The sequence below is a fragment of the Halichoerus grypus genome, chromosome 11, assembly GCF_964656455.1.
Source record: "Halichoerus grypus chromosome 11, mHalGry1.hap1.1, whole genome shotgun sequence".
NCBI lineage: Eukaryota > Metazoa > Chordata > Mammalia > Carnivora > Phocidae > Halichoerus > Halichoerus grypus.
Window position 1 is genome coordinate 70,346,668 of NC_135722.1, and position 139,146 is coordinate 70,485,813.

Consider the following 139,146-nt stretch of genomic DNA (forward strand, 5'->3'; position numbering starts at 1 on the left):
ATCGGAGGGGAAGACGAACCATGAGAGACGATGGACTCTGAAATTCTACAGATTTTTAAGAATACAAAGTGTTCTAAAATCTGCCTGCAATCTATCTTCTGACTCTGTGTTTTGGGGGACAGCCTTTTTCATGGGAAAAAAAACAAACAAACAGAGCTTGTGGAGTTAGAGACCTCATTCCGAATCACAGTTAATAAATCTGGGTGAAAAAGTCTGGGTGGTATGTAGTATGGTAGAGTAACGTGAGTTCAAAACAATGGTTGAGCAAACTTCAATATCCTCATCTATAAAGTGGGACAACTATAGGCTACCTCAGAAAATGTGAAGATAATTAAGATAATGTAAGTCTTTATTCTAGCCCCTGGCACTTAGTAAGCCTTAAAAAAATAATAATAGCTATCATTGCCATGTCATTCTACTAATTCTACTTCTCTCTGCTCCAGACAGATGGACTGCTAATGACCCAGAGGTTCTTGCTCATTCTCATCTTGACAAGTATAAATGGGCTCTCTCCCCACCGTCGATCAAAATCAACTGCTCTTTGTAAGTGGAGCTCAAATGCCCTTCCTTGGAGGCCTTCCCAGACCATCCCATGGCCAAAAGTGATCACTGTTCCCTGTTCTTTATACACAGCTCTTTATTTCCTACTTGTCAATTATCATATATTTGTATGCACTGAAATTGCTGTTATAAAAACATGGCATGCCTTCTTTTCCTTCAAACTATTTACATAACATGCAATTGTTTTCTCTTTATGTATAGTCTTTTTTTTTTTTTTTTAAGATTCATTTATTTATTTGAGAGAGAGAGAGAGCATGCATGTGAGCAGGGGGAGAGAGAGAATCCTCAGACTTTCCACTGAGTGTGGAGCCTGATGCAGGGCTCAATGTAGGGCTCGATCCCAGGACCCCGAGATCATGACTTGAGCCAAAATCAAGAGTCAGATGCTCACCTTCAACTGACTGAGCCAGCCAGGCACTGCCTTTGTGTATATTCTTAATGCTCCACGCCAACACCGTCTTCCAGACTATTTGCCCCATGAAAGTAAAGATCTTCATTTCTAGTGTTCACCACTGTATGACCCTTGAGCTGACTGAGTGCTAGTTACATAATTATGTCAAGCACTTAATAAATATTTGATAAATAAATTTTGGATCTTAAGGCAGGAATCGTGTCTTACATTTTGTATCTCTTACAAAACTACCACAGAGTAAAGCATGTGACAGGCAAGGTTGCTTCCCCTGATGAATGCATATCCAGTGTGGAAAAAAATACCAAAGGAAAAAAATCTGCAGTTAATAAGATAATTGTTGTATAGAGGCACTGCTTTCATTCCCCAGGGCTGCGACCACCAGATACCACAACTGAGTCACTTAAACAAGAGGAATTTATTATCTCACAGTTCTGAAGGCTAGAAGTCCAAGATCAAGGTGTTGGTAGGGTTGGTTCCTTCCAAGGGCAGTGGGAAAAAGATCTGTTTCCTGCCCCTACTCTAACTTACACTATTTGTTGGCAATCATTGATGTTGCTTGGCACATAGAAGCATCACGTGAATCCCTGCCTTGTTTCCACAAGGCCTTCTCCCTCTGTGAATGTTTATGTACAAATTTTCCTTTTGCATAAGGACACTGGTCATGTTGCATATTGCATTAGGGCCTACTCTAATGGCCTCATTTTAACTTGATTTCCTCTGTAAAGGTCCAGTCTCCAAATAAGATCATATTCTGAAGTATTGGGGGTTAGGACTTCAACATGTCAATTTTGGGGGAAATATTTAACATATAACAGGCACATATAAATTTGGCTGGAGCAGAGAAATAACTCATTTCTAGACTTAGTTCACAGAAAGATCTTAGATGGCTTACAAAAGATTTACAAAGTACAACAGAATAAAAAATAAAGAAGGATATAGGAAAGATGTGTTAAATTACCACACTTCCCTAACATGTTATGGCACATAAAATGGTTAACCAATAATAATTCTAAACTTTTTCAATCAAAGGAAGATAATAAATGTTGTTATGTATGAAGTGCTCAGCCATCCACATTTCTGTCCAATAAGAGGAAGTTTTTCCTTTGGGATCTCCATGAATAGACTCTTCCTGTGAAGAGAACTACATTTTTAATGGTGCAGGCAGATCAATACACACTGGGAGAAACAGAGACAGAGAGGAAAAATAAAGGTACACTGCATGGTGAATGCTGAAAATTATGGCTGTACATATGTATATGGTTAATTTCAGTACCAAGAAATATCCGAATTCAGAAGGATATGGTACTAGAACAGAACGTGAAGACATTTGGAAAGGAATTGGCAAAATTTAGGTCAAGCAACAAAGAATTCAACCAAACTAGAATAAAGATGATTCTCATAGTTAAGGGATTACTAAACTGGAATTAAATATTTATACCTGACCAGTGCCCCAGGGTAAACACTCCACATTGAGCACCATGTGTGCCCCAAAGGGAGCTATGCAGCGCCTGGCTCTGATAGAACCCCATCTCATTTATCATTGGTAATATATAGCCCATAAGGAAAGTTAAATTAATGGTATAAAAAAGTACATGGCTTTCATTCTTTTATTTAGAAGAAACGAATTCTTAATTAGTCTTTTCAAAAATCTTTGTGTTGTGAAGTCCTGAGTTATAGAATTCCTCCATATTTTGGGCTGTGATAACTTCACCTTACTCTTGCTGACAAAATCCACTACCCAGAATGTACAAACCCATAGTAAGCTATAGTAATAATGATAATAATAATAATAATAAAGATATTCTACCTATTGAAATAGCATAATACCTATTGAGGTAGCACAAACATCTATGCCACTTGCTTACTAATCCAAATTATTTTCTGTGTGCAGTTTTTTTTTTAAGATTTATTTATTTATTTGAGAGAGAGAGAGCATGAGCATGAGTAGAGAGAGGGGCAGAGGGAGAGAATCTACAAGCAGACTCCCGGCTGGGTACCGATGCTGAGCACCGAGGCTGAAGCAAGACTCAATGCAGGGCTCAATCTCATGACCCTGAGATCACGACCTGAGCTGAAACCAAGAGCTGAATGCTCAACTGACTGAACCACCCAGGTGACCCTCCTGTGTGCAGAGTTTTAACTGAATAATAGAATTTATCTGGGATGACAAAGTCCCAAAAGGGGCATTTCAAATAATAAAATTTATCTGGGATGACAAAGTCCAAAAAGGGGCATTTCCATCTTTATAAAAATCAGTAGTGAAAATGGGAAGGGGAAAGGAATGTTTATTAATTCCCCAAAGGGAAATAAAAAAGAAACTTAAAAATGAGAAAGTTACTTTGTCCTTTTAAGAATCTTGGATTCACCCCTGGTGGGGGGAAAAAGAATCTTGGATTCACATCCTAATGAAGTTATGTTTCCCCTCCTCCCTGCTTCCCATTTTACCCTATTATATAGCATATGTTGCCCTGAAGCTTCGGAATGAAGGGTATAACTCAGGTCTATTTCATATCTATAATAGTAAATATTCGGGTCTTGCAATGCCCAGGCTGTGAGTACAGCTATTTTTATTTATTTATTTATTTATTTATTTATTTATTTATTTATTTATTTATTTTGGTGGGCTCCATGCCCAGTGGGGAGCCCAATATGGGGCTTGAACTGACTACCCTGAGATCAAGAACTGAGCTGAGATCAAGAGCCAGATGCTTAATTGACTGACCGGCCCAGGCGCCCCTCTGGATATGTCTTTTTAGTGCGGACATCCAGCTTCTTAGCCTTGACAAAAAATAATAATAAAATAATAAAGGCAGACTTATCTTCTATTGAGCTACTTGGCTTGGCTATAAAAATTGCAACATCTGTTTAAAATACTCTCTACTTATGCCTAAGCACAAAGCACACTTATGATTGCATGTACACCATGGATATTTTATTTATATTTTATTCTGTAACTAAACTAAATTGTGTCATGTTATTTCCATCTATCCATGTAAACATTTATCACAGTCTCAGACATATAGCAAATAAGAAATAACAGTTATTACATTGTTAAATCTTTTAAATGTATAAAATCACGGTTCTTGATTTCTGACTTAGAGTTCTTTCCATTAAACAACAAAATCCACTGGAATAATATATGAATAATATATGCTCATGAGAAGAAAATAAATCCCAAATATCCAGCTAGAAACACAGATGGAATTAAGCAGCTTTCCCAAGAAACAGGAAGGAGAGTAGGTACGAGAGATGAGAATGAGCATTCTAAACAGAAGCTAAACTACAAAAGGATATCTTGGCAATCCAGGGCAAGAATGCCTTTTCTTCTGGAATCTGAAACCACATTACAACTCTCTCTTTGTCCTTGTTTGAGGGTAAAAGTTTATTTTGCAGGGCAACTCCCAGGTTCCACTTCATATCAACTTTCTTCTTATTGAACTGTCCAAAGAAGATCCTCCCCCACTAGGTTGCCTTCTTAGGAATAAGCTGTCCCTCTATGTATTTAGGTCTGAGATCTGGAAACATTCTTTGTCCTGTCTGTTCAGCTAGGATAGAGCTGGAGTTCTTCTATCTAATTTGTATAAAGGAGAAAATTTTTAAAAACTAGAACAAAAAGACATATAGAAAGAAATTCTAGTCCAAATGTTGTTTTGACTGGTTGACATAATTCTTCAGTCTTTCTGGAAAATATCACCTTGAAACCCTCCCTCTCAGGTCTCGGTCACCCTTCTTCAATAATTCTCTGCTCTCCTTTGACTTAACTGCTATGGAGGGAGGAGCTGGAACAGAAGAACAGATCAAACTCCTCACCAGAAAGGGCAAGAAACAATGAAAAGAATTGTCAAGCGTACATCAGTGTACATCATCGTATGATCATGTCAGAATCACAGGTGGAGAAGCAGATCTTGAGGAACAGCATATTTTCCTGCCACTTCTGAAGGGTAAAGAGGTCTTTCCCACAAGGCTGGCCTAGCTGGCCTACCACACAAAGAACTTATTTGCATATTATTGGCCAGTAGCTCAAAAAAAAACATTTAAGTTCAGCTCTTGGCAGAAGAAAAGGTGGGCACTCAATGGAAGTTTCTTAACCAAGTTAGAGTACTTATTAGAAAAGTACACAATCATAAAATAGACATTTCTGAAGACAATAACACAATATTCTAGTGTAAGAGGGCATCGAGGATCCCTATATAAAAAGTGTGAAATAGCTCACAACCTTCTCTAAGCCCTCAAATGGTTGGTTAAGAAACTCCTACTCCAACAACAAAAAGTCTTTATAAACTTAAATAAATGACTTGCACTAGAGCATATCTTTGGCAAGAGCCCCTTTCTTTATACCCACTGGACATGGAGGAATCCAAAATCCCAAACTGATAAATGAGCAGTGTTAAGTTAATCAAACCAGGAGGCCATTAGACTGATTTGGTTCTAATGTCATGGCAGTCTCTGTAAGCAAACCCAAATCCAAGCCTCAAGGTTAAGAAATCAATATCCAAAGACAGGGGCACCTGGGTGGCTCAGTCTGTTAAGCATCTGCCTTCTGCTCAGATCATGATCTTAGGGTCCTGGCATCGAGCCTTGGGATCAAGTCCCGTGTGTCCTGAGTGCCCCATGGAGGGCTCCCTGCTCAGCTGGGAGTCTGCTTCTCCCTCTGTCCCTCCCCCCGACTCATGCACATGCACACTCTCTCTCTCTCAAATGAATAAATAAAATCTTTTAAAAAAATGCTAAGGACAACCAATCACAATCAGGCAACAGGTCTTCAAGCTATAGTCAATCAGTAATTTCCTCACTTTCCTTCTGCATTTTCTTTGTAAAAAGCCTCTCACCATACTCCTGTCAGTGGAACATTCCTAAGCACTTCCAGTTTGATGCTGCCTGATTTGAATTGATTTTTCTTAAGCAAACTCACAAAATTTTAATCTGCCCCACTTTATCTTTTAATAGTTATGGTGTCATAAGAGGGAACCAAAGGAGACCTTTCCTCGCCCCCCCAGTGGCCCCCAGGAGCAAATGAGCAACCAGACAAAGGTCCCTGCTGAGCCTCTTTTTTTTTTATTATTATGTTATGTTAATCACCATACATTACATCATTAGTTTTTGATGTAGTGTTCCATGATTCATTGTTTGTATATAACACCCAGTGCTCCATGCAGAACGAGCCCTCTTTAATACCCATCACCAGGCTATCCCATCCTCCCACCCCCCTCCCCTGAAGAGTCCATAGTCTCTCATGGTTCATCTCCCCTTCCGATTTCCCCCCTTCATTCTTCCCCTCCTGCTTTCTTCTTCTTCTTCTTCTTCTCCTCCTCCTCCTCCTTCTCCTTTTCTCCTTCTCCTTCTTCTTCCTCCTCTTCTTCTTCTTCTTCTTCCTCCTCCTCCTCTTCTTCTTCCTCCTCCTCCTCTTCTTCTTCTTCATCCTCCTCTTCTTCCCCTTCTTCTTCTTCTTCTTCTTCTTCTTCTTCTTCTTCTTCCTTCTTCTTCTTCTCCTCCTCTTTCTTCTTTCTTCTTCTTCTTCTTTTTTAAACATATAATGTATTCTTTGCTTCAGAGGTACAGGTCTGTGATTCAAGTCCTGCACACTTCACAGCGCTCACCATAGCACATACCCTCCCCATTGTCTATCACCCAGTTGCCCCATCCCTCCCACCCCCCACCACTCCAGCAACCCTCAGTTTGTTTCCTGAGATTAAGAATTCCTCATATCACTGAGGAATGTCTTTCTCTGATTGACTTATTTGGCTCAGCATAACACTCTCCAGTTCCATCCACGTCATTGCAAATGGCAAGATTTCATTCTTTTTGATGGCTGCATAATATTCCTGTGTGTGTGTGTGTGTGTGTGTGTGTGTGTGTGTGTGTGTGTGTGTATGTATACCAATTCTTCTTTATCCATTGGAGAAAGGGTTGCCCTTTCTCCCCATCCCCACCAACATCTGTCATTTCCTGACTTGTTAATTTTAGCCATTCTGACTGGTGTGAGGTGAAATCTCATTGAGGTTTTGATTTGGATTTCCCTGATGCCGAGCGATGTTGAGCACTTTTTCATATGTCTGTTGGCCGTTTGAATGTCTTCTTTGGAAAAATGTCTGTTCACATCTTCTGCCCATTTCTTGATTGGATCATTTGTTCTTTGGGTGTTGAGTTTCAGAAGTTCTTTATAGATTTTGGATACTAGCCCTTTATCTGATATGTCATTTGCAAATATCTTCTCCCATTCTGTCGCTTGTCTTTTGGTTTTGTTGACTGTTTCTTTTGCTGTGCAAAAGCTTTTAACTTGATGAAGTCCCAATAGTTCATTTTTGCCCTTGCTTCCCTTGCCTTTGGCAATGTTTCTAGGAAGAAGTTGCTGCAGCTGAGGTCAAAGAGGTTGCTGCCTGTGTTCTCCTTTAGGATTTTGATGGATTTCTGTCTCACACTGAGGTCTTTCAACCATTTTGAGTCTATTTTTGTGTGTGGTGTAAGGAAATGGTCCAGTTTCATTCTTCTGCATGTGGCTGTCCAATTTTCCCAACACCATTTGTTGAAGAGATTGTCTTTTTGCCATTGGACATTCTTTCCTGCTTTGTCGAAGATGAGTTGACCATAGAGTTGAGGGTCCAATTCTGGACTCTCTATTCTGTTCTATTGATCTATGTGTCTGTTTTTGTGCCAGTACCATACTGCCTTGATGATGACAGCTTTGTAATAGAGCTTGAAGTCCGGAATTGTGATGCCACCAGCTTTGCTCTTCTTTTTCAACATTCCTCTGGCTCTTCGGGGTCTTTTCTGGTTCCATACAAATTTTAGGATTATTTCTTCCATTTCTTTGAAAAAACTGGATGGTATTTTGATGGGGATTGCATTGAATGTGGAGATTGCTCTAGGTAGCATTGACATCTTCACAGTATTTTTTCTTCCAATCCATGAGCATGGAACGTTTTTTCCATTTCTTTGTGTCTTCCTCAATTACTTTCATGAGTATTTTATAGTTTTCTGAGTACAGATTCTTTGCCTCTTTGGTTAGATTTTTTTCCTAGGTATCTTATGGTTTTGGGTGCAATTGTAAATGGGATCGACTCCTTAATTTCTCTTTCTTCTGTCTTGTTGTTTGTATATAGGAATGCCACTGATTTCTGTGCATTCATTTTATATCCTGCCACTTTACTGAATTCCTGTATGAGTTCTAGCAGTTTTGGGGTGGAGTCTTTTGGGTTTTCCACATAAAGTATCATATCATCTGCAAAGAGTGAGAGTTTGACTTCTTCTTTGCTGATTTGGATGCCTTTTATTTCTTTTTGTTGTCAAATTGCTGTGGCTAGGACTTCTAATACTATGTTGAATAGCAGTGGTGATAGTGGACATCCCTGCCATGTTCCTGACATTAGGGGGAAAGCTCTCAGTTTTTCCCCATTGAGAATGATATTCACTGTGGATTTTTCATAGATGGCTTTTATGATATTGAGGTATGTACCCTCTATGCCTATACTCTGAAGAGTTTTGATCAAGAAAGGATGCTGTACTTTGTCAAATGCTGTTTCTGCATCTATTGAGAGGATCATATGGTTCTTGTTCTTTCTTTTATTAATGTATTGTATCACATTGATTTGAGGATGTTGAACCAACCTTGCAGCCCAGGGATAAATCCCACTTGGTCGTGGTGAATAATCCTTTTAATGTACTGTTGGATGCTATTGGCTAGTATTTTGGTGAGAATTTTTGCATCCATGTTCATCAGGGATATTGGTCTGTAATTCTCCTTTTTGATGGGGTCTTTGTCTGGTTTGGGGATCAAGGTAATGGTGGCCTCATAAAACGAGTTTGGAAATTTTCCTTCCATTTCTATTTTTTGGAACAGTTTCAGAAGAATAGGTATGAATTCTTCTTTAAATGTTTGGTAGAATTCCCCTGGGAAGACATCTGGCCCTGGGCTTTTGTTTGTTGGGAGATAATTGATGACTGCTTCAATTTCCTTAGTGGTTATAGGTCTGTTCAGGTTTTCCATTTCTTCCTGGTTCAGTTTTGGTAGTTGATACATCTCTAGGAATGCATCCATTTCTTCCAGGTTATCTAATTTGCTGGCACAGAGTTGCTCATAATATGTTCTTATAATTGTTTGTATTTCTTTGGTGTTGGTTGTGATCTCTCCTCTTTCATTCATGATTTTGTTGATTTGGGTCATTTCTCTTTTCTGTTTGATAAGTCTGGCCAGGGGTTTATCAATCTTGTTAATTCTTTCAAAGAACCAGCTCCTAGTTTCGTTGATCTGTTCTACTGTTCTTTTGGTTTCTATTTCATTGATTTCTGCTCTCATCTTTATTACTTCTCTTCTCCTGTTGGGTTTAGGCTTCATTTGCTGTTCTTTCTCCAGCTCCTTTAGGTGTAGGGTTAGGTTGTGTATCTGAGACCTTTCTTGTTTCTTGAGAAAGGCTTGTATTGCTATATATTTTCCTCTTAGGACTGCCTTTGCTGTATCCTAAAGATTTTGAACAGTTGTGCTTTCATTTTCATTTGTTTCCATGAATTTTTTAAATTCTTCTTTAATTTCCTGGTTGACCCATTCATTCTTTAGTAGGATGCTCTTTAGCCTCCATGTATTTGAGTTCTTTCCGACTTTCCTCTTGTGATTGAGTTCTAGTTTCAAAGCATTGTGGTCTGAAAATAGGCAGGGAATGATCCCAATCTTTTGGTACTGGTTGAGACCTGATTTGTGACGTAGGATGTGATCTATTCTGGAGAATGTTCCATGGGCACCAGAGAAAAATGTGTATTCCATTGCTTTGTGATGGAATGTTCTGAATATATCTGTGAAGTCCATTTGGTCCAGTGTGTCATTTAAAGTCCTTATATCATTGTTGATCTTTTGCTTAGATGATCTTTCCATTTCAGTGAGGGGGGTGTTAAAGTCCCCCACTATTATTGTATTGTTGTCGATGTGTTTCTTTGCTTTTGTTATTAAGTGGCTTCTATAATTGGCTGTTCCCATGTTAGGGGCATAGATATTTACAATTGTTAGATTTTCTTGTTGGATAGACCCTTTAAGTAGGATATAGTGTCCTTCCTCATCTCTTATTACAGTATTTGTTTTAAAATCTAATTTGTTTGATATAAGGATTGCCACCCCAGCTTTCTTTTGGTGTCCATTAGCATTGTAAATGGTTTTCCACCCCTTCACTTTCAATCTGGGGGTGTCTTTGGCTCTAAAATGAGTCTCTTGCAGACAGCATATCGATGGGTCTTTTTTTTTTTTTTATCCAATCTAATAGCCTGTGTCTTTTGATTGTGGCATTTAGCCCATTTGCATTCAGGGTAACTAATCAAAGATATGAATTTAGTGCCATTGTATTGCCTGTAAGGTGACTGTTACTGTATATTGTCTGTGTTCCTTTCTGGTCTATGTTGCTTTTAGGCTCTCTCTTTGCTTAGAGGACCCCTTTCAATATTTCTTGTAGGGCTGGTTTCGTGTTTGCAAATGCCTTTAGTTTTTGTTTGTCCTGGAAGCTTTTGATCTCTCCTTCTCTTTTCAATGACAGCCTAGCTGGATATAGTATTCTTGGCTGCATATTTTTCTCATTTAGTGCTCTGAATCTATCATGCCAGTCCTTTCTGGCCTGCCAGGTCTCTGTGGATAGGTCTGTTGCCAATCTAATGTTTCTAGCTTTGTAGTGTACAGATCTCTTCTCCCGAGCTGCTTTCAGGATTTTCCTTTGTCTCTGAGCCTCATAAGTTTTACTATTAGATGTCATGGTGTTGACCTATTTTTATTGATTTTGAGAGGGGTTCTGTGTGCCTCCTGGATTTTGATGCCTTTTTCCTTTCAAATTAGGGAAGTTCTCTGCTATAATTTGCTCCGATATACCTTCTGCCCCTCTCCCTCTTTCTTCTTCTTCTGGGATCCCAATTATTCTAATGTTGTTTCGTCGTACGGTATCTCTTATCTCTCAAATTCTGCCCTCGTGATCCAGTAGTTGTTTATCTCTCTTTTTCTCAGCTTCTTTATTTTCCATCATTTGGTCTTCAATATCATTAATTCTCTCTTCTGCCTCATTTATCCTAGCAGTTAGAGCCTCCATTTTTTATTGCATCTCATTAATAGCCTTTTTTATTTCAACTTGGTTAGATTTTAATTCTTTTATTTCTCCAGAAAGCGTTTTTCTAATAACTTCCATGCTTTTTTCAAGCCCAGCTAGTATCTTTAAAATCATCATTCTGAACTCTACTTCCAACATCATACTAATGTCCATATTGCTTAGGTCCCTGGCAGTCAGTACTGCCCCTTGTTCTTTTTGTTGAGGTGATTTTTTCTGTCTTGTCATTTTGTCCAGAGGATAATAGATGAATGAAAGAACAAAATGCTAACAGGGTAACAACGTCCCCAGAAAATAAACACTAAACAAATCAGAAAAGACTTGAAACTGGGGGAAAAGAAAGGGAAAGAAAGAAAAAAGAAAAAGAAAAAGAAAAAGGAAAAGATAAAAACAAACAAAAATGGAACAAAACAAAAAAAACAGAATATGATTAAATATGAATAGGCTGGTGCATAGATCAGTGCCACACACTAGATTTGGGGCATATTTTCTTCTGTTAGAAGAAAGTGCTTCCCAAAATATTAAAGAAAGAAAAACTTATATAGGTACAATAAAAGGGTTAATACAATGAAGGGATGGAATATGACCATAAAGATGAAAATTATAAAAGATTTCATAAAAGGAATTGATCAGATAAGAACTTGGTTGAAAAAAGAAAGAAGAGGATTTAAAAAAAAGGGGGGTAGAGAATGTGATCAGGCAGGAGACTAGAACAAAGCCATACACTAGAGATTTAGGGTATATTTTGATTTGTTAGAAGAAACTATATCTCAAAATTTTAAAGAGAGATCAACTTATATATATATAAGTTATATATATATATATATATATATATATATATACCAAAAATAAGGGTAACTACTATGAAGGGATAGAATATGACTCTAAAAATGAAAAATAAAAAATATTTTTTAAAAAAGGGATTGATACGATGTTGGTTGAAAAAGGGAAAAAGAAAAATTCAAAAGAAAAAAAGAAAAAAGAAAAGACAGTTAAAAAAATTAACTTTGAAAAAGTAAAGAATCATGGGGAAAAAGCCATGAATTCTATGTGCAGTATTCCCCTAGCGCTGGAGTTCTGTCGTTCTCATTGATTGGTAAACTTGGTCTTGGCTGGCTGTTCTTGCTGATCTTCTGGGGGAGGGGCCTGTTGCCATGGTTCCCAAATGTCTTTGCTGGAGGCGGAGTTGCCCCGCCCTTGCCCGGTCCGGGCTAAGTAATCTGCTCGGGTTTGCTCTCGGGAGCTTTTCTTCCCTGCAAGCTTTCCATACAGCTTTGGAGGACAAGAGTGAAAATGGCAGCCTCCCAATCTACGCCCCGGAGGAGCGGAGAATCGGGGCCCCACTCCTCAGTGAGCCCACAGAGAAAAGCAGTCAATCACTCCCATCTCCCCGGTCTCTGGCCGCACTCCATGCTCACCCGGCCTGTGACCGAGCATTTCTATCTCTGGCACCCGACCCCGTGTGGAGTCTCCAAACCCAGCAGATCCCTGCAGTGCACTCCCGCGCCTCTCCTCCCGGGGGAGGAAGGTGAGTCTCCCCGGATCTGCTGCTTGTTGGGTCCCTGCTGGAAGAACAGTGGCCCGACTGTGCCGCGGATCACAGTTTATGGCAACCCCGAGCTGAGTGCCCATTCCTCGTCTCTGTCTCTGCAGCCGGCTTTCCCACTCCGATACCTGGGAGCTCTGCTGCACTCAGGCACCCCTGGTCTTTCTGTGACCCCGAGGGTCCTGAGACCACACTGTCCCACGAGGGTTCCACCCCCTGCTTAGCCACTGGAGCTATGTCCCTCAGAGGAGCTGACTTCTAAAAGTTCCGATTTTGTGCTCCGGGGCTCTATCACTTGCCAGAAGTGGCCGACAGAGGCCCCCTCCCCCACCGTCTATCCTCCCGAATATCGCCTCGGGTTCACTTCTCCGCACGTCCTACCTTACAGAAAGTGGTCGCTTTTCTGTTCAGAGAGTTGCTGCTATTCTTTTCTTCGATCTCCTGTTGAGTTCATAGGTGTTCAGAATGGTTTGATCCCTATCCAGCTGAATTCCTGGGACCAGATAAAATCCAGGTCTCCTATACCTCTGCCATCTTGCTCTGCCCCTGACTCCATTTCTGATACTATCTCTGCTCCTCTCTGGACACTTGCTTCCTTCCACTTTGTATTTAATCCCGCTTTCTCTGTATTGTATCCGTGTGGTAGGCAGAAGCTTATTGGCCACCTATGTAACACTTCCAGCCACTTCAAACTGCAATTCAACACCTCAGCAAAAAAAGACTTTCCTCAAAGCTGAATCAAGTGTGTATTCTTCATTTAATTAAATGTGCCCAGCGGCACGAGGTTTTCAAAGTCGATGTCCACTACAAGAATGGATTTGAGTAAGGATTTGGAAAAATGTTCAGATCTCGATGAAGAATTTAAACTTTATTTTGTAAGGGAAAAAATAAAGGCGAAGATTTTTAAACAGAAGATTGAGATGATGGTATTTATTTTTTAGGAGACACTGGGGGTCGGTAGTTGGGTAGGAGTAGAAGAGATAACAGGAACCATGTCTACTTTTTTATGACTGTGTCTGCTGCACCTGGCAGAGTTCCTAGCGCATAGGAAACACTAAACAAATATTTCATAAGTGAATAGATAAAGAATGACTTAAGATTTCATCCTGAACAGCAATGGAGAATGGCGTCTTTTACTCAGGGCAGACATGGAAGTCTAGCAGGAGGTGGGAGTGGTGTTGGGACGTGCTATTATCATTAATTTTATGTCAACATGACTGTGCTAAGGGACACTCAGATAGCTGGTAAACATTATTTCTGAGTGTGTCTGTGAGGGTGTCTCTGGAAGAGATTAGCATTTATTCAGTAGACTGAGTAAAAACGATCTTCCCTCACCAATGTGATTGGGGTCCTAAGAGAACAAAAAGATTTGAAAAAGGTAAATTCCTTTTCTTTCTTCTTGAACAGGGAGTACATCATTTCCTGCCCTCTGACTTCAGAGCAACTGATTCTTGGGCCTTCAGACTTAGGGACTTAACCCAGAGCTATCCCTCCCCACTCAACACCCCTTCTCAGGCCTTTGGACTTGGACTGAATCATACCACTGGCTTTCCTGGGTCTCTAGCTTGCAGACAGCAGATTAAGGGACTTTCTCAGCCTCCATAAGTTTCTGAGCCAATTCCTATAATAAATCTGCTCTTATATATAGTCATGTGTATCCTATTGGTTCTGCTTTTCTTTTGAGCCTCGACTAATACAGCTGGGTAGTAGACCAACTTCCATTTGATCATGTGAACTTTGAGTGGCCTAATAGACTTCTAGGTAGAGATCTCAATTCAGCAATTAGATATTTAATTCTGGATTTCAGGGGTGTGAAGCCTAGGCTGGCAATAAACATGAAAAAAAAAAGGAGGATTCCATCAAGATCAGTAATATTTAGTGATACCAGCTATTATAACAATGAAATCCATTGGATTAAAAAAATAGAAGTTTATTTTTCACTTCTTTGAAGTCCAATTAGACATTCTTGATTACTGGTCACTCCTCCAAGAAATGATTTAGGAATGGATGTTCTTTCCATCTTGAGGCTATGCCATCCCCTAGGGCCTTGATTCCTCTCTTAAGATTGTGTGCATTCAGCCAAATGGTTGATGTGGAAGATTGTATAGGAGGTTTTTAAGGGACAGGCTTGGCAGTGCCAGACATTACTTTCTCCTGTATTTTAGTAGCCCTTACACAGGAAAGTGGCCTACCCAGTTTTAAAGGATATGGAGACTTGTAGTCTAGCCGTGTGCCTAGGAAACAGGGCAATGTTTGGTGAACCTCTAGTCAGTTTCTGCCAGAGTATAGAGGGTACTTGGAATTTGAAATCACCTCAAGGGATACTATAGAAAGAAGAGAACACAGGGCCAAAGGCAGACCTTTGAGACACTGCCACATTTAAAGGACTGGCAAAGGAGGACCTGGCAAAGGAAACTAAGCATTGACAGTATGTTTGAGAGTGCCATCTAGTCTAGAAGAGAAAATATTAATTGGGGAACTAGTAATTAATTTTGCTAGACACCGTGACACTTTTTTTTTTTTTTTAATGTTCTTGAGGGCAAGTTTTATATAGAAAAAAATATTCAGAGTTTCCCTTTGATTTTTATAACCAGTATTTGGTTGATTGAAGTTAGAAATTTTTAAAAACATTGTTCTTCCTTAGCAGCTTTTAATTTAAATGTATCTCATTCTGTTTATAAATCTAATAAATTTTAACAATGAGACATTTTTTCATTTTAGTCTTATTTTACACACTTGATTAAATACTGTTAAACATTTTAAATAGCATTTAGTCATTTAATGGATTCTATTAATTTTTAGGTACTTCAATCATTTAACAAAAATTTTCAAGTTCTTAAAAGTAATTCTTATAAGTTTAATAAATTTAATTCATAATTATGGGGAATCTTAATTTCTTTTACATATTCCTGTAAAACTGCGTATAAATATACTAAGTAATTTCAATTTAAAACCCAAAAGATGAACTTAATTACTTGATTATACAGCTTAAATTTAGAATTAAGTCTAATTGAATAGTCCAAATTCTCTCAAATATCACATATTACATTTTTGAAATAGTAAATATGCCTAAATTTTTTATAATTACCCATACATTTCTGTGTTTAAATATAAATATTCTGGAGGTAAAAATAAGCTTTTTCTCCAAGGAAACGGTGTCATCACAGTCTTCAAGGATACTCCCTTAGATATTTGGGATTTGCATAGTTATCTGAGATACTGAACAGAGATACTCACATCTGTGCCTGTGATGCCCTATTGTAGTCCCTACATCAGCCTACTAAATGGTCATGTAGATTTCAAAATCCATGTAGATTACATGCTTGGATCTGGATTTAACCTAACTCTTCTTCTCATAAGACTCTGCAACCCCATTCAGGTGGTTATATCACTAGAACTAATTTTCTTTGGTTCTTATGTTATTTAAAATGTCTTCTTATGTAAGTCTAGATATCTGTGATCTTGATGGAAACCTACACTTTTGTCATGTTTTTCCTATTTGGTTGGAACAGATGCCTGTATGGGTCTAGATAACTCTCATAGCTCTACAGTGCCCCAAGGTTCAGTCATTCGGCTGCCAGAGAGAGGGCAGAGTGGGAGGAGGGAGAGACAAAAGATGAGATAAGCTGGGGTTGGGGTAGACAGAGAAAAATAATTGACTACCGCCTTGGTAATTCTGAGAAGACCGAACAATTTACCTCTAATTGTCTATGTGAGTAATTGAGATAGATTTAAAATCAAATATGTATGATTTTATTTTATTTTTTTTTAATTTTATTTATTTGACAGAGACAGTGAGAGAGAGAACAGAAGCAGGGGGAGTGGGAGAGGGAGAAGCAGGCTTCCTGCTGAGCAGGGAGCCCGATGCGGGGCTCGATCCTAGGACCCTGGGATCGTGACCTGAGCCGAAGGCAGACTCTTAACGACTGAGCCACCCAGGCAGCCCAAGTATGTATGATTTTAAAGCCGTGACTTTGAGGAGATGTACTTGGCATATTTGTACGTGGGAATGTTTGTGTCTTTTCAATAATATTTATTGTTGTTGTTTATTTTTTTTATTAGGTGAATACCCTAAGTAAATCTAAGATTCAGCATCTTGGAAGCCAAATCTTTATTACTTTGTTGTTTGGGTTATAATTTGGGCCTTTTAGTATCCTTTAGTTTTTAGCGTTGTCATCTAGTTTGTTTCTTAAATTGTGGTGAGAACATTTAATATGAGATCTACCCCTTTAACAGATTACTTATTTATTTATTTTGCTTTTTGTTTTTGTTTTTGTTTTATTTTTTAATTCCAGTATAATTAACATACAGTGTTATATTAACTTCTAGTCTACAATATCTGATGCCACAACTCCATACATCACCCAATACTCTTAATCTCCTTCACCTACTTCACCCATGCTCCCTACCCCTCTCCCCTCTGGTAACCACCAGTTTGTTCTCTATAGTTAGGAGTCTGGGTTTTTTTAATGTTTGTTTCTTTTTTTCTTTGTTCTTTTGTTTTTTTTCTTAAATTCCCCATGTGAGTGTGAGCATTCTCGGACTTATTTCACTTAGCATTATACCCTGTAGATCCATCCATGTTGTTGCAAATGGCAGATTTCATTCTTTTTATGGCTGAGTAGTATTCCATTATATATCTATACCACTACTTCTTTATCCAGTCATCTCTCGATGGACATTTATATTGTCTCCATATCTGGCTCTCTTTAAACAGATTTCTAAGTGTGTAAAACAGTATTGGTATCTATACTGCACAACGTTATCTATAGGTACAATGTTGTGCACCATGTATGTAGATCTTTTTCATCTTGCACAACTGAAATTTTATAGCCCTTGATTAGCAACTCCCTGGCAACCACTATACTGTTCTTTGCTTCTTCGAGTTTGAGTCTTTTAGATATATAAGTGGAAGCATGCAGTATTTTCCCTTTTGTGACTGGCTATTTCACTTAACAGAATGGCCTCAAGGTTCATTGATGTTGTTGCATATTGCAGGATTTCCTTCTTTTTCAAGGCTGAATAATATCCCACTCTATGTATATACCACATTTTTTTTAAACCCATTCATTGATTGGTGGACATTTAGGTTGTTTCCACATCCTGGCTATTGTGAATAGGGCTGTGATAAACAGGGTAGTGCTAATATCTCTTCGTGATCCTGCTTTCAATTCTTCTGGATGAGTACCCAGAACTGGGATTGCTGGTAGCTCTTTTTAAAATTTTTGAGGTATCTCCATACTGTTTTTCGTAGTGGCTGCACCATTCTGCATTCCCACCAACAGTGTTCAAGAGTTCCAATTATTTAAAACAAAACAAAAAAGAACAAAAACAGAGATTCTAGCTTTTAGTTTCTAGTTTGATATAAACAATGTAGTATCCCTTCATTCCGTGTTCCTCCCATTTCCCAATAAAATTGCCTTTTAATTGAATTTCAGTTTCCTCTCACCCATATTCTTCTTTTTTTTTTTTTAAGATTTTATTTATTTATTGAGGGAGAGAGAGAGAACGAGCGGGAGGGAGGGGTAGAGGGAGAGGGAGAAGCAGACTCCTCGCTGAGCAGGGAGCCTGATGCCGGGTTGGATCCCAGGACCCCGACATCAGGACCTGAACCGAAGGCAGATGCTTAACGGACTGAGCCACCCAGGCACCCCATTTTTTCCTCCATATTCTGTCAAGAGTTTTGAAGGAGATCTTCTTCAGCCACATGCTAACTCAATTCCCTTTGGTTTTGGTCTTAATACATTTTTCTCAGAATTCCCATTATAGATCTTCAAAACTGTGACCTTTAGGGGTGCCTGGGTGGCTCAGTTGGTTTTGTCTGACTCTTGATTTTGGCTCAGATCATGATCTCCTGGGTCATGAGATCTAGCCCCTCGTCAGGCTCTGCCCTCAGCTGGAGTAAGCTTGAGGATTCTCTCTCTCCTCTCCCTCTGTCCCCCCCCCCAACTCCCCACCCCCGCAGCCCTGCTCACACATACTTTCTCTCTAGAATAAATAAATAAATCTTAAAACAGAAACAAAAACAACTGCGACCTTTGCCAATATTTATTCCCAATCAGCTTCTGGCTGCATTCTTACTTTTATATTCCAAACAAATCTCAATAAGTTTTCACTTTGCTCTGTACAAATCACACTCATCTTGCTTCTTATCACACTGAAATCACTAACGTTCTCTGATTATTCTGCTGTGTGTGGAATATGTCTACTTCATCTGTCTGGAGAATGCCTTCTCATATTTCAAGTTCTTTAAGGGCCACTCTTTGTTTTTAAATATTTATTCATGACAAAATTTGTGGTGTAACTTTTCAGAACAGCTTTTAGCTTTAATTCAATATATTAAATTCTTATATGAATCAGCTACACATAGAAATTTTTGTTATGCTTAGAATAAAAATTGCATTCATATCTATTCTTGAAAATATTATAAAGTTACTAAAAACAATATAGGAAATGATTTACATATTGATATGAAAATCTTCATTATTGAGTACAAGATAAATTTAAAATTATAGGCATATATATAAGTTCTTACAAAACAAAAAGAAAAAAGCAGAATACTCAATAGAAAATAACTTCTTACTTTTGAAGAAAAACCACATTTGTCATATTTAAGTAAAATGCAGTATTTTTCTGTTATTTTTTATTACTAAGTAAAACTTGCTTATTATTTTAAGAAATATATACAGAAGTATAGAAAGTAAGAAGCTCAAGTAAATCTTTTATACCCCTCTCTCCCTGCCCTCACCATACCACCCTCCAGAGGTAAATACTGTAAACATTTCGGCTACCCAGACATTTTTCTATGCACACACACAAAATACTTTCAAGAAATACGAAATGAGATCATGCTATGCCTTTATTTTTTTAAGACACGTTTTAATTGCTGTACATCGACATACAGAAAAGTACACAAGTCACAATTGTACAGCTTCAGGATGCTGAACTACCAGCGTTTGCACTTTGTAAGAACTCCGGAAGCTGATTGGTTCAGAGTTAGCTAGAACTACTTTAGGGCGGAGAAACTAGAGTCCGGGGCGGGGGCGCTTTCTAGCCCGCAGTAGCTGAAAAGCGCGGCGCTGGTGGGGGGAAGCGTCGGTTCCGTTGCCACGCTGCTGCGGGGCCACAGCAGACGCGCAGGTCCCAGGAGGCCCCGCCGGCCGCGCTGAGATGTGGAATCCCCTGCACGAAGCCGACTCGACCTTTGTCGCTTGGCGCCGCCCGCGCTGGCTGTGCGTTGGGGCGCTGGTGCTGATCGCAGGCCTCTTGATCGTCGGCTTCCTCTTCGGTAGGGGCGCGCTGGACTCGCGCACGCTGGAGGCTACCCCGCGGCCCTGTGGTTCCCGGGACTCGCGGGTCGCTGCCGAGTGCGATCCTGTTGCGTGTTTCCCCGGGGACGGTGGTTTGGGTTGCGGGAAGGTGGGGAAAGGGCCCCCGCGGGTTAGCTGGGGGTCGCTGGGGACGGGGCACAGTGGGGCTCTGGATAGACTATGGTAGGACAGTCACCCAGGGTAAGGAGTGGAACGCAGAGACCCTGAAACTGGACTTCCGCAGGTGCCACACGCTCGAGCCCTTTGAGAAACTGGTACGTTTTTAAGAAGAGCTGGGCAGTTGAACCAGGTTGTCCAGGGAGCTTTGCAGGAAAGGACTCTCACCTGTTTGGGGTCTTTAGTTGTCTTGTGCCTGGGCTGCCTCATGTATGCAGTAGGTAGACGTCAAGGCATTGTTGCACAGGGCCTCTTTTCTCTCATTCTTTCGTCCTTGGGAGTTAAATAATTAGAGGAACATTTGGAAACTGGCTATTGTCAGCGCTCTGAACAGATCTTTACCAGTTGCTCTTTGTACTGATTCGCACACTTAACCCAACTTCCTAAAGAACCAGGGGCAGCACAGACAAGCTCAGACTCTAAATTTTAATTTTGACTCTGCTACTTCTTTGTGGCTTTGAACAATTTACTGAGACTCTCCTGGCCTCAGTTTTTCAGTCTTTATGATGAGGAGAATATCTGTAATTTATTAGGAATGGTAAATGAAATAGCACCTAAAGCTCCTAGCACAGTGTTTGGGTGTTGGCACTTTTCTTTAATTCCTTTTTGATGAGGAGATGCTTCTAACTGGATGTTGGTGCACAGGACTAGTTTAAGGTAGTTCACCCCTGCTCTGAATTCACCACCCAGTGGATGACACGGAATAAGTTCTTTATTAATTGTTAATTTTTTCCTAGGATTCTCTGCTCTCCTCTCCCGCACAGGCCTCCCACCTCTTCATTTTGTTCATTTTTCAGCTCTCAGTTCAGTGTGTCCTTCCCTGATCCCAGTTGAATCCAAGTCCTTTTGTTTTATGTACCAATGGAATTGTATTTCCATTTGCTGCCACCCATTTATTTCAATATGCATGTATATATGTGTGTGTGTATGCATGTATATGATTAATAACTGGAAAGTTCCATGAAAGCTGGATGGGCAATTTTGGTAACTATTTTATGCCCAGATTGTATCATTTCTCTAAATAAAGCCTGTAAAGATGCTTCATTTCCCCCAGATTAAAAGCCAGCTACAAGAGCTAACTGCTCCACATGATCTGGCTACCCATTCCCTCTGGTCTCTGTGTGCACTGGGCATCTTGCAGAGCCACTGGGTAAATTGTAGTTTCTTGTAGCTTTCTAAAGTTCAAAGTCTCAAGCCTGCTTCAACTGGAAACACAGAATCTCAGCACATTTTGTTTTAGTTTCTGAAACAGAACAAATTACAAGTCTGAGTTTCCTTCAACTCTGAAATAATTTATGTACTTGAAATAGATTCATCATTAATTCATTATAAACATTTACTAAATGCTTATTCTGAGTCAGCAGAGGAGAAGTCGCTGTGGATAGAAGCTTTCAGGAGAAAATAGGTATATCTCCTTTTTGCCTTAACCTTTAAGAGATCTTGTTTATCCGCATTAGTTGAAGCATTTTTAATTTTAGTGGTCCTTTTCTTATAAAACATTTTGTTTTTTTAGAATAACAGCAACACCTGTCATTGAAATTGAATTAAAAAATATGTTGTGACTAATCTGTATTTAAAAAGTGTTTCTATGATTTTTTTTTTTTTTCCAGTGGAAGTGGGCAAGAGAAATTAAATGGAAGAGAATCTCAGTTAATACTGGAGGTCATTGATACTTTGTGTTTCATGCATGAATAGATACAAAAATAAGGAAAAATAGGTCCTGTTTGTGAGCTCATGTCTCATTCCTATCTTTGTATATATTTTACAGGATGGTTTATAAAATCCTCCAATGAACCTACTAACATTGTTCCACAGCATAATGTGAAGAAGGCATTCTTGGATGAATTGAAAGCTGAGAACATCAAGAGGTTCTTATAGTAAGCATATACTGATGGCTTATATGGGTAATTTGTTATTCTGTTCAGAAAGTTTTGATTCAATATTTCGTATACAGGAACTGACTTTTTTAAAAAGTCTTATTTGTTGAAAACTTTGTATCATATTTCATCTAGACAGGATTATACTTTAAGCTAAACTGTATCACTAGAGACAATTTTGGGCAGGAGTCAGCAAACTGTATAGGACCAGCCCCTGTAGGCCAGCTGATCTCTGTCACAACTACTCAGCTCTGCTATTGTAGCACAGAAGAGGCCGGAGAAAATACATAAGCACATGAGAGTGGCAGTTTCAGTAAAACTTTATTTATGGGTACTGAAATTTGAATGTCATATATGTCACAAAATATTCTTTTTTTTAAAGCTATTTAAAATGTAATAACCATTTTCAGCTTGTGGACTGTACAAAAAGAAGGAAGTGGGTGGACTCCTGTTTTAGAAGACAACATTGTATTTTAGTCAAAAGAATAAACTTGGACTTTGGACTCAGATATACTTGAATTTAAATTCCATCTTTGCCCATTGACAGTAAAATCACTTGGAGTGAATACTTAACCTTCCTGAGCTCTCATTTCCACATCTATAAAATGGTGACCATGATATCATTGTGACAAGGATGAATTAGCGTATATGTGACATGGTGTGAAAACTAGCTCCCTGTTTCCTGAAATAGCTATCTGTAGTGTAGAGCAAAAGATATAAATGAGTAAATTTAAAGAGTATTTGCAAAGCAGCTAAAAGTAAAACACTTGTGTAGAATGATTGTATGTAACTGATTAGAATACTAGCTTTTTCATTTTTTTTTAAAGATTTTATTTATTTATTTGACAGAGAGACAAGCGAGAGAGGGAACACAAGCAGGGGGAGTGGAAGAGGGAGAAGCAGGCTTCCTGCGGAGCAGGGAGCCCGATGCAGGGCTCGATCCCAGGAGCTGGGATCATGACCTGAGCCGAAGGGAGACGCTTAATGATTGAGCCACCCAGGCGCCCCTAGAATACTAGCTTTTTCCAAGCAAAATACTTGGAGTTCCTGATAGTGATTGAAGGATTTCTTTGTGAATACAAATTATAATTTTATATAAAAGATAGTTTTATATATATATATATACACACACACACACATATGCATAGATGTACACACACATGATCATACAAACACATGTCTAATTTATTTAATTATTTATTTATTTTAAAGATTTTATTTATTTATTTGTCAGAGAGAGAGAGCACAAGCAGGGGAAGCGGCAGGCAGGAGAGGGAGAAGCAGGCTCCCCGGTAAGCAGGGAGCCCAATGTGGGGCTCGATCCCAGGATCATGACCTAAGCCAATGGCAGACGCTTAACCGACTGAGCCACCCAAGTGCTTCCTATTTAAATTACAATAGAATTAAAACTATGAACAAAAATTTGCTAGGCACCTTCCAGGTCTTTGGAAGGGCCATTTCCCAAGTGAGAGACCCGGAAGCTTAAATTTCGTGGAAACCCCTCCTCTGCCTCTTGGACTTGTTCGCTTTAATTATGTATAATAGATAAAATAATAGTGGAGTTCTGGCAAGATATAATGTTCACTCCTAGACAGAGCTGCTGTCCCTGCTTCCTTTCCTAACCTGTGACATGGACTGACTGACTGGCAAAGAAGAAAAATGAATGCCTTCATTTCTCTTTTTAGACCCTGAATGAAATGGAAGCAGTCAGTTTCTTGCTTATTCTCCATGACCCCGACCAAGCTCCTCTAACTGTTTAGAACTCAAGGATTTTCACCATTAGCACAAAAGAAAGAAATTATGAGAACCCAACTCATCCCTCTAAGGACCACAGAATCACCAGAAACCTCCTGGACTCTCCAGATTTCCCATTTGCCATTCGGCCATCAAAGAGCTTTCAATCTAATTCTGCCCATAGGCCAGGGGTCGGTTAAGCCTCAGATCTTCCATCTTACCCTCCTTCGCTCTGCTACAAAAAATCCTCTCTACTTCCAAGTTGTCTGCCTCTCCATAGTGGCTGGCTGGAAGGATCAAAGTAGGGTCTGTTTTTTCTGCCTCCCTTGGGATACAGGGTTGTCCTTTTTCCCTTCTGTTTTGTCAACACCTGGTTGAATTCTCAGCTCTGTTCACTACTTTGCATCTCTTTAGGGAAACTTTCCTTCTCTTCCTGGTTCGGAAAGACAAGATTATTTTAGAAAACTCTTAGACCTCTGGGCTCAGAATTTCCCTGATATGCCTTTGAGTACCACTTCTGCTTCGACTAGCTGTCTTCCAGGCATCTAGCTCCTGGAAGCACTGTTCCATCATTTGTAAATCAGATGCAATGTATTAAAACAGGAGTACTAACAGCTCTCTTTATTAATTGAGATGATGTAATGATATGTGGAACTTTTCTAGCCAGACAGAAATATGTGAGCCCATTTTTGAATACAAGTTGTTGGCTATTGGGGATGATCTGTAAATTATTACTTTTTAAGAAAACTTGATATTTTAGTAGGATTGACAAATTACTTGCAACACACTTCGTAATTGATTAAAACAAGAAAAATTAAAGAGCTGCAGTTTGAGTTACCGAATTGAGCTACAGATCTTTGGAAAATAGTGAGGTAGCAATATTCTCTGTGAGTGCAGATGAGAAACTGAAGATTTAGCCAGGGTTATACAGGTTAGTGGCAAAACTTCTACTATATCACTTATAGGATTTTATCCAGTTAATTTATTTATCATTGGAAATGGGTTTTTTTCCTACTCTTCATTAGGATCAGCTTTGCTCCAAATGAGTGGGTTCCAGCCCTGATTGTAGCACAGTGTTATATCCTCATTGGTAATGACAACACTGTTACAAGGAATTTCACTTATAATAGCCAGGTCTGATAATAATCAGTCCCTTCCTTCCTTCCTTCCTTCCTTCCTTCCTTCCTTCCTTCCTTCCTTCCTTCCTTCCTTCCTTCCTTCCTTCTTTCCTTCCTTCCTTCCTTCCTTCCTTCCTTTTGCGGTGGGGAGAGCAGGTTCAGGACTCCCTATTGGCAATTGTTCTTTTTTTAATTTTTTTCTTTAATTTTTCAAAAATTTTTAAACTTTTTAATTTTAAATCTTTAATTTAATTTTTTTTCTTTAAGATACTCTACCCCGTAACATGGGGCTCCAACTCATGACCCCAAGATCAAAAGGCACATGCTCCACCAACTGAGCCAGCCAGGTGCCCTATTTCTACATGTAGGGACAGAGTTATCACTGTGACTTAAGGAAACATGTATAATCTGCATCCACTTCGGTTATGTTACAGTTTGTGATCTGTGTAATATAGAAAAAAAATAGCACCATGTTGTCTCTTTTTCTGGTATCTCTGCAGGTAATATAAACACCTCAGCTGCCTCTTAAAATTGTGTTATTTTGTTACTATGTTTTGCAAATACACATTAGAAATTTTGTGTAAGTTGCTGTAAGGGAGCAAGAATGTCCTATCCCCTTCAAGGTACTTCTAGCACCCTGACATAAGACAGATTCATAGGAGAAAATCAAACTTAGTAGTGTATGTGTGGGGAATCCATATAGACATGGAAATTCCAAAGACAGGCAAAATGAGGTATATGAAAGGAACACACTTCACAAGGTGGTAAGAAAAGCAGCTGTTTGATAATTAGATATTTGCCCTGCTGTACAGGTGGATCAGTCAGATAAAATTTATCTCTGCTAATAACCCTTATTTTGAGAACAACCATCAATTTAGATTCTATGTTGTTAAGGGAGCAGCAAAAGTTTCTGTTGAGCCTGTAGAGTTTTGATTGCCTTCAGGTCAGAATAACGTTCATGCCAATGCGGCCCATCTTGGCGCAGCCCACATTCAGCCCCTATAGTGTTTAGCTGTTAAACATTTTTTGAATAAGGATTTTGATACTATCTTTGTAAATACAATTTAAATTATTTTAATAGAATTATAAAAAATTATCACAAGAACTCCATTTTTAAAAAATTGAGAGTTATTCTTCTTGGCAGTTGATTTGCCAAGTCAAAAATTAAGATAAATTTACAGTAAAAGTAAACATTTGAAAATGGAATCATCATAGCCATGTTGCCTATTTGTTTTTTTAAAAAACCCTATAAGGATGAACATGTGTTGGTTTTAGAAAAACCTACATATTCAGAAGCAGAAGTTTGTGAAGATCTAGAAATAAATGTCTTTTTATGATACATAATGCTTTGGCATGTGGATTTTTTTCTTTAAGTGGGTTAAGATGAAAATACCAATGAGCTGAATCTTCAGGGAAACAAAACATTTCCAGGAGAGAAAGAGAAATTTAAACAAACAAAAGCACCAGTATCCAGACATATTAATGAGAAAGTAGTAAACTCGTGAAAGTATTTTTGGTAGCTGAAATTCTGCCCACATAGCTTATTCATTAGAGATATTACTGGTCAGGCTAATTATCATCATTGATTTTTTAGTGTATTACTATGCATGATGAATGGAGTACAAGAGATTTAGTCTGAGCTTCTCAAAATATGTTTAGATTATTCCTTAATCAAGATACTTTATAAAGGCTGCTAATCAAAAAGTTTCTTGGTTGGCCATAACTTGAAGTATTTAAAAATAAATGTAATTAACAGTTATTCTTGGCACATCACAGCTTGGTATTTTGTATGAAAATCTTTTTACCTTCTAAATCTATTTCACACAGTGAAATAAATAATTCCACGAGAGTTCTAAGACGCATGAGTCTTAAGGAAAGAAGAGGACACTTCCTCATCTACTATATAGGGAAACACCCAGTGGATTGCATGTAACAATTTTCTACAAAGATCAGTTTCTCCAATTTTTCTCTTGAATGAGTACAAATTAGAGCAGGAAAACTTCAAAATATGCTTTGAAAATCTATTTGATGCGATAATAGCACCACTTTCCTTTTTTAACGTATCACATTTCAAAGCACGTTTTAAATGTCAATCTGCCTTCCTTGGTTGTTCATTTGGGATAAAGGCTGACTAAACATTAATTTCTAACCACTTTCAATTTTTGTTCACCAGTAATTTTACACGGCTGCCACATTTAGCAGGAACAGAACAAAACTTTCAGCTTGCAAAGCAAATTCAATCCCAGTGGAAAGAATTTGGCCTGGATTCTGTTGAGTTAGCCCATTATGATGTCCTGTTGTCCTATCCAAATAAGACTCATCCCAACTACATCTCAATAATTGATGAAGACGGAAATGAGGTAAAACAAAGAGATAAGAAACTACCCTCATCTCTATTCTTTTCAAACACCTTTTATGAAAGAATGCCCTATACCATCTCTAATTATTGATGGAAATCAATATTATTGAAACTTGTCAATGATGTCTTTAATATCTCATTACCGGTGTCAACTCCTTTCCTATGATGTTTGAATTTAATGTGATGTTGGAAAAAGTCTGAGAAATTAATGCTTGATGACAGTTGTATTTTCTGTTTTTTAGTATTGTGTGCTAATATCAAATATGATATATTAGTAATTCCAGGCAAGTAAAGTAGACATATTTTTGATAGATTCAGACTATAAAAGATACTGTATAAGTTTGGGGGTGTGAGGAAACCCAAGACACCTGGTATGTAGTTTGAGTCCGCAGCTTTTTATTGGTGCTTAATGATATGACTCATATGATCATGTATTCAGCTCTGTGCCCAGAACTTAGATGTGGACATTTGAAGGGGGAAGAGAATTGGGAGAGAATGTCTATAGAATGATTATCTAAAGAATTTATAATCTTGTTTGCAAGTTAGGGTACATACTTGAGTAAGAAAAGATAATACAAGTGATTGAGGTATTTCTTGTCATGATATGTATTCAATATGAAAGCTTGTAAAGTAAAACTCATTTGCTTAACCCTATTTAGCATACCTTAGTTTTAGAGCTACTGTATCTTAACTGAAATAGCCCCTTTCAATCCAGATAGTCTCCCTCAGTCCTTTTGTCAGTGGGGCCTTTTCTATTGTATATAGCTTCAAATATGTCCAGCTTGATCAGTGAACTGAAAATGTCATGTGATTTAAATATATATAAATTTAAAAATTTTTTCCTAATATGTCAATCACCTTCTATCAACTAATGAATCAGTCTTTTAATGGCAAATATGTTGTTATGTTTTGCTGTCAATGATGTAATTCCATGCTAAATTTCCTAATATGATTTGAAACTTTCCATATTAACTACTATTTTAAATTATTGTAGTTAGTTGTTTATCTTTTTAAAATATTAACCTATCTCAAAATTTAAAAAGTATTTTTTAAAAAAAGTTATGTGGAATATCCATATAGTGCATATGGTCCCATAACATTTGTTAAATATGTGGGGGCATATCTATATAATTAAGTACTAAGCAGTCTATAAAAGTATGCTTAGGAAAGTTATTTAATGATGAAATAAGATATAGATTATGTTAAATATATATATATATATATATTTATATATATATATAAAACCTCTGTCTTGATCTGTCTGATTTGGGGATGATCTATATACAATGAGGAAAATAGAAAACTTGCACTTCTTTTTTCCTTCTTCTTTCACCTCCTAATTTTGACTGTGACTTTGCTTTTATTATTCCATTTCATTGTTTGTTTTGCCATTATAAGCATTTATTAAATTCTTCAAGCCTGTCACATAATATAAAAGTATCATGTAGAAACATCATTCTGGAGATTTTCTGGAATGGTGTTAGCTGTCTCTTTTGGCTTCCTAGACCAATTTCTGTTGGGATGGGGAGTGTTTTCCCCACACATCCAACAAGCAATTCTCAGACACCAGTTGGGTGTCCTATAATTCGACTCAATTCTGACACTATTTACCTGGAGATAGCATCAGATTCCATAGGTAAGAGTTCAGTCTCATAAGACTGCCCCCTCCCCCACCCACTCAAATGCCAGTTGCAAGCCCAGGTTGTTAACCTGTTTCTGACCTACGAGCTGTAGACTGCAGGTTCCAATAACCCCCCTTCAACTCAGGACGCCAGTTGAAAGCCCAGGTTGTTAACTGTATTTCTGACAGACGGGCAGAAATCAGAGGTTCCTATGATTCCCTCCTCAGGTTTGACTAATGTGCTAGAGCAAATTAACATTTGCAAAAAAACATTTTACATTCCAGATTACTGATTTATTAAAAGGATGATAAATGATATGGATCAGTAGCCAGATGAAGGATGCATAGGGAAAAGTATGTGGGAAAGAGCGGAGAGTTTCCACGCCCTCTCTAGGAGCCCCAATCCCCTCCCATTTCCATGTGTTCGCCAACCCAGAAGCTCTCTGAACCCTGTCCTTTGGGTTTTTATGGAGGCTTCATTACATAGGTGTGATGATTAAATCTTGGCTATTGATGATTGATTCAACTTCCAGCTCCTCTCTCCTGGTTGAGAGGTTGGCAGTGGGACTGAAAGTTCCAACCCTCTAATCACTAAGTTGGTTCTCCTGCAACCTGCGCCCATCCTTAAGTGGGGTCCAAAAGTTACCTCGTTAACATAACAATAGACACATTTGTTGCTCTCATCAGGAAATTCCTTTTAGGAGGTTTTAGGAGCTCAGTGCCAGAAACGGGATGAATATCAAATATATATTTATTATAAATCACAATATCACACTGCCTAAATCTTCCTAATTTTTTAAAAGCTATATCATTAATTCATTTTCCTTTTTTATTTTCATCCAAAGTACATCTGAACATAGTCACATACTTCTCCGAAGTGCCTTGCTTCCTCCCTATTTCTCCCTTTCCTGAAGCAAGCAATATTCAACTGTTGACACAGAATGAACAAACCTTTTAAGTTTTATTTTTTTTAAAGATTTTATTTATTTGATAGAGAGTGAGCACAAATAGGGGGAGCAGGCAGAGGGAGAGGGAGAAGCAGGCTCCTCGCTGAGCAGATCCCAGGACCCTGGGATCATGACCTGAGCCGAAGGCAGACACTTAACGACTGACACCCAGGCACCTCAAACCTTATAAATTTTATTTTATTTTATTTTTTTAAAGATTTTATTTATTTATTTGACAGAGAGAGACAGCGAGAGCAGGAACACAAGCAGGGGGAGTGGGAGAGGGAGAAGCGGGCTTCCTGCTGAGCAGGGAGCCCGATGTGGGACTCGATCCCAGGACCCTGGGATCATGACCTGAGCCGAAGGCAGACGCTTAACGACTGAGCCACCCAGGCGCCCAAACCTTATAAATTTTAAAGGAAAAGGAAAAGAGTTTTATTTGAATCCAAGTTAAGGCAGCTGCCCAGGATACACGATTTTCACAAAAGAAAAATGGAGCATTCGGGAGGAAAAGGAAGAGTAAAAATCACGTAATAGGAAAACAAAAGTGACTTAAATGCTGTGTATCAGTAATTAGAAAAAATTTAAAGGAAAAAACTGTCTGATTAAAAACAGCATATCAGACTAAGTAAAATCAGCTGTGTACTATTTTATAAGGAGTGACTTGAACACAACATCACAAGTCTGAAAGTAACAAAACTGAAAAAGAAATACCAAGTAAATATTGACTTACAAAATGGTTTTATCTTATAAAGTAAATTTTAAAGCAAAGTCAAAAACCTTATTAAGAGATAAAGAGGGTCACTACCTAAGTGTTTCTATTCACCAACAATTCTAAAATTGTTTTTATCTGTTAAAGGAAAAGTTACAACAGGCCCAAAATTGAATTATTTGTACTGAGACCCACTCAGAAAACCAAGATTTAATACCTAACCTAATGCAGTTTCAGCCTCTCCCAGGAATGTGACCTTTAACTAGTCAATCTGGAATTACCTGGTCAGCACTGATGAGGTAATCCACCCAAATGACCCCCTCTGTCCCCTAAAGGACAAAAATTAATAAGGAAAAAATACAAGGAAAGCATAAATAAATAAGGAGTTAAGAAAAAAAAAAAGGCATATCTACAGATGCTGCACAGATAAGAAAGATAGGAAAAGATAAAATACTAGGAAGAAGTATGCCAATAATTCACAGCTGAGATGAAATGGAAAAAACTTGAAATTTGACACAAGAATGCAAAATCCAAATAGTTCTATAATATTGAAGAAATTAAATCAGTACTTCAAAAACTCCCACAACACAGAGCATCAAGACCAACTGGTTTTCCTTTAAGTTTGAAAGATTAAAGTAAAAGATCATTTAAATATAACACAAGCTATTTCAAAGAATATTAAAAACTCAACTCATTTTTTAAGGCAAGTATAATCTAGAAACGATAACCCAACAAGCAAATTGCAAAAAGACAGGCCAAATGTGTAATGTATGTATATGGATAATATAATTATCATTATGAAAAAGAAAAATTGCATACTCATCTCAAAAAATATCCCCCCCCAAAAAATTGAACAAATGAAACATAAATTCACGATAAAAACTCTTAGTAAACTTGGAAAGGAAGTTAATTAACATCACCTGATAAAGGTCACAGCAACTATCAAAATTAATGGTGAGACATTAAAAACATTCCCCTGGAATTTGGATATCTATCACTACTTTGTGACATTGTACATGGCCCTGGTCCTGGGCAGGGGTACAAACAGTGATGGGAGACCGGGAGTGAACCTAACGTTATGTTATCCCAACTAGAGCACCAAATATCTACCTTTTCTTTTTTTTTTTTTTTTTTTAAGATTTTATTTATTTGACAGAGAGAGAGACAGCGAGAGAGGGAACACAAGCAGGGGGAGTGGGAGAGGGAGAAGCAGGCCTCCCACCAAGCAGGGAGCCTGATGTGAGGCTCTATCCCAGGACCCTGGGACCACGACCCGAGCTGAAGGCAGCGTCTAACCGCCTGAGCCACCCAGGTGCCCCCAAATATCTACCTTTTCTGAGGCATACAGAACCTACCGTGAAACTGTATCAATTACTACCCTTTAAAAATCCCCACATCCTCCATTTAGCCCATAATTTTTCTGTGACACACATAGGGTAGGAAACTCATCTGAATCATTGGGAAAGATTATAAAAGAAATTGTAGTAAAGTGCAGTACAAAACCATCTAGAAACAAAGTCCTTGCGTCAGCACATCTTTCAGCCAAGGGAGTATTCAAGCTGATCTCACTCAATTTGCCTATATGGTAATCTTCACTTTTACAGCCTCTCTGAACAAGTGGATTTTAGAGCAAGTTTATGAATTATTCCTACATGTGGGAGAAATTTGTAAGGTCAGGGAAACAACTATTTTGGGTGACTTTATCAAAGGTAGACTATATACCAGAGAGCATTGCTCACTTTCCAGAATTCACTAACATAGACTCAAATCATGTATTATCAGTATAACCAAGACAGTTTAGTTTACAAATTTCTATTCACCTTTTGTGACATAAAAAAAGGCAGTATATAGTTCAATCTATATCATATGTTATCTCTATGTGAACAAAGATAAGATAATGTGTCTATATATATTTAAAATATTTCTGGTAGAATCTATAGAACACTAGTCATATTGGTTGCCTGTGGAAGGAGGAACTTGTGTGTGTTGTGCAGGAGAGTAAAAGTTTACAGTTTACCACAGAACGCAGGTCTGAAGAGTCACAATAATTAAATTTCACTTGGAGATGGTGATGGTACAAAACCATTAATAGGTGTGACAGAGGGACAAAAACAGTTGAACTGTCACAATGTTCATAGATAACGCCTAAATCTGAAACGCTGCATGTTATTTAAAGAAAGAGAGGTAAATATCCCCCAAATCAACTCCTGGTTGTGATAAAAGAAAGGGAATTTTAGGGGCACCTGGGTGGCTCAGTCATTAAGTGCCTGCCTTTGGCTCAGGTCATGATCCCAGGGTCCTGGGATCGAGCCCCACATCGGGCTCTCTGCTCAGCGGGAGGCTGCTTCTCCCTCTCCCCCTGCTTATGTTCCCTCTCTTACTGACTCTCTCTCTCTCTGTCAAATAAATAAATAAATCTAAAAAAAAAAAGAAAGGGAATTTTCAACTTTCATGTTTGTGGGCCCTGCTTCTGGGGTCCCAGAGAAGCTATACTTGAACCTTTACCAAGGTCAAAATGACTCGGCAAAACCTTAAAGTATATATGGACTCAATCAATATCTCTACAAGGCAAACATCTTAGAATACTTTCACTTTGGTCATACTCTACCACTTTATGCCCGTAATTCTAATTCAGTCTTGTTCTTGTCAACTTGAATAATACTTGCTTTTCTTATTACATACAGTACATATTTATTCATTTTTTCCACGTATTCAGGATACCTTGCTTACCTTCTTGAATCATCTTAGAGCTTCTTTTAGAGGCTTTATTTGTTTTGTTGAATGATATCCTTTAGAGATTTTCTTTAAGTGAATATCTGTTGGCTCCAAACTATTAATTTTTGGTAGAAAATGTGGCTTTCATTTAATTTCCTTTTTAAAATTTTTTTGGAGTAGGAGGCGGGGGTGCATAAGGGTCCACACCCAGCTCGCAGCCCAACTCGGAGCTCAGTCGCACCACCCTGAGATCATGATCCGAGCTGAAATCAAGAGCCGGATGCTTAATCGACTGAGCCACCCAGGCACCCCCATTTCATTTTCAAAAGGAAGGATGTTTTTGTGGGACCTAGATTTGTAGTTTGGCAGTTACTGTCCCTTCACACATGGAGAGAATATTTGACAGCATTATGGCTTCCGTTATTGTTGTTGAGAAGTCAGCTGCCAATCTGTTATTCTGTTTGGGTTTCTTGTATAATCTCTCTTTTGTAACTTTTAACATTAAGTAGTATATTGAATATCATAATTTTACTGTGATGGGTCTGAAGGTAGATTATTTTTTTGTTAGTTTGGTCAGGATTCATTGGACGATCTGAATCTTAAAGAGTTCATAATTTTTATCAGTTTGGAAAATTCTTAGTCATTATATTTTCAAATTTAGCTCCTCCACAGTCTTTTTATTCTCGTCTCTCTCTTTTTTTTAAAGATAGATTTATTTATTTATTTATTTATTTATTTATTTATTTAGAGAGCGAGAGTGCAGATGTAGGGCAGAGGGAGGGCAGAGGAAGAGAGAATCCCACGTAGACTCCATGCTGAGCACGGAGCCCAACTTGGGGCCTGATCCCACAAACCTGAGACCAAGACCTGAGCTGAAACTAATAGTCAGATGCCCAACTGCGCCACCCAGGTGCCCCTCTTTTCTCTTTTACAAATCCTCATATATATATCCAATGGGTTTGTCTCTAGTGCATCCTTAACCCTGAAGGATGTTGTTCTTTGGCAACCCAGCGTTATGCATGACCATCTCAGAATTTCTTTAAACTCCTGTGCCTCTTGTTTGGGCTCTGATGGATCCAACTAAGGCAAAGGCAGACTTTAGTGCAATCTCTCAGGATTCCTGCTTTCACGCCACTTTTTTGGCTTCTGAGTATTCCTTACTTTTTTTTTTTTTTCCAATTTGATGATACACTTAAAAAGATAATATTTTATATTTAGTTCAGCATCTTTAGTTCTTTTCAGTGTGAATGTTGTTCAGTGTATCTAGATACTGTTAGATATGGATCCCCCCAATGTAATTTTTTTATTGAAGTGAATTTGGTATTTAATTTGTTGCTAAATAATTATCTTAGCAATGTTATAAGGGATTGAGATTACAATACAATGATACTTTTTATTTGGGTGTTAAAATTTTCCTCCTAAATCAAAGCCTGGTGCTTTATAGATCCTCCCTGGGTCTGTGGCTTATTCTTCTAGCACAGTGCTGGGTATTTGATATGTATTTTCAAAATACAAAATACAAAACCCTCTACTGACAAAAACGATAATGTACATTTTTCCTTGTTTGCTTGTAGTAATCAAACTTTACCTTAGTTTTGACTTATATTTTGCTTTTCCAGATTTTCAACTCATCGTTATTTGAACCACCTCCTCCAGGATATGAAAATGTTTCAGATGTTGTGCCACCTTTTAATGCCTTCTCTCCCCAGGGGATGCCAGAGGTAAATATGCAATGTAATAATATACAAATAACAAACAGAACCCCCTCATACATGCAGGCAACAATTGAACAGCTATAAGGAGATTTTTTATATAATCCAAGTTTATCCCCTTTTCACAGTTAGGACAGTAGAATTTCTTAATAAGAAAAAGCACTATTTATTGTTTTGTTGACAGTTTTTAAAGATAAAATTTACTGCAGTGAGATGCAGAAATCCAAAATGTACATTTATTGACTTTTGACAAATGTATATACCTGTGTAATCCAAACCCCTTAACACACAAAATATTACCATCATTTCAGAAAGTACCTCTTTGCCTTTTCTCAATCAGTACCACACCCCTTACCCCCTGCCAGTCAATCATTCTAATTGTTTTTGCTACCATTGATTAGTTTTGCCTATTTTAAAAATTCATATTGATGGAATTGTACAGCATGTAATCATTTGTGTCCAGTTTCTTTCACTAAGTGTAGTCTATGAGATTCATGTGTTTTAGCTTTTAATTTGTTCTTTTTTATTGCTAAGTAATTTCCATTGTATGAAAATACAGCATTAATTACTACTGTTGCATAGCACTGATTAGTTTTCAAAGAATTTGAATAAGAGTATTGTTGCCATTTTCAAATGAAGAGCATGAATGTCCATTCTAGAAAATTTTGTGTCGTCTACTCAATAAAGCAGTGTGCATAACTATCATCTGAAATTCTATAGTCAATCCCCAGATTAGTGTGAGGTACTTTGTTTTTTATAAGAAAGCTAAATTTGAAAGAGTTGAATATAATTACTAACATCTTTTTAAAAGTTGTCTCTCCTATTATAATACTTGACAGTAAGTAAATTCAATTTTGGATGTATTGGGTTGAAGTGCCTGGAATATATTCACAAGAAGTTGCTAATTGACAGTTGGGTATATTGGATTGTCACTCAATAGAAGGCTCTTATTGGAAACATTCTAGGTAAAAAATTTGCTTAATCAATTAGGATTTATTGCAAGAACATAAGGATGATTTAATATCAGGAAGTGCCATATCTTTTAATAAGTAAGAGAGAAAATACTATTTTTATTTTCAAATGTATTGGATTTGTTAACTTATAATTTAAAAACTCTTGCAAACTTAGAATGAAAGAGTATTATCCATTGGTTGTATGAAGTTCACTTCAAATGAATAGTTTACATCTTAATGGTATAATATTAGAAAAATTCTAATATTTAGCACATAAATAGAATGCCGGCAATCATAATTATTCCGTAATTGACATGAGATAGGAATGAGGCATATAACAATTGGAAGTGAAGAGATAGTATATTTTAGATCTTAGGTGTACTGCGGTCACTTAGACTTAATCCAAGGTTAAGGTACCTCTCATCTTTGTTCTCAGTCTCATTCCTCTTCCCCTGCCCAATGTATTTATGTCCTTTGCAATGCATATATTCTTTTTTTTTTGTTTTTCTTTAGAGAGGGAGAGAGCGGGGGAGGGGTAGAGGAAGAGGGAGAGAGAGAATCTTAGGCAAGCTCCATGCCCAGTGGGGCTCAGTCTCACAACCCTGAGATCATGACCTGAGCCGAAACCAAGAGTCGGACCCTTAACCGACGGAGCCACCCTGATGCCCCAGCAATGTACATATTCTTGAAAACATATGGCTTTATTTTGTGTTTGATGTATTTTAAATTTATGTAAATAGCATTAAACTTTAGGTCTTCCGTGTTCTCTTACTCTTCCCAGTCAATGGCCTTTAAAAACTCTATCCACGTTGCTTTATGTCAGGGCAGTTCGTTACTTTTTACTTGTTGCCTATCATCCCACGCTATGTGCACACCACATGTAACTTACCCATTCTCTGAGCCTCGAGTGCTGCTTTACTCCTAAATCCTCATCACCACAGTGTTGCAGCGAATGTCCTCATATGTGTCCCCGTCTGGGCTTGCAAGGGTTTCTCTGTTTACAGTAAAACAAGTGTGGGATTGCTGTTTTGTAGGAATATTTAATTTCACAATGTCCAGACTGTAGCAGTTGGTTGCTTCCGCTGACACTAGATGAGCGTTCCTTTTTCCTCATATATTTTCATCAACACTTGAAATTATATAACTTTATGATTTTTGCTTTTTGTTTATATAACTTTATTATTTTATTTTAATTCACGTTTCTCTGATTACACCTGAGGTTGCTCATCTGTAAACATATTTATTTATTTATTTATTTATTTATTTATTTATTTTAATTTTTATTGTTATGTTAATCCCCATACATTACATCATTAGTTTTAGATATAGTGTTCCTTGATTCATTGTTTGTGCATAACACCCAGTGCTCCATGCAGAACGTGCCCTCCTCAATACCCATCACCAGGCTAACCCATCCTCCCACCCCCCTCCCCTCTAGAACCCTCAGTTTGTTTTTCAGAGTCATCGTCTCTCATGTTTCTTCTCCCCCTCCGATATCCCCCCCTTCATTCTTCCCCTCCTGCTACATTCTTCTTCTTTTTTTCTTTCTTAACATATATTACATTATTTGTTTCAGAGGTACAGATCTGAGATTCAACAGTCTTGCACAATTCACAGCGCTTACCAGAACACATACCCTCCCCAGTGTCCATCACCCAGTCACCCCATCCCTCCCACCCCACCCCTCACTCCAGCAACCCTCAGTTTGTTTCCTGAGATTAAGAATTCCTCATATCAGTGAGGTCATATGATACATGTCTTTCTCTGTTTGACTTATTTCGCTCAGCATAATACCCTCCAGTTCCATCCACGTCGTTGCAAATGGCAAGATCTTATTCCTTTTGATGGCTGCATAATATTCCATTGTATATATATACCACTAGTTCTTTATCCATTCATCTGTTGATGGACATCTTGGCTCTTTCCACAGTTTGGCTATTGTGGACATTGCTGCTATAAACATCGGGGTGCATGTAGCCTTTCGGGTCCCTACTTTTGTATCTTTGGGGTAAATACCCAGGAGTGCAATTGCTGGATCATATGGTAGCTCTATTTTCAACTTTTTGAGGAACCTCCATACTGTTTTCCAGAGTGGCTGCACCAGCTTGCATTCCCACCAACAGTGTAGGAGGGTTCCCCTTTCTCTGCATCCCCGCCAACATCTGTCATTTCCTGACTTGTTAATTTTAGCCATTCTGACTGGTGTGAGGTGGTATCTCATTGAGGTTTCGATTTGGATTTCCCTGATGCCGAGCGATATTGAACACTTTTTCATGTGTCTGTTCGCCATTTGGATATCTTCTTTGGAAAAATGTCTGTTCATGTCTTCTGCCCATTTCTTGATTGGATTCTTTGTTCTTTGGGTGTTGAGTTTGATGAGTTCTTTATAGATTTTGGATACTAGCCCTTTATCTGATATGTCATTTGCAAATATCTTCTCCCATTGTGTCAGTTGTCTTTTGGTTTTGTTGACTGTTTCCTTTGCTTTGCAAAAGCTTTTTATCTTGATGAAGTCCCAATAGTTCATTTTTGCCCTTGCTTCCCTTGCCTTTGGCGATGTTTCTAGGAAGAAGTTGCTGCGGCTGAGGTCGAAGAGGTTGCTGCCTGTGTTCTCCTTTAGGATTTTGATGGACTCCTGTCTCACATTGAGGTCTTTCAACCATTTGGAGTCTATTTTTGTGTGTGGTGTAAGGAAATGGTCCAGTTTCATTCTTCTGCATGTGGCTGTCCAATTTTCCCAACACCATTTGTTGAAGAGACTGTCTTTTTTCCATTGGACATTCTTTCCTGCTTTGTCAAAGATTAGTTGACCATAGAGTTGAGGGTCCATTTCTGGGCTCTCTATTCTGTTCCATTGATCTATGTGTCTGTTTTTGTGCCAGTACCATACTGTCTTGATGATGACAGCTTTGTAGTAGAGCTGGAAGTCTGGAATTGTGATGCCGCCAGCTTTGCTTTTCTTTTTCAACATTCCTCTGGCTATGTGGGGTCTTTTCTGGTTCCATACAAATTTTAGGATTATTTGTTCCATTTCTTTGAAGAAAGTGGATGGTATTTTGATGGGGATTGCATTGAATGTGTAGATTGCTCTAGGTAGGATTGACATCTTCACAATATTTGTTCTTCCAATCCATGAGCATGGAACGTTTTTCCATTTCTTTGTGTCTTCCTCAATTTCTTTCATGAGTATTTTATAGTTTTCTGAGTACAGATCCTTTGCCTCTTTGGTTAGATTTATTCCTAGGTATCTTATGGTTTTGGGTGCAATTGTAAATGGGATCGACTCCTTAATTTCTTTTTCTTCTGACTTGTTGTTGGTGTATAGGAATGCCACTGACTTCTGTGCATTGATTTTATATCCTGCCACTTGACTGAATTCCTGTATGAGTTCTAGCAGTTTTGGGGTGGAGTCTTTGGGATTTTCCACATAAAGAATCATATCATCTGCAAAGAGTGAGAGTTTGACTTCTTCTTTGCCGATTTGGATGCCTTTGATTTCTTTTTGTTGTCTGATTGCTGTGGCTAGGACTTCCAATACTATGTTGAATAGCAGTGGTGATAGTGGACATCCCTGCCGCGTTCCTGACCTTAGGGGGAAAGCTCTCAGTTTTTCCCCATTGAGAATGATATTCGCTGTAGGTTTTTCATAGATGGCTTTTATGATATTGAGGTATATACCCTCTATCCCTATACTCTGAAGAGTTTTGATCAAGAAAGGATGCTGTACTTTGTCAAATGCTTTTTCTGCATCTATTGAGAGGATCATATGATTCTTGTTCTTTCTTTTGTTAATGTATTGTATCACGTTGATTGATTTGCGGATGTTGAACCAACCTTGCAGCCCAGGGATAAATCCCACTTGGTCGTGGTGAATAATCCTTTTAATGTACTGTTGGATCCTATTGGCTAGTATTTTGGTGAGAATTTTTGCATCCATGTTCATCAGGGATATTGGTCTGTAATTCTCCTTTTTGATGGGGTCTTTGTCTGGTTTTGGGATCAAGGTAATGCTGGCCTCATAAAACGAGTTTGGAAATTTTCCTTCCATTTCTATTTTTTGGAACAGTTTCAGAAGGATAGGTATTAATTCTTCTTGAAATGTTTGGTAGAATTCCCCTGGGAAGCCATCTGGCCCTGGGCTTTTGTGTTTTGGGAGATTTTTGATGACTGCTTCAATTTCCTTAGTGGTTATAGGTCTGTTCAGGTTTTCTATTTCTTCCTGGTTCAGTTTTGGTAGTTGATACATCTCTAGGAATGCATCCATTTCTTCCAGGTTATCTAATTTGCTGGCATAGAGTTGCTCATAATATGTTCTTATAATTGTTTGTATTTCTTTGGTGTTGGTTGTGATTTCTCCTCTTTCATTCATGATTTTGTTGATTTGGGTCATTTCTCTTTTCTTTTTATAAGTCTGGCCAGGGTTTTATCAATCTTGTTAATTCTTTCAAAGAACCAGCTCCTAGTTTCGTTGATCTGTTCTACTGTTCTTTTGGTTTCTATTTCATTGATTTCTGCTCTGATCTTTATTATTTCTCTTCTCCTGCTGGGTTTAGGCTTTATTTGCTGTTCTTTCTCCAGCTCCTTTAGGTGTAGGGTTAGGTTGTGTACTTGAGACCTTTCTTGTTTCTTGAGAAAGGCTTGTATTGCTATATACTTTCCTCTTAGGACTGCCTTTGCTGTATCCCAAAGATTTTGAATAGTTGTGTTTTCATTTTCATTGGTTTCCATGAATTTTTTAAATTCTTCTTTAATTTCCTGGTTGACCCATTCATTCTTTAGTAGGATGCTCTTTAGCCTCCAGGTATTTGAGTTCTTTCCGACTTTCCTCTTGTGATTGAGTTCTAGTTTCAAAGCATTGTGGTCTGAAAATAGGCAGAGGATGATCCCAATCTTCTGGTACCGGTTGAGACCTGATTTATGACCTAGGATGTGATCTATTCTGGAGAATGTTCCATGGGCACTAGAGAAGAATGTGTATTCCGTTGCTTTGGGATGGAATGTTCTGAATATGTCTGTGAAGTCCATTTGGTCCAGTGTGCATTTAAAGTCTTTATTTCCTTGTTGATCTTTTGCTTAGACGATCTGTCCATTTCAGTGAGGGGGGTGTTAAAGTCCCCCACTATTATTGTATTGTTGTCGATGTGTTTCTTTGCTTTTGTTATTAAGTGGCTTCTATAATTGGCTGTTCCCATGTTAGGGGCATAGATATTTACAATTGTTAGATCTTCTTGTTGGATAGACCCTTTAAGTAGGATATAGTGTCCTTCCTCATCTCTTATTACAGTCTTTGGTTTAAAATCTAATTTGTCTGATATAAGGATTGCCACCCCAGCTTTCTTTTGGTGTCCCTTAGCATGGTAAATGGTTTTCCACCCCCTCACTTTCAATCTGGGGGTGTCTTTGGGTCTAAAATGAGTCTCTTGCAGACAGCATATCGATGGGTCTTGTTTTTTAATCCAATCTGATAGCCTGTGTCTTTTGATTGGAGCATTTAGCCCATTTACATTCAGGGTAACTATTGAAAGATAGGAATTCAGTGCCATTGTATTGCCTGTAAAGTGACTGTTACTGTATATTGTTTTTGTTCCTTTCTGGTCTATGTTGCTTTTAGGCTCTCTCTTTGCTTAGAGGACCCCTTTCAATATTTGTTGTAGGGCTGGTATCGTGTTTGCAAATTCCTTTAGTTTTTGTTTGTCCTGGAAGCTTTTTATCTTTCCTTCAATTTTCAATGACAGCCTAGCTGGATATAGTATTCTTGGCTGCATATTTTTCTCATTTAGTGCTCTGAATCTATCATGCCAGTCCTTTCTGGCCTGCCAGGTCTCTGTGGATAAGTCTGTTGCCAATCTAATGTTTCTACCATTGTAGGTTACATATCTCTTCTCCCGAGCTGCTTTCAGGATTTTCTCTTTGTCTCTGAGACTCATAAGTTTTACTATTAGATGTCGGGGTGTTGACCTATTTTTATTGATTTTGAGAGGGGTTCTCTGTGCTTCCTGGATTTTGATGCCTGTTTCCTTCCCCAAATTAGGGAAGTTCTCTGCTATAATTTGCTCCATTATACCTTCTGCCCCTCTCTCTCTTTCTTCTTCTTCTGCGATCCCAATTATTCTAATGTTGTTTCGTCTTATGGTATCGTTTATCTCTCGAATTCTGCCCTCGTGATCCAGTAGTTGTTTATCTCTCTTTTTCTCAGCTTCTTTATTTTCCATCATTTGGTCTTCTATCTCACTGATTCTTTCTTCTGCCTCATTTATCCTAGCAGTTAGCGCCCCCATATTTGATTGCATCTCATTGTTAGCCTTTTTGATTTCTACTTGGTTAGATTTTAGTTCTTTTACTTCTCCAGAAAGGGTTTCTCTAATAACTTCCATGTTTTTTTCAAGCCCAGCTAGTATCTTTAAAGTGATGATTCTGAACTCTAGATCTGACATCGTACTAATGTCCGTTTTGAGTAGGTCCCTGGCAGTCGGTACTACCTCTTGTTCTTTTTGTTGAGGTGATTTTTTCCGTCTTGTCATTTTGTGCAGAGGAGAATAGATTAATGAGAGAACAAAATGCTAGCAGGGTAACAACATCCCCAGAAAATATACTCTAAACAAATCAGAAAAGACCTGAAGCAGTGGGAAAAGAAAGGGAAAGAGAGAAAAAAGAAAAGGAAAGAAAAAAAGAATAAAGAAAAAGATAAAGATTAAAACAAACAAAAGCAGAACAAAACAAAACAAAACAAAAACAGAATGTGATCAAATATGATCAGGCTGGATTATAGATCAGTGCCACACACTAGATTTTGGGTGTATTTTGATCTGTTAAAAGAAAGTCCCTCCCAAAATTTTAAAGAAAGAAAAACTTATATATGTACAAAAATAAGGGTCGATATGATGAAGGGATGGAATATGACTGTAAAGATGGAAATTATAAAAAATTTTAAAAAAGGATTTGATAAGTTGTTTGAAAAAAGAAAGAAGAGGATTAAAAAAAAGAAAGAAAGAAAGAAAAAAGGGAGAGAATGTGATCAGGCAGGGGAGTAGAAAAAAACCATACACTAGAGATTTAGAGTATATTTTGATCTGTTAGAAGAAACTATCTCAAGATTTTATAGAGAGAACAACTTATATATATATGCCAAAAATACGGGTAACTACTATGAAGGGATAGAATATGACTAAAAATGAAAAATAAAAATGTTTTTTTTTAAAAAAGGGATTGATAAGATGTTGGTTGAAAAAGGGAAAAAGAAAAATTCAAAAAAAAGAAAAAAGGAAAAAAGAAAAAAAGACAGTTAAAAAAAATAATTAACTTTGAAAGACTAAAGAATCATGGTAAAAAAGCCATGAATTCTATGTGCAGTGTTCCCCTAGCGCTGGAGTTCTGCCATTCTCACTGATCGGTAAACTTGGTCTTGGCTGGCTGTTCTCGCTGATCTTCTGGGGGAGGGGCCTGTTGCCGTGGTTCCCAAATGTCTTTGCCGGAGGCAAAATTACCCCGCCCTTGCCGGTCTGGGCTAAGTAATCTGCTCAGGTTTGCTCTCCGTAGCTTTTGTTCCCTGCAAGCTTTCCGTACAGCTTTGGAGGCGGAGAGTGAAAATGGCGGCCTCCCAGTCTCCGCCCCGGCGGAGCCGAGAACTCGGGGTCCCGCTCCTCAGCGAGCCCCCAGAGAAAAGCAGTCAGTCACTCCCGTCTCCCCGGTCTCTGGCCACACTCCGCGCTCACCCGGCCTGTGACCGCGCCTTTCTATCTGGCACCCGACCCCGGGTGGAGTCTCCAAACCCAGCAGATCCCCGCGGTGCGCTCCCGCACCTCTCCTCCCGGGGGAAGAAGGTGAGTCTCCCCGGATCTGCCGCTTGTTGGGTCCCTGCTGTAGGAGCAGTGGCCCGACTGTGTCGCGGATCACGGTTTATGGCAACCCCAAGCTGAGAGCCCGTGCCTGGGCTCCGTCTCTGCAGCCGGCTTCCCTGCTCCGATACCTGGGAGCTCTGCCGCACTCAGGCACCCCCGGTCTTTCTGTGACCCCGAGGGTCCTGAGACCACACTGTCCCGCGAGGGTTCCACCCCCCACTTCGCCACCAGAGTGACGTCCCTCAGCGGAGCTGACTTCTAAAAGTTCCGATTTTGTGCTCCGCGGCTCTATCACTTGCCAGAAGCGGCCCACGGAGGCCCCTCCCCCGCCGTCTATCCTCCCGAATAACGCCTCGGATTCACTTCTCCGCACGTCCTACCTTCCAGAAAGTGGTCGCTTTTCTGTTCAGAGAGTTGTTACTATTCTTTTCTTCGATCTCCTGTTGAGTTTGTAGGTGTTCAGAATGGTTTGATCCCTATCCAGCTGAATTCCTGAGAGGAGACGAAATCCAGGTCTCCTACTCCTCCGCCATCTTGCTCCGCCCCCCCTGTAAACATATTTATTTATTAGCTGTTCTGGTTTTTATTCTGTGCAATGACTAAGGATAGTCTTCTCCCTGTTGAATTTCCAGTCTTTTTCTTACTGATTTTAAGGGTTTCTTAAATATTTTAATTATTTATTCCATATTGGTTTAAATACAAACCTTTTTCTAATTTTTTACCCATTTGTTCATGTTATCTAAGTTCCCCTTTTCTTATTTTTTTAAGGATTTTTTTTTTTTTTTTAATTTGAGAGAGAACAAGAGAGAGCACGAACAGGGGGAAGGGCAGAGGGAGAGGGAGAGGCACACTCCTGGCTGAGCAGGGAGCTCAGACCCAGGACCCTGGGATAATGACCTGAGCCAAAGGCAGACGCTTACCTGACTGAGCCACCCAGGCGCCCCAAGTTGTCCTTTATTGAAAAGATATCTTTAATTTTAATATTGCTCAACTGTTCTCTTTATGTTTTTATACTTTGGGTCTTCTTTATTAATTCTTTTCATTATTTACAGTGATATATCTGTATAATCAGAATATACAAAAAATACTAATATATCATTATTTAAAAATAACAATATTATCAGATTGAAGATAAGTATATATGGACATAGTGTATAATAACAGGAAATATAACAAAAAATTTAGTTTAAAATAGCCATAAAATATAAAATACAAGTCTTCAATGAGCGTGAAGTAGTTGAAGACCACTGTGAAATTTATTGAGCAGTGAAAATATTACATATAAAGAAACTTTATGTTTCTAGATAAGAAGACAGAATGCTATAGGGAGAAAATTATTCCCATTAGTTTGTGGGTTTAATGTATAATCAATTGACATCCCCAAGTAATTTTTGGACTTTGACAGAATTATTCTACTCATAAGAGTCATAGAGATTATTAACTCATTTCTTTCAAGTAGACCTAAACTCTTCTTGATTAATGGGAAGATAGAGTCTGTGATCCTGCATGAGATTCTTGTTTCTGTTCAAATATTAGGTGAGTTTGCTGGCTGATGTGCTTCACTGGATCACCTGTAACTCAGACAGTGCAATGCTAATTCTTTTTAAAGTTCTGTATGTCTGTGCTTAAGATACTTCGCTGTAGGGGCGCCTGGTTGGCTCCGTCAGTGAAGCGTCTGCCTTCGGCTCAGGTCATGATCTCAGGGTCCTGGGATCAAGTCCTGCATCGGGCTCCTTGCTCAGCAGAAATCCTGCTTCTCCCTCTACCTGCTATTCCCCCTACTTGTGCTCCCTCTCTCTGATAAATAAATAAATAAAACTTTAAAAAATAAAAATAAGATAAAATAAAAATATAATCTAATCTAGCGGTTCTCAAACGGTGGTCAACATGTACCGTGATAATCCAGAAGGCTTGTAAAACACCAGTTCTAGCTCCCACCCCCTTGAGTTTGGGTAGGTCTTCATAGTTCATTTCCAACAAGACCCTAGGTGACACTGATTCTGAGGGCTTAAGAACCATGCTTTGGGAGCCACTGGCCTTGTCTCCCAGTTCTGTTTCAATTAACAAGAGCGGGAAGATGGAAGCTTGCAAGAAATGGAAAATTCTAGGCTAACAGTGCAAGATTGTATTTATTCCCAGTCATAGAACAATGGTACAGTGTAAACTTTACAAGAAAGTCATTGTCTGAAAACAAAGCTTTTTTCTAACTGATGGTGACAACTTGCATTTGTGAAGTGCCCAGAGGACATATCTATCACATTTGTTTTCATTTTCAAAGTGTAGTGTCATTTTTTTTTACTTTTATTTATTATTATGTTATGTTAATCACCATACATTACATCATTAGTTTTTGATGTAGTGTTCCATGATTCATTGTTTGCATATAACACCCAGTGCTCCATGCAGAATGTGCCCTCTTTAATAGAAGTGTACTGTCATTTTTAAACTAATGTCTCCTTCAATCCCTCATTTGTTTTGTGCGGATTGCAGATTTATCAAAAGATAGCCACAATTTATAGACATTTAAGGAAGTAGTCTCCCCAAAGTTAGTGATATTAAATAGGGATAAATTTCAAGTAGGATACCGACACTAAGACAAAATTCACTGAAATTAAATTGATTAATAACTCTATATTCACAGAATAAGAGCGAGCTCCAGGGAGGGCTAACAATTATAAATGAGACATACAGTACGGTTATTAATAGTGCATTAATATTGCATTGTCTGAGGAAGAAATATAAGAGCTAAAAGTAATCCCTTTACTGAAGCAAAGATTCAAGTATCACTTCTCAGTTGACTTTTTTCGTTTAAATTGCATGCACCTAAGTACTAGTTTACTATTTGCCTATTCTGTTTAAACTTTGAAACAATTTTCTACAGCACTTATCACTTTTTAATATACTATGTAATTTGCTTATTAGTTATTATTTTTATTATTATCTTTCTGCATTTCACATGAATGTAAGTTCCTCCAAGGACAGGGATGTGCTGTATCCCTAGTTCATAGAACACTGCCGGGTTCATAATGATACATTTTCAACAAGTTTGTCAAATGAATCCTGGAATTCATTTGGAAACAATTTTATTTTAGTATCTGTTGTACATTTGTTGTGCACATGCTAGGAGAAATGTAGCCTAAGAGGGAAACAATAAAAATAAAATTATAGGATATGAGAAGTTGTCCAGCCCAGGGACTTCAAACTAGGATGTGTGAAGACTTCCGAAGGCAGACATGAGATTGTTTTAAAGAAATCCATTTCCACCACCAATTTCTCAGGGTGCAGTTACGTTGGATTGAGAACTAGCCCGTGGTCAGGTCCTGCTGGTACTTCCTTATTTATAATCATTTTTCTCTTATTTTTACAAATGAAAGACATCTCTCACCCATCCTAAAACAATATGAAGCATATCTCTGAGTTGTAACTATCTCTGAGGTTCTGGACAAAGAGACAATAGTGAAAGATTCTCATAACTGGGTAACAAGAGATTTGGCAAATCAGATGGTTTGCAACTGAACAAAATTAGATGAGCCTAGTTGAGCGTCTAGCTGACATCATTAGAATTAACTCAGATAATAGATCAGTGTCTGTGATTTGGGCGTTGTAACTTGGAAGGAGTTTAAATAACTTAGTGAAAATTCTGCAACAAAACTTCTTTCACTCCCATCTCAAAGTTTCTCAGAAATTAGGTCTAAAAACAAGAAATGTGAATAGAACTAATGTGGAGTCCTGTCTCATTCTAGCAACAATTTATTCATCCAGTGACCTGATGTTTTAACATCTAATAGCATTAAGAAATATATTTCAAGTAAAATTTTGTGCTTGGGTATCATTTACACAAATTTGTAATATTGTTAGACTCAATCTGATACTACTAATAATTAGCTTACTCCTAAAGAATTTTCTTAGCACATACGTCCTGTCACAAGACATTTTAAAAAATTCAATAGACACACACACACACACATACACACATATATACGCACATACACACACATATATGTATAATCTTAATCAAAGGAAGTTTGGCAGTGATCAAGAAAAGACTTCCAAGCATTCCCAAATCCTAGGTGACAGACACTGAAATGGAATGTAGCATGCTAATTAATTAAGAAGTGTTCTCTTGGGATCAATAGTTGTGTCAGGGGAGGGAAGGGAAGCTGGATTGAGCAGAGGGAGCAGTGACCCTCAATGGCAGCTCAGGGACAGGCTTGGCTGACCTGAAGGGCATTTCTGGAGTCAGCAGAGCTCTTCAGAACTGTCCTGTGTTGGACTAAAATGTCCAAGGCTTTATACTCCCCACTGATCAGTCATGCACTGTGTGACATCCCAGGAAGGGGCATGACTTTGAGCAGAGTGGTTGTCTGTAGCTGAGGCAATTCCTAAAGAGGCTTGAGAACTGAAGGCTGTCTGCAGAGAACCTTCCTTGCAGCTGGAACAAGAATGTCTTCAGTGAAGGGAAATCTGGACAGCACATCCCAGTGTCCAGCACAAATATATTTTACTTTAGAGTAAAATTCTTTGGTGAAGGGGGGACAAGATAGAAGTTCGAGGAGAAAATGAGTGATAAAATTCTTTTTTTTTTTTTTAAAGATTTTATTTATTTATTTGAGAGAGAATGAGAGACAGAGAGCATGAGAGGGAGGAGGGTCAGAGGGAGAAGCAGACTCCCTGCTGAGCAGGGAGCCTGATGTGGGACTCGATCCCAGGACTCCAGGATCATAACCTGAGCCGAAGGCAGTCGCTTAACCAACTGAGCCATCCAGGCACCCTTGGGTGATTAAATTCTGACTGAAGAGTGTCTTCCTGTATTTTTTAAATGAATGATGTGGAATAGTAAATCAGTATAGTGTGTATATTCCTTTGGATGATATAAAAAGTGATGTAAAATTGCTTCTCAAAATATTAATAGTTATAATATGCTGGAAATTGCATTTTTTATAGCTACTTAAAGTTATGATAAGCAATTTTAGATGTCAAGTAAATATATGAGGGGCTGATGTTGAGGGAGTTTCAAAATTAATTTAGGGAGTAGGTGAGAAAAAAATGAAGAATCCTGGTCTCATCTAACAGGTCATTTTGCAAATGAGAATCCTGAGACTCAGAGATGTTATTAAGATTTGCACACGGTCATACTAGTAATATGAAACCAGACCCGTAAAGCAGCTATACTACTTGACCTTTCTTCCTTACCTGGTGGTAGTGGAGATCCATTAGGCTACTAGTGTGAAGGAACTTCTAAGAATGAAGCTGTCCTCAAGGGTTTCTTAACCTAGGGTGCCTGGACCCCTTCAAACTGCATGTGGCAATATATATATTCATGTACATTTTGGGGGGAACACTTCTATAGCATTATAGCCACTCTAGAGGAGACATATATAAACAAAGCTTACTGTTAAATTCATACATCTCTAACTCAGCCAATTGTCCTAATTCAAGTTCATTTCTCCCTTGAATCTCTTATAGGAGGCTTGTGCTTTTCTGACTCTCTTGCATGCTCTTGCCTCTTCCCTCATTCAAAGATGTGAAACCGTCCTAATGCAGAGAAACCTCCTTGTATTAAATCGTGCTTGTCCTAAACCATTCCTGGTCTCAACAGGGTGATCTCGTGTATGTTAACTATGCGCAGACTGAAGACTTCCTTAAACTAGAGAGGGACATGAAAATCAATTGCTCTGGGAAGATTGTGATTGCCAGATACGGGAAAATTTTCAGAGGAAATAAGGTAAAAATCATTTCTTTTTTCCTTTCCCCCAATATAAAAAAATATCTTACATGTGTAGAAACATATCCCTAAACCTTTCTGAGGACCATGACCCTTTCATATTCTGTAACACGGCCACCTTATGGGGAGGACACATTTACTAGCTTATAGACAGGGGTTTTAAATTGGGTCATTGGAGTTTGAACCAGTGTAGAAGTTCAAGGAGAACAAAGCATATTTTTTCATACCTGTAAATTATGCCTGTGGTCTACGTAGAAGCATTCATTGGATTTGTTGTTGCCATCAGTATCTTCGTTTTTTAATATTATCTTTGAAAATACTAAATTCAATTTTAATGTGAATTGTTAATATAGGTAATCAGAGAAACCAAATTCTACATGACAGTTTTAAAAATTACTATCACTTGATCTGTTCATTTTTTTCCTCTTTTGTGAGAAATTAAATTTCAAAAATATTCCCTCCCAGTCATAAAAGATCTGGCCTATGGAGTCTGCTTACTTCTTGTGCTCCTAGACCAGTGGAAGAAACAGCAAGTACTTGCTATCACTATTGTGGACATTTCCTAAAGCTACAGCTCTGAGGGATGATCCATCCCTAGAAACCCATTTTTATTTTATTATTATATTTTTTTCTTAGAAGCCCATTTTTAGAACCTGAAGTAGGAAAAAGCAAAAGCCAGTTCTCTGTGAGATGTCCTTTGTTGTAGGTCTAATGATAAAAGATTGAAAATAAAGTTTGGCTATTCATTTAAGTGTAATTTCAAAAAAAAATTGATATTATCAAATCTGGAACAACCAACCTGAAATAAGAGAGACATTGTTCTTTCCAGGTTAAAAACGCCCAGGTGGCAGGGGCCAAAGGAGTCATTCTGTACTCAGATCCTGCTGATTACTTTGCTCCTGGGGTGGAGTCCTATCCAGATGGTTGGAATCTTCCTGGACACGGTGTCCAGCGTGGAAATATCTTAAATCTTAATGGTGCAGGAGACCCTCTCACACCTGGTTACCCAGCAAATGGTGAGTGATAGGACCTTAATCATCATGGGAAACTAAAAAAAACCTTTTTAAGTGATTTTATTAAACGATTTTGAGATCAAGTATGTCTTTTCAAAATTCTCTTTGCATCTAAGAAGTAAGTTAAAGAGTTTCAAACTCTGGAAATTATTGGTTTATGTCCCTTATCTCTTATTTGGAACCCTTGGGCCTGATGGGTTTTAGAACTCTGATATTTTCAGATATTTAAAAGTAATATGGGGCATATTCTATATATTGCCTAACACTCAGGAGGCTGGGCTAGGATACAGGAAGCAGGCGTATAAATATTTTTGCAACAAAATGTATGAATAATCATACTGAGCAGAGGTAAATAATAAATGATAAATAATATGAATAACCACATGTCTGCTCAAACTAGATTTTACTGTCAAATGAGTTTGCATCAAATCAGGTTTTGATGCTAAGCAAATTCCCTCCAAATTTATGGTTTTTAAGTTTTTGGATTTCCTAGTTATGGATAAGGGATAGCAGAAAAGAAGTTCTATAAACCTCCGAAATTGCACATTTAAAATATAGAGTCCTGGGGCACCTGGGTGGCTCAGTTAAGCCTCCAACTCTTGATTTTGGCTTAGGTCATGATTTTGTGGTCATGAGATCGAGTCCCACATTCGGCTGCACGCTCAGTGTGGAGTCTACTTGAGGATTCTCTGTCTCCCTCTCCTTTAGCCCCTCTCCCTGCCCACACTCTGTCTCTCTCAATAAATAAAATCTTTTTAAAAAACACAAAAAATAAAGTATAGAGTCCAGAAAATGCTGATTGCATCTTTGCTATATAAATACCATAGTGATAACTTTCTAGGACTGTTTCCTGAATGATAGCTGTTACACGTATTAACAGACCTATTAGCCTTGTAGTATTACTGCCTCTGCTTGACAGGAGGAAAGGGAGACAAGCGGGCTGTCTGCCCAGATCACCACCCCGCTAAGTGAGGGCTTCCAGCCGCCTGGCTCCAGATGCACATGCTTGTGTAAGGCTGAAATGCTTCCCTGTAAAAGTGTAGATCATTAACAAAGGGAGCCACTTTATTTTGAATGTCCTCAGCTATTTGATAAGGTTTACAAAAATCTGTGATCATTAAGTTTGTGTGGTTTATTTTTTTTTAAAGATTTTATTTATTTATTTGAAGGAGAGAGATAGCAAGAGAGAGCATGAGCAGGGGCAGAGGGAGAAGCAAGCTCCCCACTGAGCAGAGAACCCAAAGTGGGGCTGGATCCCAGGACCCTGGGATTATGACCAGAGCTGAAAGCAGATACTTAACCCACTGAGCCACCCAGGTGCCCCTGAATTTGTGTTGTTATAAGGTGTATATCTTGGATATAATAGGTCACCAAATCAGGGAAATACAAATCAAAACCACAATGAGATACCACCTCACACCAGTCAGAATGGCTAAAATTAAAAAGTCAGGAAATGACAGATGTTGGCGAGGATGTGGAGAAAGGGGAACCCTCCTACACTGTTGGTGGGAATGCAAGCTGGTGCAGCCACTCTGGAAAACAGTATGGAGGTTCTTCAAAAAGTTGAAAATAGTGCTACCCTATGACCCAGCAATTACACTACTGGGTATTTACCCCAAAGATACAAATGTAGAGATCCAAAGGGGCACCTGCACCTCAATGTTTATCACAGCAATGTCCACAATAGCCAAACTGTGGAAAGAGCCCAGATGTCCATCAACAGATGAATGGATAAAAAAGAAATGGTACACACACACACACACACACACACACACACACACACACACACACACAGAGGAATATTATTCAGCCATCAAAAAGAATGAAATCTTGCCATTTGCAATGATGTGGATGAAACTAGAGGGTGTTATGCTAAGTGAAATAAGTCAATCAGAGAAAGACAATTATCATATGATCTCACTGATATGTGGAATTTAAGAAACATAGCAGAGGATCATAGGGGAAGAGAGGAAAAAATGAAACAAGATGAAACCAGAGAGGGAGACAAACCATAAGAGACTCTTAATCTTAGGAAACAAACTGAGGGTAGCTGGAGGGGAGGGGGGTGGGGGAATGAGGTAACTTGGTGATGGACAGTGGGGGAGGTATGTATTGTGGTGAGCGCTGGGTTAACACAATGTAAGACTAATGAATCATAGACCTACACCCCTAAATACCTATACCCCTGAAACAAATAATACATTATATGTTAATAATAGAATAAAATAAAATCTGTTATGCCACACAGTAAAAAACAAAAAAAATTTAAAAAATAGGTTGCCAAAGTATCTGTGGCATTTTCATATTTATTCTTCATCTGGTTTTTCTGTCAAATTGTAAACTCCTTTAAAGCTTATGTATTTTGGCTTTGTAAATCTTGGAACTGTCATGATTTTTTTTTAAACAACACATATTCTTATATAATAAAATCAGATAAATATAACTGAATTTCACTTACTTCTTTTTATTCCCAAGTTAAAAAATTATATATAATTTCTCTTAATCTCTGTTTTACAAAACTATGATTATGAACATAAAATGAACTTAACTGGAATATTTCTGTTGATTATCCTCAAATTTAAATGATAGTATTTGGAGGAGGAAAATGGTATCCCTGGTATCCCTATGGGACTTACATTTATTGAATTCCCTTTTGTGCCCTATTCTTTTTTTTTTTTCTTTTCTTTTCCTTTTAGTTTTACTTTTTATTATGGAATAGTTCTAACATACACAAAAATAGAGGTAATTATCAACATATTTTATCAATTTTGTTTCATCTCTTTATACTCCCTTTTTTGTTGTTACTTAGGAAATATTTTAAATAAAGCCCACATCGCATATCATTATGTCATTTTACCCATAAAAAGGATACACTTTTGCAATCACCTGAAGGTATTAGGTAATTTAAAATTTGAAGGAAAAGTGGAAAAATAACTCATATTTTTTAAATCTGAAGAAATGACAATATGTTTTTATTTTGAAGTAGAGTTTACATATAATAAAATACACAGACCTTAAGAATTCAGTTCAAGGGGCGCCTGGGTGGCTCAGTCGTTAAGCGTCTGCCTTCGGCTCAGGTCATGATCCCAGGGTCCTGGGATCGAGTCCCACATCGGGCTCCCTGCTCGGCAGGAAGCCTGCTTCTCCCTCTCCCACTCCCCCTGCTTGTGTTCCTGCTCTCGCTGTCTCTCTCTCTGTCAAATAAATGAATAAAATCTTTAAAAAAAAAAAAAAAAGAATTCAGTTCAATAAAATTTTTTTTTAATTTTTAATTGCATATATCTGTGTCACTCAAAATAAGATACAGAACATTTTCATGACTCCAGAAAGTTCTCTTGTGCTCCGTTTTCTGAACAACCACCTGCTGGTATCTCTCACCATTGATTACTTTGCCTGGTTTTGAACTTCATATACATGGAATCAATGTATACTCTCTCTCTCTCTTTCTTTTTAAAATTATTATGTTATGTTAATCACCATACATTGCATCATTAGTTTTTGATGTAGTGTTCCATGATTCATTATTTGCATATAACACCCAGTGCTCCATGCAGAACGTGCCCTCTTTAATACCCATCACCAGGCTAATGCATCCTCCCACCCCCTCCCGACTACAGCCCTCAGTTTGTTTTTCAGAGTCCACCATCTCTCATGGTTCATCTCCCCCTCCGATTTCCCCCCTTTCATTCTTCCCGTCCTGCTATCTTCTTCTTCTTCTTTTTTTTTTTAACATGTAATGTATTATTTGTTTCAGAGGTACATATCTGTGATTCAAGTCTTGCACAGTTCACAGCACTCACCATAGCACATACCGTCCCCAACGTCTATCATCCAGCCACCCCATCACTCCCACCCCCCACCACTCCAGCAACCTTCAGATTGTTTCCTGAGATTAAGAATTCCTCATAGGAGTGAGGTCATATGATACATGTCTTTCTCTGATTGACTTATTTTGCTCAGCATAACACTCTCCAGTTCTATCCACGTCGTCGCAAACGGCAAGATCTCATTCTTTTTGATGGCTGCATAATGTTCCATTGTATATATATATCACTAGTTCTTTATCCATTCATCTGTCAATGGACATCTTGGCTCTTTCCACAGTTTGGCTATTGTGGACATTGCTGCTATAAACATCGGGGTGCACGTACCCCTTCAGATCCCTACATTTGTATCTTTGGGGTAAATACCCAGTAGTGAAATTGCTGGATCATATGTAGCTCTATTTTCAACTTTTTGAAGAACCTCCATACTGTTTTCCAGAGTGGCTGCTCCAGCTTGCATTCCCACCAGCAGTGTAAGAGGGTTCCCTTTCTCCGCATCCCTGCCAACATCTGTCGTTTCCTGACTTGTTAATTTTAGCCATTCTGACTGGTGTGAGGTGGTTATCTCATTGAGGTTTGATTTGGATTTCCCTGATGCTGAGCGATGTTGAGCACTTTTTCATGTGTCTGTTGGCCATTTGGATGTCTTCTTTGGAAAATGTCTATTCACGTCTTCTGCCCATTTCTTGATTGGATCATTTGTTCTTTGGGTGTTGGGTTTGATAAGTTCTTTATAGATTTTGGATACTAGCCCTTTATCTGTTATGTCATTTGCAAATATCTTCTCCCATTCTGTCGGTTGTCTTTTGGTTTTGTTGACTGTTTCTTTTGCTTTGCAAAAGCTTTTTATCTTAATGAGGTCCCAATAGTTCATTTTTGCCCTTGCTTCCCTTGCCTTTGGCAATGTTTCTAGGAAGAAGTTGCTGTGGCTGAGGTCGAAGAGGTTGCTGCCTGTGTTCTCCTTTAGGATTTTGATGGATTTCTGTCTCACACTGAGGTCTTTCAACCATTTTGAGTCTATTTTTGTGTGTGGTGTAAGGAAATGGTCCAGTTTCATTCTTCTGCATGTGGCTGTCCCAATTTTCCCAAAACCATTTGTTGAAGAGACTGTCTTTTTTGCACAGGACATTCTTTCCTGCTTTGTTGAAGATGAGTTGACCATAGAGTTGAGGGTCCATTTCTGGGCTCTCTATTTTGTTCCATTGATGTAGGTGTCTGTTTTTGTGCCAGTACCATACTGTCTTGATGATGACAGCTTTGTAATAGAGCTTGAAGTCCAGAATTGTGATGCCGCTTTTCTTTTTCCACATTCCTCTGGCTCTTTGGGGACTTTTCTGGTTTCATACAAATCTTAGGATTATTTGTTCCATTTCTTTGAAAAAAAGTGCATGGTATTTGATGGGGATTGCATTGAATGTGTAGATTGCTCTAGGTAGCATTGGCATCTTCACAATATTTGTTCTTCCAGTCCATGAGCATGGAACGTTTTTCCATTTCTTTGTGTCTTCCTCAATTTCTTTCATGAGTATTTTATAGTTTTCTGAGTACAGATCCTTTGCCTCTTTGGTTAGATTTATTCCTAGGTATCTTATGGTTTGGGTGCAACTGTAAATGGAATTGACTCCTTAATTTCTCTTTCTTCTGTCTTGTTGTTGGTATATAGGAATGCCACTGATTTCTGTGCATTGATTTTATATCCTGCCACTTTACTGAATTCCTGTATGAGTTCTAGCAGTGTTGGGGTGGAGTCTTTTGGGTTTTCCACATAAAGAATCATATCATCTGCAAAGAGTGAGAGTTTGACTTCTTCTTTGCCAATTCGGATGCCTTTTATTTCTTTTTGTTATCTGATTGCTGTGGCTAGGACTTCTAATATATGTTGAATAGCTGTGGTGATAGTGGACATCCCTGCCGTGTTCCTGACCTTAGGTGGAAAGCTCTCAGTTTTTCCCCATTGAGAATGATATTGGCTGTGGGTTTTTCATAGATGGCTTTTATGATATGGAGGTATGTACCCTCTCTCCCTATACTCTGAAGAGTTTTGATCAAGAAGGATGCTGTACTTTGTCAAATGCTTTTTCTGCATCTATTGAGATGATCATATGGTTGTTGTTCTTTCTTTTATTAATCTATGGTATCACATTGTTTGATTTGCGGATGTTGAACCAACCTTGCAGCTCAGGGATAAATCCCACTTGGTCGTGGTGAATAGTCCTTTTAATGTACTGTTGGATACTATTGGCTAGTATTTTGGTGAGAATTTTTGCATCCATGTTCATCAGGGATATTGGTCTGTAATTCTCCTTTTTGATGAGGTCTTTGTCTGGTTTGGGGATCAAGGTAATGGAGGCCTCATAAAACGAGTTTGGAAATTTTCCTTCCATTTCTATTTTTTGGAACAGTTTCAGAAGAATAGGTATGAATTCTTCTTTAAATGTTTGGTAGAATTCCCCTGGGAAGACATCTGGCCCTGGGCTTTTGTTTGTTGGGAGATAATTGATGACTGCTTCAATTTCCTTAGTGGTTATAGGTCTGTTCAGGTTTTCTATTTCTTCCTGGTTCAGTTTTGGTAGTTGATACATCTCTAGGAATGCATCCATTTCTTCCAGGTTATCTAATTTGCTGGCACAGAGTTGCTCATAATATGTTCTTATAATTGTTTGTATTTCTTTGGTGTTGGTTGTGATCTCTCCTCTTTCATTCATGATTTTGTTGATTTGGGTCATTTCTCTTTTCTTTTTATAAGTCTGGCCAGGGTTTTATCAATCTTGTTAATTCTTTCAAAGAACCAGCTCCTAGTTTCGTTGATCTGTTCTACTGTTCTTTTGGTTTCTATTTCATTGATTTCTGCTCTGATCTTTATTACTTCTCTTCTCCTGTTGGGTTTAGGCTTCATTTGCTGTTCTTTCTCCAGCTCCTTTAGGTGTAGGGTTAGGTTGTGTATTTGAGACCTTTCTTGTTTCTTGAGACAGGCTTGTATTGCTATATACTTTCCTCTTAGGACTGCCTTTGCTGTATCCTAAAGATTTTGAACAGTTGTGTTTTCATTTTCATTTGTTTCCATGAATTTTTTAAATTGTTCTTCAATTTTCTGGTTGACCCATTCATTCTTTAGTAGGATACTCTTTAGCCTCCATGTATATGAGTTCTTTCCGACTTTCCTCTTGTGATTGAGTTCTAGTTTCAAAGCATTGTGGTCTGAAAATATGCAGGGAATGATCCCAATCTTTTGGTATCATTTGAGAACTGATTTGTGACCTAGGATGTGATCTATTCTGGAGAATGTTCCATGGGCACTAGAGAAGAATGTGTATTCTATTGCTTTGGGATGGAATGTTCTGAATATATCTGTGAAGTCCATTTGGTCCAGGGTGTCATTTAAAGTCTTTATTTCCTTGTTGACCTTTTGCTTAGATGATCTGTCCATTTCAGTGAGGGGGGGTGTTAAAATCCCCCACTATTATTGTATTGTTGTCGATGTGTTTCTTTGCTTTTGTTATTAAGTGGCTTCTATAATTGGCTGCTCCCATGTTAGGGGCATAGATATTTACAATTGTTAGATCTTCCTGTTGGATAGACCCTTTAAGTAGGATATAGTGTCCTTCCTCATCTCTTATTACAGTCTGGTTTACAATCTAATTTGTCTGATATAAGGATTGCCACCCCAGCTTTCTTTTGGTGTCCCTTAGCATGGTAAATGGTTTTCCACCCCCTCACTTTCAATCTGGGGGTGTCTTTGGCTCTAAAATGAGTCTCTTGCAGACAGCATATCAGTGGGTCTTGTTTTTTTATCCAATCTGATAGCCTGTGTCTTTTGATTGGAGCATTTAGCCCATTTACATTCAGGGTAACTAATCAAAGATATGAATTTAGTGCCATTGTATTGCCTGTAAAGTGACTGTTACTGTATATTGTCTGTGTTCCTTTCTGGTCTATGTTGCTTTTAGGCTCTCTCTTTACTTAGAGGACCCCTTTCAATATTTCTTGTAGGGCTAGTTTCGTGTTTGCAAATTCCTTTAGTTTTTGTTTGTCCTGGAAGCTTTTGATCTCTCCTTCTATTTTCAATGACAGCCTAGCTGGATATAGTATTCTTGGCTGCATATTTTTCTTATTTAGTGCTCTGAGGATATCGTGCCAGTCCTTTCTTGCCTGCCAGGTCTCTGTGGATAGGTCTGTTGCCAATCTAATGTTTCTACCATTGTAGGTTACAGATCTCTTCTCCCGAGCTGCTCTCAGGATTTTCTCTTTGTCTCTGAGACTGGTAAGTTTTACTCTTAGATATCAGGGTGTTGACATATTTTTATTGATTTTGAGAGGGGTTCTCTGTGCTTCCTGAATTTTGATGCCTGTTTCCTTCTCCAAATTAGGGAAATTCTCTGCTATAATTTGCTCCAATATACCTTCTGCCGCTCTCCCTCTTTCTTCTTCTTCTGGGATCCCAATTATTCTAATGTTGTTTCGTCTTATGGTATCGCTTATCTCTCGAATTCTGCCCTCGTGATCCAGTAGTTGTTTATCTCTTTTTCTCAGCTTCTTTATTTTCCATCATTTGGTCTTCTATATCTCTAATTCTCTCTTCTGCTTCATTTATCCTAGTAGTTAGGGGATCCGTTTTTGATTGCACCTCATTAATAGCCTTTTTGATTTCAACTTGGTTAGATTTTAGTTCTTTTATTTCTCCAGAAAGCGTTTCTCTCATAACTTCCATGCTTTTTTCAAGCCCAGCTAGTATCTTTAAAATCATCTTTCTGAACTCTAGTTCTGACATCATACTAATGTCCATATTGATTAGGTCCCTGGCAGTCGGTACTGCCTCTTGTTCTTTTTGTTGAGGTGATATTTTCCATCTTGTCATTTTGTCCAGAGGTGAATAGATGAATGAGAGAACAAAATGCTGACAGGGTAACAACGTCCCCAGAAAATATACACTAAACAAATCAGAAAACACCTGAAACCGGGGGAAAAGAAAGGGAAAGAAAGAAAAAAGAGAAAAAGAAAAAGAAAAAAGAAAAAGACAAACAAAAACAGAACAAAACAAAAAAAACAGAATATGATCAAATATGATCAGGCTGGTGCATAGATCAGTGCCACACACTAGATTTTGGTCGTATTTTGGTCTGTTAGAAGAAAGTGCCTCCCAAAATTTTAAAGAAAGAAAAACTTATATATGTACAAAAAAAGGGTTAATACGATGAAGGCATGGAATATGACTATAAAGATGAAAGTTATAAAAGATTTTATAAAAGGAATTGATAAGAAGTTGGTTGAAAAAAGAAAAGAGGTTTAAAAAAAAAAAGGGAGAGAATGTGATCAGGCAGGAGACTAGAACAAAACCATACACTAGAGATTTAGGGTATATTTTGATCTGTTAGAAGAAACTGTATCTCAAAATTTTAAAGAGAGAACAACTTATATATATATACCAAAAATAAGGGCAACTAATATGAAGGGATAGAATATTACTCTAAAAACGAAAAACAAAAAATGTTTTTTAAAAAAGGGATTGATACATGTTGGTTGAAAATGGAAAAAGAAAAATTCAAAAAAAAAAAAAAGAAAAGACAGTTAAAAAAAATTAACTTTTAAAGAGTAAAGAATCATGGGGAAAAAGCCATGAATTCTATGTGCAGTGTTCCCCTAGCACTGGAGTTCTGCCGTTCTCATTGATCGGTAAATGTGGTCTTGGCTGGCTGTTCTTGCTGATCTTCTGGGGGAGGGGTCTGTTGCCGTGGTTTCCAAATGTGTTTGCCGAGGCGGAATTGCCCCGCCCTTGCTGATCCGAGCTAAGTAATCTGCTCGGGTTTGCTCTCGGGAGCTTTTGTTCCCTGCAAGCTTTCTGTACACCTTTGGAGGAGGAGGGTGAAAATGGCGGCTTCCCAATCTCCGACCTGGAGGAGCCGAGAACTCGGGGCCCCGCTCCTCAGTGTGCCCCCAGAGAAAAGCAGTCAGTCACTCCCGTTTCCCTGGTCTCTGGCCGCACTGCTTGCTCACCCGGCCTGTGACTGAGCATTTCTATCTCTGGCACCCGAACCCGTGTGGAGTCTCCAAACCCCGCAGATCCCTGTGGTGCACTCCTATGCCGGTCCTCCCAGGGGAGGAAGGGGAGTCTCCCCGGATCTGCTGCCTGTTGGGTCCCTGCTGGAGGAGCAGTGGCCCTACTGCACCGAGGATCACGGTTTATGGCAACCCCAAGCTGAGAGCCCACTCCTCGGCTCCGTCTCTGCAGCCGGCTTCCCCGCTCCGATACCTGGGAGCTCTGCCACACTCAGGCACCCCCGGTCTTTCCTCGACCCTGAGGGTCCTGAGACCACACAGTCCCGCGAGGGTTCCACCCCCCGCTTAGCCACTGGAGCGACCTCTCTCAGCGGAGCTGACTTCTAAAAGTTCCGATTTTGTGCTCTGCTGATCTTTCACTTGCAAGAAGCGGCCGACGGAGGCCCCCTCCCCCGCCGTCTATCCTCTCGAAGATTGCCTCGGATTCCCTTCTCCACATGTCCTAGCTTCCAGAAAGTGGTCGCTTTTCTGTTTAGAGAGTTGTTGCTATTCTTTTCCTTGATCTCCTGTTGATTTCGTAGGTGTTCAGAATGGTTTGATCCCTATCCAGCTGAATTACTGGGACCAGATGAAAGCTAGGTCTCTTACTCCTCCACCATCTTGCCAATATTTTCTAATTTTCCTTCCTCTCTCTCTTTTTTAAGATATTATTTATTTGAGAGAGAGAGATAGCACAAGGTGGGGGAAGGGTAGAGGAGAAAGGGAGAAGCGGACTCCCTGCTGAGCAGGGAGCCCTAAGCGGGGCTCGATCCCAGGACCCTGAGAACATGACCTGAGCCAAAGGCAGATGCTTAAAGACTGAGCCACCCAGGCAGCCCCAGTGTCTATTCTTTTGTACCTTGCTGCTTTTGTTCAGTATAATGATTTAAGATTTATCCGTGTTATTGTGTGTACTAATTGTTTGTTCCTTTTAATTGCTGAGTAGAATTCTACTGTGTGATTATACTACAGATTATTTTTATTTTTTTTAATGGATCACTTCACGAATTTACATGTCATCCTTGCACAGCAGACATGCTAATCTTCTCTGTATTGTTCCAAGTTTAGTATATGTGCTGCACCAGATTGTTTATTCCTGCTCCTTTTGACAGACATCTGTACCGTGTCCCGTGTTTGGCTACCCAAATGCATCTGCTATGAACAATTTTGTACAATTTTGTCTTTTTGTGTACATGTATTTTCTTCTTCATTGGGGAAATACCTAGGAGAGTAATTGCCATGTCCTCATGCATAATTGTGTATAACCTTACTTTTCAAAAGAGTTATCCAAAGTGACTGTATGTTTTTACACTCTTGCAAGGTAGGTAGGTAGGAGAGTTTCAGTTGCTCCACATACTGACATTCAAAATTGTCTTTTTATTATGACAGTTCTAGTAGATGCAATATAAGAATGTGTTTAAGGTGATTTACAGACAAACTTTTGAAAGGGACTGAATTTCTACTAACGTGTGTTCCACTTTTTTCAGAATACGCTTATAGACGTGAAATCACAGAGGCTGTTGGTCTTCCAAACATTCCTGTTCATCCAATTGGATACTATGATGCACAGAAGCTCCTGGAGTAAGTTTGTTAGCAACAAACAGATGGCTGTTTGGATATTTCTCTTTATTGGCAGTCTTCAACTACCGGCAATATTCAACATCTGAATATTTCTTCAACATTAAGGAATGCTGAAATTCTCTTAGATGGTAGAACCTATAATTTTGTCACCATTTTAAAGAATAGTGGTTCTGTTCTCGAATTTACGTTACGTAGTGGTATCCAGTGTGTGACGGTCATGAAAATGAGACTTTCAGTTCTCCACCTGTAGGGGCATGATTGATCAGTGGCGCTAGCTACTGCACTTTGAAATCTCTCACCCTGTTTGTATCAAGGCCTTGCTTCCCACAGGCATGCCCAGTCAGTGACTGGTTGCAGCAGGGACAACTAAAACAGGCCCATCACTGGGAGGCGCAGGGCTCCTCTCATCGGAGACTTTGGCTCAGGATTCCACGGCAGGCTTGCCCAACTAGACGCCACCACCCACCACCATTTCCTTCCTTCTCTTTCTCCTGCACCCCACGTGAGACCTACATTGCAGTCTGTTGGCTTTTTCAGCCTTGCCCCCCTCCCCCCCCGCCTTGCTATTTCTCTCACAGGCTTTTCCCCTAAGAAATCTCTTACTCATCTCATCCTCGTATTATCCATGACTTGGGTGACCTGGAATAACACAGGGTAAGAGCAATTCCATTTTATTTTCCTCTCTATTCCTCTTCCCCCTCTGCTTTCCTGACATTGCAACCCTTTCCCCTTTCCTGCCCTGCTTTCTCCCGTCTGCATGTCCCTTCTTGTCCAGTGTCCTTTAGGAGGGAGAGAACATGACTTCTCTATAAGTAGAATTGTGAGAGAAGCATCTGGCCAGATAGTACCTTTTCTCAAATAAGGCATTCTTAATCATTTTATTCCAGTCTCTATAAGAAGACTTTTTATGACTAATGCAGGGCCTTCCTTTGAGGAGGCTGACATTCGGAGAAGTGGAGGGATTCGGAGAAGTGGATTTAGGAATAGCACTTTGGTCTCTTTTGCTTTGGGGCTCTTAGCTTTGCCACATGGGTTAGAATTCAGTATTCAGGCACAACTTTTGAGGGCACCATGGTTATGTGTTTATCTAAACATATTTGTAAAGTCTAAATATTTGTGATATTTAAAAGTTGAAAGTGATCGTAACATAACTTATAATAGTGGAAAACTGTAAATAACACATATCTTTAATAATTGGTAAGTAGTCAGATACATCACTAGCTATGATGTGCATGGATCCATTAAAATATATGTTGTACAAGAATATTTAATGATATAGAAACACACTTATGCTATACTACTAAGTGGAAATGGCAGATTTATCTAGATATCTAGATATATTTAGATATATCTATATATAGATATGCAGAGACATATAGAGAGAATAATCTCATTTATGTAAAAGTTTTTTTTTAAATAAGCCTGTATTATCTTTGTAATTAGAAAAAGAGTGCATGAAAAGAAAGAAGGAAAGATCATATAGAATTGATTTGAGGTGTACTTAACTATGTCTACCATTTGACTGCTCCTTAGATTAAGTAGGTCAGTGTCAGCTATATCCTAAATGTGGGCTTAGAATTACTTGATTGGAAAAAATCACAAATGTAGTTTGTCTCTAATGTACTAGCTTCTTTAAGCCATCTTGTAAATGCAATCACCATTTATAACATAACTTCCATGGAAAAGTGCATTTTGCTTTGAAAACACCATAATTAAAAATGAACTTTGGAAGCACAATCTACTTGGAAATAGGAGATGATCTTTATATATTAAAAGCAGGAAGACAGCTCCTATTTCTTTTCTTTTTTTTTTTTTTAAGGCTTTATTTTGCTTTCATTTGCCTCCCCGAGTAACTACTAGTATTATGATAGCAACACCAACAATAATGACAGTAATAATAATAGCATCTATCATGCTATTATTTGTCAATTTTGTTGATCTTGTCTCAAAGAATCAACTTTTGGTGTCATGGGTTTTCTCTATTTCTTTCCTCTATTCTCTAATTATTTTTGTTACAATCTTTATTATTTCCTTTCTCATGCTTGATACAAGCTTAGTTTGCTCTTTATTGTCCAGTTTTTTAAGGTGGAAGTCTAGTTTATTGATTTGATGTCTTTTTACTTCTTAAATATAGATGTTTACGGCTATACATTTCTCTCCAAGCACTGCTTTAGCTAAATCCCGTAAGTTTTCATATGTTGTGTCTTCATTTCCATTCATCACCAAGTATTTTCTAATTACTCTTGTGATTTTTTCTTTCAGCCATTGGGTATTTAGGAGGCAGCTGTTTGATTTCCATATATTTTCATATTTCCAAATTCCCATCTGTTATTGATTGCTAAATTATTTCTTTTGTAGTTGGATTAATAAACAGATTATATAATTAAAGGGTTGCATGATCTCAGTCATTTAAATTTATTTAGACTCATTTCACAGCCTAATATATAGTCTATCCTGGTAATATATTCCCTATGGACTTGAAAAGAACGTGTATTCAGCTGTCGTCAGATAGAGTGTTCCAGATGTGCCACCGGATATTTCTGGCTTGCCAGCTTTTTCAGCTCTAAGTCTGGGGTAGATATACCAAAAAGGAAACTGAAGGAACTCACCACCGGGTCTTTTCTTGTACTCTGAGGTCCCAAGCTAGTGTGTTTTCTTCTCTCCACCCTTCAGAGCCTAATGTTTGTTTTCTATACACTTATGGTCCAGAGAATTTAGTTGTACTTAGCGGGAAGAATAGGGTAAAGCACATCTCCATTTTTCCAGAAGCAAAGTTTTACTCCTTTTCAAGCTTCTGTCATCTTATAGCATCTTATAGTCATCTTATAGCACAGCCAAAACAATCACCACGCCTTACACTTGCTCTATACTTCTCTGCCTCTGTACCTCTTTATACCATACTTTGTACCTGGAACGCTCTCCACGTCACCTTCCCATGCTGAGATCTTAACTCATCCTTTAAAATTCAAACAAGTAAAACCTCTAGAAAGTTGCTCATGATCCCATAAGCTAAATCAAGCTTTCTTTTGTCTATATTCTTTACAACTTTCTCTATCATTTGTCTTGTTTTTTTTATATTATATTTGGCTTTATATGTATCTTCTTCTGATTAACTTCTTTTTTTTTTTTTTTTTTTTATTTATTTGACGGAGACAGAGAGAGACACAGCGAGAGAGGGAACACAAGCAGGGGGAGTGGGAGAGGGAGACGCAGGCTTCCCGCTGAGCAGGGAGCCCAATGCGGGACTCAATCCCAGGACCCTGGGATCATGACCTGAGCCGAAGGCAGACGCTTAACCACTGAGCCACCCAGGCGCCCCCTTCTGATTAACTTCTGACTACACTCTTGGTAGAACCACCGTGTCATGTACATATCTGTGTTCCTTAGTGAGTAGAACACATTATCTTGAACATTGTAGACAATAAATCTTTGCCAAATGGACAAATAAAAATTAAATTTGCTACAGGATATAGATTTTAAATGCAATGCTGTTTATACATATATGTTGAGCATCTCCTAGCCCATCAAATCTTTTCAGAGACATTTTCAACATTTACTTATATTTCCTGAATTTTTATGGTTTGAAAGTTTAATATTCAACTTTTTAATTTTCTTGGAATTTATGTTTTATTTATAGAGTGAAGTAAGTACCTAAAGAAGCTTATATCCTTAATTATATCAGTAACATTTATTGACAAAACTTCTATTCTCCATAGATGTATGATATTTCCTAAATTGATACATCAAATTCTTATATACAATTATTATATTCTGTTCCACTCATCTGTTTGCTTGTCCTTGTGGGGCACTACAACTACTACAACTGTAGCTTTATATTTTATTATTTTGTGGGAATATGGACTATTCATTACCTTCCTTATGTTATAATACACAATTTACTGTTATTCTTCCTGATGATTTACCTTCTTTTGTTTTTCATATTTTTATTTTGAAAAGGAAATAACATTTCCACAGTTCAAAATTCAAAGGGGTATACGTAAAAAGTTTCCATCTTACCCATTTACACCCCAAAAGCAATTAGTATTGTTAACTTAAAATATATCATTATAGAAATATTTTATGTATAATCAGTATAGGTATATATTTCTTCACTTATGTTCTACAACATTTTTGCATACTTAATACTCTGCTGTTTTGACTGATTATGCTTTCTACCAATGTAAAATGCCTCTCTTCGTGTTACTTGATGCTCTTTATGTGAAATTTTATTATAAATAGATAAACAAATTGTATAGTATATTACTTGAAATTATGTTTATTAGCCAAACTCCTTAGTGAGATAGGAAAAAAAGTAAGCATTTACTCTCTGATAGAACATTTTAAAACAGAAATATTACTCATAATTAGTTTTCTATGAGAAGATAATCTAATCGATTGTTTTAGTATTGTGTGTGCAGTAGCGTCTAGGTCAAGTTGAACTGTTCACGTTTCCTCAGATAGGCAGGCAGGGAACAGCAGCTGTGTGTAGGCACAGAACAAAGGAGGGACTGCAGAGCGTGCTCCACGGCGAAGCCTCGGGTGCGTGGGGGTCTTTGAGGACAGATAAAGTCATAAAAGATAGATTGATCTCTTCCATGTTCTTAATTTGCCCTTGAACCACGTTCTTCTTTTTGCTGCAGTTTAGCAGGGGCACATTTGGTTTCCGTGCCGAAATCAAGAATAAGTCAATCAGTGCTCTTAAAAGAGTAAAGGCAGATATGTTGAAGTAGAACCACAAGAACCCCTTCGTTCCATAAACATTATCACATTATCTTCCTCAGTCACCCGCTGAGAAATAACCAGGGCTCGTGGCATGTACTGGCTGGTCTGCCTGAATCCTTCTACCTTTTTACATTTTTAAAAAGATTTTTATTTTTTTTTTATTTGACAGAGAGAGAGAGAGCACAAGCAGGGGGAGCGGCAGAGGGAGAAGGAGCCTCCCCGCTGAGCAGGGAGCCGGATGTGGGGCTTCATCCCAGGACCCTGGGACCATGACCTGAGCCACTCAGGCACCCCTCTACCTTTTTAAATTAAAAAAAAAAAAAAAAAAAGCATGAAGCTTTTAGGGCCTGTTGACTGAAGTGAAATCCTTTCCTTTGCTCTTCTTCACTCCCTAACAGATGCGTGTAAAAGGACTTTGTAAAAGATGACCATACGCTTATTTGGGGATATATTTATCAGTGGAAGAAGTAACAAAATAGAAAATCCCAGAGTTTGACGTCAGAGCTCTTTCCCCAGTGTGTGCCCTGGAAAGCGCTTTTGTAAACTGGCTTTCTGTTAGAAACTGGGAACGCAGAGTCTGGATTCTGACCAGATGTTTGACCCTCAGCTGTGCCACTTACCAGCTGCATGACCTCAAGCAGGTTACCTGTCTCTCTCAGCCTCACGCCTCTCATCTTTGAAGTGGGAGTGGCAGTAGCTCCCACCTCATAAGAGCCGTAGGAAGGGGGAAATGGCATATCCCTGACTCATAGAGACCGTTACGAGCAGGCACTCAAGAAAGTGAGCTCACTGACATTTTAACTGTTAGCTACAAAATGTTCCTTCAGCTGATAATACTTTTTGCGTTCAACAGGAAAATGGGTGGGGCGGCGCCGCCAGATAGCAACTGGAAAGGAAGTCTCCACGTGCCCTACAATGTTGGACCTGGCTTTATTGGCAACTTTTCTACAAGGTTAAGAGACTATTTCTATTGTAACTCTCTTTCGGGGAAGGAAATCTTTTTTTCAAAAGAAGAATTACAGAGGATGATTGAAAAAGTAAAATGTATCTAGTACCGGCAGGAAACAAAACCGCAGGTTGTAGACGGGAGTACACTTACCTCATTGGTATTAGACAACGGAACAATGGAATTCTTGCATATGTACATTTAGAAATCTTTAAAATGATGTAAGAGTTAAAAAAAAACTGTGGGTGGCAAAGTGTTAACCAGTGTTTTCAGAATGTGTCCTTTATTTTTGCTTTAGAAAAGTCAAGATGCACATCCATTCTAACAACAAAGTGACAAGAATATACAATGTGATTGGAACTCTCAGAGGAGCAGTAGAACCAGGTAAATTTATCATTTGCTCAGCAAATATCGATTGAGCAATTCTTCTGGGCCGGGTACTCCTCTGAGCTCTGGGAACATAGGGTGAACAGAGCACAGCAATTCTTTGCCCTAATGGAACTTACACAAACACAGAATACATAAATATGAGGTAATTTTGTATTATGATACATGTTGTGAAGAAAAGGAAATGTGGGGCTAGGCTGGTTAGATGCCCAAGGTTAGTTAATGTTAAGCTGTGCATGCTTCAATTAAATGATCAAGGGAGCAAGGGCAGGAAGAGGTCATTTTGAGATATTTTCTTAGGGTTTTCTGGATTAGTTTACCACATATTTTGCTTGGGGAAATATCTTCATGATAGCTACAAGCATCTATATAAAAGATAACATTCTTAGAAAATTCAGGTAACCTTGTGGTGCTTAGGTGGCTCAGTCGGTTAAGCATCCACCTCTTGATTTCAGCTCAGGTCCTGATGTCAGGGTTGTGAGATTGAGCCCCGTGTCGGGCTCCACGGCCAGCATAAGATTCTCCGCACAACCCGGCTCATGTGCGCTCACTCTCTAAAAAAAGGAAAGAAAATTAAGGTAACCTTGAATTAATGAATCCTTTACATAGTTTTATTTTCCATTGAAGTTAATAAGATAGAACCTACTATGTGGCCACTGCGTTCTCTTACTCTGAAAATACTGGAAGCAAAGTGACAAGTAGGTAAGAGAGGAGTAACAGAATTATAAAGAGAGGCGGATGGAATCATTTCTATCCTTCTATACTTATCATTACCTCTATACTTATGATTACTATCATACGTTGAAGTATACCTTTGCTTATCACATTCATATTTTCTTCATACATCAAAATCAGAACAAAATAGGTATATTTACACAAGTCTTCAGGAACCTTGGTATCTTTCTTGGAGTCGCGAATGCTCTCTGTTTGGATGCTCTTGAGTCATTTGCAATTTGCTCCGTTGTTGACCTGGAATGACAAGTAATTCTGCAATGATGCTTTCTAGACAGATATGTCATTCTTGGAGGTCACCGTGACTCATGGGTGTTTGGTGGCATTGACCCTCAGAGCGGAGCAGCTGTTGTTCATGAAATTGTGAGGAGTTTTGGAACACTGAAAAAAGAAGGTAATATAAACAGAAAGTAAAAAGATCAACCTCTTTGAATCTCAGTGTAGTCCTCTGTAAAGTGTGTAAAATTACCACGTTTTCATATGATTGTGTGAAGGGTCACCTGAGAAGATGTGTGCAAAGTATACCACCTTAGTAGCATCGAGTACTTAGTAATACCTACTAGCATAGAACAGCTTTCAATAACTAGTAGCTATATTAGTCATGTGGGTTAGTTAATTATATTGTTTATTTATTTTTGCTTATTTATAGAATAATGTTTACATTATTGATATTCATAAAATTATAATCTAAAATAAAGGAATTCTGCTGTTAGGGGTTGCTCTTGACAACAAAGAAGGTGGAAATGGGTTTCTTCACAGGAGAGGACAAACCAAAATAGGTCATAGGCCAAAGTGTCCTGATCAGAGAACTGTGAGCAAAAGTTCCTTGGGCCCTTCTGGCCTCACACGTCAGGTCAAGTGTCCCAAGTAAGGAGATGGAAGCTTTCTCAGAAAAGTACTGGTCTCGCTGCCTAATAGGATTTCTCAAAAGTTTGATGTTTGCATTCCCACACCCCCAGCCTTGGTTTGTTCTCCCGAGATTTAGGTTTCTCCTCCTAGCACAATTGCTTCAATCATTTTAGAATCTTCTTATGAAAACAAAGATAAGATTGAGTTCAAATGGCTGCTTTTTAAAATAAATTACGCCTTGAGAGCAGAAAATCCGCGCTGTGTACTGACCCTGCAAATGAGGGTTTGGGGCTGGAAATGTGATCCAGGTTTTTTTTTTTTTTTTAGCAACAATAAAAACAATGGCAAAAATATATTAAGTTTGCATGGTGCTTGTTTCCTCAGAGAACCAGTGTTTTCGAGTGCTCTCTATTTTGAACTCTTAGCAACCAGGGAGAAGTCTAGTTATTTCTGTTCTCGTTTCACCAATAAGCTAATCAAGGTTTATAGAATCCAGTTGTATAGCTAGTGTGTGGTGTACTTAGTATGTGGCAGGTCAGAGAACCAGGGTTTCAACTCAAATTTCTGGCTACCCATCCACAAAGCCATGTTTCTCTTTAAAACAAAATGGTAAAGGGCTCTTTTCTTTTTTTCTACACAGCTCTCTTGTATTTTAAAAACACAGAATTATGAGGGCTTGAATCTACATAGCTCATGAATTAGCTAGTGTTTAACAGTAGTCCAAAAAAATGCCATGATTTTGCAATAAGACTCCCTATGATGAATACAAAACATCACAGTGACAATGATAGCGTGCTAAGAGAATGCAGTGATGAGGAATAACAACTCATAGGAAATTTGAATAATATCATGAACAAACTTGACAAAAATAAAACACTGGACTCAGCTGTAGGGATACATATTCTTGTTAAGCACAATTGAACTATTTACTAAAATAATGACAAGTTTTTGGAGCACGTATGAAGTATTGTATTTGTAAACATGACTCCATTCAATCTTCCCCCAAATCAAGTAGTATCTTCATCTTTACCTTGCTACTCCTGGGGTACAGATGAAGAAAGGGAAACTGAGGAAGCTTGCATAACTTCCCCTCAGTCCTACTGCTAGTAAGTGAAAGAACTGGTAATTGAAATAAGATCTTTCTTGAACTCCAAGGTCAGTGTTTCTAAGTCCCAGCCGTATCACCTCCTTGTTGAGTGGTGCTGAGTTATTGTAGCGGCCACAGACATCGGTACTGCTAACAGAGCTTCTGTTGACGAATGCTGGCAGAGAAGGGAGTGAAATCACACAACCAGCTGACACTGAACAATTGTTTGTGCAATGCCAGAACGTGGAAGGGTTGTAAGGAATTTTCTCTCAGTTTTATCTGCTCTCAGAACACAAACCACATCTAGCACTTTCTTCTTTCTCTCCGGGCAGCTGCAGAACCAGATGGCTGCCTGTGTGTATCCAATCATTACACACCGATTCAAATATTATGACCTCACAGAATTTTTGCTGTGTCTACATTTTCCCCCTTTTCGGTGCAAATGTGCTCTTTTGTATTGACAAATCAGCTTTAAAAATCTCACGAAAGGAAATTATGTAAGTAAAAATTCTCACCAGAGTTCACCTTTCCTAAACAATCAATGAAGTTTTAGTGTTGTTTTTCTGTGGAGTTGTACAATATCTTGGTTATATTATGTATTGTCCCAGCATTAATGTGTCTACACATATATTTTAGGATGGAGACCTAGAAGAACAATTTTGTTTGCAAGCTGGGATGCAGAAGAATTTGGTCTTCTTGGTTCTACTGAGTGGGCAGAGGTTAGTTGATAATTTGCTACAATATAAATTTTCATTATAGCAAAGCAGTTAGGACTTAATTCTCAAGGATGTAAAAATAACAAGTGATTTCAATGAGAACGTATTCAGACTTATTTCCAAAATCTGAAACAACGCATCCTTGTTTAAAAATAACAATCTCTTTGTATTAAAGAACTGTTTGGTTTGAACTTTTGAAGCCACTTAATGTCACTTGTCAAAATGATTAATCTTCATTTTCTGGGAGTGTGACAGTAAATAAGTAAATTCACTAGAAACCAAACATCAAAATAAGATATCATTTTTTCTATTGTCCTTTCCAAATTAGCTCCTAAAGCTAACCACATTTAAATCCCTCCTTGAGCCTGAACATTAAGGTATACTTTTCACATTTATGTTCCTTATATGACTGACTCTAAATTAAATCATGGTAAAAATGAGGCAGGAAGTCTCACTGCAGAATATTTGATAGGCCCCTTTGGAAGTAATTTTACCTTTACACAGAAGATGTTATACACAAACCAAATAGTAACCATAGATCAGAAACCAGTAATGAATATGCAAAAAATAAAGAGACAGGAATCCAAATATATCACTAGAGAAAGCCAACTAACCGTGAGAGAAGAGAGCCAAAGAAGAAAGGAACAGAGAGGAACTATAAAAACAACCATAATACAAGTGACAAAATGGCAATAAGTTCATCCCTATCAAGAATTACTTTGAATGTAAATGGACTAAACATTCCAATCAAAAGACAAAAAGCAGAATGGATAAAAAAGCAAGACCCATCTACATACTGCCTACAAGAGATTCATTTTAGACTTAGAGACAAATGCCAACTGAAACTGAAGGGATGGAGAAACATTTATGCAAATGGATGTGAAAAGAAATCTGGGGTAGAAATACTTACATTGGACAAAATAGACTTTAAAACAAAGACTGTAACAAGAGACAAAGAAGGACACTGTATAATCATTAAAGAAACAATCCAACAAGGAGATAAAACAATTTTAAGTATTTAGGCACCCAACATGGGAGCACCCAAATACATAAAGCAGTTAACAACAAACATAAAGGAACTAATTGATAGTAATACAGTAATAGTAGGAGACTTTGACACCCCATTTACATCAATAGATAGATTATCCAAGCAGAAAATCAATAAGGAAGTAGCGGCTTTGAATGACACTTTGGACCAGATGGATCTAACAGATACATTCAGAATGTTCCATCCTAAAATAGCAGAATACACATTCTTTTCAAGTCTACATGGAACGTTCTCCAGAATATATCATATATTAGGTCACAGAATAAGCCTCAACAAATTCACAAAGATTGAAGTCATACCATGCATCTTTTCTGACCAGAACACTATGAAACTATAAGTCAACCACAAAAAAAATCTGGAAAGAGCACAAATGCATGGAGGTTAAATAACATGCTACTAAACAATGAATGGGTCAACCAAGAAATGAAAGAGGAAATCAAAAAATACATGGAAGCAAATGAAAATGAAAACACAATGGTCCAAAATCTTTGGGCTGCAGCAAAAGCTGTTCTAAGAGGGAAGTTTATAGCAATACAGGTCTACCTTAAGAAGCAAGAAAAATCTCAGATAAAAAACCTAATCTTACATCTAAAAAAACTATAAAAAGAACAAACAAAACCGCAAATCAGTAGAAGGAAGGGAACTATAAAGATTAGAGCAGAAATAAATGAAATAGAAACTAAAAAAACAAAACAAAACAAAACAAAAAAAAACAATACAACAGATCAATGAAACCGGGAGCTGCTTCTTTGAAAAGATCAATAAAATTGACAAACCTTTAGCTAAACTCATCAAAAAAAAGAGAGGACTCAAACAAAATCAGGAATGAAAGAGGAGAAATACCAACCAACACCACAGATATACAAAGGATTATAAAAGAATATTATGAAAAATATTATGAAAAATTATATGTGCCAACAAACTGGACAACCAAGAAGAAATGGATACATTCTTAGAAACATAATTTGGGGCACCTGGGTGGCTCGGTCATTAAGCATCTGCCTTCAGCTCAGGTCATGATCCCAGGGTCCTGGGATTGAGCCCCGCACCGGGGTCCCTACTCGGCGGGAGGCCTGCTTCTCTCTCTCCCACTCCCCCTGCATGTGTTCCCTCTCTCACTGCCTCTCTCTCTGTCAAATAAATAAATAAAATCTTAAAAAAAAAGAAACATATAATTTATATAATTTATCAAAACTGAATCAGGAAGAAATAGAAAATTTGAATAGACCAATTACTAGCAATGAAATTGAATCAGTAATCAAAAAATTCCCAACAAACAAAAGTCCAGGACCAGATAGCTTCACAGATGAATTCTACCAAAAATTTTAAAAAGAGTTAATACCTATTCTTTTCAAACTAATCCATAAAATAGAAGAGGAAAGAAAGCTTTCAAATTCATTCTATGAGACCAAGAGTACCCTGATACCAAGACCAGATAAGGACACTACACAAAAGGAACTACAAGCCAATATCTCTGATGAACATAGATGCAAAAATCCTCAACAAAATATTAGCTAACTGAATCCAATGATACATTTAAAAAACATTCACCACAATTAAGTGGGATTTAATCCTGGGTGGTTCAATATTTGCAAATCAACCAATGTGATACATCACATTAGCAAGAGAAAGGATAAAAACCATATAATCATTTCAGTAGTTGCAGAAAAAGCTTTTGACAAAGTACTATATCCATTTATGATGAAAACCCTCAACAAAGTAGGTTTAGAGGGAACATACCTCAACATAATAAAGACCATATATGAAAACCCACCCCTGACATCATGTTCAATAATGCCTTCCCTGAGGCAAGGGAGACAAAAACAAAAATAAACTATTGAGATTATATCAAAATAAAAACCTTCTGAACAGCAAAGGAAACAATGAACAATACTGAAAGCCTACGAAATAGGAGAAGATATTTGCAAATGACTTACCTGATAAAGGGTTAGTATCCAAAATAAATAAAGAACTGAGCAACTCAACACACAAAAACCAATCTGATTAAAAAATGAGCAGAAAACATGAACAGACATTTCCCCAAGAAGGTATACAGATGACCAATGGGCACATGAAAAAATGCTCAACATCACTCATCATCAGGGAAATGGGAATCAGAACCACAATGAGATATCACCTCAGACCTGCCAGAATGTCTAAAATCAAAAACAAAAGTGTTGGCAAGAATGTGGAGAAAAATGAACCCTCATGCACTGTTGGTGGGCATGCAAACTGGTCCACACTGTGGAAACCAGTATGGAGGTTCCTTAAAAAATTAAAAATAGAATTACTATATGATCCAATAATTCCACCACTCAAATAATATGAAAAACACTAATGCAAAAAGATATATGCACCCCTATGTTTATAGCAGCATTATTTACAATACCCAAATTATGGAAGCAGCCCAAGTGTCCATCAATAGATGAATGGATAAAGAAGACGTGAGATATATATATCTCATTTTATATATATATATATATATATATATATACACACATACATACACACATATATACACACAAACATATATGTATATATATATATATATATAATGGATTATTATTCAGCCATAAAAAAGAACGAAATCTTGCTATTTGCAATAACATGGATGGATCTAGAGAGTATAATGCTAAGCAAAATAAGTCAGAGAAAGATGAATACCATATGTGGAATTTAAGAAACAACCAAAGGTGGGAGGAGAGAAACCTCTTGGTTTGTCTGTTTCAGATTCACCACCTAAAGTTGCATATTGTTTCTACTCCCTTTCTTACTGTCGGGATGCTTAGGAAATTACATGTTTTGGAGATTCAAAATCCACTTGATAGCTCAAAAACAACAACAACAACAACAACAAAAAAAACCCAAAAACCCTGCTACACGTTTTGTCAGCATTTTACTATTGTGCAATGATCAGTCTTGACCAGTAGGTGGTGTCATCCTACAGAAGAACTTCATGCTTCTGAGTATAGTATGGAAACCACATATTTTTAACCCATAAATTTGAAATTTGAAATTATTGAATCAGGCGAGATTCTCCTCTTAAATAAAGAGATGTTCATGGGGGGGGGCACCTGCGTGGGCCAGTTGGTTAAGCGTCCCATTCTTGAGCTCAGATCAAGTCTTGATCTCAGGGTCATAAGTTCAAGCCTAGTTGGGCTCCACGCTGGTGTTGAAGCTTACTTAAGAAAAAGAGAGAGAGAGAGAGATTGAGAGGGAGATGTTCATGGGAAGATTTCCACTGAGGGGTTTCTATCTTATGTCATTCATGTTTGAAAAGAGAATTTCTTAAAGGGTAAACCATGGCATGGTTAAAGGAATCAACTCCTTTTCTATTTACCATATTAAGAATATGGGTAGGTTCATCTTAAATTTTAGTCTTAAAAATGTTTTGCTTGTTATTTCTTAGAATAATCTTTATCGGAATTATTTCAAACAAACTCTGTTTTCAGAATCTTATATATCAATTTTGTGGTCAGCTTGTTTCAAATATCTCCACACAGCACATGTAGATGTACATTGTTTTAGGGGGAGGTTATGATATATGTTTATGGTTTTCTTTCTTTTTTATTATAGGAGAATTCCAGACTCCTTCAAGAGCGTGGTGTGGCCTATGTTAATGCTGATTCTTCTATAGAAGGTGAATAACGTTGGTCTCATAGGAAAAGATGTGATCTAGTACACGAACTAGTAGCAGCTACTTAGTTTGTAAATGATGCTCCAGTAAAGAAGGCAAATCCGGTACATGTGGTTAGGGACTCTGCTGCTGGTGGGTCCGGCTATGCGCTTGCCTCACAGCAGCTGGGAGCCCAAGAGTGCTAATTTGGGAAAGCAGCCCTCTCTGATTTGCTTCATCTGGCAGATTTTCTTGTCTGTGCTAGGGATCGTAAATACCTGTTCAGTGGATAAATAAATAATAGAACTAAAGATTTCTTTGGTTTTAGAATGGGGTAGCAAAAAGTATAATTTAAATATAATCCTAGTTTTATCATATCATGCATATAGATTTTGGAAAAAAATACTGATGTCCAAGTATTTTTTTCTTAATTTTTTTTCCAATTCAATGAATCGTTATTGAGCACTTCTCTCCATAATGTACTTTCCAGTATTTCAAAGGAATCAGAGGTTAGTAAAGAACAGTCTTGCACTGAGGTGTTTGTGGCTCAGTACAAATGATAAATTAGTCTAGGATACTAATATATGCAGGTACTACGAAAAGGCCAAATGGGCACCTGGGTGGCTCAGTTGGTTAAACGCCTGCCTGCGGCCCAGTGTCTGACTTCAGCTCAGGTCTCTCTCTCTCTCTCAAATAAATAAATAAAATCCTTAAAAAAATCATATTACTATTTTAAAAAAAGGCTATAATCAGACTGGTCTAGGAGTTCAGAGGAGAGAATAGTAGCAAGTTCAGGAAAAGCCTGAGAAATGACACCTAAGACTGGCCTTTAAGAACGTATTTGCTTTTGATAAGCAGAGATTTGAACAAAAGGACATCGTCAGGTCTATTTCCAAGATCAAGCAGTCCATTGCCACTACCCTCCGCACCCACTCATCTTTCTGTTCTTGACCATATGCTCCTTCCCGGACAGTGCACCTGCTGTTCTCAGTACCAGATGGCTGTGCAACACACTCTACCTGTTTAATTCTTATCCTTACAGCCTCCTCTGAACTGTTACTTTTTCAGGGAAGCCCTGTCTTTAGCACTCATCACTGCCATGGCTAAACAACTATTTGCTTTACAAACTACTTCTGTTACTAGGCTGTCTTCTTCAGCCAGGAACAGACAGGATCTTGATAACTCATGGCTTCCTAATGTCTTGTTAAAGAAACACGTGTTGCACAGGTGCAGCAAATGAATGAGTCAATGAACGCAGGGTGGGCTTTTAGAATCTTCCCTGTAGTGTAGGAGTAAACTTTCCGGATCAGCAGTAATTGAGACATTGCATTTTGCTGGAGACATGCTGCCATGTACATATCTTCTTGGTCCACCTGTCTGAGTTACATCGTCCTAGGAGGTAGTTCACGCAGTGCATTTCAGCCATCCTGCCCTCCTCTTCGTGGTGAAGGGCCTGGCCTTCCTCGTGGCACTGCCACTTCCTAGTTGTGTGACCTCAGGTTGTGACTTACTTATCGTGTCTCAGTTTTCTCACCTCTAAATAGAGTTACCGGGCTGCCTGGGTGGCTCAGTCAGTTAAGCATCTGCCTTTGGCTCAGGTCATGATCCCAGGATCCTGGGTTCGAGTCCTGCATCGGGCTCCCTGCTCAGCGGGGAGTCTGCTTCTCCCTCTCCCTCTGCCTGCTGCTCACCTGCTTGTGCTCTCCCTCTCTCGCTCACTCTCTCAAACAAATAAAGAAATAAAGTCTTTCAAAAAAAGGAAAAAAAGAGAAAAACAAAAAAATAAAAAAGAGTTACCAAGAGTACGTATCTCCAAGGCTCTTATCAGGGCAAAAGCGGCTAATATTTGCAAAACTCCCAGACCTGTGCCTCTCACAGAGTAAAAGTTGAAAAATATTAGCTTGGAACTATTACCCTTACTTAGAAACACATAATCAGATGAAACACCTTTGCTACAGAGAATAAGAACTTAAACGTGTATTTTTCAAAAGTAGAATAATGTTGTCTTCATTGCTAGGTTTGTTTGTAAGATTTGATTTTTAATGGTTTTAATCATTGGAATTTGCTGATGATGTCACTCCCTGCCTTAAAATGCTGCATTGTCTCCCCATCATTCTCAGGATCAAGAGCACGTGACACCATGTTACTCGATGACTAGGATGCCACTTATCTTACTTTGTTTTATATTTAAAATTTTGTTAAATATTCATTTTTAAGATAAAACAATAAGTGATACATTGGCTTTCTCATGGTAAAATGCAAAATTTATAAATAAAGCAAAAACCTTTACCAATATCCCTCTCAAACTCAGCCCTCTCTCCGAAGGTGCTACTGTCCTCAATTTGAGGTGTTTCCATCACACTGACACTCGTCTATAGATGGTTAGCTCACACAAACCATCAGTGGTGTTGAAGGTGCTGTCTTAAGTGCTTTACATGTAAATATTTACTTAATCCAATAATCCTGTAAGGTAGGTACTTTTATTATTTTCCTTGTATAGAAGAGGAAACCTCCAATTCAGAGAGATTAAGTAACTTTCCCAAGGTCACACAGCTAATAAAAGATTGAGCTGAGACTCAAATCTAGCTGATCAACTTTATCCTTCTAACCACTACATTGTGTTGCCCCTCACTACCTTATACAGATTTTCATTACATATTACATATTACATGCTACACGGTTCTGCGTCTTCTCCTTTTCCACTCAACAGCATATTATGGAAAACTTTCCATGTCATTATATATAGATCTATCACTTGAAAACAAAAACTTCTACAGTGTTTTCGACAGAGCAATTTATGTCTCAATTCTCCAGCTGATGGTCAGATTGCTTCAATTTGTTGCAGTAAATATCTTGTTTATTTGCCTTTTTCTATACAAGTGGAGAGTGGAGAGCTACAATATCATGGCTTGGTCATGGTACACATGCATTATGTGGTAATTCATGCTGCCAGACTACCTCTCTGACTCTCTGGTTTGCACTCCTACTAGCTCTTTATCGCTTTTAAAAATGTCAGTGGTTAAAATTTGTGCATATTTATTCTCCCAGTTGAATTTTAGAACCAGCCTTTCAAGTTCCATGAACAGTTCTGCTGGGGTGTCTACTTATTTTTAAAGCCTCAACTTTTGCTGTCCCCAGACATGGATCTGAAACTTTGTGATAAGAGTTGCTGGCCATTCTTTGAGTACATCGTGTACTTTTATATTTCTGGGCATTTGTACAGGCTAATCCTTGATGAAGTTGTCTTAACTTTCCCTTCCCTAGGCCCCCATCATGCTTTAGCCTTCCCTCCCTGTACTCCCACAACTTCTTGAGGTCACCTCTCCTGTCTGGTTCTCATGACTCTCAAACTCATCAGACAGAATTCCTGAGGAATGGGAACGCCATCTCTGTTCTCTATTCAGAACTAGCTGGAGAGCATCTGCCTTATAAATGCATTTTTTAAAAGATTTTATTTCTTTTATTTGAGAGAGAGAGTGTGTGTGCGCATGCACACATACAAGCGGGGGGAGGGGGAGCAGAAGGAGAGAGAGAGAGAGAGAGAGAGAGAGAATCTCAAGCAGACTCCAAGCTGAGCATGGAGCCTGATGCAGGGCTCAATCCCAGGAAACTGAGACCACGACCTGAGCCAAAATCAAGGGTTGGACCTTAACTGACTGAGCCACCTAGGTGCCCCCATAAATGCATTTTTACAACAAATGTTTATTGGGTAAATGCTAAAGGCCAGGACTGTGCTAACCCCTGGCAACAAATAAAAGAGAACACCTGTTCCCATGGAACTTCTAGTCTGGTGGGAGGATGGAAAATAAAAAGGCAAATATTTAACATGTTTGAGAGATAACCAATGAGAAAAATAAGCAAGGTCAAAAGAGAAAGAGCGGCTAGGATAATAGGAAGAGAGGGTGCTCCTCTAGGTAGGAAGTTCAGGGGAAAACTCTCAGAAAACATGACATTAGACTAGAGGGGGAGTTTTAAGTCATGTAGATATAATGCGTAACACTGTTCCAGGCTGAGGGAACTGTATATGCAAAGCCCCTGAGCAGGAGTCTGCTTGGGCAGAGTGGGAGGTGAAGATTTGGAGCAGTGATGGGGGTTGTTTCATGCCTGGAACTGAGGACCATGGTGAGCAGTGATGCCTTTATTGAATAGTAAGCTGGAGAGTTTTTATTGGACTTAGGGGTTTTTTTTATTATTTAATTTTATTATGTTATGTTAGTCACCATACATTACATCATTAGTTTGTTTTATTTTTATTTTTTTTTATTATTATGTTATGTTAAGGATCCTTCTGGGTAAAGACCTAGGATTCATCTTTGAATGAAGGAATGAAGTAAATGAAATAAAAAACCACTCTCTCTTTATCTTCAAGGAAACTATACTCTGAGAGTCGATTGCTCCCCACTAATGTACAGCTTGGTGTACAACCTAACGAAGGAGGTAAAATAATTATGTATAATTTTAGAAAGTTTGAGTTCTACAAATGATGTTCTCTTGAGGAACCATTATTATGTTAAGCAGCTGCATTGTTTTATAACTTGTCTTTCTCTCATATAGCAAATATTACGTCTAATAAACTCCAGAGAACATTACATCTAATAACCTGTTTACATATGCTACCCCACTTCTCCCAACTACTGAAGCAGCCCTGGGGTAGCATTGTGTCTACCATCCCCATTTGAAATCGAGAAAACTGAGATCAAAAAGCATTAGCCCCCAGAGTCATACAACTCGTGCAATAGCTGAACCGGGACTTGGTCCTGTGATTTCACTCCTTAATTTTAAAACTGATTTATACTCCTTCAAGTAATGATATCAGTTAGCCCAGGACGCAGGAAGAGTTGAAGTTTCTAAGTGATTGAGAAGGAGTATGTCGTAAAAACAGCAAGCGCTGACTCCAGGGTCCAATCGTTTTGGGGCAGAGGCTAGGGGAGACCATGTACCCCCCCTTCCTGACTTCTGGCCTTGAGCTGCACTCCACTGAGCCCCACTGAACTGGCTGACAGCTGAAGTTCTCTTAATTCTGACAGCAGCACAGGATCCCGAACCTGCCAGAGAGATTGTGCCTGAGTTCCTCCAGGACTGACAGGCAGCTCTTCACTTTCCTTGTCCTGATCCTCAGTCTACTGGGCCTAGCGTTCATCATCATGAAGAACTTGTTGCTTGGCGGATTTTGTTGTTACTGCTACTTATCTGATTTGAACTGGAAAGGAAAAAAAGACTTGCCTGTTTAATAGAATTACCAATTGAAGTATAATTACCAAGGAAAACACAATCATTCCCCTTCAGATAGGGGTTTTCAGTAAGACTTAAATGTCACTAACCTTTGGTTTCAAAAGCATGGAATGTAATCTTATGACTTAGCTTCTCCTCTAGGAATAGAAAAAAAAAAATTCATGTCGTTACTCAAGAGCTGCATCATTTGCCTGCAGTTTTATTGATTTCCATGAAGTGTGTAAAAATTTAAATATCTGCAACAGGGTGTTTCTGAGAATGTTCACTGTTCATGTAATTTAAGGCAAATGCTAAGGAAGCTTGGCAGTTATATTTGTTTTCTGGCTGGTTTGGTGGCATCTGGAGACAATTGCAAAAATACTACCCTCTAGGTCAGATTTGGAATTATGTGATGCTTGACAGTTTGGGGGTTTGTTTTATTCTGTTTTATTTGGGGAGAGTGATTTATAGCATTTTACGTTTGAGTGATAAACTGAGCATTTAGTACTGTATTTCTACACTGTTTAAATGTGCATTTCTTAGAATAAATGCAGCAGTGCTGTTCCTTATATCAAAATTTTGTGTCAATTTATAAGCTTGAGTGAAATTCTTTTGTTGCCTATTTATTCATATTTTACAAATTAATAACATAATTTCTGTTAACCTAAGTTCTAACTCTCTCCTCATGCTTATGCGAATTTATTTGTGTTCCCATAGACCTTTCCACCTAGCACATTGCATTCCACATTTTTACCTGTAGTTCTCACTCGTAGAGAGTATGTAATGTAGTCTTATTGAGCTTCGTATCCCTGGCATTCACAAAAAGTCTTAAACAGCATAGGTACTCTATAAACTTTTAAAAATTAAATTTGTTGAAAAACAGAACATAGGGGCACCTGGGTGGCTCAGTTGGTTAAGCGACTGCCTTGGGCTCAGGTAATGATCCCGGGGTCCTGGGATTGAGTCCCACGTCAGGCTCCTGGCTCAGCGGGGAGCCTGCTTCTCCTTCTGACCCTCTCCCCTCTCATGCTGTTTCTCTCTTGCTCGCTCTCTAATAAATAAATAAATAAAATCTTTAAAAAAAATAGAACATAAGACTTTTATTAAATATAATATAAAAACGTTGTATACCATATAATGTGTAATAAATAACCCGTGAATAGTGATGGAAAATTTATAATTAAAGTTTAGTTTGTGAAATGTTTTCGGCATAACATCTAATGCGCTAGATTTCAAGAATAGGTCTAGAACTCAATATTAGGTCATATTTTTTTTCCTTAGTTTTCTCATCTGTAAAACCAGAAAATGTATTTAAAGCCCAATATTTAACACAATTATAATAAATAATTAAATAAAATATTATTGCATTTGTTTTTATTGTGTATTATTTAATGACTTTAGCAACCTTACTGACAAGAAGCAATATTAAAAGAAATACCTTCTCTTAATCACCTTGCTTCCTTTCATTTTCTTTTTTTTTTAAGATTTTATTTATTTATTTGACAGAGACAGAGATAGCGAGAGCAGGAACACAAGCAGGGGGAGTGGGAGAGGGAGAAGCAGGCTTCCCGCGGAGCAGGGAGCCCGACGTGGGGCTCGATCCCAGGACCCTGGGATCATGACCTGAGCCGAAGGCAGGCGCCTAACGACTGAACCACCCAGGCGCCCCCATTTTCTTTTTTATAAGAGGAGAGAAATGTGTGTTTTTGAGAGCAGCCTCCCTCAATTCAGAAAAAATAGCCCAAAAAATCTTACAATATGACCATTCATTTGCATACAGTAGCTTGGTAATAATTTGGCCTTCTTTTCCATACACGTCATGTATTTTTTATAATAGTCACACATATATAATAGCATGAACATTTTCCCCTATTGTCAGAAACTCATTGTTATAATTCTTAATGACTGCTAATGTATGAATTGTATCACGTGTTTTGCTGAATATAGTTTAGTTATTCATTCCCTGGTTAATGGACATTTAAATTTTAAAATATCTGATTTATAAGTATTTTCTTTTTTTTCCCTTTTAATCTGTGTAGCTCCAAAGCCCCGATGAAGGTTTTGAAGGCAAATCTCTTTATGAGAGCTGGAATGGAAAAAGTCCTTCACCGGAGTTCAGTGGCATGCCCAGGTAAGCAAACAAGACTTTCTACTGGATAGAGCGTAGGATTGGGTTGAAAATGAAAGTGTATTTTCTTTCAGTGATAAAGGGAAGGCAGTGCTTTGTTTCTCAAATAAAATATTACTGTGTGTTTTGAAGTTAAATCTATAGGCCATCTAAAAGTGGTTCTTTTTTGAGCAGGCAGTGTATAAGTCGAAAGTTATAATGGTGGAAAGTAGTTCCCCTCACATTTCTGTCCCTTAGTTACTTGATACATTTTCTTTTTTCTGAATATCATACAGTTAAAAAATAGTTACTCTAAGAAAAATATAGGCATCATTTCAATATGGTTATGTCTTCACAAGCAAGGTTAGAGGAATAAATATCTCAGAGATATAGATTGATTATAGGTAAGATTATACCTATCAAGAGTATGAATAACTAAAAATTTTTAAGGTAGGATTTACATCTGAATTATCTTAAAAAAATTCTTCTTTTAACTTCATCATGAACAACAAATACAGACGATAAAATAAGTTGAGGGAAAATATTTTCCAACTTAATGAATCTTTAAAAAAAAAGTAACTTATGCAGTTGTGATACTATGATTTATAATAGGAAGTATATATTAGATCTTTGGCCCCTTTCGTGGTACAGAGAGCTCCCAAAATCTTTAGAATGTTCTAAGTGATGAAAGAGACAAGGGTGTCTCTTTTTGCGTTAGCAGGGTGACCTTTGGACCCCACCTAAGGATGCGGGCTGATGGCCAGGAGAACCAACTATATAATTAGAGAATTGGGACTTTCAGTCCCAGCCCATGAGCAGAGGTTGAATCACTTTGCAATGGCCAATGATTTAATCAATTGTGCCTTTGTAATGAAGATACAAACCCAAGAAGACAGGGTTCAGAGAACTCCCACGTTGGTAGATACATGGAACTTAGAGCAGAGTGGCATACCTGGGGAGGGCGTGACAGCTCAGCACCCTTTCCCCACACCTTGCCCTCTGCACCTCCTCCATCTGGCTGTTCCTGAGTTACATCCTTTTATAATAAACCAGTGATCTAGTAAATAAAATGGTTCTCTGGGTTCTGGGAACAGCTCTAGCAAATTAATCGAAAGCAAGGAAGGGAACTTGGGAATCTCCAATCTGTAGCCCGTTGGTCAGAAACACAGATAACAATCTGGGTTTGTGGTTGGCTTCTGAAATCAGTGGAGGGGCAGTCTTGTGGGACTGAGCCATTCACCTGTGGAATCTGGTGCTACCTTCAGTGTCAGAACTGAGTTGAGTTGGAGGACACCCAAGCATTGCTTGTCGCTGATATGGGAAACACCACACATCCCCCTCCACATGTTGGAATTGGGTCCAGGAACCCAAAAGAACAATGGTCCCTACTACCCAAAACAGTCTTATGGAAGTAGATACTTTATGATCAGGACTGATATTCCTCTCAATTACTTTTTGTTGTTGCTTGTCTGACGTGATTTTTATAAAGAAAAATGATATTTATAAGAGCAAGAATGGAGTTTAATTAATCTTTAATTTGTACTCACTGAAGAAACTACTCAAATAACCTCCTATTTTATCCCTAAAAGGATTAGTAAGTTGGGATCTGGTAATGACTTTGAGGTGTTCTTCCAAAGACTTGGAATTGCTTCAGGCAGAGCACGGTACACTAAAAATTGGGTAAGTCTGTCAGTACTTTTTTCAAGATTACTTATGAATATATTTTAGCTACACAAATAATTCTGGAATAGAAAAAATGTGACATAAGCCCTAGAGAAATAGAGGAATTTAAAGCAGAAGTGGTTGAGGTCGTGCTACTATCACATGGGGTAATGCCTGAATCGGGTATCCTAAGCCTTAGAACTTGAACTTGCATGTTCTCCCTTAAATATATTTTCTGTTTCATTAAGGTGGCATTGCTTTCACCCAGTTACTTACACTAGAAATGTAGAAATTGTCTTTGACTCCTCCCTACCTGTTATTCCAAAGATGAATTAGTATCCAGACCAGCAGATGTTTGGATTTTTATCCCATTCTATCTCTAGTCAGTAAACATGAAAATTATGCTCTATGGCACAAGAAGCAATGAACACATATACAGGTCATGATTTTTTTTCCTACTGTTGTTGCCACTGATGGTAATGACAATTTTATAGTTTCTATGTTTACCAAAGTAACATAGGAACATAGTTCACAAAATGTCATACAGTTCTGTAACGGTGCATGATGAAAACACTGGTCCCTTATTCCACTTGCAGGCTTGTCCCATCTCTAATTCTGTTCAACAGATTCACATTTTTTCAACTTTTTTGTTGGTTTCATCTGACATCTATCTGCATGCTTATACATGCTATGCTCCTGCTGCTATTTATTTATTTTTCAGTTTGATGTATCATCCATTTACTTCTCATGAGGAAAGATAGGCATTTAGCGTTTATCACTTTTTCTCCCAACTCCCAAATACTTTCCCTCATTGCATTTTCTCAGTCTATCATTTTACCATACTTGTGGATTAGAATATCTTTTTTTTTTGCCCTCCATGTATCCATAACTAATTCACCACAAAGTTTCAGGGTATTCAAACCCATAGGGTGATCTGGCAGATTTCTTTTTCCCCCTTGGGTTCTTCTTCTCCTGCTCCTCTGGATTCTCTGGTGGTTTTCTTTGCCTGTGACACAGCTCTTGCCTGTGAAATTTTCTTTCATTGAGAAGTCTGAGAGACCTTCACTTCTCTCCTGTTTTGCATCTTCTCTTTCCTGGATTTTGTCTCTTCCTTTTTCTTGTTTACTCTTTAGTATGTTTGGAGCACATCCTTCAGGAACTTCTTGAAAAGGGTGTATCAAAGCAAAAGCCCTTGTGTGTCTGAAATACATTTATACCACACACAATTTTTGGATAGTTTCTGTGGGCACAAAGTTTTGGTTGAAAATCCTATGTCTTCAGAATTCTGAACTCATCCCTCAGTATCTTCCAGGCTTCAGGATTGCTGTTGAGAAATTTGGTGCTATTTGACCCCTGATCCCTTGGCTCTGATTTTTTCCTTTTATTGAAGTATAATTGGCATTCAATATCTTATTAGTTTCAGGTGTGTATCATAGTGATTCAGGATTTTTAAGCATTACAAAATGATCCCCACAATATCTAGTTACCATCTAACGATATACAAAGTTATTACAATATTACTGACTATATTCCCTGTGCTGTACATTAACATCTCTAGGACTTAGTTATTTTATCACTGAAAGTTTGTACCCCTTAAAGCCCTTTACCTATTTTCCCTGCCCTCTAACCCTTCCCCTCTCTGGTAACCAACAGCAGTTTGTTTTTTGTATCTGTGAGTCTGTTTTTGTTTTGTGTGTTCATTTGTTTTGTTTTTTAGATTCCACATATAAGGAATCGTGTGGTATTCTGTCTTTCTCTGACTTATTTCACTTAGCATAATACCCTCTAGGTCCATCCATATTGCAAATGGCAAGATTTCATTCTTTTTTATGGCTGAGTAATATTCCTGTGTGTGTGTGTGTGTGTGTGTGTGTGTGTGTGTGTGTGTGTGTATGATGGACAATTAGGCTACTTCCATATCTTGGCTGTTGTAAATAATGCAGTGAACATAGAGAGTGCATGTATATCTTTGAATTAATGTTTTCATTGGCTTCTTATAAATACCCAGCAGTGGAACTTCTGGATTGTATGGTAGATCTATTTTTAAATTTTTGAGGAATCTCCTTACTATTTTCCACAGTGACTGCACCAGTTTGCATTCCCACCAACAGTGTATGAAGGTTCATTTTCTCTACAACCTCGCCAACACTTATTGTATTTTGCCTTTTAGATAATAGCCAATCTGACAGGTATGAGGTGATATTGTGATTTTGATTTGCATTTCTCTGAAGATTAGTGATGTTGAACATTTTTTTATGTACGTGTTGGACATCTGTGTGTCTTCTTTGTAAAAATGTCTATTCAAGTCATCGGCCCTGTTTTTTTCCTCCTTTGCCCAGTTTTTAATCATGTTGTTTGTGTTTTTGATACTGAGTTGTGCAAGTTCTTTAAATATTTTGGAGAGTAAATCCTTAATGGATGTATGATTTTCAAATATCTTCCCCTGCTCAGTAGGTTGCCCTTTCCTTTGGTTGATTGTTTCCTTTGCTGTGCAGAATCTTTTTATTCTGATGTAGTCCCATGTGTATATTTTAGCTTTGCTGCCCTTGCTGGAGGAGACTGGTCCAAGGGAATATTGTTAAGGCTGTGTCAGAGAGCCTACTGCTCATGTTTTCTTCTAAGAGTTTTAATGTTACAGGTCTTCAGTTCAAGTCTTTCATCCATTTTGAATTTATTTTTGTATATGGGGTAAGAAAGTGGTCCAGTTTCATTCTTCTGCATGTAGCGGTCCAGTTTTCCCAGCACTATTTATTCAAGAGACTGTCCTTTCCCCACTGTGTCATTCTTGCCACCTTTGTCATTGATTAAATGACCACATATGTATGGATTTATTTCTGGGTTCTTTATTCTATTTCATTCATTGATCCATGTGTCTGTTTTCACACCGATTTTTTTTAAAGGAAGGTGTTAGTATCTTCCATGTTGTCCTTGGTGTGCATGTGTGCCTTGGTTATGCCATTTTTCCTCACACTGGGCTGGGCACAGAGTGGGCCCTTTGGTCTGGAAACCCACGTCTTGCAGTTGGAGGGAATGCATTTCCCTTTGATCACTTCTTCCCTCTTTTGTCTTTTTTGAACTATTACTAGTTGTTTAACATCTAGGGATTATTTTCTGGTGTGTTCATTTTTTATCTTTTGTTTCTATCTGTGTCTTTTTTTTACTATCAGGAATATTTTTCTCAACTCTGTCATTCATTTTTTTTATTGAAATCTTTATTACTATTGTTGTTATTATTAAGTTTCCCTTCATTCTATGCAGTACCTCCTTACTCTTGAGTTGATTTATTTTTTTAAACTTTTTTTTAAAGATTTTATTTATTTATTTATTTATTTTTTATTTGAGATTTTTTATTTATTTGAGAGAGAGAAACAGCATGAGAGGGGAGAGGGTCAGAGGGAGAAGCAGGCTCCCTGCTCGATCCCAGGATTCCGGGATCATGACCTGAGCCGAAGGCAGTCGCTTAACCAACTGAGCCACCCAGGCACCCGAGTTGATTTTATTTTAGTATGTGTGTTTGGTCTGTATCTTTGAAGTCAAAGGCTGTTTTCAAATACCTGGGCATCTTTGGCAACCTGTCTTATTTAGGAGTGAGTCTATAAAAAGCTGACCAAAGCCCTGTATGCAAGGGTGGCAATTGTCAAATGGGAAGCTTCAGAGAAGAGTGATCAAGAATGCCTCTTCTAGGTGCTTTAGGGGAGGCAACAACTATAGGTCTACAGAATCTATAGATCTTTTCTCTTGGACTAGTTATTCTCTCCAGACAGGAAATCTTTAATCCTACCATTGGGATAGGAAGTTAGGCAGGGCTAGATGGCGGTGGGGTGAGGGTAGATGTTAATATTATCTACGTTTTACTCATGAGAATACTACAGTAAAGAAAAGCTAATAATCTTTGGGTTAGTAACCACCCAAAGTTATTTGGTAATAAATCCTAAAGCCTGGATTCAAACTCCAGCTGTCTAATTTTGGAATCCTAGCCTCTTCAACACACTGCTATATAAAGTGTTCTTCTATATCAATAAAAACATAAACAGCTAAATAAGGCAGGCAAAAGGCATAAATCAGCAATTCAAAGTTTGGAATGTCCTTGCTGCTTGCGTTTTGTGTATGTTCTTGGTGTCTTATGTATGTCTGAGCATTCCTTCTCTCTCCTTCGTGAGACTCTGGATCCACTCCTGAACCCCTCACTGTGCAGATTCTTCATGCTTCTGAACGCTGCTTGTCAGAGAATCATCCATTTGTGGAATTTCAGTCATTAACAACTTGCAGCATTATCCTATATAATATTGTATAATGCTCATTTACAATCACCTCCAACAATTCCCTGTTTTCTTAAATTATTTGTACTGAAATGCAACATTATCTTGTCTTTGTTTCAGGAACATTTTCACATCTCCTGTATCCTTGAAGGCAAGACTTTAGGCCCTTTCAGATAATTTTTATACTATCATTTATGTTGTATACACATATTTTTTAATTCCACATCTGGGGTATCTTTTAACATTATAATATTAACCCTTTAGTAAGTGGCTTATTGAGGTTCTTAAATACATTCCTGTATTCATTACTGACCAAAACAGTTTTACTAGTATTAATAGTAAATATGGTACTATGCATTTTATTATAAGCTATTTTATGAGATATATTTTGTGTGTGTGCGTTTTTGTGTTGTTGTTGTTGTTGTTTTCTTTCTGTAGGCAACAAGCAAATCCAGGAGCTATCCTTTGTATCACAGTGTCTCTGAAACATATGAATTGGTGGAAAAATTTTATGATCCAACTTTTAAGTATCACCTCGCTGTGGCCCAGGTTCGAGGAGGGATGGTATTTGAACTAGCCAATTCCATAGTGCTCCCATTTGACTGTCGAGATTATGCTATAGTTTTGAGAAAGTATGCTGACAAAATCTACAATATTTCAATGAAACATCCACAAGAAATGAAAACATACAGTGTGTCATTTGGTATGCTACACCTCCTCTTTCAAAATTCATTATCTCTGTGCTTCAATTAATCTCCAAAATGTTATTATCTACTTTAGTCCATTTATTATTTATTGCCAGTCCCTGTGATCAGACACTTTGTTTACATCTATAAATGTATTTGTCATTTCACTGATGCTCCTCTTGTAATATATAAAATATAAATACCTTGTAAAATGCAGAAGAGAACAAACAGCTTCCTATACTGTTCCCTTTGCATAAGCCATAGGACAACGCCATTAGGCCCCGATTTCTATTTCAGATTCACTTTTCTCTGCTGTGATGAACTTTACTGAAATTGCTTCTAAGTTCAGTGAGAGACTTCAAGACTTGGACAAAAACAAGTATGTTCTACATTTTTAAGTTATGCCTATAATAGATACAATGAAAAAGAGATACTAATTGACGTCTTTGTTGCTGAAATGTCTTTGGAAAGTGTTTTGCTCCTGTCTGTCCACCTTAAGGCATGCTGTACAGGGCTGCCCTATCTCTGCAAGACCCACCTCTAACTTTCTGAGTGGCCGCCCTGTGCTGAGAAAAGCCAGCACCTCCTTAACTACCAGCTGATTAGTGACAAAATTCCCACCTTAGCACTGAGGGGCCTCCACTGCGTGACCCTAGCTTTTACTAGCTTTGTCTCTTGTTCTTTCAGTGTCTGTCCATCATACTTCAACCAACTTCTCCTATTTCCAGAACACACTTTCTTTTCTTCCTCTTCTTAATGTCATTACCTCCAGAGTTTCTCATTTCTACTTCCACCTGATAAAATTCTTTCTCCAGAACAACAAATATTGGGAAGCCAGTTTTCTTCTAATATTAAGCATTTAGGATTCATTCTGTGTGAAATCACCAAAGTAACCGTAATTGGAATAGAACTTTAAGATGGGAGAAAAATCATGAGAGGATATTAAGGAAATTTTTTTGAAGTAGAATTTTGAAAGTGAACTTCTACTGTTTATTAAGCCTATTTTGATGATATGGATATCAAATCCTTAGGGACTGATGCAAAAATACATTGAAAGATAAGAGCAGGCAGTCCAAAAATAGATGAGTGACATATAGGAATGTATTTGGGTAAAAAAAAATGTGTTTGCAATGAAGGACACATCAACAATAAATGGAGGAAGAAAGACATATTTAACAATAATGTTGTTTAAGCTCTTTTAGCAACTGATAAGAAAGTTCAGAATCTCACTTCACATCACATGCAATCATAAGCAATGGTTGTAGAAAAATTCTTTATTAAAAGTTGAGATTTCTTGGAAGTGAAATTCCAAGTTTAGAAGCAACAGGGAAATGACAAAGCAATCAGGTTTGAGAACACTGAAATGGTTCATAATATGAAAGTCAATCATCAAAAGCAAAGATAGAAAATTGGGAAAGCTCTTCTCCAGCAAATATGGAAAGGGAGTAATATAAACATTATAAAAATATTTTTTTGAAAATTGGTAAGAAAATCCTAAAGAACAAAGCTGAAAATGTTGGCAATGGGCAAGACAATTCAAAAAGAAGACACTACCTGTACAGAAACAGATTAAAAAAGCATTCAAATTAACTACTGATTAAAAAATATAGATGAAAATAACATCATACTACTTTTGAAATAACGTTATACTGTTTTTGTATCAACTTAGTAATGATTTAAAACTTGGTTGTACACATTGCACTAGATGGTGCCCTGGAACAGATGCTCTCTCACTTTTCTGATAGCATTGTGAATTGTTTTAAAAACCTTTTTGAAAAAATAAATAAATAAAAATAAAAAATAGAAACCTGAAAGCATAAATACATACTATTAAAGTTTCAAGAGCCATTTACAGAGTTATTAGACTTTGCCATAGTATTTCCATTTCTTGGACCTTTTCTTCAGGAAAGAATTTCAAGTTTGGAAAGAAAAAAGGGCTTCTCAGAAAAAGATATGAATTGTAATACCAAACAATTCAAAGGGCTCCCGGGTGGCTCAGTTGGTTAAACATCCAACTCTTGATTTCAGCTCAGGTCATGATCTCAGGGTCATGAGACAGAGACCCACATCAGGCTCCGTGCTGGGCGTGGAGCCTGCTTAAGATTCTCTCTCTCCCTCTCCCCCACCTACCCCTCCCCCCGCTCATGCTCTTTCAATAAATAAATAAATAAATAAATAATAAAAAAATAGGGGCTCCTGGGTGGCTCAGTCGGTTAAACATCTGCCTTTGGCTCGGGGTCCTGGGATTGAGCCCCATATGGGGCTCCCTGCTCAGTGGGGAGCCTATTTCTCCCTCTCCCTCTGCCTCTCCTCCTGCTTGTATGCTTTCTCTCTCTGTGTCAAATAAAAAAATAAAATATTTTTAAAATAATAATAATAAAATAGAAATAGTTTATTAAAAAATATCAAATCATTCAAAACAATCAATACCTAAGAGGTACTGATCTATCTAAAAGTTAGATGTCCTCCAATTTGAACATTTCATAAACACTGAAATAGGTGATTATAAAGGAAATGTAAGATATTTACAATAAAATGTGAAGCAAACCAAAAATGTTTAAAATTGTAAACAGTTTGATTACTTTTTATTGAACAAATATAGAGAAAAATTCAAAGTAAACCAATTAGTATAATAACTGTGTCATCCTGGGGTGAGTATGGGATTTTTTTTTTCCTTATACTTTACAGATCCTTCCAAATTTGTGTTTGGGTTAAAAAAAAAAATCAACAATGAAAAATAAATCTTAAGGGGATTCCAAACACCATATATTCTATGAAGTTGATTTTCTGTCTTTAAAACTATGATCTTTCCTCCCTTTGGCAAAGTGCCTTATAGAAATGGATTATGATTTTCTAGGACATTTGGCTTTAATAATAATAAAATAATAATAAAACATTGCCTATGGTTTGGTAAATATGCATAATTTTCCAGGAACCCTACTAACCATTAATAGACTATCCCATTCAATACTGAAATGACTTCTTTGAGTAGATTATTAGGATACCTAAGATGAAAAACATCTTGCCTATATTTAAATACCTAGGTTTGCCCATTGATTATTATTTCAAAATTAATACAAATTACTGTTGTCTTTTTCAACTGGCACATACAACTTTATGTGGTTTTATAAGCCTCAGCAGAATAGTATTTTATAGGATTTTAAAAATGTAACCATGGAGTGGTGGGGGGTGGGAGGGATGGGGTGCCTGGGTGATAGACATCGGGGAGGGTATGTGCTATGGTGAGTGCTGTGAATTGTGTAAGACTGTTGAATCACAGACCTGTACCTCTGAAACAATAATACATTATATGTTAAAAAAAAAAAAAGAAGAAGAAGATAACAGGAGGGGAAGAATGAAGGGGGGGAAATCGGAGGGGGAGACGAACCATGAGAGACTATGGACTCTGAAAAACAAACTGAGGGTTCTAGAGGGGAGGGGGTGGGGATGGGTTAGCCTGGTGATGGGTATTAAAGAGGGCACATATTGAATGGAGCACTGGGTGTTATACGCAAACAATGAATCGTGGAACACTACATCAAAAACTAATGATGTAATGTATGGTGATTAACATAACATAATAAAAAAATGTAACCATGTATACTATTGTTCTTAATTTACATATCATAGAGATTTAAGATATATTAGTTATATTTAATTTTGTTGTGAATTTTTAGTTTGCTGTGCAGTGCATGCTTTCTCACGAAGTGACAACTGTATTTGTTTTGTTGTTTAGCCCAATATTATTGAGAATTATGAATGATCAACTGATGTTTTTGGAACGAGCATTTATTGATCCTTTAGGATTACCAGACAGGCCTTTCTATAGGTAAGGATAAAATATGACTCCTGATTATATCTTTATTTTTTCTTTTTTGTGCTGTGGAAAAAATATAGTTGATTTCTTATAAGCAAATAGAAATTTCAAAATATATGTGGCAAATGATATATTATTTCTTCATATAATGTAATGTGATTGCTGCATTTTTTCTTTTTAATATCTTTTTTACTTCTGATTATAAAAGAATATATGTTCATTGTAGGAAATTTAAAAGATCAACAAAGTCACAAGTAGAAAATAAAATCACCCCAATTCTGTCGGATATAAAATCATGCTTATATTTGGTTTATATAATTTTAGCCCCCTCTCATTTTACATATATTTTTCTTTATGTATGTATACACATAAGACATAATAAATATATGTAAAATATATAAAGTATGTATTTATATACTCATTCTTCTAATGTTCACTTTTTTTTCTAATTTTTAACAATTGTAAATATTTCTGATAAACATCAGTGATGAACATTAGATTGATCTTACTAAGAATTGCAGAACAAATTAGATCAGTGACTAGTGAGAAATGGACCTGTCTTTCTGTTTATGGATTATCAGAGGATTAGAATTAGGAGTAAGGGCATCATCCAGACATGTGACTGGTTTCCCAATGGCAGCACAATTGTGCTTCTTTCCTTCTTTACCTCTTTGCTTGGGAACTTATCCTTCCCTTCATGGGTTATGACATGAACTGACATAGGTCTTTCAATAAAATATCACCTTCTACCTAGGTCATGTTATGCTTTCAAAATTGTTTTTAATAATTATTCATGCTTTAAGCTGGGCATTCTAACATGTTAGTATATCTCCTTTTTTAAAGAGAGAAAACACAATAGTAGGTTGGCAGGTCACAAATAGGACTTTAATAATCACAACTGTGCTACATTTCAGGAGGTAAAGTGGGATAGTGAAAAGTCAGTACTTTTTTGCAATGTAGCTTGAGACTAATCACTTAATCTCTCAGATCTCAATTTCCTCCTTTTTGAAATGCTAGTATCAATTTTGTAGAGTTTTTTTTTAAGATTTATTTATGTATTTTAGAGAGAGAGGATGCACATGCATGTGCAAGCAGGAGGAGAGGGAGAGAGAGGCAGAGAAGCAGACTTCCCACTGAGCGTAGAGCCCGATGTGGGACTGTATCCCAAGACCCTGAGATCACGACCTGAGCTGAAACCAAGAGTCGGAGGCTTAACCAACTCAGCCACCTAGGCGCCCCTGTAGTGTTTATTTTTAAGGAATAGAAAAATTATAGGCAAATCATTTAATCGCAAGCACGATCCATAGTAGGTGACAAGCTACTGGGGCTATTATTGTTATTTTTGTTGCTCTGAACCATGTTAAGTCCTCTGTTTAAAGTCAAAACATATATTTCATAGACTGGACTTTGGAGATGATTAAACTTGGAAGTTTAGCTGACAAGGGGCTTCTTCAAATCATAAGATTAGAATTCTGCAGTCCAGAACTTGTAGAGTGCTCCTGTTTTTCTCTTGTATGTATCATTTGGACAACTGATAGACCGCAAACTGTTTTTATCAACAGGCACGTCATCTATGCTCCCAGCAGCCACAACAAGTATGCAGGGGAGTCATTCCCAGGAATTTATGATGCTCTGTTTGATATTGAAAGCAAAGTGGATCCTTCCAAAGCCTGGGGAGAAGTGAAGCGACAGATCTCCATTGCAGCCTTTACCGTGCAGGCTGCAGCCGGGACTCTGAGAGAAGTAGCCTGAGGTGGTTCTTCAGAGAACCCGTATTGAATAGGTATGGTCTATCACTCAGAAAGAATCATGAAAGGCATATTCTAAAAAATAAACTAAAAAATATAGTTAATACACGCACACACATAGACACACACACATACACATCTTAACATTCTTCTCCCTATGAATCAAAAAAGAAAGATGGACAATTTTTATTCTATAATTATAAAAGGTTATTCTGAATTTGAACTAAGGGTTAAAATTAAGGCAAACGCCTACTATATTAAAACTCCTATGTGGCATTATAGGGAATCGAGTCTAATTCAGCACTGGCATCAGCCCTATTGGCCACCCAGGGCTGAGAGATCACTATCTTAGCAAACTAGTTGAGCTACTCTGGTCTAATCATGCTGCTGGTAAATATAGTCACTCTATACTGTAAAGGATAATTACATTTATTAAATTAGCAAATATCCTATTTATATCAAAGGGTATATGTAACATTATGTACAGTAAAAAATAATAAATAAATTAACATTTGTAGAACTGTCCCCCCAAATAACCAGTTTGAGAAAGAAACGTTACCAATATCTTTGAATCCCCTATCTATCGCTAACCAGTGTGCCTTCATCTTCTGCCAGAGATACTCACTTTCTTGAATCTTACGTGAATCTTTTCTGTTATTTATCGTTATTCCACACATTGCTATATTCCTTTTTTGGGGGGGGTATTTTTTTAACTGTTTATAAATAAAATCATACTGTGTATCTATTTTCTAAGACTTGATTTTTTCACTCACCTTTGAAGGTGCATCCATGTGTCATTGGGGCTGGAGTTCACTCGAGTTCACTGATGTGGAGCAATTCACTTGCATGAATATAACAGTTATAAGTCAGGGTCCAGTTAAGACAGAGAAATCACACAACATACTCAGGGAAAGTTAATATAAAGAATGATTAGTTATAGTAGCATTGCCGTAATGAGATACTATCTAGTTAAAGGTAAGGAGAACTCTAAAGAATCTAAGTACGTCAGGTACAAGGAGCGGTCACTATCGCTAGGGCTGAGATGGAGCAGCCAGGGAAGAAATCCCCCCACGCCTAGGGCCTTACTAAACAGCAGGAAGGCACTGTGGTGCTGTGCTAGCAGAACTTGCAAAACTCCCCAGAAACCTGTGTTCTGGGCCACTGTGGGAAGCTGATTCGGGGAAATTGCCTTGCCAGAGGCTCTCTACCACCAAACCAAACAAGGGCCATGTTAGAAGACGCTCCTGACTACTGAGTTCTGGCCACCATGAACTGCAAGAAGCAAGTGCTACAGCAGCAGCCTACACTACAAGACAGGAGCACTGCAGGACGGGGGCGCTGCAGGACGGGGGGGCACTGCAGGACGGGGGCGCTGCAGGACGGGGGGCACTGCAGGACGGGGGCGCTGCAGGACGGGGGCGCTGCAGGACGGGGGAACACTGCAGGACGGGGGCGCTGCAGGACGGGGGGCACTGCAGGATGGGGGCGCTGCAGGACGGGGGCGCTGCAGGACGGAGGAACACTGCAGGATGGGAGCACTGCAGGACGGGGGAGCACTACAGGATGGGGGAGTACTGCAGGACGGGGGGCACTGCAGGACGGGGGCGCTGCAGGACAGGGGAGCACTACAGGATGGGGGAATACTGCAGGATGGGAGCAATGCAGGATGGGGGCGCTGCAGGATGGGGGCGCTGCAGGACGGGGACACAGCAGGATGGGGGCACTGCAGGATGGGGATACCCCAGAATCGGGGTACTACAGGATGGGGGTACTCCAGGATGGGTGCACTGTAGGACAGGGACACGGCAGGATGGGAGTGATGGTGAAGTCATGTATGCATATGAGCCAGATGCTGAAATCATTTGCATGCAGAGGCCTGCCAGGTGAGCACATGGGAACCAGGAAGGAAAAGCCCTTCCTGCAATGTGTCTACAATGCCTTCTACTCACAAAGTTTAACATCATACCTCTTGGCAAAGAAGTTTTTAAAGGACCCAGATATATTTACAAAGAGTAGGCAATAAGAGTAAGTCTGGAGCAGAGAAGCAATAAATTGGATAGCTGACACATAACAATGCATTCATTCATTTTTCTGCTGGTAGGAGTTTGGAATGTTTTCTGTCTTTTGCTCCTAACAACACATCTCCCAATACAAATGTTCAAGTTATTCCCTTTCCTGGCATCTACCCATAAATGAAATGTCTGGGTTGTAAAACGTGTACATCTTTAATTTTACTGGCAATGAGAAACTGTTACAAAGTGATTTTATTCACTTATATTCCCAATGCAAAGTAATCATCTTATACAAAAGAATAGAAATAAGAAAAAATTGGCAGATTAGAGAAATACAAACAATTTAGTGTTCCTAGAATTCAAGGAGAATGTGGGAGAGCAATCTATATGTTTAGCATCAGATCATGTAAGGCTTGGAAGATACACTAAGGAGGGTGATTCTTTTCCTATATAAAAAGCCATGTAGTAACAGTTAAACAGGGTAGACAAATGTTGAGATTTACCTTTTAGGAAGCACTCTGGCCTAGGCAGAGATGGCTTGGAAAGGCATTAACCCAGCAAGAGATCACAACCTGAATTTTTTTCTCATAAACCCTGTGTCACACAGACCTTCACCCTTAGAAAAGATAGGACTTCCCTCTCCTTCACATTTCAGCTCTTCTGCAAAGACCTCCAGGACATATGCCCATTCCCTGTATCTTAACCCATACCAATCCTTAGGGACAAGTCTGGATCATAACTGTGTCTCCAGTGTCTACCAGGACGCAGAGTCCGTGCGACTGCTTATTTGTGAAGAGCCGGTAGTGTGAGTATGGAACTGTGTTTGGCAAATGGTATGCCTGGGAAGTGATGTGCTCAGCACTAGGATTTCAGCAATGCCTTGTAATGGGATTTGATTGAGCATGCTAATAGGCTTTTATTGATGTCGGTGGTAGACATTTGGACAGTACTGTAGGTGATGCATGGGACTGGGGAAAGGTGAACATTACCATTCTAAAAAGTGCATAAAAACCCACACAATACTGGAAAGTTTTGTGAACTTTCAGTCAAACTGTAAACATGCAATAAGCATCCCCCCCCAAAACATTTTGTATAATTGCATGGCTTAATAACATATTTTGGCAATACATTTATTGTAACTGTTATTCACAAGAGATCTTACGGCGGCAGGGCACCTGGGTGGCTCACTTGGTTAAGTGTCTGCCTTCAGCTCAGGTCATGATCCCAGGGTCCTGGGATTGAGTCCCCCCCATCGGGCTCCCTGCTCAGTGGGGAGTCTGCTTCTCTCTCTCCCTCTGCCTCTACCCACCCCTCCCCCCCACTTGCGCAAGCACGCTCTCTGTCTCAAATAAATAAAGCATTAAAACAAGCAAAACATTGTGAACAAGAGATTGTACAATGACGGTCAGAACCACGGCTTTGGGAGATAGACTGCCAGTTCAAACCCTGCTCTTTCACTTGGAATATGACTATGGGCAAATTATTAAGGCTCTCTTAAGTTTTTTGATCTATAAAAATGGGTGTTAAACAGTATTTCATAGGGTTTCTGTAATGATTAAAAGAGCTAATACATGCAAAGCACTTAGAAGAGTGCCCAGCATATAAATACTAATCAATACATATTTAATATTGTCATTTGAGTGGTAGGGTATTTCTTAATATGGTAGTAAGTGTCATTTTTTTCTCTTCTGCATGATGATATAGTTGAATTAGATACCTACTATAGCTTCCAGCCCTACAATTCTGAATTATTGTTTATTCTTTTATATGCATCTTTTAATTGCTTATTTTTTTTTCTATCTCATGTAGTTGCAAGATGTGTTTCAACAAATTGCAGTTACATATTTGTTGTCCCGAGTGTGGCTTAAAAATGAGGTTAATTAACTAATTTTGTGCACAGGAAATATACCAAGTAAATTTTACATTGATCTGGATATTTAATAATGATTAAGTAAAATCACTTACCAAATTGTAATGGCAAGAAAATGATAAAGATGCTGCATACATTTTGGACAGCAATTTCATGATTATACTAAGGCCAAGTTTAACTGGTTTATGAAATTGGAAAGACAATGCATGAACTTTAAAGATGAACTGCGTTCTATGGACTTCCTGTAGATTTTTGTTTCTCATTAATCTCTTGGGACAATCTCGGAACCGTAATGTGTTCCATATTGCTGAAGGCTGAACTTTATAGGTTGTCTGCGGTGCAGTTAGAGGAGAAAGATGTATGGGTAAGTAGGCATAGAGTGGTTTTATAGCTCAAAAGTAGAATATCAAATTGGAATAGTAAATAGAAAAATAAGTCAACATGTATACTAACATTACTTTTCTAGTCTCAGGGACAGTACTATATATCTCTATCTTATTCTATGGGCTACATTGATCCACAGGTTTAATGCCTTATATGTTCATCTGATATGAAAGTTTATAAAACATACATTGCTTTGGAAAACTGAAAAGATTATAAAGTCCAATAGAGATGGAATTTCATCTCTGATTATTAGGGCCTATTATTATGATTTCTCGTATTTCAATTCATACACTCTCCACTACATTTACTTGAGTAAATCAAATCCTTCAGTGAATGATTTGGTGCTATTAATAAAGAAATCAAATTCAATGCCACATAGTGAAATTTTCAAATAATTTAAATTCAACTTGTATTCCATCAAAAAAATTATATTTTAATCAAATAATTTAAATTCAGTTCAATTTATATTCAATCCAAAATATATTCAAATGCCAAAATAAATTCAGATGAAATAAGCAATTAAATATGGAGAATACAACCATAAAATCAGAATGAAATGAAACATCAGGTTTAATGTCTAGATGGATAGGATCTACTAAACCTAAAACTTGGGGGGAAATAAAGCAAATGATCTATAAACAAAATGAAAACACCATATTGGGAAAAATATTTGCAATAAATATAACAAAGTGTTAGCATAACTAACTTACAGGGTCTTTTAAATCAGTAAGTTTAATATTAATAGTTAATCTCCACTTTTCTCCCGGAGGAGTGTGTGTGTGTGTGCACATGTGCTCAGGTTAAGAGAAAAAGAAAATAAAAGCCTCAGGATAAGGACAGAAAACCAAGGCACAAAGTAGTATGACTATGCGTACCTAAACAGCGGGGTTCTTAACCTCTACCCTTCTTGAAGGTCATCCACAACCTTAACATAAACATAAATCTATTGCTCAGGAGAAGCAAACGAGGAGGGCAATAAAACGGCAAGCTGAAATGCAGAGTTAAGGGGATTACTGAACAAGAATAAATTAAGAGAACGTGAGGAGGAGGTCACAGAAAAAATTAATCTGTATAATGTACTGAGCCAAAGTTGAAAGGACCTCTAAACCAGTAGACATAGCTCTCAATGGACCTATTTCATCAAAAATGTTTTGAGTCTCTCTTGTTTTTCATAGTAATAGGAGTTGTAGATAATGCTTCAGAGAAGTTCATTAGCCCACTACAAACTTTTGATCTATAAATTCATTTTGCTCAGTGATTTGGGAATTTATCTAAGACACTACAACTAATTTCTTCAGAATACTGATCCAGTAATCTACAGCCTTTTTTACAGTTTCATACTTATAACTCAGTCCCCATAGGTGGTTCTGCTGTTGAGTAGCAAATTTCTCTTCAAAGTCATTCAAACTGTTCTTTGGTTTGTAAAATATTTTTAACTTTAAAAAAGCTCACAAACAGAAAAAAATTAGTTCTTTATAATAAAATATACATACCAAATGCTTATAAACCTCTCCAATCTAAAGGACACATTTCTTTTTTTTTTTTTTTAAGATTTTATTTATTTATTCGACAGAGAGAGAGTCAGAGAGCACAAGCAGGGGGATGGGCAGAAGGAGAGGGAGAAGCAGGCTCCCCACCGAGCAGGGTGTCCGAAGGGATCCAGGGTTCCATCCCAGGACCCTGGGATCATGACCTGAACAGAAGGCCTAACTGACTGAGCCACCCAGGAACCCCTAAAGGACACATTTCAGATATAACTCACAGCGTTTTTTTGTATCAGAGAATATTTATTTTTAATTGTCTTTTCAGAAAAACATCCTCCATTTAAAAAAAATTCATGATCAGCTTAGAGGATTCTGGTGGAGCACAGAGGATGTTTAAGGCAAGGAGACTACTTTGTGTGATACTATAATGAAGAATACATTTTATTACAAATGATCCAAACCCATAGAACGTACAATACCAAGAATGAGTAAACTATGGACTCTGGCTGACAAAAATATATCATTGGTTCATCAATTGTAACAAATGCACCACTCTGGTGAGGGATGTTGATAACGGGGGAGGTTATACATGTGTAGGGGCAAAGAGTATATGGAAAATCTATGTGCCTTCCCCTCAATTTTGCTATGAACTTAAAATTGCTCTAAAAAGTAGTTTATGTTTTAATAAGATTCTTGCAAGAGTCCTATTGTTGTTAATATATTTTAGGTTTAGAAAGGTCACTGAAAAGCATATGTGAAGTCACCTTATATGGGCTTGAAAATGTAAAATCAAATAATGACATCAGACACACTAATGTAATTATCTACCACCAGCAGGTGGATTATCTACCACCAGCAGGTAGATCTATTGATGTTTCAGAATGACTTGAACTTATGTTTACAGCTACAATAATCTAATCTTCTATTAAGAATGTAATACATTTATTGAAAGAGAGAGAGAGAGACTGTGGGGTGGAGGGGTGCTGGGAGGGGCAGAAGAAGAGGGAAAGAATCTCAGGCAGGCTCCATGCTCAGATCATGACCTGAGCTGAAACCAAGAGTTGGTTGTTCAACTGATTGAGCCACCCAGGTGCCCCAAAACTGATTTATTTTAAGTCAGTTAGCAGTACTAGTTAGCAGTCCTTGCATCCCAGATGTATTAGGAAATGCACTATAATACACTGTGTTCTGAAGGTAGCTATGCTATAAAATACTTTCAAATGTTCATTTGAGGTCCAGTTCTAATGGTGCTTGTAGCTGCTGCATTTGGGTTCTTGCTATGCAGCATTACTGATCATGCTGGGCTGAGACCTGGCTTTACGGTCTGGGTTTGCCCTAAATTTTCTGGCCAAAAGTTGTTCATATTGGTTGAAAAGCAGATGACCAGGTTAGCCTAATTTGGGCTGTTTTTTCCTATTAAAGTGTTCCCATCTATTTCTAATTGCCCAAGGAATACTGACAACAGTTTTATAACTTCTTGATTACCGTCTGGTAAAAAGACTCACCAACTCTTCCCACCAACGACACTAATGTCAATGTTGGAATTCATGAGTGTTTGCCAGTAGCAAAGTTGGGCGGCATCACCCAGATTTCCAGGTGTCAAAATTTAACCTTTTTAACCTTCCCAGTGCGAACTATTTTTCATGGGAATCTCTAAGAATCATAAATTTTTAATGTTCTTTTGAAATTATTATTTGGTCTGTCTTCTATCTCGCCAGGGCTTGATATTTGTGATACTAGCATTCCCTTAGGCTAACAAAAGATACCTTTTTTCAACTATTCATTTTTAGATTTATGTCCGTGTTAGGTTTTTATCAAGCTAAGCCCATAAACCTTGGTGAATCCACATCTGGCAAATGTTCAAGAATTAGTCCATGTCAAGGAGTAGATATTTTCTACCTTTTGGCAGGCTCAGTGTTGGCCACAGCGGGGAACTCGAGGCTTTTTAATCAATGTTTTTCAGGGGGCTCTTCCTACAGAAAGATGAGGGGAAAAGAGTGTCACATTCAGTCAGCTGTTCTTTGTTTTCTTTTCCAGTTGTACACAGCGGATTTCTCTTTCTTATTTGAGATGTTATGGATTTCTTATTTCTCTACGTATGCATTCACATTCCCTACTAATTTATAGTCTCCAGATTCCAGGAATTTCGTCTAATTTACCTTTGAAAACTGGGTTTGGGGGGAGGGAATTAAGAAGATGCTATGGTACTCAGTAAAACTTAGTAAGGATAGCAACTAATTACTATATTTATTATTTGAGGTTGGGATGAAATCACAGAGCATGGTTTATAGGACTTTTATATAAAGAAATCACAAATCCAGGAAATAATGGTGCAAGCAAATGTTGGACAAATCTCTGTAAATTGAACAGCACTATAGGGGGGTATCCTGCACACATAACCAGTTAATTTTTTAAAAGATTTTATTTATTTATTTGACAGAGAGAAAGAGAAAGAAAGAGAGAAAACAGTAGGCAGAGTGGAAGGCAGAGGGAGAGGGAGAAGCAGGCTCCCCACTGAGCAGAGAGCCCAATGAGGGGGCTCAATCCCAGGACCCCGGGATCATGACCTGAGCCAAAGGCAGACCCTTAACCAACTGAGCCATCCAGGTGCCCCATAACCATTTAATTTTTACTGAAAAATGAGAATACTAAAATCTCCTTCCTCTATATGCTTATGTAGATGATATGCAACCTGTTAAGAAATGTTTGAGGCATTTTCCCAGAATTAAAATTTCTGGAAAAGTCCTCATATACCTTATATATACCTTACTAATATATACCCTAATAGGATATACAAAGTATATACTTAATCTCCTTGAATACATTTTGAAGCATAATCGCTAGTCAAATGATGCTTCTGAAGCTTATATTAATTTATAGTCCAATGCATTTGGTAAGAGGACAACTACTTTACCTCTTTCTAGGATATACTAGCTTTTATGGCTTTTATCTTTCTTTTTTCAATTTGATAATTTTTAAAAGGTAACTTTTGTAGATTTTTACTTTTTAAATTTCTAGCAAGATTAGATTATTTTTATACGTTTATAAAAATAGAACCAAAATTCCCAAGCATTAAATAATTTAGAGAGACAACCTATATGTAAGCAGTGGTGACTTGTTGAATTGTGATAGGAGTCAACAAAACACAGGTAGTATTGCACTTCTGCTAAAAATAATTTTCTACAACATGCACAGCATGGTGACTGTAGTTAATAATACTGTATTGTGTAGTTGAAATAAGTCAAGCAGAGAACAATTATCATATGGTTTCACTCATACGTGGAATATAAGGAATAACGCAGAGGACCACAGGGGAAGGGAGGGAAAACTGAGTTGGAAGAAATCAGAGAGGAAGACATGAGAAACTCTCGACTGCGGGGAAACAAACTGAGGGTTACAGAAGGGAGGTGGGTGGGAGTATGGGGTAACGGGGTGATGGGTATTAAGGAGGGCACGTGATGTGATGTCACTTGGTGTTATATGCAACTAATGAATCATTGAACACTACATCAAAAACTAATGAAGTACTATATGTTGGCTAACTGAACATAATAAAAAAAAAGAAAGAAAAAAAAGAAAGCTGGTAGGAGAGATCTTAAAAGTAATCATCATGAAATGGATAAAGAAGATGTGCTATAAATATACAATGGGACACTACTCGGCCATTAAAAAGAATGAAAGCTTTCCATTTGCAGTGTCATGGACGCAGCTAGAGGGTATTATGGTAAGCGAAATAAGTCAGTCAGAGAAAGACAAATACTATATGATCTTACTCATAGGTGGAATTTAAGAAACAAAACAGATGAACATATGGGAAGGAAAAAAGAGACAGGGAAGCAAACCATAAGAGATTCTTAACTATAGAGAATAAACTGAAGGTTGCTGGAGGGAGGTGGGTGGGGGATGGGCTAGATGGCGATGAGTATTAAGGAGGGCATTTGTGATGAGCACTGGATATTATATGTAAGTGATGAATCACTAAATTCTACTCCTGAAACCAATATTATAGTATATATTAACCAACTAGAATTTAAATAAAAATTTGAAACAAACAAAAAAGTTGTCATCATGAGAAAAAAATTTTGTAACTATGTATGGTGATGGATATTAGCTAGACTTACGGTGGCATTCATTTTGTAATATATATAAATATCAAATCATGTTGTAACACTTGAAACTAATATAATGTTATATGTCAAATATACCTCAATTAAAAAATAATTTTCTGTGTGCATTTTATTAAAGATAATTGTGCACATAATTTTTGTATAAATAAGTATTGTCACATTATATAATATTTTAATACAAGTACATACATTGAGATATATCATATATATGTATGTGTGTGTGCATATATATATATATATATATATATATATATATGTAAAGTATTTGGTTTAAAATTATTTGCCAAGGTATAAGAGTCTGCAAAAGAGATTTTATTTTTACATGAACCAGTCATTACAAAATAGTCATCAAATGTTGAAGGTAAGAAAAAAACTAGCAAATTTATATATACAATTATATAAAACTAACAGATTTATATATACAATTATTTAAAACCCAATTGATGCCTAGGTACACTGTTTATTTTTATTTCTTATTTTATTTTTTTAAAGATGTTATTTATTTATTTTAGAGAGGGGGGTGCGTGTGAGTGGGGGGAGAAGCAGAGGGAGAGGGAGAGAGAGAGAATCCCAAGCAGACTCGGTGCTGAGTGTGGAGCCCTGAGGGGCCTGATCCCATGACCCTGAGATCATGACTTGAGCTGAAATTAAGAGTAAGACACTTTACTGACTGAGCCACCCAGGCACCCCACACTTTTTATTTTTTATGAGAAATTTGCACAGTGCAGATTTGTTTGTTTTCCATTTAATGTTTTATTGTTTTGACATAATCAGATAAACAATAGCTAGAGATTAATTAGCAATTTAAAAGGTAGAGTAACAGGGTGCTTGGGTGGCTCAGTCAGTTAAGTGTCTGCCTTTGGCTCAGGTCATGATCCCGGGGTCCTGGGATTGAGTCCTGTGTCAGGCTCCCTGCTCAGTGTGGAGCCTTCTCTCTCTCCCCACCCTCTCACTCAAGCTCTCTCTTGCTGTCTCTTTCACTCTCTCAAATAAGTAAATAAAATTTTTTAAAAAATAAAATAAATAAAATAAAAAGTAGAGTAAGAAGACAAATTTTAAAAATTGTGAAGTCAAAGCTTGTAAAATAAAAAGCCATTTAATGAAGTAATTGCTTCAGTTAAAATGTCTTTTTGAGCAACTTGTATGAGGTCAACTTCTTCCATCATACCCCAAAACAAATCCAGATTATTAGAGCATTAGCCCTCAAATGTTTTTCTCTATATGCTATAAACTCTTAAGTAGCCATTTTTAAACCTTTCTATATAACCTAATCAGCCATTTCCACTTCTTTTTGAAGACAACAGCCAATCTCAAGAAGTAGGTGTGATCTTAGGTGAGCTTAATCATATAAAAAGCACATTTGGGGCGCCTGGGTGGCTCAGTTGGTTAAGCGGCTGCCTTCGGCTCAGGTCATGATCCTGGAGTCCCTGGATCGAGTCCCGCATCGGGCTCCCTGCTCGGCAGGGAGCCTGCTTCTCCCTCTGACCCTCCCCCATCTCATGTGCTCTCTCTCTCTCATTCTCTCTGTCTCAAATAAATAAATAAAATCTTTAAAAAAAAAAAAAAAAAAGCACATTTGTCCAGAGAGGACTTCTTCTCTGGGGTAGATTGGCTGAATTTGCAGCTGCCAGGCTTTGGAGAGTGAAGAGTCCCTGCTGACCCTGCTATCAACAGCCCTTCCAGACCTTCGAGAGCTTTCACAGGTGAGGTTATTCAGTAGACTCTGTGAGTATGGAATTTACAGTAAATATCTTCATGCCTACTTTTTCTTATACAATTTAGCTGTTGTCCTGATTGGGTCTTGTCCAAGCAAACAAATAGCTTTCTTAGTTATTTAAAATGCATCAATATTTAAAATATCTGTAACTAGAGCATTTTTAATATACTAATATTTGTTATATTAAGTTGATTATTTTTTTATTCTATTACCTTATGTGTTACTAAATATTTTTAGGTCCTAGAGATTTTGGCAGGTTTTTTTTTAAAGATTTTATTTATTTATTTATTTATTTGAAAGAGAAAGAGAGAGGGAGCAGGGGGAGAAGCAGAGAGAAAGGAACAAGCAGACCCCGTGCTGAGCTTGGAGCCTAACTGCAGAGCTTGATCCCACAACCCTGAGATCATGACCTGAGCCAAAATCAGGAGTTGGAAGCTTAATCAACTAAGCCACCCAGGCGCCCTGAGATTTCTGCAATATTTATGCAATTATGGAACCCATAAAGCACCTGAAATATTCAACAAGGTGTATGCATGTAATAGTCTTTATACCCAACAACCTAAAAGTTTAGTGTGCTGAATTAGAAAAATTTTGTTGTAAAAGTCCTATTTGCTGTCCCTCTAAAACCTTCAGTCTGCAGACTAGATTTGAAAAGTGTCCAATATAGATCCAACCAACTGGTAAGGACTCCCAAGAAGTGGCATTAGTCACCATGGGGAAATACCAAAAATAAAGATGAATCGATCATGCTTCCTTTAACTATATAGCTCCGTATTTTCTAGTGCAGAAAGGAAATCCCAGTGCTTATTCTCTTTTTTGTTTGTTAAAAAAAAAAGATTAATTGTTGCTGATTAGCACTGTAGCTTGAACATTCTCCAGTTCAAGATGTGAAGATGTTCCGATGATCTCAACTGACTCTGGGAAAAATTATTTTCTGAACTAGAAACAAAAGATAATTTTTATACTTTATTTCCTGAAAGGTAGAGTTTTGTTATTAAAGTTAGAAACATAAATTCAACTAATTGTAGTTTCAGGAGTCAAAGTTGAAGTCAACACTGATTAAATAACAAGCTTAAATTAAACCTAATCAATTTTATTTGTCTTTAGAAAGATACACCTGTCAGTTTGGAGACAGGATGCATGGAGGCTGTTAGCATAGTGGTGAAGTGTGTGTGTGTGTGTTACGGTTGTGGAGTCATGGAGAGAGAGACAGAGAGAGAGAGAGAATGGGAGAGATTGAGATTCTATATGTGCTTCTGGACCAATCAGCTAAGAAATGTTACTATGGAATCATCCTACCTTTTACTCCCTGCCCCAATCTTTAAGCTTGTCCACGTAGTTTAATTCTGATTGAGAACACTGTCTATTTGAAACAAAAACGATGGCGAGAACGCTTTGTCCCATTTTCTTATTTGTTTCATAGTATAAACACAACCTGTTTATACTTACCATGCCTACGTTTGTACTGGGACTAAATTAATAGGTAAATTAGATAGAATTCAAGCAGACAAGCTTTTGTCTAAAAGCTCTTTTTTTTTCCTTATCGGCACAGAAAAGTGACTTTTCTTTCTCTTTTGTCTTTTTTAAAAGTTTATAGAAACATGGATCTGGACACCTTGCAAGCCTTTCAGAATGAACTCATCTGCTCCATCTGTATGAACCACTACTTAGCCCTGTCACCACTGACTGTGGGCACAGCTTTTGCAGTCCCTGCCTACGCCCAAACCCCAATGTGCTGCCCTGAATGCAGGGGAGTTTCAGAGAAGTCAGACTTCAAAACAAATATTGCACTCAAGAAGCTGGCTTCCCTTGCCAGACAGGCGCAAGCTTACCGTGTCAGCAGCTCCGAGCAGCAGATCTGTGTGCTGCACAAAGAAGCGAAGGGGCTTTTCTGTGAAGTTGACAAGAACCTGCTCTGCACGCCCTGCTCTGAATCAGCAGAGCACATGGCTCACAGCCACAGTCTGGTATAGTGGGCTGCTGAGGAATACAGGGTAAGTGATGCCTCTAAACCCATTTGGAATCTTACAGTCTTCTAATCGGAGAGCAAGATGAGGAAAATGATAAGGAAGTTGACTTGAGTGGAGATAGCAGAGGTGGTGATTTTTCAATAGAAATACCAAGATGTACGTGCATCCTTTCAATGCTGCTGACCAATGTTGACACTATAATCATAGCTATGTTGAGCCTCTAAGAAGGGAAATGTCCTTAGAAACATTGTCCAAATATGTGCAGTTGATCCCCTTGTGGGGCAGGTGGCTAGTACTGGGATCCCTGGCTTCTGATGCAAGCTTGATGTCTTCACAGTCAAATTATATAAAAATCTGAGTGCCAATTTCTAAGGAAATGGATTATATTATCTACAGAGTACCCTCAAATCTCTGTTTGTCACCTCTGACATCCCAAATATTAGAATCAAATTAGATTCATGGGGAGAAATCTGATCTCTCCATGCTAACTCAAGATTGCAGTTTTCTCAGCCACTGACTTTTCCCATAGATAAGGGGATAAAATCTATAATATCATCTTCTGTCTTGCTAAACCTCATGGTTATTTTGCAGGAGAAACTTCTGAAGAGAATGGGCTCTTTATGGAACATGACTCAAGAAATGCAAAACAGGGCGCCTGGGTGGCTCAGTCGTTAAGCGTCTGCCTTCGGCTCAGGTCATGATCCCACGGTCCTGGGATCGAGGCCCGCATCAGGCTCCTTGCTCGGCGGAGAGCCTGCTTCTCCCTCTCCCACTCCCCCTGCTTGTGTTCCCTCTCTCGCTGTGTCTCTGTCAAATAAATAAAATCTTTAAAAAAAAAAAAAAAGAAATGCAAAACAATCTGAATTAAGAAGTTAGCAAAATCCAGTCATTTGAGGTAAGAATGAAAATGTTCTGTTTTTATGCAGATTGACATAATGCTGGTTGAGACTTGTAGCTAAATTTAAGTTACCACCTAAAGGATAATTTTTTTTCCAAGAAAAAGTAGTTGTTTCAAATGATATATCAGTAATCACAAATATACAGGCCAATTAAAGCTAGTGCAAAAATGCTAGTATATGGGATAACTAAGGCATGAAAGGTATTCCTAGTACAACCTTGAAGGTTTGGATGAACCTTCTCAGACACTGAGTTTAAGAAAACATCACAATAAATTTGAGGTGAAAGAGAGGAGAACAATAGTGTAGCTCCTGGAGGAAAACTCGAGAATTTAATTTAAAAATCTATAAAATATGATGTATACATAAATATTTTTAAATATTTAGGAAAATCGGGCAAAAGAACAAGAGAAAAAAAGAGCTTCCAGTAAGAAAGGAAATAATTGATGGAGTATCACAGCTAGAGAGCCTGGGACCCTTAGAGGGCTTGATTCAAACAAGGAAGGAGTCTTAAGAACCTAGAGAAAGGGTGAACAGAAAGGACCAGCAAATATCCAAGACACGTGGAGATGTAGGGCACAAAGTTTGTCAAGTACTTTCTTGATGACACTAAGGAAATAGAACTCTCTGTTGAGAGGGAGGATATGTAACCCTTTGCATCTACTATCTCTTCAGGACTATGTGGCCTTAAGGAAGGTGATGATCAAAGCACAGTATCAGAAGATGCATCTATTTCTCCATGAAGAGGAGCAACTCCATCTGGAGACACTGGAGAAAGAAGAAAAGGAGATTGTCCAACAACTCAAGGAAAGTGAACTCAGAATGACCCAACAGAAAGAAAGCCTGAAAGAAATGTATAGAGAGCTGACTGAGGTGTGCCGCAAGCCTGACGTGGAGCTACTCCAGGTGAGAAGGGAGGGTCCATCCTCACAGACAAGAATCCTTTTTTGGGCAATGTTGCCTTGACATGGAAATGTTACCCACATATACCATTACTCTCAGCTAAGTGATACTGCTCATTGATTCCCATCATTATGTCTGTCCAACTATTTATTTCCTCATATCCTGGTAATTCTTGGGAGATTTTTGCCCTCTTAGTAGCTCACCTAGGACAAAATTATCACTGTGTAACCAGGAGTACTAACCACACAGATAAATTATCCAAAATCAGAAAAAACCTGTAACCAGAGAAAGATTAACTTTGTTGAGGTAATTCTCAATTTATGTTGCCTTAATCCATTGTCACTCTCTGTCTCCAAACACCAACCCCCCACCCCCGACCCCAGAAGTAACTTGCTGAAGATACTAAGGTTTTGCCCTTTGCTTAGGCAAGAATTGTAGAATTTGATAATCAATTTCAATGCACTCCATAATTTTTTTATATCTAAGTTCACTGTTTTGCTTTAATTGTTATTGTAAATGGTCAGATCTCTTCTTGGGAATGAGACTGGGTGCTGAGTGACAGTGGAAACCTAAATCATAATGCATCACTACACAGCCCCTTCCTGACTTCCTTCCTTCCTTAATACACCCCAAAGAAGCCTATCATGCTTTAGTGTAGGTTCTATTATGAAGGTAGTTTCTGATTGTTCCTTAGAGGGGAATAAGAGAAAAAATACATTATTTAAACAAACAAGAATACTAGAGAAGATGTAAAAGAACAAAACTCTTATGATTAACATTACTGTTTTTCCTTGCAGGACTTGGGAAATGTATTGCAAAGGTGAGTTTGAACTAATGATTTCTGATTACTGAGCAAGTCTCTTGTTCTTGGGGAGAAAGTGGATGTACATGTTTTGAGCTCTTAACCTCATCCTCTGTGGCTACTTTCTATTTTTTTTAATAAGATTTATTTAATTATTTTAGAGAGCAGGGGAGAGGGGCAGAGGGAGAGAGAGAGAATCTTAAGCAGACTCCCTGCTGAGCACAAGTCTGACATGGGGCTGGATCCCAGGACCTTGAGATCGTGACCTGAGCCAAAATCAAGATTCGAACACTTAACCAACTGTGGCACCCAGGCACCCCTACTTTCTATTTGTTTTAAAAGAAGCCTGAAGTCTTTCTGCTCCTTGGTCTCAGGAGGTTTCTTCTTATGTGGCTGAATTCAAATATACTTAAAAACCATGTGACCTTCCACCCACTCTCCACCCAACCTCTCCAGCCTCACCATAATAAACCTTACTAAAGAAATTTTTCTAAGGTGTCACAGAAGAGGTCCCTACTCTAGAGCCTTGGATGTGAAAAGACGGGAAAGAGGGAGATTTCCTAAGAATGGGAAGGGGGGTATATTTTGTTCCCAGCAGTAAGAATAGCACATCCTGTTGTAGGCAAGGCCTCAGAGGGAATGGCTCCCTGGTGCCCGCGGGGGGTCAGACCCTCAGGACCAGGGCTGCTAGGCTAGAATTAGATTCTCTTGCTGGATAGAAAAGAGCAAAGCTTTCTGGTTCAGTGGGCTTTCCCCTTGTAGACACTGAATGTATCATTAGTGACTACTTGCAGACTGAAATCCCAAAGGCTTTGCCTGAACTTTCTGTTCTCTGTAAGACCCCTAGGATCTTTGCTTTACCTGAGGTGGAGCAGAGGGAGAGATTGATCCTCAGTAATTTTAGAAATGGAATAATATCTGAGAAGAATGGGGAAGTTAGAATTTGATATAATTTAAATTTAGAAAAAAGGTAAGGCAACATAGACTATAACATATACCCAATTAACCAAAGTGGGAAAATTCTGATGAAAACTCTTTGATTAAAAACTGCTACTTTTATAACAGTTGTGTGATTGACCTTTGGCCCAGAAGTATAACTGACATCATTCTTTACAGGACTGAATTGGCGCAGATGCACAAGCCTCAGCCGGTGAACCCAGAGCTCACTTCACAGAACATCACGGGAATCCTAGATATACTGAACAACTTCAGAGGTAAGAGCCAGCCCTTTGGCAATCAGTCCTCGATCTCTTTAGTGGTTCTTGGGAATGAGCCTTCTTCCTTTTTAATTTTATTTATTTTTTGACATGAAGGTAGTATATGACTTTCCAAAGTTATTATCCCTTTTCTCTTTGAATAGTCGTATTACAATGATCAAGACTAAATTTTCCAACTTACACTTTACTGCAAATGCAAAGCAAGATACATATTTTTAGTTACATCTGACACACAAACAGAGCAAGAGAAGACAAGCATCAGGCTGGTCACGTGGTTAGGAAAAGCGAGACTATTTAGTTCTCAGAATAGCAAAAAATATTGTATGTTTATTCAGTTTACTCCACTCCTAAAAGTTTAAATATGGCAGTGGTAGTTTTTAATTTGTTCTATATTCGAGTGCATTTATCATGCATTGTACGAAGAATATTTATTACTTATAAACTCAGAAGGTTTTGACAGAGAAAGACCAAAATTGTCATTGGCAGGATAATTGTAATGTTATTAGATCAATCTCAAAACTCTGAAAGGTGAGGGATGTGTATATGAGCAGGGCTCAACCATAGCAGGCCCACAGTAGAGAGCCTGTCTAGACAGCAGAGGGCTGAAATTGGGATTTGACTGAATTTGGGGTCTGAATAGATAATGTAAAGCCAGAACATTCTTTTCAGAAGTTTCTAAACTATGCATATGTGGATTTCTATCAAATTTTTGACATTTGAAAAATGTAACAAGTACCAGTTATATCCCAGTAAACACCCACATAATAGCTAAGTGCTATCTACTTATTAAATAGTAATAAAGACAAACAACACAAGAAAAGTTTTCTAAAGTAAAGAAAAAAAATAGTGGTGTCCTGAAATAACTTATCCATATTGACATTAAATGACTGCTTCCCAGTTCACGATATGTCTGGATGTTTTTCCTTTTTCTGTATGATTGAAGGGTTTCTGTGTGTATAGAGGCAGCAACAACTCTTGGTCTTCATAGATAAGCCAGTCTGAACTCTCTGTACTGTTTTTCATTGCCTCTGAGGGGGAAATGAAGAAGGTAGTTGGTGGGTAGAGAGCAATGTCCCTCAGGACATGGAAATCCCATTCGCTGACCTCCTTTTTGCCTCTCTCTACAGTAGATAATGTTCTGAGTCAGGAAGGCACTGGGAGCTACAGGTGCCTTTCTAAGGATGCTGGAAGTGTGACGCTTGGAGTCGCCCATCAAGGCATATCCAGAGAGTCCCAGGGTGCCAAGAGCTTTGCAGCTCTGAGACCTCAGGTCTTTACCTCTGGTCAGCATTATTGGGAGGTGGACGTCACATGCTCCCCAAATTGGATTCCGGGAGTCTGTAAAGATTCCTTGACCAGTGATAATGATGGCATTATTCATCCTGTGGAAGCATTTCTTGTTTTCTTTGAAGATAAACAATCGTTATGGTCTCTCCACCAACTGCCCACCCCTAATTCAGTATGTGAAAAGGCCTCTGGGTCAGATTGGAGTGTTTCTGGATTATAACAATGCAACTGTGAGCTTCTATGATGTTTACAAAGGTTCCCTCATATATAGTTTCCCTTCTCTCTCCTTCTCTTTCCCTCTGAAGCCTTTCCTTTGCTTTGGTGCCCCCTGAAAAATCAAGTTTCATGAGCATTTATTTGACGAATTCCCTTGTCTGAGGGAATTCCTGTCCTGAAACCTTTTCATGTGAGGCCACAGGATAATAGTGGTCTTTGAGAACACTGTGACTTAAGACAACAGAACTATTGTATGTTTATAAAATGGTATAACCACGTTGAATTATAAATTTGTTTATTAAGTTTTCTTTTAATAAAAATTGTTTATTTTGGAGCATTTTCTGGAATATAATCAATGCCTTTTCCTCTTTTTTAATAAGAGTTTAGTGAGATAAAATTTGCATACCATTAAAGTCATTCCTTTAAAGTACATAATTCAGTGGTTTTTGGTAATATCCAAAGAGTTGTGCAACTATCATAACTATTTAATCCCAGGACATTTCCATCACCCCCCAAAAAAAACAAAAACCCATTAATATTTACTCCCTGATCACCTTCCCTTCCCTCCTCAACCCTAACACTACCTTGAGTCTTTATGGACTTTTGTCTATTATGTACACGTCATTCAAATTGGTCACATAATGTGTGTGTGTTTTTTTTTTGTATTTGGTTTCTCTCACTTAGCACAGTGTTTCCAAGGCTCCTCTGCATTCTGAGCAATGTGTTTTACTTGCAGATTTGAACCAGGCTGTGGTAGAAGAAATGCAGTGGTATATGTCTCAGTTTAATAAGTCAAAGGAGAGGTGCTTAGTCTTCTCTTCAAGTCTGACCTAGTTGGCTAGATGCAAGTATCTGACAGACATTATCATTTCTCTAAACTCTAGTCACTCATCACATCTTGGCTGAAACAAGAGCTTGTTAATATCATTCTCTGCTCAAAGTGCAGTATCTGAAACATTCAGACCCTTGTTTTTCCTCATAAACTACAACAAGGGCCAACCTTCAGTATCATGGCAATGTTTCAAGAAAACTTTTTCAGAACTAGCATAGAAAATGAATAGTTAACTCACAGGGACTCATATAAAGAGGAAAATGTTCATTTAGCATGTTGTACCGCTTCCTGTAAATTCTGTCTATAAGGGATCCCACATTTGAACCTGTGATAAGGAGAACATGAGCAACTATTTGCATATTTCTCATGTCAATGGAATACAGCTTGGTATTTGTTTCTCCTCAGTAAAGTTAGTCTTGAACATGGGACTATAAATCTATAACCCTTTTGCCAAAATTCCTTCCTTCTCAGGAATCATTTTTATGGACACTTCTAAAATTTGCAATTTTCTGTATGTTTTGTAAAATACAAGCCTTCATGAACAAAGCAAAAACTTTACCATAGTGGGCAAATAACAGTAGGTAGAAAATAATATAATGCAAATCAATAGATAAATACTAATTACCTATTAGAAAGAAACAGGCAAATATGATGAACAAATTCATAAATGAAGTATCCCGTGTAAATCCATACCACACATGTTAAGGGAAAAATCATTATTAGGCACTTATGGCATTTCCATATTCCCCTGTTAGTTTGGAAAATAACATGTTTAGGTATTAAATTTAAAAAATAAAAAAATGTTGATCATATTTAGGGTTAACTAGAGTGTAAAATAAAGAGCATTTCCACAAACTAGTATGCTATTTTAGCACACAAGTTAGTACCTGTCCTGTGAAGCAACTCTCAATTCCTTTTCAACTACTTTTGATAAGCACCAAACACAAGGAAATGTAAGAGATATTCACTAAAGCATTATAATTCTAATGATTGGAAAGTCTATGAAAGTCTGCTCTGGATTTGGTGACTTAATTATAAAGAACAAAGTAAGAAAGGAGAGTATTAGTAACTTTACAGGAAGGAATCTGGCAAGCAGTACCTTAACTAAATGATTAAATTTAATATCACTACTGATGTCATGTGGATACCATGACTTATGATGAGTTTGGCACTTCATCTCTGTGGTCTTCCTAGCTAACAATGGATCCATAATCTACAAGGAAAAGACTAATGCACAAAGAAATAGTTTTCCCCAAGAAGTAGAGGTAGTGACAGAAGGAAAATATACTTCTAGGGAATATAAGACAGACTTTGTACCAAAGAATTTCCATCAAAATGACTAAGTCAGAAAGTATTTCCAAGATGATGAAATACTTATTTCTTCCAAGGGGAAAAGATGGTGGAGGAGTAGGGGACCCTATTCCAACTGGTCCCCAGAATTGAGCTGGATATCTACCAGACCATTCTGAACACCCATGAAATCAACCTGAGATGTAAGAAGATATATCTGGATCTCTACAAACAGAATATCACAGGTGGTGGGTTTCAAGGTATGAAGCTGGGAGCCTTGATTCCACAGGCAGATACCGGAACATAAATGGAAGCAAGAGGGAGCTGTGGGGATCCTGCACCGCCAGTGAGCAAAAGCCTCCTGAGCTGGGGACAGGGCACAGACTCGCAGATTGGTAGCAGCAGGGAAAGGACTTTAGGGCAGCCCCCCAGACTGAAACCTGAAGCAGTGGGGCTGCGCGTGGGAACTGGGGGTGGCTGGTGGTTTTAGAAGCACAAAGGGCAGAGATGTGCCCACATGCCCCCATGCCCCGACCTGGAGGCAAGGACTGGGAGCCCTGCTGAGGGGCGCACAACCCAGGATGCTGCAGTTTATAGCAGCACAGATAGAAATGGAGATAGTGTGGCCTGGAGAGCCCACTGAAGAACAGACTTCGATCTCTCTGATCTGAGGCAGAGGGTTGGAAACAATTTCTTCTGCTCTGACTCTCGAAAGAGATGTGGAAAACCACCAGGGAAAGCCGCCAGAGAACAAAAGCCCCCCAAAACCGGTTTTCACTGAGCCCATCACCTGCCCCCCCCACAGGGGGCAGGGCAATTCTGTCCAAACAGGTTTGCCTGAGTAACAGCATGGCAGGCCCCTCCCCCAGAAGACAGGCTGGGGGAACAAGATACTGACAACTCTAAGGTCCCTATAAAACAGGTGCATCTTGCTTGGGTTGTGGTCAATAATTTGGACTCTGTACATTCCCTCAACCACCCCTCAACACAATGACTAAGAGGAGGAACCCCCAAAATAGGAAAGACTCAGAGACTGTGACTTCTGCCACAGATTTACAAATGGATACAGATATAACCTAGATGTTAGAAATGGACTTCAGGGAAAAAGTTATGAAGACGATAGCTAGAATGGAGAAATCGATTAATGGCAACATAGAGTCTCTAAGAGCAGAAATGAAAGCTGAACTGGCAGAACTTAAAAATGCTATCAATGAGATCCAATATAATCTAGATACACCAACAGCTAGGGTAAACAAAGCAGAAGAATGAATTAGTGATCTAAAATACCATTTGATAGAAAAGAAAGAAAAAGAGGAGGCTTGGGAGAAACAGCTCAAAATCCATGAAAACAGAATTAGACAAATAGTGACACCATGAAATGTTCCAATGTCAGAATTATTGGAATCCCTGAGGGGGCGGAGAGAGAGGACTAGAAGATGTATTTGAGCAAATCGTAGCTGAGAACTTCCCTAATCTGGGGAATGAAACAAACATTCGTGGCCTAGAGGCAGAGAGGACCCTTCCCAAGATCAAGGAGAACAGACCAATGCCCCGGCATGTCATAGTAAAACTCGCATATCTTAGAACCAAGGAAACCATCTTAAGGGCAGTTAGGGGGAAGAGATTCCTTACATACAGAGGCAGGAACATCAGAATAACGTCAGACTTATCCACAGAGACCTGGCAAGCCAGAAAGGGCTAGCAAGACATATTCAGGGTACTAAACGAGAAGAACATGCAGCCAAGAATACTTTATCCAGCAAGGCTGTCATTTAGAATGGATGGAGAGATGCAGAGCTTCCAAGACTGACAGAAACTGAAAGAATATGTGACCACTAAGCCGGCCCTGCAAGAAATATTAAGGGGGGTTCTATAAAAGGAGAAAGACCCCAAGAGTGATATACAACAGAAATTTACAGGGACAGTCTATAGAAACAAGGACTTCACAGGCAACATGATGACAATAAATTCATATCTTTCAATAATCACTCTCAATGTGAATGGCCTAAATGCTCCCATAAAACGGCACAGGGTTGCAGATTGGATAAAAAGACAGGACCCATCCATATGCTGTCTACAAGAGACCCATTTTGAACCTAAAGATACATCCAGACTGAAAGTGAAGGAATGGAGATCCACCTTCCATGCCAACGGACTTCAAAAGAAAGCTGGGGTAGCAATTCTTATATCAGACAAATTAGATTTTAAGCTAAAGACTGTAGTTAGAGACACAGAAGGACACTATATCATTCTTAATGGGTCTATCCAACAAGAAGATCTAACAATTGTAAATATCTATGCCCCCAACATGGGAGCAGCCATCTACACAAGCCAAGTGTTAACCAAAATAAAGAATCATATTGATAACAATATGTTCATTGTGGGAGACCTCAATACTCCACTCTCAACAATAGACAGATCATCTAAGCAGAAAATCAACAAAGAAACAAGAGCTTTGAATGACACACTGCACCAGATGGACCTCATAGATGTATACAGAACATTCCACCCTAAAACAACAGAATACTCATTCTTCTCGAGTGCACATGGAACTTTCTCCAGAATAGACCACATACTGGTCACAAATCAGGTCTCATCCGATACCAAAAGATTGAGATTATTCCCTGCATATTCTCAGACCATAATGCTTTAAAGCTGGAACTCAATCACAAGAAAAAATTTGGAAGAAATTCAAACACTTGGAAGCTAAAGACTACTCTGCTCAAGAATGTTTGGGTCAACCAGGAAATCAAAGAAGAACTTAAGCAATACATGGAAACCAATGAGAATGAAAACACATCGGTCCAAAACCTATGGGATACTGCAAAGGCGGTCCTAAGGGGGAAATACATAGCCATCCAAGCCTCACTCAAAAAAATAGAAAAATTCCAAATTCAACAACTAACTTTACACCTTAAAGAACTAGAGAAAAAGCAACAAACGATGCCTAAGCCACACATTAGAAGAGAAATAATCAATATTAGAGCAGAGATCAATGAATTAGAAACCAGAAACACAGTAGATCAGATCAATGAAACTAGAAGCTGGTTCTTTGAAAGAATTAATAAGATTGATAAACCACTGGCCAGACTTATCCAAAAGAAAAGAGAAAGGACCCAAATTAATAAAATTATGAATGAAAGGGGAGAGATCATGACTAACACCAAGGAAATAGAAACAATTATTAGAAATTATTATCAACAACTATATGCCAATAAATTGAGCAACCTGGAAGAAATGGATGCCTTCCTGGAAACCTAAAAACTACCAAGACCGAAACAGGAAGAAATTGACAACTTAAATAGGCCAACCAATAACGAGATTGACGCAGTGATCAAAAACCTCCCAAGAAACAAGAGTCCAGGGCCTGATGGATTCCCTGGGGAATTCTACCAAACATTCAAAGAAGAAATAATACCTATTCTCCTGAAGCTGTTTCAAAAAATAGAAACAGAAGAAAAGCTTCCAGACTCATTCTATGAGGCCAGCATTACCTTAATCCCTAAACCAGACAAAGACCCCATCAAAAAGGAGAATTTTGGACCAATATCCCTGATGATCATGGATTCCAAAATTCTCAACAAAATCCTAGCTAATAGGATCCAACAATACTTTAAAAGGATCATCCACCATGACCAAGTGGGATTTATCCCCGGGATGCAAGGGTGGTTCAACATTCACAAATCAATCAATGTGATAGATCACATTCATAAGAGGAGAGAGAAGAACCATATGGTCCTCTCAATTGATGCAGAAAAAACATTTGACAAAATACAGCATTCTTTCTTGATTAAAACTCTTTAGAGTATAGGGATAGAGGGAATATTCCTCAAGTTCATAAAATCCATCTATGAAAAACCCACAGCGAATATCATCCTCAATGGGGAAAAGCTGAGAGCCTTTCCCTTAAGATCAGGAATACGACAAGGATGCCCACTATTGTTCAACATAGTACTAGAAGTCCTAGCAACAGCAATCAGACCACAAAAAGGAATAAAAGTATTCAAATTGGCAAAGAAGAAGTCAAACTCTCTCTCTTCGCAGATGACATGATACTTTATGTGGAAAATCCAAAAGACTCCACCCCAAAATTACTAGAACTCATACAGCAATTCAGTAATGTGGCAGGATACAAAATCAATGCACAGAAATCAGTTGCTTTCTTATACACTAACAATGCAACTGTAGAAAGAGAAATTAGAGAAATGATTCCATTTACAGTAGCACCAAAAACCATAAGATACCTTGGAATAAACCTAACCAAAGAGGTAAAGGATCTATCCTCTAGGAACTATAGAACACTCATGAAAGAAATTGAAGACACAAAAAGATGGAAAAACATTCCATGCTCATGGATCGGAAGAATACACATTGTTAAAATGTCTATGCTGCCCAGAGAAATCTATACCTTCAATGCCATCCCAATCAAAGTTCCAATGACATTTTTCAGAGTGCTGGAACAAACAATCCTAAAATTTGTATGGAATCAGAAAAGATCCTGAATCACCAAGGAAATGTTGAAAAACAAAAACAAAGCTGGGGGCATCACGCTGCCTGATTTCAAGCTATATTACAAAGTCATGATCACCAAGACAGCATGGTACTGACACAAAAACAGACACATAGACCAATGGAACAACTTAATGGTCTAGTGTAGGAACAGAGTTTGCTCATCACAGACGGACTCGGCTATCTACAATGCCCATGTCAAACTGAAACCTTCTTCTCCCACCTCTTCATCTAGTGTATCCTACCCATCAATTCACCCTCAGAAGAAAAAATATCTGTTTTTCAGGTAAATCTCCACTGACTCTCAGGACCAAGATAGGCCTTTTTTTATATGAACTCTAAATATTTGGCCATTTCTTTTACAATAGTGTAAGTTGCGAGAAAGAAAGTGTTCACTGACGTATCGCCAGCAGGTAACAGAGTGTCTAAGAGAGAACATACACTTAACAAATATTTGATAGGTGATTCATTTAATAAATGAGTGAGATGGTTGCCTTATTGGTGGTAGGGTTTGATTACAGTATGCTACTCAATAATATTTGCTACAGTTTACATAATATATATTCTGTTTGCCATATTCCATTTCTGAAAGGGAGATAGTTTTGAAATACATGTGATTCCACACATTTGTGTTTAATAATCAAGAATAACCATTAGAAGAAATGCTATCAACCACTGAAAATGACACAGATGAACCAATGGGGATAGGAAATTTTGAGGATAATAGAGGATGAAGAAGGTACTTATCCCATGCTTTTCAAAGTTTCATTCCGTTTCCCCAGCATCATAATCACCTGAGCTTTGTGTGAAATGCCAATTCTTGGCCCACACCCAAGACTTATGGAATCAAGAATGCTGCATGTGGGGTGCCCGAGTGGCTCAGGAGGTTAAGCATGTGCCTTCAGCTCAGGTCATTGTCCTGGAGTCCAGGGATCAAGTTCCATGACAGGTCCCCTTCTCCATGGGGAGTCTGCTTCTCTGTCCCTCCCCTGGCTCGTGTGCTCTCTCTCAAATAAATAAATAAAATCTTAAAAAAATGTTGCATGTGGGGGGCTGAAATCTGTGGTTTATCAGTCATTCCAGGTAATTCAGATGAATTCTTAGGTTTGAGAAACACTGAATGCGCCTGGTTTACAGATACAAAGCCTGAGTAAATTTCTTACACCTAAGAGCTAGGATATCACTAGACACAATTTGATTCAGTAGCATTGATTAAATATTCTTCAATTAATAAAGTATAATAGAGGAGATTAAGATCTTAAAGAGAATGTTCATGATTTCAAAAATAAAATGGGTAATAGATTATTTTCATGGAAGATACACAGTCATATTTCTTGAATTGTGGACTGCTTAAACAGAGGGAAAAAATTCCCTTCTATATCTTGAAAAATACAGGAAACAGACAATACTGAAAAAAACCACTCCATAGATAGGTATGTGAAAAAGTAACAAGTTTAATTTACTTTCTTGAAGATTATTCAGAAAAGGCATTGCAATCAGATTTTTAGGTGTTATTTTTGGGTGTGTTTCAAATTCTGGAAATAGGATGAGAAAATTTCAACTTGTTACTTGCAAATATGTGCTAGATATTTAGCCATATAAATTTTTCATACATATAAATTTTGTACTAGATATGAATGTTAGTAATATTCGAGGAGTATCCTTTTATGGCTTAAAACATCATTAGGCATTCTGAGATATCAGTGGCAGATGTTATGGTCTCATGACCCTAGCAATTAAGAAGTGGGACATTGGTACGGGGAAAGACAAAAAACACACAGAAACCAAACAGAAAGCCTAAGACTCACTTAATGTATGGATCCCTGTTGTTGACTGAATGGGCAGGCATTGTCAATGGATTAAAAAAGAGAAACTCTCCAGTGAATATGCTGTGATAGTTCACAAAAATTAATTCCAGGTACGTTCAAGATGAAAAAGCAAATTCATCATTTTAAAAGAAGCGAATATAAGAAAATCTTTTTGATTCTGTGTTAGAAATGGATTTTCTCATGAAGAAACTACAAGCGCAATTCAAATAGGGTAAATACTGATCAATTTAACTGCAAAAATTTTAAGGATTTCTGTTCTCAAAAGACACTCTGCTGGAAGTAAAATACTGAGAGAAAAATACTGTAAGGGATAAAGCTAGTAAAGGATGAGTATCCAATATATGTAAAGAATGCTTCCAATCTGGAAGAAAAATAGAGACAGGGCTTTTCCCCTAAGAAAAACATCTGAAAACATTACTTCACAGAAAAAATAAGCAATAAATATGAAAATATTCTCAACCTCATTCATAGTTAGAGACATAAAATTAAAATGACAATCACTGCCATCGGATGAGCATTTAAAATATTAATATATTAAGTTTTGGTAATGAGGTGGAGCAACTCTCCTGGCTGAGCAGAGAGAAATTTGCAGGAGGTGGGGGGGCAATGGTATGAGAGGCTCTATGTGAGTTCGGGTCAGGGCAGTGTCTAGGCAGGTTTGGGTGCGCTGGCTCCAATCTTCCCCCAAGTTCACCTGGAGGCTGAAGGGTGAGCAGGAGGCCAGAGGGGGCAGTGCCAGAGCCTGGAGACCAGGGATGCCTGTTGTGCCAGCGCTTGCGTCATGGGGAGCCACGTGCCCCCCACAGGGATCAAGGGCGCTGCAGTTGAGTGGGTCATGCAAGGAGGCACTTGGCAGCTCTACTGTGGCTCTCCAACAATTCTGGAAGCTACAGCTGGGAGACTGGAAGAAATCTCTTGCAGCTCCCACCACACCTTGCTACTGTGTATTTTAAAAGTTCAAAGTTCCTTTTTCCTCCTGTTCTGGCCTCAGTGGCTCTAAATCCTGCATCTTCTAGACACACGCGGGACCATGGAGAGCACCTTTCTGGAGCCCAGGCTGCCGGCTTTAGCCAAGCGCTGGGCCAAAACCGGGGTCCCTACTCTGCCACGTGCCTGGTAGTGACAGTGGAGACAGAAGGTGGCTGGTGCTTTGACAGTTTTGAAGGCTTAGGTCACATTTGTTTCCAGAATGAATTCTTAGGGGATCTGGTCCCAGGCACTTGGGGTGCAGTGTGGGATGCTCCTACCTTGGACAGCATCCCGGAATCCCTAGGAATGGACAGCACTCAAAGGAATCAGAGATCTCTTATCCAAAGGAACTGGGCAGTACCTGCCTGACAGGTCTGGTTTGGAAGTTCCTCATGCACTGGACAAGTGAGAGGGAGGCTGACTTTGCACCAGGGTTCAGCATCCCCTTCACGGGAGGATCTCACACCTGGGGGACACTAGATGAGACAGGGTAGTGATGGACCTTTGTGGCCAAGATCTTGGAGCTTCCTGACCTCCTCTTCTTGAAATGCCTAACATTTGACCCTTTTACCCTCAAAAGGCCACAACTTCCTGCTTCTTCCTCCCCCGTGTAGAATCTGGTGTTTGGTGATGACTCAGAAGGGGCTTCTCTTCCCAGCAGGTACTTCCTGATAAAGGGATCTATGGGGGGTACTCATCACACACACACACACACACACACACACACACACACACACACACGCACCCCTTGTAGTGGGACCCACTGCTCACAACACTACAAGTGCCTAGAACCTGGTCTCCAGAAACTCAGGCAAGACCCCAGACCTATTCCACCACCACTGCCAATACCTTGGCTTGCATAATTCACTCAGGAAAATAAATACACAGTAAAAATCAAAAGGAGTTATTGTTTCTCAAGCCTAGCTGCTCTGAGTGCACATGCACACACACACGGGGCGGGGGGGAGAAGAGAGAGAGAGGACACTACATAGCTATATCAAAAGAGGGGAACATCAATAGACATTTTAATGAAAATAAGATAATATTAGAAGCACATTTGTGCCAACTAACTCAATAGTTTAGATGAAATGGACAAATCTATGAAAGAGACACAATACCAAATCTCACTGAAGATAAAAATTGATACATTTTCATAAATCTTTTATAGAAATAAATCTTTTATAAAAATAAATCTTCCATATCCATTAAAGAAATTGAAATTTTAGTATATAAGCCTTTCCACAGACTTCTTTTTGAGCAAAAGGGAGTAGTGGGGACCTACTTTACTCTATTTTATACCAATTAGTAACCAAAAAAGATATTAGAATGGTATAGATAAGAAAAAGATATAGTTTTCAGACCTTAGACAATAGGCAACACAGGACAGTGAATCCTGAGAGAGAAGAAACAAATGAGGGCAACCCAATGTAGACCCAGCCTACTGCCTGAAGATTGCTGGCCTCAACACTGGGATAGGAAATCCTGAGTAGAGTTGTGAGTTCAGGGAGTTCAAGGAGGTTGGAGTTCCAAGGACTAAGGACTGGTGGTGCGTTGAGCTACACAAAGACAGAGAAAGAGAAAGAGAAAGAGAAAGAGAAAGACATCTGAGGAGGGCCCCACAGGTGGAGGCTATAGCTGAGTGCAGAGCAGTTAAGGCATATGAGGAAAATACCTGATCAAGAAAAGATGACAAAACCCACAAAGCAATATTTGCAGCTCACACAGGGCTAGGAGTAGTTGATATTCCCCTCAGCCACAGTGGATGGAAGGTCCTTACACCTCACAGAATATGGGATAGAGTAGTCAGAAGGGTATTGTCTCTCTGCGTGTGTGTGTGGGGGGAGACATTCTGCCCAGATTAAAACTTCTCTGGTCCCTCTTTATGCTGTTTAAAAGCAAGCCTTGAAAGCAGGGTTTCTCCCAGAGTTAACCCCCCTCCACACTCCCAGGCTGTGGAACGGTGGCAACAGAAAGATTTTCACATCCTGCTGTGGACCTGGTGATATGTTGGCCAATATCATTGCAACGGTTGATCATTCATGATCTTTCCCTCAAGAAACTTACATCTAAGTAAAAAACATTCATTATACTGCTGGATGTGCAGGAGTAGACAAGAGAAAGGAGGGGTGTTGAGGGTAAACTTGTTGGTTTTTTTCAATCCACAATTTCCAAGAGAAGATAATATTAAAGATAAAAATTTTGGAATCTGAAGAATGTAGTTCATTTTTTTAGCCATGGTTTTACATTAGAAGAGCAGATGATGATGACCAATCATTTGATGTAGTGGAAACTGTTTTAAGTTTTCCTTTCTAGGATCCTTCCTTGGGTGAAGCACCATGATCCATCATTGACTAAATATGAAAATGTTTTTATGAGACAGAGCAGGATGCAAGCCTCACCAAGATGAAGAATACTTTAAGAGATAGTTGCCCTAAACTTAACAGAAAATATAATATTTATTTTACAGAAATGTTTATGATGCCTTCTAGGAGTTAGTCATGTAGTTTACATCCATCATGTAATCATTAAATCCACAAAATATCACAAATCTTTCAATTATGTGTATGTATTGAATAATAAAAGGAGAAGGAGTGAGAGAATATATGGGGTAATGAGAAAAGGGGCAGAGCCTTAGGGAAAGACCAGCAAGCTATTGTGTGTGCGGCTTTAGACCAAAAGAGAAAAGTAGTAGTATGTTTTCCAAAAGAAAAGAAGAGAAAAAGTAAAAGGGAAGAATTTTGTGGAGGACTCACTGAAAAATATAACATTTCAGGGAATTTTAGTTCAGTTAAGATTGACAAGATCCATAAAACAGTAGAAGGATAGCTCTGCCAGAGGAGTAGGAGGCATTTTCGGGTAGGGGCTTGATTACACTGGGCTGATAAACAAAATGTGGGTAACTTTCAGTCTGAAGAAATATCAAGAAACGAATGCATACAGAAGTGCCTGGGTGGCTCAGTCAGTTAAGCCTCCAACTCTTGATTTCAGCTCAGGTCATGATCTCAGTATCATGAGATTAAGCCCCACAACAGGCTCCTTGGTCAGCGGGGAGTCCTCTCTCTCCAACTGCCCCACCCCCCCAGCTCACACACACGTGCTCTCTCTCTCTCCTCCCCTAAAATAAATAAATCTTTTTTAAAAAAAGAAAGGAATGAATGAGGATCCAGACAGATAACCAAATATAGTACGTAGTAATGGGTTGATGGAATTAGGGTTGTAATTTAGTTAATTAAAAGCAGATAAAAAGTTTATATTTGGGAGCGCTCATTTTATTTATTTATTTGGGGGGTCATTTATTTTAAAAACAACAGGTCTGTGGATCACATAGGTTAGCTCAAGGCACGGCTTCTCACTAGAGCTTGGATGTGGCAGTTTGATTAAGTAGGTTAAGAAGGTTTCCAATCAGTCTTCTGCATCAGGGTCTGTCTCCCACTCTGCAAAAATCTAATCATGTACCCAACACCTTTCCCAAGGTTTGATAACTTAATCACTTTGGGAAAATGGGTGTGGTCTTCAGGGAATATAAAACATCAGGCAAAGAGCCAAGTTCATTCCTCTCCACATTCCTTGTGTTTGGAGTTGACTGGGCTGGGAAGACTAGAAATTTACTGCTATTGAAAGGTGAGCACCCACTCCTTGAACTGACTTTAATAGAATCACTTTACTGATAAAGAATGGAAAACTCCATTAATAGCATCCACAGGTGAGTATTCCATATTCATGAAAGCAACTCCTGCTATTTTCTCTTAAAAATAGGAAAGTTAATCCATATGTATTTAAGTTGTTCCCAAAGAATTTAATAGTAGAAATGATTTCATTGCTTTAAATTCACTCCAATATATAGACGCAATCTTTCTTTGTATTTGTTTTATGAATTAATATGATTATTTTTTTCTGTTATTTTTGTGTACTTTGATCATATGAAACTGTGAGTTACAGAAAACAATTGTCACCAGAGAGCTTGCAGTTCTGTAGATAATGCAATAAATAGATGCTAATTGTATTAGTTTTCCACAGACAGTAATTCATCTACCCATGCCTAACAAGCTACTCATGTTATGCTATCTGTATGTACATATTTAAGTACATGTTTGTATAACAAATCATATAGAATGCCAGTCTATTCACTATGCTCAATTATTCCAGAAACTCTCATTGTTAGGTTGAGTATTTAAAATGTCTCCTCAGTTTTCAGTTTCAGGCTTAGATTTCAGTTTTCAGAGATAGATTGTCAAGTGTTTAGAAAGACCTATGGAAAACTGATATTTTTCCATATGAGGAAGTTTAGATAGGGGAAGGTTCTCTGCATCCATGGAACATGAAAATAAGGACCCTTTTCAGTTCAGTGAAATCAATTTATGGATAGTCCCCAACTTAAGGTGGTGGGACTTAATGATTTTTTGACTTTACAATGATGAGAAAGCAATTCACATCCAGTAGAAACTAAACCTTGAATTTTGTGTTTTGGTTTTTTCAATGGGTTGCCAATATGCCCTAAGACACGCTGGTGATGCTGGGCAGCAGCAGAAGTAGCCACAGCTCCCAGTCAGCCAGCAACCATGGCAGTCCCACTGATGCACTTACAACCATCTGCACCCATGCAACCATTCTGTTTCTCACCTTCACTACAATATTCAATACATTACATGAGATATTCAACACTTTATTTTTATTTTATTTATTTGAGAGAGAGAGAGAGTGTGAGAGAGAGAGAGAGATCACGAGCAGCGGGGAGGAATAGAGGGGGAAGCAGACTTCCTGTTGAGCAGGGAGCCTGATGCGGGACTCAATCCCAGGACCCTGGGATCATGACCTGAGCTGAAGGCAGACGCTTAACGGGCTGATCCACCCAGGTGGCCCTATTCAACACTTCATTATACAATGGCCTTTGTGTTAGATGATTTGGCCCAGTTGTAGATATAAGTGTTCTGAGCACTTAAGGTAGGAGAGGCTAAGCTATGATGTTCAGTAGGTTAGTTGTATTAAATGTGTTTTTCAACTTATGATATTTTCAAATTATAATGGATTTATTCAGCTGTAGCCATATCGCAAGTCAAGAAAAAATATGTATTTTAAAACAAAACCGTCATTTACTGCTGACAACCATTTTGACTTGAGGTATATATCATTTCATAGAGAACTGGAATTCTAGATAATGAGTCTGATTGAATTATGAGTATATTACTAGTCTCTTTTTTATCATTAATTTCTTGAATGCATCACGGTTGATCGAAGAAATAAATTGAATTGCTTTAAAATTTTCAAAATGAAGGTAGTAGATAAGATCTGAAAAACTATGAAACATTTAGTTTAAAGTAGGTCAACTTTTGTTTTAAAAAAAAGGTAGATTGTGAGGAGGGGATCTTCTTAAAGTAATATGCGAGGCATTAAGATAAGTAAATTTGGCTGTGTGCATTGAGCTTGTATACATGTAGCATGGTTGTGTAACCAAAGGTAAACTATCAAATGGTTCTCTCTTTGGGGCACCCGGGTGGCTCAGTTGGTTAAGCGTCTGCCTTAGGCTCAGGTCATGACCCTGGAGTCCCAGGATCCAGCCCCTAGTTGGGCTCCTTGTTCAGCAGGGAGTCTGCTTCTCCCTCTCCCTCTGTCCCTCCCCTCCCCTGCTCGTGCTCTCTCTCTCAAATAAATAAAATCATTTAAAAAATAAACAAATTTATAAAAAAAATGGTTCTCTCTTCTCTTTCGACATTACACATTGTCACATCACACATTTTTCATTATAACAATTTCCTTTTTTAGAAAAACTTGTTTTATATCATCCTTCAAACTCTGATCTAGTGAGTACCAAAATATGGTCTTTTTTTACCAGGAAATCTTATAAATAGATTATTCTCAATACAGCTCAGAGATCCCTCAATGTTGCTTCATTTAATGTTAAACTTGGACACTAAAACTTAGTTTTTCTTTCTTTTTTTTTTTCTTTCATTTTCTGTCAGTAAGATCTATATTTGAATAAGGGATCAATTGTTTTATTCAATATGTGACTTTTAGTTAGATAAGTAACTTATTTTACTCACACTATGTCAAGCTTCCTTGCTATAAAGTGTTGGTAAAAATAGAAAAAAAAATTACTACCATTGTTGAGAAGACTAAAACAGATAATCCAGATAAGAGGAGTCAGTCCATGCTTAGAGTTAGAAAACAGTATTAGCTTCTACTATTATCATTTTAATAGTATTATTCTCATTAATGTTATCAACCTAGAAATGATTATATTCATGCTGAATTCTTGACCAGGTTCTAGCCCATTCAGGGCTAATGTAAACTTTCTCCCTGTCCCTCAAACTACCTCCTCATGATGGACAGGTTTGAGTAGAAGGCTTTATGTTCCATGACACTGAAAAAGGTGTGTTCATCACACAGAACGCCATAAATCCCCTCTCACAAACTGTTACTCATAAATCTATCTGTAGGTATCATCACCTCCTTGTTACCCATTTTTCAAAGAGTTATCTTAAAGATTGATTTTATAACCATTCAGTAAAGCAATTTTTACTTCATAGGTATTTTGAACCCAAGATAAGTTTTAAGCCTTGCCAATATGCAACATCTCCCATTCAATTTCTCGAAGATGGGAAAGATAACAGCAACCATCTAATTAAAAAATATTTAGTCACAATTTGGGGAGGAGCTAGATGGTGGAGTAGTAGGAGACCTAAATTTCATCTGGTCCCAGAACTCAGCTAGATAGGGATCAAACCATTCTGAACACCTATGAACTCAACAGGAGATTGAAGAAAAGAATAGCAGCAACTCTCTGAACAGAAAAGCAACCACTTTCTGGAAGGTAGGACGTGCAGAGAAGTGAATCTGAGGTGATATTTGGGAAGATAGACTGTGGGGGAAGGGGCCTCCATCATCTGCTACCGGCAAGTGATAGAGCAGCGGAGCCCAAAATCGGAACTTTTGGAAGTCAGCTCCAATGAGGGACGTAGCTCTAGTGGCTAAGTGGGGGGTGGAACCCTCGCTGGGACAGTGTGGTCTCAGGACCCTCGGGGTCACAGAAAGACCAGGGGTGCCTGAGTGCGGCAGAGCTCCCAGGTATCAGAGCCAGTAAGCCGGCTGCAGAGACAGAGCCGAGGAGCGGGCTCTCAGGTCGGGGTTGCCATAAACCGTGAACTGTGGCACAGTTGCGCCACTGCTCTTCTAGCAGGGACCCAACAAGCGACAGATACAGGGAGACTCTCCTTCCTCCCCCGGGAGGAGCGGTGTGGGAGCACACCGCAGGGATCTGCTGGGTTTGGAGACTCCACACAGGGTCCTGTGCCAGAAATAGAAACACTCAGTCACAGGCCAGGTGAGCACAGAGTGTGGCCAGAGACTGGGGAGACAGGAGCGATTGACTGCTTTTCTCTGGGGGCTCACTGAGGACTGGGGCCCCGAGTTCTCAGCTCCTCCAGGGTGGAGATTGGGAGGGCGCCATTTTACTCTTCTCCTCCAAAGCTGTACAGAAAGCTTGCAGGGAACAAAAGCTCCCGAGAGTAAACCTGAGCAGATTACTTAGCCCACCCTGGCAAGGGCAGGGCAATTCCACCTCTGGCAAAGACATTTGAGAACCACAGCAACAGACCCCTCCCGCAGAAGATCAGCGAGAACAGCCAGCTAAGACCAAGTTTACTGATCAATGAGAACGGCAGAACGCCAGCAATAGGGGAAAACTGCACATAGAATTCATGTCTTTTTTCCCACGATTCTTTACTTTTTCAAAGTTATTTTTTTTAACTTTTTCTTATCTTTTTTTAATTTTTCTTTTTCCCCTTTTTAACCAACATCTTATCAATCCCTTTTTTAAAAATCTTTTTTATTTTTCATTTTTAGAGTCATATTCTATCCCTTCATAGTAGTTAACCTTATTTTTGGTATATATATATGTTGTTCTCTCTTTAAAATTTTAGGATATAGTTCATTCTAACAGACCAAAATATAACCTAAATCTCTAGTGTATGGCTTTATTCTAGTCTCCTGCCTGATCACATTCTCTGCCTTTTTTTTTTTAAACCTCTTCTTTCTTTTTTCAATCAACATCTTATCTGATTAATTCCTTTTATAAAATCTTTTATAATTTTCATCTTTATAGTCATATTCCATCCCTTCATCGTATTAACCCTTATTTTTGTACATATATAAGTTTTTCATCCTTTAAAATTTTGGGAGTCACTTTCTTCTAACAGACCAAAATATGCCCCAAATCTGGGGTGCGGCACTGATCTATGCACCAGCCTGATCATATTTGATCATATTCTGTTTTTTTGTTTGTTTGTTATTTTCTTTTTCTTTTTTTCTCTCTTTTTTCTTTCCTTTCTGTTCTTTTCCCCCAGTTTGAGGTCCCCTCTGATTTGTTTAGTGTATATTTTTCTGGGGTCATTGTTACCCTGTTAGCATTTGTTCTCTCATTCATCTATTCTCCTCTGGAAAAAATGACAAGATGGAAAAAATCACCTCAACAAAAAGAACAAGGGGCAGTACTGACTGCCAGGGAACTAATCAATACAGACATTACTAAGATGTCGGAACTAGAGTTCAGAATGATGATTTTAAAGATACTAGCTAGGCTTGAAAAAAGCATGGACGGTATTAGAGAAACCCTTTCTGGAGAAATACAAGAACTAAAATCTAACCAAGTTGAAATCAGAAAGGCTGTTAATGAAGTGCAATCAAAAATGGAGGTGCTAACTGCTAGGATAAATGAGGCAGAAGAAAGAATTAGTGATAGAGAAGACCAAATGATGGAAAATAAAGAAGCTGAGAAAAAGAGAGATAAACAACTACTGGATCACAAGGGCAGATGTCAAGAGATAAGTGATATCATAAGATGAAACAACATTAGAATAATTGGGATCCCAGAAGAAGAAGAAAGAGGGAGGGGGGCAGAAGGTATATTGGAGCAAATTATAGCAGAGAACTTCCCTAATTTGGGGAAGGAAACAGGCATCAAAATCCAGGAGGCACAGAGACCCCCCTCAAAATCAATAAAAATAGGTCAACAGCCCGACATCTAATAGTAAAACTTATGAGTCTCAGAGACAAAGAGAAAATCCTGAAAGCAGCTCGGGAGAGGAGATCTGTAACCTACAATGGTAGAAACATTAGATTGGCAACAAATCTATCCTCAGAGACCTGGCAGGTCAGAAAAGACTGGCATGGTATCTTCAGAGCCCTAAATGAGAAAAATATGCAGCCAAGAATACTATATCCAGCTAGGCTGTCTTTGAAAATAGAAGGAGAGATAAAAAGCTTCCAGGACAAACAAAAACTAAAGGAATTTGCAAACACGAAACCAGCCCTACAAGAAATATCGAAAGGGGTCCTCTAAACAAAGAGAGAGCCTAAAAGTAACATAGACCAGAAAAGAACACAGACAATATACAGTAACAGTCACCTTACAGGCAATACAATGGCACTAAATTCATATCTTTCAATAGTTACCGTGAATGTAAATGGGCTAAATGCTCCAATCAAAAGACACAGGCTATCAGACTGGATAAAAAAAAAAGACCCATCGATGTGATGTCTGCAAGAGACACATTTTAGACCCAAAGACACCCCCAGATTGAAAGTGAGGGTGTTGAAAACCATTTACCATGCTAATGGACACCAAAAGAAACCTGGGGTGGCAATCCTTATATCAGACAAAGTAGATTTTAACCGAAGACTATACTAAGAGATGGGGAAGGACACTATATCATACTTAAAAGGTCTATCCAACAAGAAGATCTAACAATTGTAAATATCCATGCCCCTAACATGGGAGCAGCCAATTATAGAAGCCAATTAATAACAAAAGCAAAGAAACACATCGAAAACAATACAATAATAATGGGGGACTTTAACACCCCCTCACTGAAATGGACAGATCATCTAAGCAAAAGATCAACAAGGAAATAAAGACTTTAAATGACACAGTGGGCCAAATGGACTTCACAGACATATTCAGAACATTCCATCCCAGAGCAACAGAATACACCTTCTTCTCTAGTGCCCATGGAACATTCTCCAGAATAGATCACATCCTAGGTCACAAATCAGTTCTCAAACGATACCAAAAGATTGGGATCATTCCCTGCATATTTTCAGACCACAATGCTTTGAAAATAGAACTCAAACACAAGAGGATAGTTGGAAAGAACACAAATACATGGAGGCTAAAGAGCATCCTACTAAAGAATGAATGGGTCAACCAGGAAATTAAAGAAGAATTTAAAAAATTCATGAAACAAATGAAAATGAAAACACAACTGTTCAAAATCTTTTGGATGCAGCAAAGGCAGTCCTAAGAGGAAAGTATATAGCAATACAAGCCTTACTCAAGAAACAAGAAAGGTCTCAAATACACAACCTAACCCTACACCTAAAGGAGCTGGAGAAAGAACAGCAAATAAAGTCTAAGCCCAGAAGGAGAAAAGAAATAATGAAGATCAGAGCAGAAATCAATGAAATAGAAACCAAAACAACAGTAGAACAGATCAATGAAACTAGGAGCTGGTTCTTTGAAAGAATTAACAAGATTGATAAACCACTGGCCAGACTTACCAAAGAGAAAAGAGAAATGACCCAAATAAATAAAATCATGAATGAAAGAGGAGAGATCACAACCAACACCAAAGAAATACAAACAATTATAAGAACATATTATGAGCAACTCTATGCCAGCAAATTAGATAATCTGGAAGAAATGGATGCATTCCTAGAGATGTATCAACTACCAAAACTGAACCAGGAAGAAATAGAAAACCTGAACAGACCTATAACCACTAAGGAAATTGAAGCAATCATCAAAAATCTCCCAACAAACAAAAGCCCAGGGTCAGAAGGCTTCCCAGGGGAATTCTACCAAACATTTAAAGAAGAATTAAAACCTATTTTGAAACTGTTCCAAAATTGGAAATGGAAGGAAAACGTCCAAACTCGTTTTATGAGGCCACCTTTACCTTGACCAAAACCAGACAAAGACCCCATCAAAAAGGAGAATTACAGACCACTATCCTTGATGAACACGGATGAAAAAATTGTCACCAAAATCCTAGCCAATAGGATCCAACAGTACATTAAAAGGATTATTCACCACGACCAAGTGGGACTTATCCTTGGGCTACAAGTTTGGTTCAACATCCGCAAATCAATATGATACAATACATTAATAAAAGAAAGAACAAGAACCATATGATCCTCTCAATAGATGCAGAAAAAGCATTTGACAAAGTACAGCATCCTTCTTGATCAAAACTCTTCAGAGTATAGGGATAGAGGGTACATACCTCAATATCATAAAAGCCATCTATGGAAAACCCACAGCCAATATCATTCTCAATGGGGAAAAACTGAGAGCTTTCCCCCAAAGGTCACGAACACGGCAGGGATGTCCACTATCACCACTGCTATTCAACATAGTTCTAGAAGTCCTAGCCACAGCAATCAGACAAGAAAAATAATAAAATGCAACCGAATCAGCAAAGAAGAAGTCAAACTCTCACTCTTTGCAGATGATATGATACTTTATGTGGAAAACCCAAAAGACTCCACCCCAAAACTGCTAGAACTCATACAAGAATTCAGTAAAGTGGCAGGATATAAAATCAATGCACAGAAATCAGTGGCATTCCTATACACCAAGACAGAAGAAAGAGAAATTAAGGAGTCGATCCCATTACAATTGCACCCAAAACCATAAGATACCTAGGAATAAATCTAACCAAAGAGGCAAAGAATCTCTACTCAGAAAACTATAAAATACTCATGATAGAAATTGAGGAAGACACAAAGAAATGGAAAAACGTTCCATGCTCATGGATTGGAAGAACAAATATTGTGAAGATGTCAATGCTACCTAGAGCGATCTCCACATTTAATGCAATCCCTATCAAAAGCCCATCCACCTTTTTCAAAGAGATGGAAGAAATAATCCTCAAATTTTTATGGAACCTGAAAAGACCCCGAATAGCCAGAGGAATGTTGAAAAAGAAAAGCAAAGCTGTTGGCATCACAATTCCAGACTTCCAGCTCTATTACAAAGCTGTCATCATCAAGACAGTATGGTACTGGCACAAAAACAGACACATAGATCAACGGAACAGAATAGAGAGCCCAGAATGGACCCTCAACTCTATGGTCAACTCATCTTCAACAAAGCTGGAAAGAATATCCATGGAAAAAAGATCGTCTCTTCAAAAAATGGTGCTGGGAAAATTGGACAGCCACATGCAGAAGAATGAAACTGGACCATTTTCTTACACCACACACAAAAACGGACTCAAAATGGTTGAAAGACCTCAATGTGAGACAGGAGTCCATCAAAATCCTACAGGAGAACACAGGCAGCAACCTCTTTGACCTCAGCTGCAGCAACTTCTTCCTAGAAACATCGCCAAAGGCAAGGAGAGTAAGAGCAAAAATGAACTATTGGGACTTCATCAAGATAAAAAGTTTTTGCACGGCAAAAGAAATGGTCAACAAAACCAGAAGACAACCGACAGAATGGGAGAAGATATTTGCAAATGACATATCAGATAAAGGGCTAGTATCCAAAATCTATAAAGAACTTCTGAAACTCAACACCCAAAGAACAAATGATCCAATGAAGAAATGGGCAGAAGATATGAACAGACATTTCTGCCAAGAAGACATCCAAATGGCCAACAGACACATGAAAAAGTGCTCAACATCGTTTGGCATCAGGGAAATCCAAATCAAAACCTCAATGAGATACCACCTCACACCAGTCAGAATGGCTAAAATTAACAAGTCAGGAAATGACAGATGTTGGCGGTGATGCAGAGAAAGGGGATTTTATATCCTGCCACTTTACTGAATTCCTGTATGAGTTCTAGCAGTTTTGGGGTGGAGTCTTTTGACAGATGTTGGTGGGAATGCAAGCTGGTGCAGCCACTCTGGAAAACAATATGGAGGTTCCTCAAAAAGTAAAAAATAGAGCTACCGTACGATACAGCAATTGCACTACTGGATATTTACCCCAAAGATACAAATGTAGGGATCTGAAGGGGTACATGCACCCCAATGTTTATAGCAGCAATGTCTACAGTAGCCAAACTATGGAAAGAGCCAAGATGTCCATCGACAGATGAATGGATAAAGAAGAAGTGGTGTATATATACAATGGAATATTATGCAGCCATCAAAAGGAATGAAATCTTGCCATTTGCAACAATGTGGATGGAACTGGAGGGTAGTATGCTGAGCAAAATAAGTCAATCAGAGAAAGACATGTATCATATGACCTCACTGATATGAGGAATTCTTAATCTCAGGAAACAAATTGAGGGTTGCTGGAGTGGTAGGGGGTGGGAAGGATGGAGTAGCTGGGTGATAGACATTGGGGAGGGTATGTGCTATGGTGAGCACTGTGAATTGTGTAAGACTGTTGAATCACAGACCTATACCTCTGAAACAAATAATACATTATATGTTAAAAAAAAAAAAAAAAGACGATAGTAAGAAGGGAAAAATGAAGGGGGTAATCGGAGGGGGCAATGAACTAGGAGAGATTATGGACTCTGAGAAACAAACTGAGGGTTCCAGAGGGGAGGGGGAATGGGGGATGGGTTAGCCTGGTGATGGGTATTAAAGAGGGCACGTACTGAATGCAGCACTGGGTGTTACGCAAACAATGAATCATGGAACACTACATCAAGAACTAATGATGTAATGTATGGTGATTAACATAACTAAATAAAAAAATGTTAAAAAAAAAAGAAAACTAAAACATTGACACTGGCACATTACCGCCAATTAGACGGGCTTGACTTGGCTTTCATCAATTTTTCCACTCATATGCTCTGTTTAGTTTAGGATCCAATCCAGAGTACCATACTGAATCGAAATGTTAGGTGTCCCCAACATCCTCTGATCTGTGAGGAAGTATGGTCCTGCCAACACCTTGATTTTAGTTGTTCCAGAAGTATAAGACAATACATTTCTTTTGTTCTAAGCACCTCAGTTTGTGATACTTTGTTATGGCAGCTCTAGAAAAGCAAATACAAGGATATACAGGAACTCTCTGAAGTACTCATGTAATTTTTTTCAAGTCCAAAAGAACAAGTTTATATAAAAGAAATAACATCAACAAAAACCCCCATCATGTTTCTATACGCTAGCAATGTATTACGTGAAACCCAAAGTAAAGATACCAGTTGTAATATGGAAAAAAAAAAAAAAAAAAAAAAACAAGAAAAAGAAAGAAAGAAAGAAAGAACGAAAGAAAGAAAGAAGAAAGGAGAAAGTAAAAGAAAAATGTAGGGAAATTTATCAAAACATGCACAATATCTGTATGCTGTAATCTATAAAGTCCTAATGAAAGAAATCAAAAAGACCAAATAAATGGAGAGAGACATCCTTTTTATGGTTTGGAAGACAACATAGGAAACATGACAATTCCTTTCATTTTGATTGATAGATATAATGCAATTCCTACAAAAATCTCAGCAGGATGTTTGTAGATTTAGACAAGCTGATTAAAATTTATGTGTAAAGGCAAAGAAACGAGAGGAATTAACAATTTTTGAAAATGAAGAATAACGTTAGAATCAGACTTTGTAATTTTATTTTTTCCCATGCTTTCTAATTTTAAAACTGACTATAAAGCTATGGTAATCAAGACCGTGTAGTGTTGATAAAGAGACACCACATAGATCAATGGAAGACAATAGAGCCCATAAATTAACTTACGTAGATATGGATAGTTGATTTTTGAACAAAGGTGTAAAATCAATTCAACGAAGAGGAGTTTTTGCAACAACTGGGCGGGCAAATGCAAGAAAAACTTAACCTCCAACTAAGCTTTACTCCTTATGCAAAAATTAATTCAAGATGAATCATAAATATAAATGTAAAATGTAAAATTTTTAAGAAGTTTTAGAAGATACAGATTAAAAATCCTTGTGACTCTGGTTTATACAAAGATTTCTTAGCTACAACACCAAAATCATGATCCATAAAAATAAATATCAATAAATTGAACATCGTCAAAATGAAAGACATCTGCTCTTTAAAAAGATACTATTTAGACTGTGAAAAGACAGCCACCAGATTAGCAGAAGATATTTGTAAATCATATACCTGATAAAGGATTTCTGTCCAAAACCTGTTAAAATTTTTCAAACCTGAATAAACAGGCAACAAACCAACTAAAAACGTAGGCAAAAAATTCAAGAGACACTTCACCCTAGAAAATATACAACGGGCAGGTAAAGCATAGGAAGAGATGCTAAACATCATTAGTCATTAAGGAAATGCAAATTAAAACCACCATGAGATCCAACTACACACCCAATAGAATAGCTAACATCAAAATCAAGCCAAAACAACAAAACAGACCACGCCAGGCATTGGTAAGGATGTGGAGGAACAACTGCACTACTGGAATCTGGACC

At 38.2% G+C, this 139,146-nt stretch overlaps 2 protein-coding genes and 1 pseudogene across 2 annotated transcripts; 2 read left to right on the forward strand and 1 right to left on the reverse strand.

Moving 5' to 3' along the window:
- Positions 1-19,637: 19,637 nt before the first annotated feature.
- On the forward strand, positions 19,638-96,167 carry FOLH1 (folate hydrolase 1). The gene is made up of 19 exons (XM_036064521.2): positions 19,638-19,874; positions 21,842-21,950; positions 26,976-27,162; positions 34,776-34,877; positions 49,259-49,384; positions 50,214-50,400; positions 61,742-61,835; positions 67,411-67,509; positions 67,802-67,887; positions 68,897-69,016; positions 71,195-71,277; positions 75,899-75,962; positions 80,308-80,375; positions 83,189-83,280; positions 84,846-84,936; positions 89,616-89,880; positions 90,161-90,242; positions 93,600-93,692; positions 95,243-96,167. The coding sequence occupies exons 1-19, from the start codon at positions 19,757-19,759 to the stop codon at positions 95,430-95,432; spliced, it is 2,256 nt and encodes a 751-aa protein (XP_035920414.2). The 5' UTR covers positions 19,638-19,756; the 3' UTR covers positions 95,433-96,167.
- LOC118518153 (U6 spliceosomal RNA) lies at positions 61,240-61,336 on the reverse strand (annotated as a pseudogene).
- Positions 96,168-108,623: 12,456 nt separating the features above from the next.
- Positions 108,624-114,429, forward strand: LOC118518091 (tripartite motif-containing protein 64C-like). The gene is given in 10 exon segments (XM_078057504.1): positions 108,624-108,690; positions 108,693-108,738; positions 108,740-109,016; positions 109,584-109,643; positions 110,564-110,794; positions 111,589-111,600; positions 112,089-112,102; positions 112,710-112,807; positions 113,938-114,208; positions 114,210-114,429. Coding segments are annotated over 10 exon segments (1,296 nt in total).
- The last annotated feature ends 24,717 nt before the right edge of the window (positions 114,430-139,146 follow it).

Excerpts from the sequence above, each read along its gene's own strand:
- FOLH1 (XM_036064521.2), top strand. The coding sequence starts at position 19,757 with ATGTGGAATCCCCTGCACGAAGCCGACTCGACCTTTGTCGCTTGGCGC. Across the intron at positions 67,888-68,896 it reads CAGAGGAGCAGTAGAACCAG|ACAGATATGTCATTCTTGGA; the intron begins GTAAATTTATCA and ends GATGCTTTCTAG. Across the intron at positions 71,278-75,898 it reads GTTCTACTGAGTGGGCAGAG|GAGAATTCCAGACTCCTTCA; the intron begins GTTAGTTGATAA and ends TTTTTATTATAG.